Genomic DNA, 144,179 nt, shown 5'->3' with positions numbered 1-144,179 from the left:
GTGGTTTCTTCCCGGGAGCGGCTGATGGTGATTGTCGCTTGACAAGAGCTTCAGCCATGACTGAGTTTACAAGACAAGAGGTTATAACACGCCCTATGAGCAGCGCTACATCTTCAGGGCAGATTGGAGGCCACAGTGAGTTGCTATCTTAAACTGAAGGAAGTAATGAAGTTTGATGCTGAACTCCTAATGTTTTTTTTCTAGACTGGTAAATGAACAGCTGTTAACGCTAATGGCAGCTATGTAGCAATAGCAAATCTAACAAATAGCTCCTTTTATTCCCATGTTCATAATTCATGACACTTTTTGGCAACTTATTTTGTTTGATCATTACCTTACATTTGTTACTTTCTATTGTGCCTGGTTGTGTCATTTTAGTAGCATCTTCACATCTACACAATCATTTATCACCTGACTCATGACATTAGATGTTAGATTGAAGGTTCTGTATAATACTGTAAACAGCCAGAGAATTGCTTCATCCTATTACTGTTAATCAAAGCATTTTTCAAGTCAGGTATTAGCATACCCAACAAGATTATTTAGGCTACCTTCGCAGTCAAAGTTTCTTGTGCTAATTCCTTGTAAAACTGTCATCAGCGATGATGATGATGCTGTGAATGAGTAAACAGTGTATGCTCGGAGCAGGTTAAGAAGAAGACATGAATGCTGATGGTATTCAAATGATAGCCTTTGGATGTGAACACATCAGAAAAACTAGTGGCCTGTCTTCTAATTAAATGCTTTAGTTGAGCAGCTTCCACCCCTGTATCTCCGGATATATGGCTGACGTTTTTACCAGGCCACTTAAGAATATTTGTGCCCCTGGCTTTTCAGCAGTGATGCTTTTTTTGACTCAAGCATCTAACTGAGCGTGCAGCTCCTTGGCAGTGTTTGTAAAGCTGCTGCTAAGCTCTGAAATAATGTTCCACTTTGACTTTGTTGGCCTTGTTGTCATGTTTATAATGAAAATACTCTAAATCACAGGATCACAGGAGCACACTAACCTCCTGTCTGTCAAATGAAGGGCCACTATAGCCATAGACGCATAAAAAAGAACATTATATGATTCTCACAGTAATGAGAAATACTATGTTTTTTTTTTTTTATTATTTCTGGTCGTGATACATGTGGTCTAATGTCGTCTAATAGTAGATCATAAAAACTAAATTTCAAACTTTGCTGGATTTGAACATGAACTACTTTTTGTACACATCTTGGAAAAAAGGGGGAATTACATCATCACACACCCAGTTCCTTGAAAAATCTTATCTTGCAATAAGTTTTGCCTTTTTCCGTGTTGATAAGAACAAGCTTATATGTCCTTTCTGTTTTTCAGTGCAGTACCCAATCTGAGATGAGCACACAAAAGGGTTTTTTTTTTTTTTTTTTTTTTTTTAATAATTTTGATATTCTGGAGATTGCAATCTTTTGTTCAGCATATTATACAATCTGAATAACAGCCTATAGCTGTTTTACAAAATTAGATATTTAAATCACTTTTTCATATCAGAGATATTCTGGGCTTCAGATTATACATGCTTTGTGGTACTGCATGTCTAGTTTTTCAATACAAAACCTACAGAACTACAAAAACACAGATTTTATTAAGTGTAAGTTTTCTCTTCTGTCAGTGTTTATGGACAACACCATAGCTTTGTTCCAGTGTGAAAACAATGAACAGATTATTATGATTGAATAATGTTCGAAACATGATTTAATGAAGAGGATGTTTTCAGTGATATGGAATGACATTAATGCATGACATCCCTGGAATTTAATAATTTGCTCAGTTTGGTGTTATGCAAATTTTTTTTCTGAACTGACAACGCAATTAAGACAAACTTATTGTAGGAGTCAGTAAATGGGGCGGCCTCGTTCGTGAACCAAGGCGCATACATGTCAGTGTTCTTCAGAAAGAAAGTGTGTTAACTCAGCTGTGACAAGTTTTTATTAATAACTTTCCTACTACACCTCATATATTTTCATTCTGGTATCATCTTAAAATCTTCTTAATTAAGCAGAAGGTGTCAGACTCTGCAGAGGCCTCTGGAAAAGCTGCATAACTTTATTTACTCCTCTATATTTTATGTTTAACGGGTGAACCCAAATGTAGACTCCATGTTAAAGATGACTCGAAGACAGATTTATTGTAAAAGGCTATGGTAATGGATGGTGAATGGAGAAGTGAGGGTGCCAGCAGGCGAAGGTTGAGGACAAAAGGGGAAAATGGCGGATGGCAGGGCTGAGCTGAGCTGAGCTGAGCAGGGAATGAATGCAGAGGAGCTGGCAGGCATAACTTTGGATTGAGGGAAGCCAGAGGGCGGTGGAGATGAGCAGGTTTTTGGGAAGGTGAGCTGAGCGGTGAGCGTGGCAGGTGAAGAGTTGAGCAGGCAAACAGGTAAGCAATAGATGATCCTGAGGCACAGGGAAACAATGATTAGTTCAAGGCGAACACACAAGGAGAGGAAAAAGTCAGAAAACGCAATTCTGAGTGGCCGAGAGCGTTTGATACCAAACTGGCTGAGGGAACAATTTGACAAAGAGTGGATGAAAAAGCAGGTTATATACACTTCTGGGCTGATGAGTTGTTGGATAGCAGGTGTGTAGAGAGACTGGCAATCAGGCCACTGGGATATAGTGAGGATTGCCACGCCCACAGCATGGACACAAATACAGTGGGAGACAAACAGGAGAAGACAGGAAACACAAGTGAAGTGGAAAAACACCAGAAACACAAGGGATAAACTGAAGACACCAAAGTGACCATGACACTATTGCTCTGTTTCTCTATTCTTCTCAGCTCCTGTAACAATCACCTGAAAAAGTACCAATGTTCCTTTCAGGGTTAGATCCTTTGTTTTTTTTCCTGTTTTCCTGTTTGACAATGTCACATACACTATATGCACTGTATGATATGTCTCCACTTATTTCAACACTTCACGGACGCTACAACATACTCACCTTGTCTCCTCAATAGAAAGTGCTAGTATTGTATGACTGCACCATTAACCTTTTACCACCCACTCTTTGTTCACAGGACAATAGCAGGACAAAATGCGCTGTGTAGAATTTATAACCTGCAAACTAGCCTGAGAAAATGAACATACAATACACAGGGTCTGTCATTAGATTGGACTCCTGTCCTTTATACTCACTTTCAAAAAGAAACTAGCAACAAGTCACAGCAGTCAACTGTTGGAGGCAAGACAGTTGGTATGTTGCGGATTAGTGAGAAACTCCTTTTGTTGAGACAATGAAGGACAATGAATAAAAACCATGATCCCTGAAGTATTTTTACAGACAAGAGGGATGTGTAAGCATTCTATTGGTCCAATAACCATAGACAAGAAAACATGATTTACACACGCCATGGTGCTGGTCTCAGAACACCAAGGTCTTCTGTTATCAATCGTGGCACCAGCAATATCAGCGGAAAACCACAGCTGTGTCTGTGTGTAAGATTTTACGCAGTAGCTGTGGCACTGTGACCTAAGGGCCTCATACTGACCTTTCACCCCGAGTCGTTCACTCACGATGGACATACAGAAAAATTCCCTTACAATGATTACACACAAATTGTATACCTGTGAATATGCACACCATTACAGATTCACCCACATCTAAGTTAAGATACTGCCAATACAATGGGGAAAATGTGCAAAAAAATATCTGTAATATCAGATACAAACCGCACATGCATGGGTGTATTGCAGTATACAAGTTTAGAAGCCTTCCTTCACCAAATATCAACAGTGACATGCTGTAACTTTTGTTTTGTGGTTCTATTTGAAATATCTTGACAACTATCAGATGGATTGCCATGTAATTCACTACATATATTCAACATTCCCAGAGGATGACTTTTCATGATTAAGGTGACTTAAACTTCTTCTCCAGTGCTTCCAGCGGTGTAACCTTTTTAGTTATCATCCAAAAATCACAACTATGCAATGGATTGTCTTGACTTTTGTTGAAGACATTCATGGCTCCCAAGAGGATGAATTGTAACGACTTTTTACTGTTTAGTTCTAATTAGCTTGCTAACATGCTAAACTAAGATGGTGAATAGCAACATCTTAGGTTTGTCGTTGTGACCAAGATAGCATACTGATGTTAGCATTCAGCTCAAAGCACTGCTGTGCTAACTGAAACCACACTGAGGTGTGAGTGACATTCCTATTTGCCTCCAACCAGTCAAGGCAGGCATGTACTTTTTTACTGGGGCTTGTGTAAACCCTGTGTCCTTTCTTAGGGATCTCAGTATTGGTAAAGCCACAAGGCTTAGCATCTAGATGTGTCAACATATGATTTCTCCAGCACTACTGCTGTGCTAGAACACAACTAAATTGCTTGGTTAAGGTTGGGGTAATTTCATGGTAACAGTTAATTAAAAGGCAAACATTAGAAAAAGGTTATTTGGAAGTCAGTGACACAGTGCCACAATGCCATTTTGATGTCATTCCTATTATACTGGATTGAAAGCTCCAAAAGAGGTAGGCTACTAAGTAACACTTGTATCAGACATTCATATACTGAAGAGTTTGGAGGCTCTGATTGTTTTGCAGATTGCATGTTATACACATGAAAGAAGCGTTATTGGAACTCAATTTCTGAGCCACATAGTTGTAAACAGGCGTTAGCTATATCTTTAAAGGTCTAATTAAATTAGCCTGACATGAAACAGGATGTGGTAGCTGGGCTAGATGTTGGAAGAGCCTATTTGAGAGTTCAAAAGCAGACTGGATAGAAATTGTAAAATGAACATGATTATAAGCTGTCAGTCTCTTGTTGCCTGCATAGACTACTCTAACAGGTAAGAGTACAAGGGCTGTGCATTCTTTAGTTTTCGAGCAGAGAGGGGTCACATTAATGATAATGTTGTTGCAAAGCAGCACATAAACACACTCCATCTGCTAGAGACAGTTAGTTTAAGAAATAGATAGTTCCTGCCTTTGCTATAGCAACAAGCAGTATCCCTCCAATCAGAAATCTCCTGATGTCTTAAAACTTAACTATAACGAAATCAGAAAGTGTATCCTCAAGGACAAAAGTCAATTTGCAGATTTGAAATGATGGGAAAGGTGAGCTGGATCCCTCCCAAAATGTATGATCAAATTTAACTGGATGAAATTCTAAATATGTTTTCAAATGCATGATGGAACATTGAAAGAAAATTTCACCTTACTGCAATAGAACAGTATTTATATAGCATGTATTTTGGTTTAAAATATGCAAAGGGATTCAAGGAGACAACACAAAGCGAGGCATTTCTCATTTTCGTGGCACTTTTTAAAGCAATATCTGGGAAAACTACACCACAGCAGATGTGACAACGGTATTCATAGTTTGGTGTTCTCTGCAGTGCTTGCGATCTGCTCAGAAAGCAACTGGGCTGACATGTTTGCTGCTAGATTGACTCACAGGACCAGTGACTCATATATAAACACTCCCCAGGAGCAATCCTGAGTATAAACTTTTTGAGGGCTAAACCTTTTGACCCCTTGAATAACATTTTCTAAAAGGGGAATATTAGTCATTGCCCTTGAGTTGAACAGAAATCATATGAGCGGATTAAGATGGCAATGAACTGAAGAAGAAATGCTGGTAAATTAGAAATGGTGTTCACAAGTACATTAAATCAATCATAATGCATGATTTTAAATGTAAATGGAATCTTATGTGCAAAGGTTGGTGCAAAGCTCATGATTTGAAAGACTGCTTACCCATCATAATGTATAATAATAGTCTTGGCTTCTATAATTCATGTATCTTTCTGCTATCTGTTCACAGAATAAGAACTTTGGATCTTCATTGTGATTTATTCATGCATTTATGCTGGGAAGACACACCTGGGCTGATATGTTATCTTCCAGCCTTGTAATAAAATAAGAGCACTTTAGAATTAAAGTCAGTTACTCCAGCATATGAAATATCTACTCAGGATTAAAGTGATAACAGATTAATACATTTTCAACAGGTCTCCTTCGTGACCCCCTTGAGGAAACAGAAAGGTGCCGGACAATACTAAACATTCTGACAATTATTGATATTCCTAGAGCCGACAAAAAATGTAGATGAAATTTTTTCTTACAGCATCAAACAAATGGTCACTGGGTTGCTTTGACTTGCAAATCTCATCATGACTCACCCTGAAAACAAAACTGTGATTTTTTAAATTTAGTGAACCCTATTTTTTTTTTTTTTTATCATCATGTGTGGTGAGTCCTGGTGAGTTTGTGGTGTGTTTTAGGTGGGAATTTCTGGTTGTGATACAGATGTGGTATCTACATACTTATTTACATCCTTAACAGGGCTGTCACTTTTTATTTCAATTTCAAATAACGAAACTGGGAAAAAAAATGAAATGTTGGCTATGTAATGATCTTTTCACATTCAAAATTCACAGTGTGTAAGTGCAACGAGCCGTGCATGTTTTTCCCTCTTAAATAGACAGTCTGCCTGCTCATTGAGCGCCTTGTTGTTCTATCTAACTATCCTATTGTTGTTCTATTTCCTAATGTAAAAGGGAGAAAATTGTGCTGAACAATCTTGATACCAAACCACATGAAAAGTAATGTGTGAAAGGATTTTGGATATGACACTATATTTAAAATGAAAAAATGTGGATAAAAGTAAGACTGTCAGCTGACTTTGTAAAATGCGACTGCCTCAATGTTAGCTTGTCACCTCACTGGGTTATTTGTAAGTTTTCTGAATGTGGTTTTTTGCAAGGAGGAGGTGGTGGTGATTGTTGCTTGACAAGACCTTTGGCCATCATTACAAGACAAGAGGGATAATATGCCCTCTAAGCAGTGCTATGTCTTCAGGGCAGATTGGAACGTGATAGATACAAGAGTTAACATTGCTGTTGCTTTCCACCACTGGAGACAGCTCTTGGAGAGTAAAGGAGTGAAGTTTGATGCTGAACTTGCAATGTTTCCTCTAGACTGGTAAGTAAACAGCTGTGAGACACTGTTAGACACTGGCTATGTAGCATTAGCAAAACTTACAAATAGCTCCTTTAAGTGAAGCGACATGAGCAAGATTTCCACTCAAATGTATTTTAACCGAATTTCCAGATAATCTGCAAAAGAAAGTGCAAATTAATATGTTTCCATCCACTATCATTATGCAAATATTAGATGATTTCATCAAGTGGTTAATTTAGATAAACAGCTAGTGGTGCTACAATCATGTAGTATGTTTCCATTGCATATTTTAAATTCGACAAGCTGAAAATTATTAATATTTTGACCATACCTCGTATTATTACCTTGTATTAATGTTTATTCCTCTTTCACTGTTACTTCTATTATTTTGCCATGGGATCATATGAACAATCAATATTTCCTGAATGAGAGTACAGTCACAATCCTCTCTCAGACTGGCTGGGCAAGGTAGAGCCTCAAGATTTCACCTGTCAAAGTTCAGCCTGACTTAAGTCTGCACAAAGTGATCAAGGCTACATGGTTTGTGTTGAAAAGAATTGGAACAAAGTTTAAATTTATTCAACCTTAATTTATTCAAAAGAAGACAGCCTCAGCCTTCACCAGTCAACTCTATGCAAAGATGACTAAAACATAATTATAATTCAAATAACTCATGTTGCATTATCTGTACTTGTATTCACATAATTTGAAAGTTAAAAAAAATTCAGATTAATAGAATGTCAACTAGTCCGAGCTGTTCAGATAGAACAGCACATACAGTCACTGTGTAGTTGAATTAACATGGTGCAGAGGTCTAGACCAGTGGAGCTTAGAGCTCATTTGTTTTACATAATGATTAATACAATCATTAATATTATCATATCAGAAATGTTTGTTACATTTCCAGAATTCTCAGGTAGCCTGACAGTTGTTATTAGTCATGGACGACAGTCACTGTTGCATATTAATGTGCCAACGTTTCATTACTGACTTCCCCGCAGTGATTAATGCAGCAGATTGTCCCCGTATACCCCCTCGCCACAACCTTGCAGAATAACAGATGAATAGAAGATCTTCTCCCAGACTCTCTGTGACACAATATTGTACCGATGGACGGTTCTACCCATTGTGCCTTAACGACAGGCACCTGTTCACGCTTTTACACGAAATTCAATTTTTTTTCTGCCGGTCTCCGCTCCTCTCCGAGCTGCAGTAACAGTTTTTGTGTGTTTTGTGTTGCTCTGCTCCTGAGTCATTACATAGCTTTCCTATATCCACTTTCACAGTCTGCCTAATCTGTTGATATTGTTTGCAGCATTTATCAACATAATCTCACAATTATTTAGTGTATTCCACTGATTGTTTTATTACTTCAAAATTTGTCATATTTTAGTCGTGTAGTTAATGCTATTTGTCATTTCAGTCAAATGAACTTTGCTGCTCTGGAAAAATCAAATTTGACACATTTGAAAAGGTGGAACTAGGAGATCTCGCATTTGTTCTTGGAAAATGACTTCAATTAGTAAATCCTTATCAAAATTGTTCAGGAATAATTTCCGGTGAAGTGACTAACCAACTCAAATATTCTGCTCTGAATCTGTCCTGGCTACATTTACATTTAATACATACAGTACATGCATTTAATTCCCACCTGTCCGATGTGAAGCTGGGATTTTCCTCCTGTGGTTGGTCAGGCAGGTTCACCATTGTTTGGTTTTTTGGGAACAGCTATGGAGGATGCTCTTTCCTTGTGAGCCAGGTCCCTGGGCCTTGGACTGATAAAAAATTCACTTTCAAAGTTAAAACAGGAAATCTGAAAAAAAAAAAAAGTGAGCAGCAGCACAGACACTGGGCAAGCTTTCCTACAGCTGGCAGATAGGAGGTGGTGGAGGTGTTTCTTTTTCTCTCTTTTCTGTATGTTCTTCTGGAAGACAGTAGACAGACATACAACAAACTGATGCTTTCAGTAATTAATTACTTAATTAATTAACTTAATTAAATATTGCTTCTAGCGGCATTAATGAAAGTACACCACCATTCTCTCCATGCAGGAAAATGTCAACCCTGGCATGTATTTGTGAAACCTTCCCTTAAAAATTGCTTTCACACTTCATGTCATCATTTGAGTGGATGCAAAGAGCCTGTGATCACCACGGTGGCAGGTAATCTTTTTGTGCTAGAAATGTGGCACTGCTGTAAATAAAATATCCCACCTTGAATGTGCTCCAAACTTTAAATCCTGTTTATAAAGGCATTAGCCATAGGTGTCAGTATTTTGTTCACTGTGGCCTTGTGGCCTGTAGACATCTCTGAGGTTATGCCTACACCTTTTTCTCTTTAGTTGTATTATGTAACACCTGATGTGGACAGAGTCATCCTCTGAATGTGGCCCTTCTGTTACTAGAAAGAAGCCATTGTACACTTGCACACACAGACTGTTTCAATTACTGTTATAGTACTTTTTTTTAACTTTGACAGTACTTTTTCAGTAGCAGCCAAGTAGTGAAAGTCTTTATTATTTACTTTTAATCAGATATTCTCTTGAGGAAATCCAATGAACTGTTTTTATAGCCGTGTTTTCGGCTTGTTTGAACTGTGAAATAGTATTAAATGAGCAACAGATGGAAAGGATAGTCTCAAAACAGCATTTTTCTGTGTGTGTGTGTGTGTGTGTGTGTGTGTGTGTGTGTGTGTGTGTGTGTGTGTGTGTGTGTGTGTGTGTAGAGTCTGTGTTTTTGTTGTGTATGCTCTTTGCCTCACCCTGGGCATCTCTACTTGCCAGATCAGTGTTTCCAAACCTGTGCCTCCTTGTCTTTTATGCACTTCAAATCCATGTGCAGCTGTCTCAAGGTAATAGGAACAGAGAAGAAGCAGAGGCTGACAGTGGTAGAAGTGATGGAATACATTACTATGGCCTTCTGTGCAGAATACTTGCACATGTATTTTTATACAGAGATGATGCTGAAGAGGGTCTGAATAACTTACATGCTCTAACTCCTGCTTCTGTTCAGAGATGGCTTCTGTGATCTGTCTTCAGATGTTAAACGACTTCTGAACAATGTCCTTGACCTCCCTCCAGTTGATGCTGTGGTTTCCACAGACTGCTGATGTTGTCACGCTTACAGTAATCCTTCAGTCTCTTACTCAGGATTCTTGCAGATTCACCATACGACCATCTGTTATGATGTGACCAAAGCTGTTATTTTTCCGTCTGTCTGTGTAGTCAGAGAACTTTTTTGCATGCAGTCGATTTAATTTTAAACTATTTTTGCGTAAAGCAGCAACAGTCCCCGTCCTACCATCCTGAAAAGTGTTTGTGATCACAAACAGTGTAGACGATTGTGAACTGCAGCACACATTAGCCTTTTAAATTCTAGCAGGGAACAGATTTTAGGATTATTGAAACCTACAAAGGCAAGACCCCAACACATGATGACTAATTCCACCAATAAATGACGTGCAAATGTCAACATTGCTCACTTAAATCAGTGTTTCCCAACCACCGTATGTGCTTGTAAGATAGATCTGAGTGGTCGCCAAATAAACGAGATCTGTGGATGGCGATGTTGGTCCGTCAGTTCATCACTTTGGTCCAGACTGAAATATCTCAACTCTTCTACAGACATTCATGGTCCCCAGAGAAAGAATCCCAATTGCTTTAATGATCCTCTTACTTTTCATCGAGTGCCACCAACAGGTTAAAATTTTCACTCATCCAACAAAATACTACATCTCGAACAATGTGAGATAGATTGCCATGATGTTCTGTGCAGACATTTGTGGTTCCCAGAGGAAGAATCCTAATTACTTTGCTGATCATCTTACTTTTCGTTGAGTGCCACCAACAGCTTAAATATTTCACTTATCCAATCAAATACTGTCTGTCTTGTACAGATTGCCATAAATTTCTGTACAGACATTAATGGTCCCCAGAGGAAGAATCCCAGGTAATTTGGAGACCACTCCTATACCACCACTATGACTTTGACATTTTTGGTTTTAAGTTAAGTGTCAACTAACCAGCAGCTTATGGATCTGTTACAAACCTTCATGTTCTCCTTAGGATGCACTGTATATATTTTTTGAGATCCTCTTATTTGTAATCTAGTGCCAAACATTAGCATCATCATATTAGCATTGTCAGTTAAAGCATGTTTGCATGCTGATGTTAGAATTTATCTCAAAGGACTCGCTTTGCCTAAGTATATTCTCAAAGAGCTGCAAGCAAGACTGCAGGCTGTTAGTGTTGTTCAATTGTTAACAAGTATAATCAGCAGTCTGCTTTGCATTAAGTAATTGGTCAGTTGAACAGAGGCGTAGCGCTTCTACTCATAGAATCACATTACATAACCATGATTATTATGTATAGAAATGTATTTAATGTTCTGTACTTGTGTTTTAAAATCTGCATCATTATTCTATTTCGAACTGTAGGCTATCTGCTGCATAGCCCTTCTTTCACTTAGGTTTATTTCACAACAGGCACTAGTTTCTGCAGAGTCTGTTCTCCTTCATCTTGAATCTTGAAGAAAAGTAATGAAATAATTTTTTTTTTCTTCCCTGTGCTGGTGTTTCTCCCTTTGTTTCAGATTTTTTCTTTTTTTTCCCTCAACCTCCCTCAGGATTTTTCCTATCCATTCTTTGTGCTGCTGAGTGGTTATGTTCTGCTTCTCTGTAAACCCAAGAAGCATTCAACTAAAATGACCAATACTCTACCACTGTATAATGTTCGATGTAAAACAGTCTAGTTCTCTCAGTTGATTCTCTTTGATGTATTTTTTTTTCTTTTGCTGAACAGAATGAATTTGGTAGCTTCCTTTATCATTCTGACACTAAAAGAAATGACTGCAGCCAAAAAGTGATGTACTGAATATATCAGCTTTGTAATTAAAAAAGCTTAAAAACGAACATCGATACTGGGCTCTTTATGTTCTGTTCTGTTTGCAGTGTATACTCCCACTAGTCAACAAAAGAAATTGACTCCTGAAGTGGTTGAAATGTAATCTGTGGTCAAAATGATTTAAAGTTCTGTGCTTACAGAAATAAAAAAAAAGGTGCACAGGTTAGAAGAAGTAGGAAGTAAAAATGTAAGATATTGTATATGTGAATGTTATATTTATCATCTTTATTTACAGCTACTGTTCTTCACACATTTGTGTTAATGCTCCTCTGACCTATCTGGTTGCTTCCAATCTGACGTTAAATCTCATGTCGATCAAACAGAAAGAAAAGTTACTTAGTATTCACAACAGTTTCATTGAATTAGTCTGTGAGAAGACATTTAAATGTCTGTCATAAACATTTTCAAAGCTGTAATCAACATACATGCCACTTTACAGCTAATTCACAGCTACCCCAACACACACAGACACAAATCAAATTGTAGCATACATGTCACTGTGATAAGTTCAGGTGTTTCAACTCATTAATGTGAGATAATGATATGTCAGTGGTGTCCAACCTTTCATCTGGTGACTAATAATAGCCCGCGGAGTGGTGCGGAGAGAAAGTTTGGCGGTGAGCTTGACAGAGATGATCATCCCACCTAATGAGACATGAGATCAGCCTGCCGTTCTCAGTATAACAGCGGCAAACTGATACAGTCACACACGTGGCACATGTTGCAGACAGGTTTAGTATACAATGCATAAGCTGTCAAACATGCTAGATGCTGTGAAATATGTTTGCAATGAAAATATACACGTATGGATGTGAATTAACCTTTGTCTTCTAAAAGGCCATATATCTAGCATATATTTACTTTGCACAAATAGTACAGCTGATTGGCTGTCTCTGAAAAACTCATAAAGGGAAAAGTCGAAGTTGTCACCAGTAATCTGATCTGAATCAACACTGAACAGAATCATGGCACAAAGTACGGAAAAATATCAGCCTTATTAAACTGCTCCTGCAATTTCTGTTGAGGACTGAACTGTAACCTCAATAATAATTATGCTTAATGGTAAGTAAAACTTGTTTGGTTTTGCTGCTTTTTTTCCGAAATAAAGTAGATTGGTTTAAACTGACTCTAATCCAGGTATGATTTCCCCATTCACCTGATGGATTAATGCTGCAATAACACACTGTTTAGCACAGTTAACAGTAAGCAAAATCTTCTTAGAAAATCTTCCACTGATAGAAGGTCAAATTATGCAAATGAGCCAATAATGAGCCATTCTAGTGGTGGGAATATGGTGTTGGTAGGTTGGTGTGTTCAACACTTTGGTCTTGAATGGATTGCCAGTTATGAACAGACATTCATGATCCCCAGAGGATGAATCCTAATGACTTAGGTGATCCCCTGACTTTTTTTTTTTATTTAGAGCCACCAGCACATTAACATCTTTAGTTCAGAGAACAGACAAATATTGGATTTGCAATTAGATTTGGCAATGACATTCTCCACAGGCTGAATTGTAATGACCTTATTGAGCCTCTTACTTTACTTTTTCCCCCAGCACCATCATCAGACTAAAATGTAACTTTGTTCAAATACCTACAAAACTAATGGCATACTAATCAGCCAGTACCTTTATGCTATTTACTGCTAATAATCCAATGGTAAAATTGGTAAAATATGAAAATTGATGATTAATTGACTTGTCCACCTTACTGGAAATTTGTCTTTGGCTTCTTCCAAAATACACACCATTAAAAATATACAACATGTACTATATACAATAGTGCAAATGAGCAGGTGCCAGCAGATTATATAAATACTTGAGTGCAAATCATATATATGAAGAAAAACAAAAACAAGACAAGTAACAAGTGTTGCCTGATGCAGTCATTTTGTGTTCAATGCTTGTATGACATATGGAAAACGATAAAAATCAAACTGCTGAACAGTAGCATTATAGCATTGTTACTATTATGGTGATGTTAACATTGAGGTCAAAGCATGCCTGTAAGACTCTTAGTCTTGTACTTTAATAGGCCTACACATTTTAACTAAATAGTATTTGCCCTATGGGCGTGCAAGCTACAGTGCTTAAGCTGTTTTCATTACTATTCTTTCCAGGATATAATTGGTAAAGCCAACCTCTACTCATAGCAGTAGTATTATTTTACATAACCATTATTGTTACCCACAGAATGTACAGTATATACATTTCTACACTTATGTTTCTACATCCCAGAGCAATCCTGTCCCTATACACAAATATATATAAATATATACACATTTTCAACAGCAGGAAACATAGGCTAACCGTGACTGGATTACATTTTCTATTGACATAATGAGGCTATGTTGTAAATGAATACATTTGGCAAGTCACAAATATGTAGATACACTCAACACATACGTTTTTTTTCCCCCTCCAATCTTACAATACATCCAATTGTAGTAACTACAGCATAATTCAACCTTTTTATGGTTACGTTCAGGCACTCACAGGACTTGGTTATGTGGAAGGATTGTGGTCTGGCTTAATTCAGAACCTTAACCAAAATGCTTTTGTTGCCTAAACCTAATCAGAGAGAGGACTCTGGTGTGACATTAGCCTAGTTTGTACACCATCCACTGGTGAAACTTACCTAACCACAAATTAACCAGCTACAAAGACACTTAGGAACTAGACAACAATTAAAACAATTCCTTCCTATAATATCCTTTGCTTCGAAAATGTTCTATAAGGAATGAGATACATTCAACGTATTCGCTAGACCTCAAACATACACACAATGCATATAGTTTGTTTGTGGAGAACTCTGCTTCACTTTGTGGTGCTCTTAATCCACCAATCCACCTTGTCCATTTCTTTGTAATACCACCACCACCATTATTCAAGAGCTAGTTATTGTCCCTCTGTTTTGAAACGAGCAGCTCATTTGACCCCCTTTCCTTTTTCTGTCTCTTGATACCATCTCCCTTCACTTTTCTGCTTTTTAATTCCCCCACTGACACAGTGAGTGATTCCCCCTCTCCTCTCACTTTCTCTCCCGGCACACGCACACGCACACACACACGCACACGCGAACGTGCACAGTTGTCACTGTCTCTCCCCTCAGCAGGCAGCTGATAACTGTTAGTGAACAGTATACTTTATTCACCACATCAATTTAATTCACACTGCAGCTCAAACTCCACAATGGTACTTTCCACGGTAGGGAGGGCACGTAGGAGGGGATGATTGTGTGTGTGGGTGTGTGTGCGCTTACATGCATTAATGTGCCTGTATTTGTGAGGATTGAGGACATCTCCTTGAATCCACATCTATCCAAAAAAAAAAAAAAAAAAAAATACAAATCCACATACAGAGGCTATGCTGGTGAAAGCCAGTGACAGGCAGCATGTCGGTGCAGCATCCTTTTTTGTTTTGGCAACACTGTATTTTTGGCTGCTGCCGTGCATCAGCCAAGACCTGCAGAATGCATCCATGGAAACTCATGTCAAAAGCAACTAAAAGAACATGCAGCTTGAAGCTTGAAAACATTATTTTATTTAAAAAAATTTTTTTTTGCCTGACTTGATTTGTATAGCCATATGGAGGATAGACAGAGCATCTTGGTAATGGCAAAAGAACCAGGCTAATGGCCATGGTCCTAGGAACTGAAAACTCAGAACTACAGTTGGCATAGATGGATGAAAGGATGGGTGTAAGGGTGGATGAATGAATGGTCGTAGAGAGGGAGGGAAAAAAATGTATTTGCTGAGTGCATGTACATCTGTATAATCCAAGTATTTCCATGTTTTTGTGTGATGTAGTAGTGATGTTTGAATAATTGCTCAGTCACTAACCTTTTTGGTTAAACTGTTGCTTTGCATACTGTATGCCACTGAGCTGCTCTCAGCCATCCCTCTGCACCCATGAATATCCTAATGAATACGGCTGTCTGTTCTCTGGAGAAAGCACCCACTGTTTCTCTCCGTCTCAGAGGAGGAGGCAAGGTGCTGCTGCTGGCTCTCTAATACCCACCATTGAATATAGAGCACCATAAAGCTATCCGGGGGGGATTAATGCACTTCAAGAACCAATTAATGGAAGGTACAAGTTTAAACTGAGGCAAGCAAATAGCTGAGAGGTAAACAACACACAAATTCCGGCTCGTTCTTTGTATTGTGCTTTTTGATGTAATTAAATCATGCATTTTAGGTGGAAGGATCAATGTACTGCTAGGATTAAAAATGAGAAAGGGAAGGAGGAAAGAACACATTGTGAAGTGGAAGTCATCACATTAAAAAAATACAAAGAAGTGCAAGATAAAGAGAAATAGTGTATTAAACCCCCAAGAAGTGGAAGCTTGGTGGGAATAAGATGGAGCTTTAGATCAACAAACAGATTGGAGCTACATCTCCAGTCATGCAGATGCAGGACTGTGGAGCTGAACAAGGAAGTGAGGCTGAAGCTCTTAATTTGCCAGTCCATCTGTATTCCAACCTTCAATTACAGTCACAAGCCTTGGGTACTGACCACTGATGCAAATGGCTGAAATCATGGGCTCAGAAAATGCTCTTCATGTTGAAAGCAACCACTATGGACTATGGACTTTTTTTGTTTGTATCTAAAAACTCCCCCATTAGTATTCATTTTATGGACCAAATAGCTTTTGTCTCGCCAAATTATTGGAGGAAGTGGTCTATGCACAGGTGAGACGAGCACTCTCTTTTTGAAAGGTTCCAGTCAGGCTTTCCAATCTATCAAAGCATGAAACTGCACTTCTAAAGGTTGTGAACGACATTCAGCTGAATTCAGCTGCTGGTCATTGTACTGTCTGAATATTGGTAGACCTTTCTGCAGCCTTTGATACATTGATTCACTGCATACTAATCTACTGACTAGAATAAAAAGGTATGGGTATGACAGGAACTTCTTGAGTGGTCAAGCAGAGGATTGTGTGGGTCTGTCCCTCATCTGCCAGTGTGGTGGTTATCGGTCCACACAGATAATCACCACACTGGCAGGGATGTATTCTTGGCCCCTTATTGTTTTCCATTTACATGTTACTTCTTGGTCAAGTCATTTGCAATTATAATAATTATAGTATAGTATAGTGGGTAATATGTATTTCCCCATTATGCTGATGACATACAGATATATCTGTATAAAAATCCAGAAGACCTCTCTCCTTTGCTACCTGTAAAAAACCTACCTTGCAGAGATATAAAGTCCTGGTTGTTTAGTGACTTTCTCATGTAAAATGTGAATAAAGCAGAAGTGATGGTCTGTAGCCCTGAAGCCCTAAAGAGGAACACATGAAGCAGGCTTGAGTAGCTTTGGACAAGAGGCTAGAAAGGGGTGATTTTTCGTTCTGACCTCAACCTATCTACTCATTTCTGTTACAAAGACAGCATCTGTTAGCTCCGGAACATTGCTATGATTAGATATGTACCTTCATGTCAGAATGCTAAAACACCTTTTCATGCATTTGTTTCCCATCGGTTGAACTATTTTAAGTCATTATTCAAATCAGTTAAACCCCTCCAGCTTGTAAAAAATACTGTTGCCAGAGTACTAGCAAGAACTAGAAAATACAACCATATTTCTCAATTTTTGGCCCACTTGCACAGGTTAGGCTACATATGGCCTTCAGAATTGACTTTTATTGCTTATTTTTAAAGGTACAGATAAGCTTTACCCCATCTTCACTGACCTTCTCTATCTATATTGTACACTCATACATAGCCTGAGGTCTGCTGACCTGATGTTGGGTGACTGTGACTTGGGGTACAGGGCATTTGCGAGGATCAAGGATCCAAAACTTTTAAAGCTCCACTATAATTTACAAATTTTTGTTTTAATTTACATATTTTTTTATTGCAGTCAAGGAATTTAATGTCTCTGGGCTCCAATTAGTGATCCTTTTCTATTTTTATCTGCTCTTTTGTGTATAAATCAGTTTGCAAACTTATTTATTTAAATTCTATAGTAATAAAGCTTATTATTATCTGAAGATCCAAGACATCTGGACGTCCAGGTTAAACCCTGGACCAACACCTATCTTTGAAAGTAAAGGTTTCTTAGATGCTTGGTGTTTCAATGACATTTCAATGACTTTATTTTTGTGTAAGGCAGGTTGAACTATGCACTGAAATGCAGTCCCTAAAATGGTTTTGACACAACAGTTACCTTGACATGTGAAAAAAAAAAAAAGGAATCAAATCGAGCCCCATTTTTGACCTAGATATCTGGACATATTTTGACCTTCAAATAAACCAATCAAACGTTGAACATGAATCTGCTGCATTTTTTCGTAATTTTGATTCCCTGTAAAAAGTCATTCTACACAATGACATGCCTTGAAGTAGTAATGATTTCCTCATTTGTGAGGTGGAAAGTGTCAAGAGCAGATTTTCACAGGCTGATAATGGAGCTGCATGGATATCTACAGAAGATCTCAGAGGCTGAGTTAAGTACATTAAGAAAGACGTTGAAGGTTCACATAAAAAAGGAACTTGACCAATTAGTGCAATCCAGTTTATTCTGAACAGCAACTGGCAGTATGATAGACACGTATTCATGGCCACTCTGCCTCAGGAAAAGATAATCTTCAAAAAAAGGCTCACATCTCTGCTACAGCTAAATTCATTCCTAACCTGTTCTGAGCTTTTTGGCTGATACAAAAAGGCACAGAAAATCAAGACATGTCCAAAGTAATGGATGCCAATTTTTGGTGTAATTGGATAAATATCAACCGATTATTTATTTATTTATTTATTTATAACAGCATTGGACAAAAATAACAGATTAGAGGCCTGCATTCCAGCCATGTCCATCTGGGAGGAGACCCCAAGGTTAACCCAGAAGATGGTAGAAGGCTTATATATTCTATCTGTCCTAGGAATATCTTTTCCCCCAGGACTTGACTTAGAAATGTAAACTGTTGCCATCATGAGCATGTCCCATATTATATGAAGTGAGATGTCCATGCCTTTTTTTAAGAGTAAATAGTTTAAAGATTAAGATGGTCAACATTAAAGGTGCCTTCATGGAGGCTTAAAAACTGCTGGCCAAAGGACACACATAATTTGTTTTAGAGGGAAACACTACAACAAAACATTCCTCACCTGTCATAAAAAAAAAAAAAATTGATTAATCAAAGAACTCATTAGCTGCCTGAATGTATGATACATTTTAATATTGAACTGAGTGAAGTTTTACCATTGCAGAAGCAAACTGGAAGGACTTGTTCTCCATACTAACAGTCCAGAGACTCAGGGGAAATGCATATTTTCATAATTTGAAATGAATTTAGTGCCTGCCAGATATTAAAGGCAACCCAAGAAGGAAGTCAGAATGGGGAACTTGGGCTAAAAGATGCCAGATGAGCAGAGGACAGAGTGCAAAAGCCCCAGAAGGGCCACACCACCCACTCAACCAGAAGAGCTCTCAGTTTTGGCAAAGTGCAGCAATGCTGGAGCATCACAGGATCTCAGGCTTTGTTTGGACTATGTTTATCTAGTCATAGTATATATGTAATAGTAAAAATATAGTTTGTTGCTCATTTCTTTGATTATGTCTAAATTCATGTTTGTAAAAATCTTAGCTGATGCTCTTTTTCGGAGCAATTTGAGAGTTTGGGGAGAAAATACTTGATCTGCTTGTTATGACGCCAAGAGCAAACTATTTATTGAAAGTTTTTATCTGACACAGAGGCATTAAGTGGATGTTTATTGGGTTGAAACTTACTGTGGGTTAATCTTCTTTGGTTGACTGGGCCAGTCAGCTACGCAATCTTTTTTAACTGGACTAATGTTTAGATGCTGTGGCCTGGATGTGTGTGCGTGTGTGTGTGTGTGTGTGTGTGTGTGTGTGTGTGTGTGTGTGTTTACTTGCTCCAAGCAAGGGTGAGAGGTGTGAGGAAGCCTTATTAGTCCTGACAGTGTGTCTCATTTTCTGTGGTATTATTTGTGCTTGCTTGTTACATGAATGGGCTCATCGTATTAGCTGGCAGCCTGGTTTTTGGTGACGTTAGGCTTAGGTTATGGCAAATGAAACTCTAGTCTAATTGGCTTTTATGGAATGTGAACAATGTAGAGGAGATTTCTTTGGGCGAGGAATTCATTAAAGATGTGAGTGACACAGCAAGAGCTCATTTCTTGGTGGAGTCAATGCAAGAACTGGACTAAACACTGACTATACCATAATTTAAACCAGATTTTGTTCTGTAGAGGAGATGGAACAATAAAATAAAAAGCACGTTATCACTAAAGAAGGTAAAACTGTGTTTCATTTCACTTGTACTTATCCACCTTGAAAATTGATTATTCGAGCTATTAACATAATTAAAACTGAATATGTAAAACACAAAGTTTCTTGTTTATCTATTACAGGTTTAGATACACAGAGGCACAGCAGAAACAGCTGGTAGAATTAACACCCTGCACAGTGTATGTGGTGGGGAGGAGACAGATTAAAATGCAAACATCATATTTGTTTGCAGGAGGAATGCATTTTTAACATTGTTGCATGTTTTCACCCTCATTTAACATGAGTAATTATAGCACAGGATGAAGTCACAAACAATTTGTCTACAAGATACTTCATCTTCAAATTCAATTAGCATTATCCAAAGCCTGTGAGCTTGTTTCCACACTTGCCTCGCTGCATTATGCATGACGATTAGCTGTTTGTATAAATTAAATGTGAAAGCATAATGCTGTACTTTTATGCCAAACTTGCAGGGGAATTGAGATTCGGAATTATTAAAAAGAATGAGAATGAGCAATAATGAAGCAGATGGAATCAGCCTGTTCGATGGAAATAACCCCCACAGATCATGACGATCATGATCATCCAAGTTTGGTGCAAATCAGTTAAGTGCTTTTTGCATCTGACAGAAACAGACACGGGTGAAAACATGACCTCCTTGGCAGAGGTAACAAAACAAAAATTTAATAATGCAAAATATTTTTTAAAATACATACACCCTGAACTTTTCTTATTACGGAGGTATGGTTGTGAAAGATTTTGAAGCCTTATAGATAGATTAAACTCAACTTTTCTTTATCAATATTTATTATGTGGGTAAAATTGAAGGAAAAACCAACATAAAATGTCTGAGTAGGAAGCCTCCTGGAAGCTTTGTCCCTCTTTGGCATAGCTTTTACTGATGAGGACCATTCTTCCAAAAAAGTATTCCCTCAACCATGTTGATAATATTGGTGGAGGACACTATCACCCATAGGTGTTCAGCTAGGTTGAACTCTCATATAATTTTCATATGCCATTCGCCTTAATACCTTTTGTCCTATATGTCTCTCCTACGTCTCTATATTTATGTTTCTATGTTTTTGCAGTCCGAGGATGCATCAGATAATTCTTCCGTATTTACAAAACCAACATACTGTATCTGCTGTGGCCATATTTCTGATACAGTCTGTGCATTTAAACAGCCCGTGCAAACAAAAGCTGTATAGATAGAGGTACATTCAGCTGGTATGTCAGTTGCTGGGGGCCAACTTGGCAGAGGGTAATATTTTTTCCTCCTTCGCAAAAGTGTATAAGATTGGACCAAGAATCAGTTCAGTTTATTGTCGCACACATTAAAAAATACAGCAAGGCCTTCCAATGCAGTTAAATGCTTATACCCCTCTGGAAAGCTTACAACACATCCAAATGCAGACAGATTAAAACATTATCAATATAATATGATGTAAACCCTGTATATTAAACAGTTGTGTCAGATTGTAATGAATTGTGGATTAAAATAATTAAAATAAGGTGGCTCCTTGTATAAATATTACACTTTAAAATAAGTGGAACTTTTTTGTAAACTGTAACATAGCTGAAAATTAACATGGCCCGCTAATTTCATCCATGAATAATCAGTACAAGAGGATCTTCCTCTCATCCGTGACCCTGTGGGCTGACTGTTGATGAGTCTCACCGCCTGTGGATAAAAGCTCTTCCTAAAGCAGGTGGTGTGAGACTTGATAGTGCGCTAACAACCATCAGATGGTAACAATGTAGTAAATAAATGATGGGTTGGATGAGAATTATCTTTGATATTAATACCAGGTGCTGTCCTCCTGAAGTGAGAGCAGTGTATCTCTCTATCACCGTAGAAACAAGGGCTACCTTTTTTTTCTGGGCTGCTTCAGATTTTTCACCAGACCAGGAGCCAGATGGCATTATTAGGTCCATTTTTGCTGGCATACCATTTTTTAAAAGACATTCGAGGAATGAGAGCCTTTGTTGAACCTGTTGTTGCCAGGCCAAGTGAGGGAATAAGAAATCTGATATCTTAAAACATTTAAAAACCATGGACAGTCTAAACAGCACCATTGATACACAGTGAAGTGATGGTAAACTAAAAGTTCCTAAAATCAATGATAGTTTTGTCTTTGAGAGACAGGCTATTTTCAACACATCACAGGCGCAGCTCCCACACCTCCATTCTATAGGCCTCCTTGTTGTTATGATGGATCAAACGAATCACTGTGGGTTGCTAGGATGTTGGCCGCACAGTCAGTGTGAGGCTTTTTCTCCATGTTGTTTTATCCTACCTTCCCTTTCTATGTCTTTTTGTAGCTTCCTCGTGAGCTGCAGCATGCTCTGCACTGGCTGCAAATGACTGATAGAACATTTAATGTAATCTTTGCATATATTAAAAGACCTAAAAGAGACCAACAAAAGACCCAAAGACCAACCACTAAATGAAGGATAGCCTACTCTCTTCTGCAAAGTGGCTACATATTGACGCACTGGACCACTTTTTTTTTTTTTCGCTGTATTGCGTTCCCTGCCACTCGTGGCAGTGCAGCAGCTTCACCTCCTCACCCTGCATAGTGATCATTTTGTCCACCTCCACAACACTGTGTGAGATGTGCTGCAGAAGAGCAGAAGACACACCATACTTTAATGTTCTGCAATCACACTGCGTCAACACCAGTATTATAGCACTTTCAGAAATCTCTGAATGACTCCCATTAACCTTTGGAACCTAAGGCTGTCTTTCACTCCCTTTATATTTGGGATAATTGCATAGTCAGTGTTTGTTTCAGCCAGACACATCATATAGTGCTATTTTCTGGAAAGCGTTAGCTACTCATAAATGGCATAATTTGGCATGTCAGTGGTATTAGGCTACTCATGGTTCTGATCTACTGCGTAAAGAGTCTAAAGGGCAAAAAACACCGGCCTTTGTGTGAAGCACCATGGACTGCACAGAAGAAGCAGCACAGATGTTCCAATCTATGTTACTGTTTCAGGTGTTCTGCAACATGTCTCACAACCACTGATGTGTGGGCTTATTCTCAAACATTTGTTCCCACCCACTTCAATGAATGTGTGCGCCACACATAATCCTGTGAGTGTCTATATATATATATATATATATATATATATATATATATATATATATATATATATATATATATGCATCTATGTGAATGTGAAATGTTCAAATATGATATATCTTGCAAAATATTCATTAAACACATTTCATTTGTTTTATATCCACTCATGGCCACACTGGTGGCCAAACCTTTTGTTTTGCTTCTATTCATTCTTTTCTTGTACTGAAGTTAGCATGCTAACCTGCTATCCCCAGATGGTGTATCTCATCACTTTCCGATACCCAGTCACTGTTGCATCCAGTTTGCCCTGAAGAAGTAGCCCTGCTCAGAGGGAGTATTATAACCTCTTGTAAATGCAACAATGGCTGAAACTCTTGGCAAGATTGATAAGTAAACAGATATTAATGCTAATGTTGGCTATGAAGCAATAGCAAAACTTACAAATAGCTCATTTAAGGTCAGAGAAAGATAATGATCTGGGTTAATTATTCAAAGGTAAAAAGTAATTTTTCCCTGAAGCAATTACTTTTTCAGAGAGATGCTCCTTAGGGTCAGTACCAGAGCCATTGCAGGCATATTTTAATGGATCAGTATTAGCTAAAATAAAGCAGATCAAAATCCCATCCTTTTACTAAACTTAAGTCAGTGTGTTAATGGTGCATCGTCCTGGTCTCAGCCAGTGTCTAGAGTGGAAGTGAAAATGAGTGAAGGCTAAATGCACAGATTCACTAAGCTTAGTCACTCTTCTCTTTTGAACAAAGAGCAGTGTCAAAAACACAACTAGAAACTTTGCATTTTTAGCCAGTGGTAACCATCGCTTCCACCATTTAAAATGACAAACATGGTTGGTGGCAGGTCTTATCACCTGTTGCTAATGTTAATTCTGTGAGCAACTTGATGTGCAAATGGCCAAAAGGGAAACTTAGCTAAAGATTGTTTATGAGGTACTGAGCACTGAGGTACTGTAATGGGTCAGATTGTACACCATTAAGAAAGCTCTTTCTTGTCAACAGTTTTATTAGTGACACTTTCTTGCATTGGCTCTATAATTACCTTTGAAATGAATTGAAAACCATGTTTTTTAAGTGCTTTATGAATCATGGACCTTTTTAGAAACAGTCCTGTAATTTTAGGCACCTAAAGGAAATTTGACAAATTGTGTAGATAAATATGGGCACCAGTTGACACATGGTATCCTGGTCTGGTTTTCAGCAAGTAAAACACCCACATAGCTGCACCGAGGTTAGGTGGCTGACTGTGCTGCTCAACAACAGTTCACTGCTGGGTCATAAAAAGCTCCGGGGTTGTTTTAACTTTATGTTTGACTTGAAATGAAATGCAGATACCAATTTGAGTGCATTGTATAATTTCAAACATACTGGATCACAGAGCAAAAATGACAACAAAAAAAAACTGACTGTTTAGTAGCTATACAGAACAGTCCACACATACCACATCACCTGGCTACTCCCAAGTTGTCCAGGTGCAGTCACAGGTAGCTTCAGTAGTCCACACTCTTCTTCAGGGTGGGTGTGTTCATGCATCCATCTGCAGATGCCCCATCCTTGACTAACAGAGGCAAAGGACATTTATGATATTAGGTTATTTATTTAGGCTATCCTCCATATACACATTAGTGGGATAACTTACACAAGCAAACTGGGGAAAATTATGCAAAAACAGGAAAACATCATTTATCATGTTAACGTTGTAGTAAAGAAACACATAAGAGCTTTAAGTGTTCTATAGTGTCCTCAAACAGACTTTAAATGTATCTGAAAAAAAAGGTCCCTTTGCTCTTTGCCAAGGTAACGCTGGTGACATCAGGTATTGTAGTATCCAGAGCCTTTTGCTATCCACATTGGGCGTTTTGAAATGAAAACATGATAACACAAATTTTCAGAAATGAAGATGAAATGATTCAATCTGATGGCCATCACATGAATACATGGTATAATTAAACTGAACTGTTGGGTTTTTCTCTATAATATTTGAATGTCTGTAAAGGGCCTTGAGATAAAATTGAGTTGAAAACATTATACTGGATCATAAAACAACAACAAAACAAAAAATCCTTGGGTAAAAAAAAAAAAAACCTTGGATGTAGAATTTACAGTTGTGAAAAAATACAAACAGCAGGATCTTCCACTGTGTCACGGACCAAGCAGTTACACAAAGGACACCGGTGTAAAAAGGAAGATATTTAAAGTATATATAAAGTATACCAAAAAAAGTTACAAAAGTATATAATAACTGGAGAACAAAAGTTGGGCCCAAAAATCCGAGGTCAAATAAACAATAATGAAACTAAGGCTTCAACCTAAAGCAACACAATCAAAACTGACCTCTCTAACAAATGAAACCGGGTTATATATACACATGGACTAGTCCAACACAAACCCAAAAGGGGGACACTAACTAACAATTAACCTATCAAATCATTATCAAATAACTAAACATAACAAGTTAACTGAAGCCTATCTACCGAAAAAATAAATAATATTTCAAAATAAATAGTCCATTCACAAATCAAACAAAGAACTTTAGGCTCTTTTGATTCAGCCTTCCCCTTTTCCCATCTTCAAGATGGCTGCTTCCCACTTCCTGTGGGCGGTCCCCTTTCCCCCGCTTCCGGCCTTTTGCCAGAGGAACTCAGGAGGAGAACAAAGAAAAAGTAATTACTCACAACAAAACAGAATGTTAACTAAATTGTGTAACCCAAACTAGAAAACAAAACTGTCTAATGAAATAAAATGTAATATATGAACACAAAAGACTATGTGTAATGTATTTATTTGAAAATGTTTGTGTAAAGAAAAAGTAAACAACATTACTAACACTGGGGGTGGTGAGCGACTGATGCGGCCACCACACACTGAATGCCTAATTTGGGCAGAAAATCTGTTGCTCTCGGTGTAAAATATTGCGGTAGGTGAGTTGATATTAGAGTCAATTGAAAACCCTGTGCGTCAGTATACAGATGCCAAAGAGTTCCTTGCAGCAGGTTTGACAAAGTGTCACTATTTGACGAACTGGCAATGAAAAAGGGGTTGCACTTAACAGTCACATGACAGTCATCACAGGCATGTCATGAATCAAGGTGAGCGTTGGTGTGAGCCCTGATGTATCTACAAGCCACTTGCATCCTTTCCCAAGCCTCCTTGCTTTTGAGAAGCCTCCCAGCTCCTGCTTCACGCGGGTGGCAGTGACTAGGGGGGTGACAAGTAGGCGGCATCGCTGTGGCTTTGACCCCAGGTGTGATGGACATGATAGACTGGATCATCTCGGCTCGCTGTGGGCCCCGAGTCTTTTCCTTCTTCTTTTCGTCAATTTACTGCCACAGTGTGCTGGCAGTCTTCCCTCACTAAGTGTTCTGTCAGTGCTTCAGCTTCTTCCTCAGCTATCTTTGGACAGGCGTAGCCTTGTCGCTGTCTATGGTGCTGGAAGCTCACCTTTCCTCAATATGTCCTTTCGGATAGAGGTTTTGTTTCTTGTAGAATGTGAGCTCATATAGAACTGGTGTTGAAACTTATATTAATTATAATCAGAATAATTGTTTTGATTTCGATCCATTATTTGTTTGTCTATACAATTTTAGGAAAAAGTGAAAAATGGACATCATTATTTTCCACAGGCCAGAGTGATGTCATCTTGGTCCGTCTAATCAAGAAACCAAAAAACAAAGATTTTTTTATTTACATGTGAGAAGATGGAACCAGGAAATGAAATCTATCATCAACACATTTGTTTATAATTTTTTTGTCAATCCATGAATGATTGATGCAGCACTGCAACAAAGGACTGATGTTGTTTGTTGTGGGTGCTGAGTGCTGGTATACGGTATGTGTTTTTTTAGTATATATTTATATATCAATCTACCAAACATGCCGCTGTTAAGGGCTATGAAATCATTAGCCCAACTGATGCTACTGGTCAGTCAGCTGGTGTGTATAAAGCTCCTGTTTCCCAGCGCCTCCACCTCCTCCTGATGATAGTTTTAGAGTAAATCTGAAAACATGATGTGCAGTTAGGCCACTGTGTTAGGTCACATGCAGCAGTCATGTCCAATCAATATCCACGGGGGGCAAATACTCTGCGAGTTTCCCCTCCAGCATCTCAGAGGAGCACATGCTAATGTCAGCTGTATGCAGCCTTAACATTTCACATTGCACCAGTGTTTGTTTATTGTACTCCGTCTTCCTCTACAATCGCTCAGTACATCAATTTGTTGCCCTCATTGTTCCTGTACAATGATTATTTATGCAATTCACCACTCATGAAAGCTTTTACATTTGTGCCAATTTTCAAGTAGTTCTTTCCAAGGAAAAATAAATCCTCCTCCACAACCCCCTCAGAGAAAGAGATGTGTTTTTATAGATTATTACTTAAACAGAAACAGAAAGAGCCCCTCCTCTTGTTTTTACTGCTTTGATTCCTCGTGTCTGCTTGCATCAAATCCTTGAGCGTGATCATAGAGTCTGGTGTATTCCCCTGTAGCAAAGACCCTCTGAAGCACATAAATCTGCATTCAAAATATTACAGATAGGTCCCAACGATGGCAGGGAGCTCATCTGGGTTTTTTTCCAAGTGATCTCACTTTCTCCCTAGATGATGGGTAGTGTTTAAATCTCCCTTAGTTTTCTCTCCTCCCCCCCTTCACCCTGCTCTTGTCTCTCTCCATCACGCAAGCAGCTCAGTCAGTAGATTCTTCAGCCCCGGGCCGGCTGCCAACAATAGTGTGATCAGGTACTGCCAAGAGTAAGGTTAAGGACAAAGTGGTAAACTTAGCTAAAATGTTCATTATTCAAGTTAGTCCCCCATTAGTGTGCTAAACAGTTGTTGCAGCTGTTCTGTAAAACTACTGGGAAGTTTACCAAAAATCTTTCCATTTAACAAAGGGGTAAACAGATTTCAAGATGGTTAAAACTGAAGACATGTTTCAGCCCATGGTTGGATGTGGCCTCATCTTTCACATTCGCGAAGCCAAGTTTTACAAACTGTTGTGGAGCAGCAATGTATCATTGTGAATGTGGCAAATGATAGTGGAAGTCATTTCCGGTGGGTTCTACTGTCGATGAACAGTAAATGGAAAATAAGATAAGATTATATATACAAGTCTATGGAAGCCCATTTCTGCCAATAAAAGAAAAACATGAAGGTGAAAAGTCATACCATTTTTAACTAGAAAATTTTACTCGATCAAATGACTGTAAATCAAAATTATCAATAGATTATAAAGTCAAAATTATGAGACTGAAAAACCTAAATTGTGACATTGGAATTTTGAGGAAAAAAGACAATATCTTGACTTGAGTGAGATAGTAAGACTCAATCGTGAGATAAAGTCCAAATCAAGTGATTAAAAGACAACATTTAGACCTACTAAGTTAAAATTATGAGACAAATCATTATTATGACATGAAAATTTAACATTTTGTATGAGACAAAAAGGTAAAAATTATGAGGAAAAGTCAAATTTATGAGATTCATCAATAATTTGACAGCTGGTGGTATCATTATTTTTGACTTAGTTAAGACTATGACTGGGACCATGGTTAAGACTAACCAAACACTGACTTTGACTAACCCTAACTATATATAAGATCATAAAATGCTCATATTCGCACTTACAAACAAAGAGTTCTGTTGTTTCAGTGTAGGATGGAGACTTTGGGGATTTTGGACATACTTTTTCTATCTGTTCTTTGAAAAAAAACACCAACTCTATATCTGTCAACTCCAAGGCGACTAGTGTAGTGCAGCAGTAAGTAGGGACAGTGGCAGAAGTAGAAATGTGGAGAAGAGAAGAGCTACCATTAAACTTAAAGCTGTGCCTATTTTTACACCTATGCACACCAGGCTAATCGCTGATCGTAGTAACACCTCTCATTCAATCTTTTGAAATCAGCTTTGCAGAGCTTTCAGACTTCTGACCAGCATGTCTAAAGAAGCAGACAGGGGCCACACTGGAAGAACAAGGTCTGCAAACGGTCAGGGATTTCAGAAAAGAAGATTGTAATCCTTTTGAAGATACTGATCTCAAATGTTGGTCAGTGGTCGGAGTCACAGCACACTGTGTTTGTTTTGGTGCTCACAGTGCCACTGGAGGATTCATCAGAAGCAGCTTATGTTGTCTGAGGTTACAGTTTAGAGAGAGGAAAAAGAGGCTGTAAAGGTAGGTTGTGTAGGGACACTGGAATTTACTGTCTAGCATTCTTGTAGTGTTGTGAGCCTAATTCAGTGAAGCATAAGTGAAGGAATATGCTCAGTTACTGACTACAGTGACTTCACCGTAGCTTTAAAAAGAAAAAATAATGACTGGAATGAGTACAAAACTAATGGATAAGCAGTTGAAAAAAATAGCTAGGAGTAATGGTAAAACAGGTGAAATAGTTGAAAAAATGGTGGATAAACAATTAAAAGGTCCCATATTGTAGAAAACTTTATAAGATCTCCATGTCTTTTGATTATAAAGCAGGTCTAAGTGCTGTATAAGTATCTAAAGGCTTGTTCCACAGAAAAATGTCTGTATTCAGAAACTGTGCCTTAAAATGAGCCGTCAGTACTTCTGTAATTTTGTGATGTCACAACCAAACAGTCACCGCCCTCAGCTATGCCCCCACCCAGACCCATTTTTAAGGATTTGGTTTCTCCAAGGGTTTACCTGAAATCTGCTCAATTTTTTTTTCGATCTCTAATATGGACTCTCAGTGTTTTGAATCTGCAATGATCATGTACCAATCATTGGATTAGTTTTAAATTTCCCGGCACTGTACCAGTCCACCAGAGTTTCTAGAAGCCAAGGAGCTGGAGGCAAGGGTAGTGGGCTCCTCCGCTCCTGCATTGGACCTGGATGCTGCAACGCCATGCATGGTAATCCAAATGCCGCCAGATGATCCAGATGTGTGCCTAAGACTTTGGTGCATAGCTCCACACCAAGCCCTTTTTGGCTCATTTCAACACTGACTGATCATTAGCATTTGCATTTACAGGTGAGTTTCACCAAGCTACAGTAATGAGCCACAATCCATTACCTGTGGTTGCATCACTCAGGAAGCTCTGAGCCTCTCAGCTAATTGGCTGACTGTTTTCTCTCTTCTGTTTGATTGACCAGCCTGCTGTTGCACGAGCTCCAGAGAGAAGCCTGATGTAAATCTGAATTGAGACAGGTTTTGGTACTTAAAAACACAAATATATCTTCCAACAGATATCAAAGTGTCAAATAAAACACTGGAAAAGTGTAAAATATGGGACGTTTAAAATAATTACCCAATAGTAGTGGACAAACTAAAAGTAATAGTAACAGTTGAAATAGTTAGCTAAAAGTAATTAATAAACAGTTGATCATGAAAAAAAAAATTGATTCCAATATCCACCTTTATTTAGTTTTATTTCACATACACTTTAAAATGTGTTAATTCCAGTTGATTTGAAACAAGACAGCTGTAGTTTACAAAGGGGTAGCTGAACTCTTCCAGTTCATCAGGTGGTTGTGCTTGGATTAGGAATAACTACTCTAGAACAATGTTGCTTTCTACCTTCTATTGTGAGGTTCTCTCTTGGTGAGCTCATGTGATCCTTCGCTAATCAATGGCTTATAAGTCAACTCCTCAAGTAAGTAAGTAAACAAAAGAAGCAGGGGCCATATTTTATAGCAACATCTTGAGGAAAATTGTGACAGACAGTATGATTGTAATTTCATGGTACGCCCGTGCCTCACCAACAGCACTTGTTGACAGAGCTGAGCAAAGTGAATAATCTTCAATCTTCCCACTGTGCCAGCTCAACAATCTCTATTTACTCTCAATTTGATAGCAGATTCAGTTAGACTCAGTAATATGACAAGATGGATAAGTGAAAGGCTGTTGTAGTCAGAGCAGTGTTGAATGGTGCAGTCCCTAAACAGGAAAATGCTTTAAAGTGACAGGAGTTTTGGAAGAAGAATCCAATGCTACTGTCAGTGGCAGTTTATCAAACCCAGTTACCGCTGTAGTCAAGTAAATTGAACATGCTGTCTAATCCTGCAGACGCAGCAGCTGCACTGGATTGAAGCTTAAATGTTACAGTAAGTCATTATTAATAGTTATAGGAAGATCACAGAGATGAAGTGACTCACTTTATACACAGAGTGTAGTCTCTCTGCTCTAACCTCTGCCATGCACAATGAATTTCACTTTCATACATTAAAAACAGCAGCGATTCTGAAATCTGACAGATTGTACATGGCCGGTATAAATTATGCTTTTGATCACAGTTGGGGTTTTTTTCTCTTCTTCATCCCTTTTCTCTCGCGAAGCAACGCAACATTAAAGAGAAGTGACAAAAAACAGTAAACTGAGGCTGAGTTTGAATTCAGAATCACTTGCTTAAAGGAAAACCACGGTTTTAAACAACTTGGGGTTTATTTTTGTTGCTCAGGAAATCTCCATAAATCTCAGCAGTTACCTCATTATCATACTCATTAGAATCAATTGCCGCAGTTCCAAAAATAGAACCCAAGTTGTAATAAACTGTAGTGTTCCTTTAATTCAATTTTATTATCTATTAATTGCTAGTCAATTAAAGAAATAATTGAATAGGCATTGTTGCAGCACAAAATTTTAAGTTTCTCTCCAGACATGTTTAAATAAAAGTAAACATGGTTTTCCCACATAAAAAATTGAAAAAAATGATTGGGGCTATAAGTTACTCTTACTTCCTCATTGAAAAATCTGGATCAGGCCTTGTGCCCCGCCCACCCCCATTGCTTCTTGCAGGTTGACAGGTGACAGAGCAGAGAGTATCAAGATGATTAGAGGAGGAAGCTAGAAGGCGTATCAGAATGTAGTTATTGTTTATGTTGTTTGTTAGCTTGTAACTGGCAGTGGCTGACAGTGTTGGAGCATTAACAGAGATTGCATTAGCCACTCTGTAATGACGAGGTTTTGGTGACCAGTGAAATATCAGTGCGTGACAAGATTGTGCATCGTAATCGGTGACTAGCAGACATATCAGAACGGTAAGTGTAGTTGGCATCTTTTAGTTGTTTATGTTGTTTGTTAGCTTGTAACTGGAAGTGACTGACACAGTGTTAGTGGTTGTGCAAATGCAAACTCTTGCTCTCTGTACTGTCATGGTTTATTTTGCCCCGTCCCTGTTGACGGGATTGGTTCCTTAGTTACATGACGTATGAAACCCCGGCTGTCTGAATCTGTTTTTATGAGACTGTCACATAAAAAACACTATATGGCCATGTCAGCAACGTTAAAAACTTAATGTTCAGTCTTTAAAGAGAAACCTTGATTTTTGGCCTATGATGTTGATACAGACAATTTTTCCAACAAAATTCATTTTATGACATGTAAGACTCTGAGATCTCTTTTGTACATTGACCCTCAACTGGGCAGAAGCTGCTGCACCGGTTATAAAAAAACAGAGCGGAACATAGATACAGTAGGTTCACGGTTTACAGGTAAATCTTGTTCAGGTAAGTCTTATTTGTAGACTGTCACCTTCGGCTTTCAGTCGGCATGCATAACTTCATGTTCCATCTCTGCTGTGGTTGTGTCAAAGCCACTTGACCTTGACTCTCACACACAAGTTTTCTCTTACAAAAAATATTTGTACTTGACCTTCTTTTATGTGGTTTCAGTCGACCTGTTTTCCTGGTGCAGGTGTTTCAATGGATGAGCAACCCCGAAGCTCAAAACTCCTTTCAGCTGTTGTCCATCACAGATGGCATTTTGATATTTGCTGGAGTCACAGTGCCATTCCCGAAGAAAGACTCCTGACTGAAGACAGTATTTATTTTCTGGTTTTGATGTGACAAACACTGCAGTGCAGAAACAGCTGCCTGACATCTGCTGCTGGTGCCCTTCTCCCTCTGTAAATAAATGGACATATTCAAACCCATTTATTTTACTTGTCTGGATAAGACAAGTGGAGACATTAAGCTGTCCAGCGAAAAGTTAAGCCCTGCTCGAGGAGAGATGAACCAAAGCTGACTGACTGTTGACTTTTAGTTGCCCTGCTGATTGTTTGCCTAGTTGTTTGGACTATTGTTCTACAGGATACAAACCAATCTGTAAAGACATTTACAAAGCTGAATAAAACCTCAAAGAACCTTTCTGGCTTGTTGGAGAGAAAAAAAAAAAAAAAAAAAAGCTTTGAGTGGTGCACTGCGAGTTGGTTGTGAAGTAAGTCTGCTTTCATCTGGGGCGTCTTTTTTCCCCCTTCTGTCCACCAGCACATGAAAAATGAAAAAAAAAAAAAAAAAAAATAGAAATACACTCAAGTATGAACTTAACTATAGGCATAAAAATATGACAACCAATTAATTTTGTTTTTCTGTACCTTACATTGAATTCATCCCACGCAGGACCCTATTATGCTTCATACACAGCCATACACTGGCAGTACTGAGAATACTGTGTGAACGTGGAGAATATTGAACAGGCAGTCATGCATGAAGCACCATATAAAGTTCTTGTCAAGACAAAGCCATAACTCAGTGTCAATGACAGTGCAAGTGACGATGAAATATTTAATACCATTTAATGTTGAATAGAGTCCTGGGAGGGTTGGAAGATGATGAGACTTCAAATGGAGCTCTCACAAGATGCTTCAGAAAATTCCCAGTGCAGGGTAGAAGTAGGGGATGAAAGGATGGTAACATAAACAGTGCATGTTTCCAAGGATGGCTCAGTATATGAGAAAACAGCTCTAATCTCAGATGTCAGTGTTAGATGCTGTCAAGGCAGGAAAAAAAAAAGAAAAACAGGCACAGGGAGACATGTGGATGAGCATCGCGTCTTACATTTGATGCTGGATATAGCACTGTCTAGTTGCTGAAAGATTTTGGCAGTTGTTATGGTTACCATCTAATCTAGGGCATAATATGGCAAGAAATTTAATTTTTTTTGGAACATGAAATGTACTGTATGTCAAAGCAGCAGCAATCATCATGCTAATGGGGTTGAACAGCTCCAGTGGACAGGGTTAACTTCACCTTGTGGAAATGTGAAACCTGCGGTTAACGGTGAATGCAGTTATACTGCCTGAAAGCAGTTTGCATGAATCAATATTTTGTATGTTGAGACTGGGTTGGATTACTCTGGGTAATGTTGAAAAAAAAAAAAAAAAGATTTGTAGCACTGAAGAATCATCACTCAAATCTATGGAGCACATACTCTAAGCCCCTTTTAGCTAATTGCTCTGGTTTTTACAAGATATTTACTGTATGGTTCAATCTCAGTGCTCTTATCAGCCCTTTTTACGGGAGCTGTTAGTTTTTTGACAACAAGCTGTGAAAATAGCCACTGTTCACCCCCTGGCCAGTGCAAAGGTAGTGAAGAAAATAAAGTTGAATCTCCCAAAAGTTGATGTTGGCAGCTAATGCGTTTGCAAAAAATAAAACCCAAGTTTTAGCTAGCGTACGTGTCCGTCAGCTTGTTGTGATGTTCAGTAAGCGTCTGATTCATTTTGAGGAAAAATATTTTTCACACATGCTTCCATTATTAATACAATATCCAGAGTGAGGGCTTTCTGCGCTTTTAGCTTGTGCAGCAGTGTATGGTAACGTCACTTTTTTGTTGTGCTAATCTTACTTGATTGAGGGTTTCCTGTGCTTTTAGCCAATGCTGCTGGTTGTTGTTTGATGTTTTGGCATTTTGGTGCCTTGCTTAAGGACAATTTGACGTGTGGACAACCTTGTGACTAGTGTTCAGTTTGCTCTAAAGTGCTGCATACATATGTATCTTTACACAGTATTTAAAAAAAAAAAAAAAAAAAAGGTTTCCAGATGTGAAGTAGCTGTGTTGTAGGACCCATGATCTAGAATTATTCACCTCTTTTGCAAGGATGCATGAGGGACTTTCATTGTGACACTTAATGGTGTGCCTGGGCAGTAGGGTACCACCACCCCTGTCCCACTGCTGCCTTTTTTAATTTCAGTTGTTGAACTTTAAGATTGCCTGCACTTTAGGCGAAGCAATGTCGTTTAGTGCACTTAGAAGAGCAACTTTTGGAAGATGGTACCTCAAACAAACCGGAGAGGAATGCACTGATTGAAACAACGAGCCAATCTTTTTTTTTTTTTTTTTTTTTTTTAATAGAACGCCTCAAATCAAAACAGAACTTTAGTGAAGAAGTTATTACATTTACCGCACGTTAGCCCTGGATGAGCAGGATCTCACAGGTGCTCAAAAAGTAATGAAGCCTGAGTGCATTGTCATGTTGTGCCTCTGGTAAATCGATGTTCTTAATCATTCATTTGGAATAAATCTGGTCCCTTGTTTGTTTCTCTCAAGTAGCATCAATGACAACATTCACATGTTGACAGAATATACAACTCCAAGTCTTCTATTTTCCATCTATGCATCTAATTCCCCGACACAGAATTATCATTTATTCACCTCTTTCTCTCCAATTCCCAGAGCTGCCCTCACTGCTTTTCAAATCAAAGCCATTACCATAATCAAGTAGTGAAGAGGAAATTACAGTTAAAGTTATTGTGTAGTTCTGAGCTGAGTTACTTGTACATTTCAGTGATGTCAATACTATGGAGAAAAACCTCGACAACAAAACACTCTCACCCTGTGACTGCCTCTTCATTAAAATGCTGCTCAATCTTGATTGTAATTTCCTAAGCGGTGGATGGGCCTTCAGGATTCAGTAATTCAGTGCACAGAGTGCAACTTAAGCACAGACTGGAATACTTTGCCTGACGTACATCCCGCGAGATTGATGTCTCTAATTAGGGAAGGAAATGTGTTTTGGTTTTTTGGGGTTTTTAGTTTTTTAAATAGCTCTTGAAAAAAACTCCAGTTTTTTAGTGTGTACATGAAAAACACTTAATTTGAAGAGAAATTACTCTCTCCATATTTCCATAAAAATAATAGTTTAAGTCATTTTTACTGTTTATATTCTTGTTTTTGAGGATTTCTTAACACACAGCTTTTAATAATACATAATAATTATTATGCAACAGCAAACTAATCTGTGTCTTGCAACGAAGTCGTATTAGTTTTTCTCCATCTGATGTACAGTACATAGCAGTAAATTGCTGTTAAAACTGCTGCATATTTAAGTAAATGTTATTTCTTTCATCCTTCCCCTTTTTTCATACGCAAGGTTTAACCATTCACCTTGATAAATTCACTTTTCTGCTTTCTGTTTGTTTTTTCCTGTTAGTAACTGGCACTTCAAGGTTTGTAGACAACCTGTGGTGACCTCCTCGGTACAGTCTTTGTTAACACACAAAAAATGTACAATGTCAAACCCCGCCCAAGTGTACTGGCCCTGAAATCTTACGTTTATCCAATATCTTTCATGAATGTTTTAATGGTTATAAACACTGTTTTCAGGCAGTTTTAGCCCATCAGCATGTATGCACACACACACACACACACACACACACACACACACACACACACACACACACACACACACACACACACACACACACACACACACAAAAGTATAATTCTCCCAGCATAAAAATAATTCTTACTTTTCTGAGCAATAATAAACGTTATGAACAGAGTACAGGCTGTCACCTCTGGTTGGCCAGAAAGCAGGCACAAGCCCCCAGGAGTCCTTTGTTCTCTTGGATGTTAGTACTGTATAAACATTAGGTTTTGCTAACCTGTACTTCAGAGGGTGCCACCAGCTTTTTAGAGACAAAACAAAGGCAAAAGGAAAGAGCTTCTGAGCTTGCAGGAATCACATATCAAAAAGCACAGAACGGGAGTACGTGCAAACAGAAACAGAGATGCACAACGGGGTTTCAGATGACACACAAGCCAATAAAGCACAAATGCACATGTATGCAGTGAACTCTAACTGTGCACTTGTTCTTCCTAACCAACAGGGGACAGAGGAACTCCCGCTAGCCTGTGGGTTGGTGGGTGGGCAGGTGGGAGGGGGAGGGGGGGTAGTGGGCATAGCTTAACACAGGAAAATTTCTTGGCCGATGGTGGCTACCTCCTGCCAAAATAGTTGATGTATTTCAAGCTAAGGGACGCCACAGGAAGCATTCGATGTTTGGATCTTGTTTTTTTGTGTGTGTGTGTGTGTGTAATCTGCTAACTCTGTGACTCATGTCATAATGAATCAGTCAGTGTTTGCAAAAAATATAAACTGCAGCAAAATTTTATTTCTTAATTGATTTGGAAACTCGGAAGCTCATCTTACAATTAATAATGAGACAAAGAACTGTATAAGTTTGAACATTTGTGAAGGGATTCTGAAGTGACTAATATAGTTCAGCAATGAAGCACTAATTTTATAACAATAGATCAAATGACTAAATAATAATGTCATGTAATGTGCAAGGTGTGATGAACCCAGGGAGAGCTTACTGCAGTTTCAGCTCCACAGAGCCTTTTAGCTGCTTTCAGCACATTGTTTTGGTTTATGAACAGCAAATTTACCATTTTGGTTAAATCTCATTTCCAGCAGAAGCAGGCAGCTGCTTTTGGTAACAAGATCATAGGTTAAAAAACTTAATATATGGCAGGCCCCGCGTATAGTCAATGTGTGAAATTAAGGACATAGTTGAAAACTGTTGAGGAACGTCTGTGAACAAGTGACGTTAACGTGTTATATTTGATATCTTGTTTCAGCTCTTTATCTGTTTGCTTCCGTCCTACTCTCTGCGCTCACATATACAGTATTTTAATACAGCTGAATTCCCAGTAAAGATGTTCTCATTTACATGTTTTTCTGTTGTCAGAAACAATGGAACAAGTTTGAAGTAGTGAATGAAATGCGGCCCATTAAGACTACATGTTAACCAATCAGCAAACACATAAATTGAAGACAAAGACTGTGCTGTGGTTTCAGCTATATTCACTAGTAAAATGATCACTTGGAGAGAAAATTAGAAGCGACAAAATATATTTCTTATTTTGTCCTCTCACACAGAGCACGGCCTCTGTCTGGGTGACAAAGTGCTGCTCCGCCTCTCTGCTGCTCATTGAACAGAGTAGATGCACAGGGAGGACTCTCTTCTAAGTAGCCAAGGTTTATCCAAAAAGTCACTACATTTGTTGAATGCCGTTTTGAAAAGAAGCCTAGCGACAAATGCGCTAAACTGGCAACACTGCTGGCGGTGAACGCTTCCTACTAGAAACCGTTTGTGCCAATCCAATTTGAAAGAGCAATGGCCAATAGGGAAAGTCCAACTCAAATCACATGGCATTGGGCTGACCAACCGTGGAATTATCGTCACTCAGTTACAGACATTCACGATTATAGGGCTGGCCCAGCTGTTGCAGTCCAGCCAAAAAAAAAAAAGCTTTGATAATCCCACTAACACGAGCAGCACAGCACCAAACAAACAAAGTCAACGACTAGTTGTTGAAGAAAGATGAAACAAAAAGTTTTACAGCCCCCAACTGGATTTGGCTCTTCATGCCACTCTTCATGGCGTCATAAAGCCAAATGGGTTACTTGTGAGCTTTCCTGTCACCAAGCCACATTCTCTGACACGCAAGCTGACACTTTCCCACTTCTGTTGATTTTCAGATGTATGCAAGAGTTTGGAAATAGGCTGAAATGCAGGTTTTTGATTTCTCTTTAAAAGCTGCTGCTGTTGGCGGACTGAAAGTATTTGTTTTCGTTTGGATACTTTGTATTAAAAATGGAAATTGGGTAGAATCACCTGCCTGGTTAGATTAAGGATTAGATTAGATTTTGAGAAAAGTTCAAAAGGCATCGACAATCGCTGCAAAATGGCTCGTTAGCTGTTGCTTTTTTGAAACATCTCAGAGCAAATGAGAAAAATTCATAATTTATTTATGCATCATGAATAGAACCCAGCCATGATCTGGTGACCTGTCCAGAGGGGTTTTTCTGTCCTCTGAAAAGTTTCTTTGGCAGGTCCTTAAAAGTATAAGGAAATACAATGGCTTTTAATGAAAGTTAATCATTTGGTTTAATTACTGAATTGTCTCTCTCATTAGGCGGGAGGAGGGGCACAAACAGGTGGGAGGTTTGTTCAGGTTCATTCAGACGAAGCAGTGTGAAGTGAGATGTTGCTATTTTGATGGAAATTGTGCCTTACACCTCCTTAAAACCACGTCACGTTTTTTTGTAGTTTTTTCCAGCAGGAGCCAACTAAATATTTGGAGGAAATGAGCAGCAATAATTTCAGTGTTTCAAGTTTAAATAAGTTCTTATAATTAAATACTCTTTAACCAATAGATGCATTGAAATCAGCACTAAAATGTGGTTAGAGAATCAGTAAAACATCAGCATCAAACATTTAAAGGCCCCATATTTTACACTTTTTCTGTGTTTTATTTGAAATGTTGATCCATAAGAAGATATACGTGTGGTCTGAAGAACCAAACACCATCTCAATGTAGTTTTACATCTCCTCTCTCTGTGCAAATGTAATTATAGCAGATTTCAGATAAACACTAAGAAACAAAATCCTGCAAGTTTGGATGGTGGGTCCAGGTGGATGGGGCTTGGGGGTATGGCTTTGTGACATCACAAAGTTACAGAAGTCCTGACGGCTTTTAAGGCTCAGTTTCTGAATACAGGCTGTTTTTCTGTGGACTCAGCTCTTTGATACTTTCACAGTGTTAATATAGAACCTGGACCAGCTTTATAACCAAGAAAGACATGGAAACCTCACTTTATACAATGTGGGACCTTTAAGATATTTTATGTTACATTATTTGTTGACCACTGTATGAAAAGCTTCTCTTTGAGCTCATCAAGTCCTGGCAGCCATCGGACAGCAGTATGAGAATAACCACACACAGCTCTACACACAGTCTATCGAGCTGTAACTCGACTGCCTGGTGCTCATCCATCCTCTGCCCCCATCATGCTTTGTTTTCTTTCTTCTTGTAGCAAAAGTTGTGTTTCATTCTTGAATTCCAGTGCTGCGGTGTCACATTGCCGACAAAATGATGTGACCATTAGGCATGTGAGATGCCGAATTATTGAAGCATCAGATTGACGCAGCTCTGAATGGCTGAGGTTTTTAAAATTTGTGTCCATTGTCAATGCACTAATTAACAAAAAAAAACCCATACCATCTGCCTTTGGCTGAAGGTTTGTGGTACTGTGTTTTTATATCACTGCTCATTCCAGACAATAATATAATTACAAGCATCTTTCCACTTTTGAAATCATGCCTTTTGTCTTTGCTTGGCAGTGACAGTAGAGAAACCAAATGAAAGGAAAGTGATGATGATAAGGTTACATATTTTACATACTTTTATTTGTGTTTTATTCTTATATCCTCATGAAATATATGTCGAGCAACAATACTGAAAGATGTCATGTAGTTTCAAGTAGATAGTCTAGTCGATCGGCGATCTCAAGGGCGGCTCGTGCTCACAAAACAAAAGCACACAAAAAGTTCTTAACCTCAACTGAAAGTAAAGCAGTGTTTGCATATTATATTTCAAGGCTTCCCAGTCACTTGCACCTGCATCTGCGGCGAGAAAGTAAACATGTCAGCATCTTCCACCTGTCAACAAATTATTTCCCTGGTGCCAGTCAGCACATGCAACTCTCTTTACCAGAAAATTATGTACGAATTGTGTGTTGGGCTTAGTCAAAAAATATCAATAAATTGTGCATATATTCAGTTCATGAATATCTTTTTTTTTTTTTTTTTTATGTTTTCATACTGAGACATGGAGAAAAAAAAAATGTCTGGCATGTGCTGTCCTCAGTCAGTGGCTATGTGCAGTAAGCAAAACCACAGTAACATTGTCCTCTCTGTTATGCAATCACTGCCAGAAGAGTGGGCGGCTAATAGGTGTTAATTAATGGTCATTGTTGGGGATTAGAAATACCTGTCATGTTGTGTTTATTAAAGCAATTACATTTAAAAATACCCTTTGAGGGAAAAGCTACCGTGTGCTTTATTCAACTCTCCGCAAGAAAGAAAGACCCAAAAATGTTGATCTGCTTTTTGCTTATTTTCTGACACATTTTAACATAAGCAGCATGAAAAAGGGCGGAAAAATAGCATGAAAACTGACTTTAGAGAAACAGCTGCTTACACAGCGATTTGACTTGTTCACCTTCAAGTTGATTAGCAGTAGTTGATGAATATGGCTGTGGAGTTCTGCCTCTTCACCTTATTACAAACATCTCATTTTCTTGGTTAACGGCGATTCGGCTGTGTTTTCACACAGGACAGCGACCCTGTACGCTTTACTTGTTCTCTGAGATGTGACCGGTCTGATAGGCCTGCACATTCGGTAACTTTCTGAAATGTTTATCCCATTTTCAAGCTCCACAACACTACAAATGGTTTGACCCTAAAGAGTGAAGAATATTTCAGGTGTTTTCGATTATGTACAGAAAGTACAGCGAAAGACTTACTGGCCGTCCTTCATCTCCCGGGTCTGTGTAAACATGGACACAAAGGCAGATCGAAGAGACTAAACAAATGGGCAAAACAATACTGACCACATACATAAAACCTGCACAAAGTATCCAAGGATGCACTGATTTAATGTTTTTTGACATGACTATGAAGTGTCACAACTCCAGGGGTTCTCCTGAATCGTTTAAGCTCTTTCTCAGGCTAGAAAAAGTGTTTAGGAGATTGCAGCTGTGTTTTCAAGTCCTACTTGGTACAAACATTTCTTTCCCTGATTTCTGATGCTGCTGTTAACCGCTCTGCTTTGTCTGAGGGGTCTGGTGTGCATAAATTACCTTGAGCACTGGCTCAGCAACAACAACAACAACATGTATCTTAAATCCTATTTTGCCTAATGATTTAAAATCTAACAAATGTGAGGTTTTGATAGTAACAAACTCCTTTTCCTCCGCCCATAAGGAGCTCTCTGTGCACCATGAAGCTCATAGAAAAACAAAAAACCCAGGGCACTGCTGTCGTCATGCTCACATGGCTAAGGTTAGGGACTGAGATATGGTGAAGGTTCAGAGAAACTAATGTTGACTGTCAGTAGGAAACAGGAAACAAACAGCAGTCTCCCATTCTGAGGCCCAACATATTGTCACTCTATATTAAAATCACCCCACTTCCCTCTTTCCTCTCTCAGCAGTCAAGAGTCACAATAAACACGGGCGCATTTTATTTTTGTTTTTCTTGGGGAAAACTGTCACGGCAGACATGTAGTACGTGCCGTTTTACTGAGGAATTACAAGAAGAGACACCAAATTGTACTATGCACAGGGAGATAGCTTTTAATTTGAGTCTGAGACAGGTCTGTAAATAACTCTGAACCTAATCCTAACCCCAATCTGGGAACAGAACCCCTTCAATATTCTTCATATGGTTGTCTTAATTTGTTATTATGACAGTCTGATCTACTGTGTGTTGAGCGGAGAGAGGGAGGTTCGTGTTTCTTCACAGCCCACCACAAGCTGAGGCATTTTATATGTAAATTTGCCTAAATGTTACTAAAATCAAGATTACAACTCTGAGAAAAATGATGTAAAAAAAAGTTACATTAAAGTTATATTATAAATGAAATGTACAGGTACGAGCTAATTGTAGAATGCATACCTGTGTTTTTAAACTCTGCTATGAAAGAGCAGCCAGTGCTGAGGATAAGCTAGAAAAAAAAAAAAGTACTCTGATCAATGAATCAAGTGACCACGTTTTCTTTGATATTTTGCATGATCTCTTACACATAGATTAAACATTAAACTGCAACATCTCATATCAATGTGCAGAAGGCATGTTCATTTTAAAACTGACACTAATTGCTGAAACTGTCTCGGGGCCGCACACTCTTAAAGCACAACAGGTTACGTTGAGGTATTTAAAGGCTTTAAATGTGACATATAATTTGACTGTAACAGGATGTGGTAGGACCCAGTTGAGGCACAACCAAACAGGTGAATAGTTGGTAATGACTTTTATCAATGAACCAGCAGAGATATTGCACACAGGTGGGTATTGGGGATAGAGGAAGGGGTCCAGGGCCGGGGGCTGGAGATGCTGTGTTGCGGAGCCGGTGAGTGGAGCGGGTTTGGGAGGCTCACACACACACAAACACAAACACACAGAGACGAGTTGGTAGGAAGGCAACAGTATCGTTAGGGAGCAGGCTAGAGATGTAGTCGAAGGTGCAGGAGGATCAGCACCAGGTGTGCAGTCAGCAGGGCAGACGAACCAGAAAGGGGCAGGCAGGCGGGTCATCGGGGCAGAGACTAGGGATGCAGATATATACTGGCCTGATTGGAGATAGCGTGCAGCTGGGAGCAACAGGTGAGGACAGTGAGGCTGATTAGGAAGGTGTGGCAGAGTGGAGAGTGAGACAGAGGCATAGCAGGCTGTGACAATTACTGGTAATGAAAGACATAAGCGGATGTCAAACAAATTTATCACCTCTCAAAGCTGCTAAACACACTGTATGTGCTGAAAATACAAGGTTAGCCATCACATGTTTCCCTCAGCTGCTCATTGTTCACTTTCTGCCATACAGGATGGAGAACGACAAACGTCTCCACAGCTCCTCTATACCTGGGGGAAGAAAAAAAGAACACAAACCCCCCCCCCCAAAAAAAAACTAAAGGCAAAGTCAGCAGATCCTGAAGTGGGTGACAGCGAGATAAGCTCGGGGCTTTGCTCTCACTGTCATTAGCAGAAACATGTCTATTCATTCTTGGACTAATGATATGCCGCATCTCTCACCAGACTGAGCTGGGCAGAAAATATTGAAACACCTTGAACATTTGTACCTCAATGAATAGTTTGATGTCAAAAACAGGTGTTGTGACTATCAGTAAAAGCTTGCAACCCGAGTCACGACACCATCATCATCACATCTCTCAGGGGTAAAGGAACGAGACTCTGGAGGGCATTTCAAAGACATCAATCTATTTCCACCGTTGAAAGGCTGAGCCGAGCTCTGAATTCCCCCGAGGGAAGCACACAAGCATCTCGTGGAGTGATTTCACTCCCGCCCCCGCAAACTACACATGGTCATATGCAAATGAGACAACGATTACATAAATGTTTCTAAATTCGATTGCAGATTTCTTAGAAAAAAGATTTTACAGTATCGCCCTCCACAACACAGCGCCTGACAGCTTGCAATAATAATAAGCTATAATGGAGTAGAGTATGGGAGCTGTTGCCTATCAGAGGGCATGCTAATTTCATTTTTAATGTTTCATTTTGGGAAATAATGATGCAAACAAAGGACAGACAAATAAGGTGTGGACATTCACAGATTAAATCTTTATGTAAATGTGTTTCCAGAAATGTAAGAAATACTTGAGTGCAAAACAACAACATTAAAATGCATAACCTGAGGTAGGAAAGAAAAGAAGAACCAAAACAAAAATACATTTTCACGATTCTAAAGAGTGTAATTAGGAATCCTTGCTTTTCTATTCTATTTGATGCAGTCTGCTGTAGGTACTGTACTTTATCAAGTCCTGCATTCTATTGACTGTGATAAACACAAAAACAGGTGCCTTTTAGCAACAGGGGGAAAAAAAAACATTTTAATGATGAGCTACAGGCATGAAAGAGGCAAACAAGAAAGAACTCAGTAGAGTGCAAGACCAGCCTAAAAATCACTCCAGTTAAACGGTAACTTCCACAACAATGCAGTGGACAGATAACAGCAAATTACATAAGACCAGCCAAATAATTAGATACGTAAAAGGTGGAATGATGGAGTTTCCATAATAAAAGGCAGGTTTCTTTCTGTTGGTAATGTGAAAAAAAAAAAAAAAAGTTATTCAGTCATTTAAAGGTGTGACAGAAAAATGTCGACCATTGACCATTATGAGTTTTTCAAATAAATTTTGAGCAATTCCAGGCAAACTGCAAATTAAAAAAAAGGGACACTTCATTATTAGCTTCAGCAAATGCTCTGAAGAGACTAAATTCACCGTCCGTGTACCGTCAGCCTGATGCAGCTTGTGATTCTGTGTTATTGAACTTACTGTCAAAAACACATCATAAAGAGCCACACTGCTGCACCGAGTGACCAGTACCTTGATGAACACATTGTTTTTCTAAAGGTTAATAAGTTGAAGCCTCATAGATATTAAGTTTTTCTTACTTTTTCTAAACTTTATCTACATTTAAAAATCTTTTCCTGACCTTAAAGTGTGTTAAGTTCCACAAACATAATCACAGATTCTTTAGTTATTAACATATGAATCTTAAAATGATGTGTTGATCAAAACCTTGATTCAGGTAGCATTTCCTCTTAAATATATTCGCCTAATGAAAAATAGTTGCATGAGAATGTCGTTTTTTTAGGAGACATAGTTGCATGGATGCAGTGGTGGATTAATTCATGTATTTTGTGCTTTTACTTTAATCAAGTATCTCCATTTTATGCTCCCTTTAAATTTCAACACAACTACATTTCAGAGGGAAATATTGCACTTTTTTACTCTTCTACATTTATCTGACAGCTGTAAAAGTCAGATATGAGAAGCTCGTACTGGTTGCATGGTGATTCCCAACCTTTTTGGCTTGTGATCCCCTTGTAGTTCAGGCCCCTTCTCATGTTTCAGATGTTTATGAGCTGTTTGCAGAACCATCAAAGAGATTATTTCCCTCTACGTTTTTCAGATGCTATCATTTAAATGACTGCTAATAATTCCTTTCTCTTTGTACTTAAGTACAAGACTTAAGACTTTTACTGTAGTGAAGTATTTTTACATTGTCGTATTGATATTTTTACTTAAGCTAAGGTGAACTGTGTACTTCTTCCACCACTGCATGGATGAGACGTGCATGTACATTATGACAATGAAATGGATGTGAAATTTCAAACATGCCTACGTGAATTTGAGAGTACTGAGTACATGTGGGTAGGAGTATCATAAAGGCTTGTAAACAAAAAAAAAATGTATATACCCATCTTTGCTCAGATTTCCTAAATCAACTTCCTGCTCACCAAGCACCTCTGTTGCCAACAACTTTTTCACCAGATCCTGCAACCTTTCAGACTCCTCTTAGTGACTGAGCATCACACGAGAGCCAAGCAACAAATCCAGTGACATTTTCAGCAGACATCAGCTTCTTGCGCCTGCTCACAAATCTCCAGCTCACATAACACTGCTGGCTCACATAACATGTTGGTTATGTGAGTTGGGGAGAGTTGCCAGATTTGGTCGACCAATGGCTGAAACATGAATGAGCCGCTCCTGCAGCAAAACAGCAGGAGGGAAAAACTGAGGTTACAGATCTTGAGGAGGATGATGGTTGAGTTCACTTTGAGCGTTTTCATGAGCCGGTTCCACGGAGAACTTTATAGTGCATGCAGCACACAACACTACAGCACAGGTATGCGCAGCTGCTGGCTGATAGAAATGCTGTAATCAGGATCCCCCTTTTTATTTAGTTTTCAGTTTCCTCATAATCTCTACAATCTTAATCTTCCAATTAAATAGTTAAATTTACTTTATATCTAATTCAAATTGCTACTGTTAGTTATCTGTAGACACATTTCCTAAGTGTAATATACATATTGAATTTTCACATATGAAATATATGTACATAGAGTATGAAGAAAAAAATATATATTTACATATATGTAAAAAAAAAAATGACATGGAACCTGTTATTCAACAGATCATGATCGACATGTTGATATTATATGTAAATATAAAAGACAGGCATGTATGCTTAAAATTAATGAGAAAAACGTATAGCATATAACGTATATAACATATAGAATTCTTTAGAAGCATGGTGATTTAATAAACTTGCATTTATGAATTAAATATATATCATTAACAAATACGGTTGCAACATGTTATATTAAAAAAAAATTGTTTTTTGTCACAGCCTGCACTTCCTGGTTCAGTTCATTCATTGACTCTGTCACGTCCCCACTCCACTCTGCACCACTGCAATCAGGACAATCACACACACCTGCTACTTACCTGCACACACACCTGAGTCCCGTTGGTGACTCAGCCTGTCTTTGATTCTCCTTCATCGCCTGCTCCCCGGCAAATGACCTAACCTTCTGAAGCTGACCATGACACTTTGCCCTGCGTTTTTTGCTTTCTGTCTGTGGCTTTTGGTTATTGTACTGCTGCAATGCTTTGAAAGTGAGTTTCCGTATGCTGCCGTTTCCCCGTGGAGAAACGTTGAGTTTTTTGCCTGTGCCATTTTCTGCTATCGATTCCTGCCTGTCTGTATGATTGCCTGTGGTGAATATTAAAGGATATTAAGAACTGAATCCTGAGAGTTGTGTGTTGCATCTGGGTCTACCTCTGGTCTGTTACAATTTTTTCCTAAGTAAAGGACTGAAAACTTCCTCTGCCACTTAAATCAACATTCTGACACACAACAGTATGTTACACAACAGCCCCTAAACTTTCTTCCAGAGAAGATCACTTAAGACACATTTTTATATAAAAAAAAAATTTAAAAAAGATTTTATTGTATGATGTCTTTTTTAATTTTCATTTCACTTTGATTTGTTTGAATGTTTTTCATTTGATTCATGTGAAGCACTTTGTTACTTATATTGAAAAGTGCTGTACAAATTAAGTTTTTTTTATTATAATTATTTTCACAAACATGATAAGACAGTATCAAGTTGTCTTCGTTTCACTTGAAGCAGACTTTTAATTTGATTATATGCAACTACTCAGACTGCCTCGTTAAACATCATGTCTCAGCTGTTAATGAATGAATCAACAATTAACAATTCATTTTGTACTGTGAATTGAAATATTCTTGCTTTTACAATTGTTAAAACTAATAATTTCCTCTAAAAACTACTATATTATTATTAACACATTAGAGTGCATGTTCTGTATTAATCTGCCCCTATTTCCCAGAGGATCCAGAATTAGCAGAAAAAACAAGTTTTCACCCGGTGAGTAAACTGTGATCCTCGCTGTGTGGCATCAGTGCAATGAAAAGAGCTGCACTTGAGCACAAAACGTTATCAGAGCTTTCTTAGGATGATGTGATCCTCTGTTGAGCTCTGGAAATCCTTTTATCGCTTGCCCCTCCACAGATGGGTCAGTGCTACTGGAACTGGCAGGAATTAAGTGATTGAAGGACAGCAGAGCTTCCCGGCTGCTTGTTAATACCATAAATAAATTAAATATGCCTCAACTACTTGTTGACATTCAGTTAGGTGCACCCTTTTATTAATCCTGAACTAATTTGGATCACAAACAGTGATGACACACATGTTGTACACTTAAAGGCGCTGGGACATCGCACAGTGCAAAGACACGGTGAAAGACGGCATTAGTATTATCAATCTGAAATACAACATTTGATAATGTGGCAAACGTGTTGCCTGCTTTCATATCCTGGAGACACATAACAACATTAGCATTCACTTCAAGTCTGTCTGTGTCCACCTGGTGAATGTAAGTACAGTATTCACTCTGTATTAACTCTTTTAGTCTCCACCAACCCCTGAGGGAAATATCTGGCTCAGCTGCTATATGCTCCACTGTGTTAGTAGTTTATTGCTGAAAACACTTGCCTGCTGCATTCAAAAAAAGATACTGGTGAAGGCAGGGAGAGTGATGTTGGGAAAAACATTTACAATACATATAAATAATCATGTGGCCCACTGTCAGTGTAGAAATAATTCATTATAGCAGCTTGACCCATTTGAGTTGTGGAGTCTTTTAGTGGTGTGAATATCATCTGTCCCCACGATACAGTGTATTGCTGTAAAATATGTGATTTTGTGTTCAATTTCATCAATCAATACCAAACGATGAGCTGAAACTCACCATAAAGTTCTGAAAGCAAAAGAAAGCTGTGAGCGACTTGCTTTTACATATCGTCACATTAGGTTCACATTGTTATGATACACTGCTATTATACAACTATTGATTATAGCTACATTAACCATTATGGTGATATTTCTCTCAACTTAACTAAATCATTTTAGTAGCTGTTTAGACTTACCCTGACCTTTAATACAGACATGGCAGATCAAAAGCACATGGTTGTATTGGATTGGAGGATTTAAAAGAACAGAGAGAGATTTTGAATATGTAGCCAATATACTCAAAGATATCAGTATGATTTATGATTTTCTAAAAATGTCGTTGATGGACACTTTCCTCTCATTAAGGGGCTATTTGTACGTTTTCTCTGTCGCCAAACATGGTTTCTTGCCAGGAGCAAGACAACAGCTTTGGCCATTGTTGAGTTTTCAAGACAAGAGTCATAATACGCCCGCTGAGGAGCGCTACAGATTGGAGGCTACGGTGAGTCGCTATGGGAACGTGACAAGACGGGCTGAGGCTAGCTGGTTAGCGTGAAGAAAAGTCATGATAGAGAGTTAGCACTGGAGTTGCTTTACACCCTTGGAGACAGCTCTTGGCGACTTAAGGAATTAAGTTTGATGCTAACCTCGCAATGCTTCTCTGAAGTAAACAGTTCTTAATGCTAACACTGGCTATGTAGCATTAGCAAAAGCTACAAATAGAAAGGGAACTTTAGGAGGTGCAGATGAACAAATTGCAGATTGTAGAGAAATAAACGTGACAGTATCTGAAACAAAATAATCTATTGTTTAATCTTTGTAATAACCATTTCACTTTCTCTTACTTAAGTTTCATTGGCAGTGACACTCCAAGGTCGCAGTTTGATTGATGTCCTTTGGCACACGTCTTGTACCACGTTTGTCCAAAACAGAAAAGAACATTGATTTGTTGTGTACTAACTGCGAAAAAGTGAACTATGAAAATCAATATATAGTATATGGCTATGTAGAATGGAATTGGGAACTATATGCACTATATCACCCTAGATATAATACCGTTACATTGCTCTCACTTATAGCCAGAGAACCCTTATTAACAAATGGGGGTTGAGTGTCTTGCTCAAGGACACTTTAACAAGGATCTTTTCGACAGTTTGATTATTGCGTGAATCAAACCTGTGACTTGCCAGGAAACAACCCCTCACCACCACTTGTTTTGGCTATAAGGTAGATTAAGTTTTAAGATAACACTCTCATTACTGCCTGTTTCTTACATAATTAACACGAATGACCCCTACAGTGGAGCTAATTCACATCCATACTGTACTGCTTTGTTGAACTCTTTTAAAAGCTGTTCGTCACAGAGATGCAGAGATGTGCGGATGTCAGAAGTCAGCTTATATGGTAATATACAGTACAATATTGTTGCAATATTATATACATTGCAGTCTGTGGGGAAGAAAGTATGATCAGGGACCATGTTTGCAGAGAAATAAAATCACAGACTTTCCACAAAATCACCCAAAATATCATCTACCCTTTGTTGTTTTTGTGAGCCTCCATCTCCAGGGTATATATAAGAAAGTGGCAGAAACAGACTCTTGTTATACAACACGAGTGCACTATGGCTGTTGTGTTGGGGAGTTTACTGGAAATCCTCACTATGGAGGATTTTGAGTTAAACCTTTCCCATATCATTTAAATAATCAATTTAAATTAGTTTGTCAAAGAATTGCTTTAAATTATAATTTCGCAACTAAACTGCATTTACAATCACTTTTCCTTATATGAAGCAGCAACATATAATGATTCTATTCTTCCACCTTTATAGGACTCCCTCTAAAAGCATTTCCAAATTAAGGCAAACCAGGATGTTTTATGGGTAATGCAAAGGCAAATATACCTACTGTTATCTTCCGCTGAAAGCTCTTCTCGCTAAGATTTTCCTTGGACTGCAATGTGCTTGGTCTGCATTTTTCTTGATTTAGGCCCAGCTTATCTTAAGCTTATAGAGATGTCAGCAAAACCCCCTTTTAATAGCGCAAGGCTCTTAATTCATTACCAAATGTAAACTTTGCTGCAGAGGAGAGCAGGATGGGCTAGGGGTAAATTAGAGGGTGTATTCTACTCAACTAATTACTCTGTAAATTCAAGCCCCCCTTGGGAGTAGAAGAAAAATCAAAAACACTCAGACGTTTCTGTCCACATTTATTAAATCTATCTCCCCAAAGGGTGTAATTCCCCTTATTTTAAATGCCATTTAATAAATCTCTTTCTTTTTCAGAACAGGAATGTACATCTTTAATTGTCCCGTGTATCAAAGTTTCTCCAGTTGACAAGCCAAAAAAAGAAAAGAAGTTAAAATAATTATCAGCTTGCGACATCACTATACTGTCTTGAGCCGCCCTGTCATAATCCAACCACATAAGACAGAGAAAGAGTTGTGTGTGGTTAGCAGAGACGTGCAGCATTATGCATATGCACTCAACCAAACTCCAGCTATCAGGAGATGTTGCCTGCTGACAGGTTCATTGCTTAACGACATTGCTATACGGTCACAAAGGGGAAATATTCATCCACCTGAGTGCGATAACAGTGCTGATTAAAGCCTTTGATGCAGAGCTGTCACCCTGTCGAGCTGGAGGCTGATGTAGGCGAGGACAAAAATCCCAGTGAACTGGTCATATAACAGCAGACATCACAGAGCGGAGGATAAGCCAGACCAAGTGCTGCTCCTGCCTGCGGCTCCCATCCACTCCCTTATCTTGTCTGAAGAGACGGATTTCAAGGTCAGCCGGTGACCCCTCAACTGTTCAAGCTGTCACACCGCCTGCCTTACACACACGCGTACAGTCACCTAACAAGGACACATTTTGTTCTCAGTGTCACAGTTTGTGTAATGGAAGGCTTTTGCTTGGCTCTTAGAGTCCCAATGAGATGGAAACTTTCCAGAAAACAGGGATCTTTGAAGAAATATCCCATTGGACCTCGATATTTCTAGTCTCAAACATTTACCTGCTTCACATGCTCCAAACACTATGAATACACTACATAAGTGCTTGATTTTCAGTGGACTATTCCTTGCTGACCTCCTGCTGCACAAATAGGCCTGAACATAAAATGACATTTTTTATCCATGCTAGCCAGCAGTGTGATTGTGGGGAGGGAAATGTCAGTAATTTAACAGGTCCACCACTTTGGCCCAGAGTGCAAAATCTCAGCAACCATTGAATAGAATTTCATGAAATTATGTTTGTACATTCATGGTCTCCTGAGGATTAATCCTAGTAATTTTGGTGATCCTCTAGCATTAGCAGGAAAAAGTTATGTTATCACTGTGAAAATGGCATCAAATTCTGTATAGATATTCATGTCCCATACAATTTATCGTAATGTGTCCCTTTATGAATATAAGGTGGCAGAACCGCAATCAAATTGAGTTGCCTTTGATATTTTTTGACATTGGTTAGACTCCTCCTTAAATGACACCCTCAGGTTTTGGCTCAACCATCAATGGATGGATTGTCATGAAATTTGATGCACACTTTCAAATCCCCCGTAGGACAGAAAAAAAACTTTTAGTTTGTCAGATACTTCAGTTTATGACCAAATACTTGAAAAATTAATGATATTCCCATCAGCTTCAGCTGTACTTTGTCTTTAGCGGTAATTATCAAATGTTAGCATGCTAACATGCTAAATTGAGATGGTAAAGATGGTAAACATTATAACTGCTAAACATCAACATATTAGCATGCTGACTTGAATGATACATTGACTAAGAATCTTCTACAGCATGGAATAACTTAAATTACCTCTTTTCCAACCCTAATAGTTTCTTTGATTGGTCGTTTTACAGTAAGGGTAATTATTAGTACAAATAATATAGTTCAGACTCTTTTGATATAAATAAATGCCATTTGTAAAGGGAAGGGGTAAATATGAAAGCATGACTGCATGTTAGTGCCTTGCTCTGCTCATCTGTAGGTTAGAATTGAACAGGGACCCAACTGTAGTATATTTTTGGTCTGTCATGTGGGTGGGATGAGGACTTTGTGTTCACTGTATTTTACCCTTATAATTTTATAGCTATACACTCCAGATAGAAGGGCAGATAAGTGGATTGTTAAATGGATTGATTGTGTTCAGTTGAAAGCTGTGGTTATTGTTTCTTTTTATACGTATACATTATATATACACATGTACGGCACATAATACATTGTGCAGCCGTACTTTTTTCATCAGTGCCAGGCATTTCCAGTATCCTTACCTCTACATGTGATGTGATTACGCTCCTTCGTTTTCTGAAAGCTCTGAGAATCTTGTTTCACTTCATTCATCCATCCATCACTATGGCTTCAAGAAACAAAATAGATTATTTTGTGTTCCTTGTTGTGCCCAGAAACTGAATACAATTTGTACATTTGTCACTGTGGAGGAATGGAAATGTTATGAAAGTTATGAAAGTATGAAAGTTTCTTGCCTGATATGGAAAACATAGCTACTAAATGAATGAATGAATATATGAGTGAGTTAGTCTGTGGCTGTTTCCAAAAACACAAAAAACTTGAGACCAAATTTCTTCTTAATAAAAAATAAAATTTGCCATTTCAATTTAGATTTTAATTATGATTTAGCGGGTTGAAAATCCAAGGCAAGTGTTGATTGCTCTAAACATTCTCAGTCAGACTCTAAAAAAAAGTTCCACAAGAGTAAGAACAAAAATCTGGTGACACCAAGTAACCCTAACCGTGGAAGAAATGCAAGCTAATAAAAACTAAAGCCATCACCAAACAGTATTCTATATTATAATACAGGTCTGTCACAACAGAAATAACCATACATCATATATGTAAAAGTTCTAAGCAGCATTTTCATGTTCCAAAATGTATCCATATTATATACATAGAAATATACAGATCTGATATGATGCATGGTCATTGCAACAGTGAGTGGATTAGAGAGTATTTGCATTGATGATCCACATTAAACAACACCAAGCGAAGTCTTAGTAATCCAATATGCAGTGGAACTAGCAGTAACCTACAAATGATCAGCATGCACAGCCATTAGTACAGATTGGTTTCTCCTCCTTGAATAATAAAGACATCCATGCTTTGAGATGACAGCCTGAGGAATCCATTTAATTGCCCTCCTTGCAATATTTCTCCATACACATAGAGAGTGATAACAAAGGAGAAAATTCATGACTGACAAAATACAGTTCAAGCCACATTTGGTGGCACCAGTAATGTGAAATTCAGCCTATTTATGAAAGAAGGTTGTGCATCTCTCAAAGTTTAAAGTTAGTGTTGGTTTCCGCTACATGACTGTAATTATGTGTGATACCGAAATCCAACTTTTGAGAAATTTTTTAGTGGCATTTAAATGTCACAATATGTAGACATGAAAATATTGGGAGGAGCTAGATCAACAATGTGTTGATGCTTGGAACACAGCAAAAAAGTCAATTGGATGTATCTGATTGCTTAAAGTTGTGTTTTCTTGAAGCCAGTGAAAAGTCCGATAGCGTAGAGAAGGGTTTGGCAAATAAGTTTGGCCTTTTTATCTAATTCATTAGATGGCCGGCCAGAACATAATCAAAGGCTAATTTAAGAAAATGTTTGATAAAGAATGCCACTGGAATTTCTTTTGTGTTCATATGTGTGGCACTTCATTTTTTCAGACGGACTGATCTGCACTAATGTTGAAACTTTTCAGCCATGAGCAAGAGTATTTAAACAGGTTGTTATTGCAAGCCAACCCAAAATGAATGTCTAAAATGACATCTTTCTTGATTGTAATGCAGAATCCTGCCTTATACTAGAAACAAGTTGAAATATTTTTTACATGTATAAAGAAAAGAAAGAAAGAGAGGATTCGGGTTAGGGTTAGGGTTAGATGGTGAATTCTTCAGTGAAGATTCAAAAGCAATTTGATGCAAGGAAACCTATGCGGAGCAGGGCTGAGGTAGAGACGGAGGGAACAGGAGGGAACTAAGAGTGCATCAGACTGTAAATGGAGGCTATTTGTTGAAGCACGTCAGTCTGGCAGCATGCGTTCATAGTCAGTGTTTGCCCTGTTGCCAACTTTTAGTTAATTCTCTTCATTGCAACTGTTGCACTGGCATGAAACCAAGCAGGGATTTCAGCCCCTGTGGCTTTCTCTCTGTATTGTATGTGTTGTGCTGAGTGTCATTATTCCTTCAGCCTCAGTGCAGCTGTATAGATTTCAGAGAGGTAGGGGAACAGGCAGACCTTGTGAAGTTGACAAGTCAAAATAAACAGACAGACTTTTAATTACAAGCTGCTTGGTAAGTGTAAATAGATCACATACTGGAGGAGTAATATGCGGCCTTATTTGCTGCAGTATTATCACTGATAACACCTTGCATGGTGAGTCATATTACATGCAGAGCATACGGAGCTGCTGTAGAGAGGGGAAAAAGAGACAGAAGAAGGGAGGGGGGCATTGGGAAGGGAAGAATAAAGCGTTATCTCACTGATAGGAGCAGAGATGCCTTGTCTGGACTAAATTACCAGCTGCTATGAGGCAAAGTAGCCTACGTAGACAGGGCTGGGGATGTGAAATCACTGTAGTGGTTTGTGGCCTGCAGGGAGCCATGTGGGGACAGGAGCAGGGCAGTGACCGATGAGTGGCAAACAAACAGTTCACTGTGTGACACGCAGCGTACGCAGCATGGACAACCCCGGGTGGAGGTTAAAACAGCAAGAACAGTGAACTCTCCAGGGTGGCAGGGAGAACAAGTGAAACACGGCGAGAGGGAGAGTGTGTGTGTGTGTGTGTGTGTGTGTGTGTGTGTGTGCGTGTGTGCATACTCCAGAGAGAATGGAAAGGCAGAGGCCAACACAGAAGAAACAAACATTGTCATTGATGTATCCTCTAATTACATGCGATACCCCTTTTGATTAGGTGACATAAATAATTGTAATTAGTTACAGTACTTCTGAGTTTACACAAGTTGTGAATAATTATAATTACACATAATTATACATAATCACACACAAAATAGTCTGTTGGTCAAAATTGAAACTGTATAGTGTACTTGGTGTGTATTCAATGTTCAAAACAGATCTTTTTGGCATTTTGGCAATCTGAAAGCTTGCACAGTAATTTGTCTACAGTCAAAGAAAAAACAAAACTCTACTACAATCCTTGCAGCTCTGTGAAGCTGCACCTAGGCTCAGTGTTGCTGTGAGCTAAAAGCTCATTTCATCATGATAACATTTTCCCAATGACAAACATGCTGATGTTTAGCAGGTATAATGTTTACCATGTTCATGAGTGCGAGTTATATAATGACAGTCCTTACAGCATGTCATTTGTTTAACTAAAGCTGTCAAATAAATGTAGAGGAGTAGAAAGTACAATGTTTCCTTGTGAAAGGTAGTGGAAGTAGAAAGTAGCATAAAATGGAAATACTCAAATAAAGTACAAGTAGCTCGAAATTGCACTTAAGTACAGTACTTATAGTAATGTGCTTACTTTCCACCATTGCTAATACACTTACGTAGCCTTCAGGACACATATTTTAATGTTGTTCAATTACCCAACAGCTAAAACTCCAGAATTCCTGAGTGAAAAAAGGAGGTGCTATCTTGTCTGTCTGTCTCTGTGATTACCTGCCCTGCCTCACCTGAGTTAATCACCCAACCAGTTCCACCTGTGCCCCTTTGTTCTCCTATGTATAAGTGCTCTACTCTCCCTGACTCCCTTGCCAGATTGTCTTCACACTCTATCCCCCTCGTGTTTCTCTGTGAGACTTGGACCCAGTGTTCTTGACCCTGTGACCCCGCTCTGAGTTTTGCCTGACGTTCTTTGGATACCTCTTTACAATAAACTGTTGAACTTTTCTTGTGACGTGAGTCATGCATCTTTAAGTGTGCCTGTGTCTGACGGATGCGTCTTAAAAACCATACATCAAAAAGGTAAAAGATTGACTGAACTCAAAGCGAAAGTTACAAACTAGCTAACATTAGCGTTCAAGATACTTGATACATCTAATTCAGACACTTTAAGCTAGATAGTTAGCTACTGCTACATTTACCGACAGTATGCACAACAAGCAGAGACTTGAGGACACAAGCCATTGATGGGAGTAAGGCAGTCAGAGCAGCTAACCCAACATCAAGGTTAATAAATGGTAGGGTCCACTTTAGGGGTTTTTCCAGGCATGAATATGGAAAATATATTGTAATATTTACAATCGCAGGTAAGAAGGATATATGACTGTTTCATCCCCCTCCCCCGCCAATCCCCGCTAAATGCTGACATTAAATGTGCATTTTGTGTGAACTTTTTAACAAAACACCTACCAAACTGTGCCTTTTATTGCTTTTTTGCCATGCTGCTCTGAAACACTAGAGTGAAGAGGGAACTGAAGAGCTCAGAAATGGAGTGACTGAAATGGAAAAAAATTAGGTAGTCAAGCAATATTTTGGGTCAAAGCTTCAAAGATTTCCCTTTAAAAGAAATGAGTATGAAATTAAAAGCTAAATTCTTTAATCAGCTCACAGTACTTTAGAAAGTCAAATGGGAAATTAATTTGCAAAAAAGACCAGCAGCAATCACTGTTTGATTGCAAAAATAAGCATTAATAAAAAGATCTTTTTATATCAGCAAATAACTTGTCAAGCAATTATAGTTTTGTTGTTGTTGTTGTTGTTGTTGTTGTTGTTGTTGTTGTTGTTGTTGTTAAACCCCCCAAAAAAACCCCACCAGCAAACAGCCCATCTAGAGCCACAACTGATCATCTATATTTGAATCACCGCTCCTTTATTGTTTACAGCCAGTGACTCACAGGTACTTTTAAAGGAGCTATTTGTATGTTTTGCTATAGCTACATGGCAGCTACAACATTAGCATTAAAAGCAGTCTCAAAGAAACGTTGCGAGTCCAGCATCAAACGTCATTCCTTTACTCGTCTCTGTCTCCAGTGATGGGAAGCAACACCAATATTAACTCCTGTTTTGCTTCTACTTCTATCACTTTTTTCCTTCTGCTGAGGTTAGCATGCTAACCAGCTAGCTCCAGGCAGATCGCCCTGTCTCATCACTTTCCGATATGAATCACTGACTCATGCAGCGTCCTGTGTACCCTAAAGAAGTGAGTGGCAAGACTGGAAAGTAAACAGCTATTAATGCTAATGATAGCTATGTAGCACTAGCAAAACATACAAATAGCTCACATTAAATATCTTTTTTTATTTTTCTTATTGGACTGAATCTATTGTCACTTATCATATTCAAAGAAAACTGAATAATTTATCTATTCAATTACAAGCTAATCCAAAAGTTTACATAGCCTACATCATTACATGTTTTCAAGCGTTTGCTTATCTAATTATGAGTGAAGCACGTGTTTGATTAGTTTGTCACAAATTTAATTTGACATTCCAGGGACATTTTCTTTGTCACTTGTTGTTGGGTCTGTGTGGAAATCACAAGTCTCTTTCTAATTAAAATGAAACATTGTCGAATTCAGCAGATGGTTTCATTCATTTATCCTGATGAAATAAATTCACAAATAGCATTCACAGTTCAAAGGTTCAAAGTAGAATTTATTGTCATTATTTCCATATATGATACTCAGTGTACAGGAGAATGAAATTGCTTTCCTTCAATGCCGTGTAACACAAACAACAGCCTCCAAAACTATCCTAGAGCTGAGTTTAAACAAGTCTAACACACCCACGATAAGAAATGAGCATCTGAAGCTTTACACAGGTGCTGTGGTATTTCTTTCAATGCTGTTATACTGAATGGAATCAGTATGGTACACTAGGTGTTAGTGACAAACAGAATCAGACCATATGCTACTTTTTTTTTTTTTTTTTTTTTTTTTACACGAGCATTAAAAAAAAGAAAATGGCCTCTGCAGCAGGAAAGCCCAGATCTGTGTGAGCACTCTTGTCTTAGAAATGATCTTGCTGCTATTGCTAGGTTGAAGTATCACTAAAATCCCCATCTGTGTGAGAATAAGGACATCAGGACAGGTTGCAGCTTGAAATGGATAGCCCTTGTTATAAGTTCCCCCTGAGTCTAGAAAGTGCTATTCAAACTTCTCTTGCACTCTAACAAGATGTTCCATTATGTCTGTTCTCCTTCTCACTACAGGGTGGACGATTCTTGGGGTAAATAGACGGAGGGGGAAAAAAAAAAAAAAGTCAAGAGTAAAGTCAGCTCCATAGTAACCAAAGACATGCAGCGAGTACTGTCCTCTGGCTCCAAATCACTTGATTTCTTGCCCTGTGGAGGCCTGTGCTAAGTTCACCGAGGTTTCAAGGATCTGTATGAAGTAAATTAATCTGGCCAGCCACAGATTGTCAACGAGAAGGTCAAATAAATCCCCGTCCTCCTTCACTGGGAGGACCCTCACGTCCTCCCTCAGTCCCAACAGTGTGTCAGTGACCTTTCTGCTGAATAACCGCTTCAGCACACAGTAGAACAACAGGTGTTCTGCCTCCCATCTGCCTCCATTCTCACAAAAAAGGGTTTTTTTGTATTTTTTGTTTTTTATCAGATTCTCTGGGTTTGTAAGAGACCCCATTTGTTCTCAGTTGCCTAGCAGTTGATGGGCTGCAAATAGTCAGTCGTCTCACTTTAAAAAAAAAAAAAAAAAAGAAAAAAAAGAAAATTAAAAAAAAGGCATGTTAGGCAAATGACAGAGATAGACTTGAAAAAATATACAGTAGCTGCCACAATAAGGGGAAAAACCTGACTGTTATTATGAGAACATATATTTTTCTCATCTTTTAAGATGACATAAAAAAAAAGTTGAGACATTTTTTATATTATGACATTCTTGTTTTAACAAGACAGTTCCCTTTGATAAAATACACAGTATTGTTTGAAATTATGACTTGTTAAAACCTCGCCCCAGATGAGGGTAGAATTGAGACTCATACAGTATTTCTCCTAATGCAACATATTAAAGTTTTTTGCAAAGCATCCTGAAATGCACTCCAATATGGAGCATTGATGTCAACACTCCTCTTTCAAGATACCATAAGTAAAAAGCATAACAGATCACCCCAGCCTATATACTTAAAGCTCTTCAGGGAGAAATATCCTTGTCCACTATTAACTGAGAGGTTAGTCACATCTGGTGATTTATTCCAATATTTTTGCTGCCACTTGTTGAATGCCTGATGATTACAAAAATAATTATTGCCCATACTGTGTCAAAATCACCTGGTGATGGGGGGGGGGTCTTATTGAGGCCACAGGTTTTTTTTTTCTTTCTTCTTCTAAGCTGCTGAAATGCTAGTTAACAGTGTGTCATGCCACATGCTGAGATGCTTGATGCCTCTGCGCTGCCTGGCAACCTTTGGCCCTGGAGACGCTAATGTGACAGAATGTGGCTGTGAGCACGTCTGACGTCCTCATGACACAATGTGCCAATTACTGTAAACTTAGCACCCTCATTACCGTGGACTGACTTAGTCGTCCACTGCCGTAGCACAGTAGTCTCATCTCTGTGCTGCCTTGAAAGAATTGTCCCTCTTTGTACTGTGGGTGCTCAGTAACAAGATGTCTTTTTTTTTTTAGTTATTACTCTATAAGTCTTATTGCTTATATCTTCACAGGTCAGGAATTGTGGTTATTTTTTCATGTCTCACTACTGTTTAGCCCTACAAGACTATGAATAAAAATTCCTCTTTATGTTTTGACATCATTTCCAAGCTGAAAAGTCGTAATCGTATACAACAGTGGCTTCTTGGACTCAGGGGGAGTATCATGAACATTTGAAATATGATTTGAGCCTCAAACTGGCTGTTAAGATCCTAGAATATTATGGAGACATTTGGATGTATGTATTTGTTGAATAAAGAAGGGTTTTTGTTGTGTTTTTTGAGGGGGGTGGGGGTTTGCAGATCTAAATTGTTGCTGATGTTCTGATAATACTGTTTTTTTTTGTTTTTTTTTTATTGTAATACTCATTTTGGTTACAAGTGAAGTGCACCACTACCCCATTTATTTTTGAAACATGCCACATCTCCCAAACCCAGTATACATGAGTAATACTGGAAGTTATGAATGTAGCTATGGGGGAGAGATGTTTGCAAGGGGCAAATTGCAGCTTGGTGCTCACAAGGTGCAACTGGCACACAAAAGACAGGCAACCTTCAGAAAATAAGTTCTGACAAAAGCCATTATCATCAGAGGCCAAACCCACAGATGAAGAGCCACTGGGATGGCAATAGCCAAGGGTGAACCTGCACCAGATGGTCCAGGTCTGGAGACCATGGCCTTCCTGTCCAATTTGGTGCAACTAGCACAACTGCATAATGACCCTCCATGACCCTGAGGAGGACTTGCGGAATAAGAGGGAATGAGGGGAAAGCTTTAAACGAGAGAGAGCATCCAGACCCAAAAACGTCCCTCTTACCTATTGGGGAGAACCGCTCCAGGCGCAATGGGTTGTCTTTGCTGAGGCAAACAGGTCGACTACGGCTACTCCATATCGATATTTTTGACACCACCTCCGGGTGTAACCGGCAATCCCCCAGAAAAAAGCCCGGACCAGGATGCTGGCCGCTCTATTTACCACACTTGGGATGTGAATTGGCTTTAGATAGGCCAGCTGAGGTCATGCTCATGTCAGCAAATCCCTTGCTACCTGAAGACAGTGCAACAACCTTGTTCCGCCCTGATGATTTATGTGGTACACAGCAGGGGAGCTGTCTGTTCGCACCAGCACATGCTTGTGATATATGAATAACAACAGGCTCACGAGAGCAAAATGAACAGCCCTTAATTCCAGTACATTTATATGCTCCGGTGATCAAGAGTGTCCCCATATGCCTCTCACTGTCCTGCCCCCCACACTGCTCCCCAGCTCATCAGGGATGTACTTATTAATTATTTCCTATGTGGGAGGTCCCTCAGGGGAGATTCCCAGACAAGGAAGACCCTGTCCCTCCAGGGAAGCAGGGTTTGCATGCAGAACCATGGCATGAGCAGCCTCACCTTCCTGTCCCTTCTTGGATGGAAGCAAAAAGATTTGAACCAGCACTGAAGGGGACAAGCTCTTGACAGGCCCAGAGGAATCAACACTGATGCCTCTGCCGTCAACCCCAGCACTTCCTGGAACTTGTGAGCAGTCATAAGCTTCCCATGACAGAAGTGATTCAAGGTACTGACTAAACTGTCGACCCTCCAGGGAGTGAGACAAGCTGTCATTGTGACAGAATCAAAGTGGAGAGCAAGAAAATTCACCTGTTGCTGAGGCTCCAGGTCACTCTTCTTGCAAATCACTGTGAACCCAAGGGAATGAATATGAAGCTCCGGAGAGAGAAAAGGTGGAACAAAGGCTTTCATTCAATTTAGACTGTAGTGAGGCCCAAGCTGATCTATTATTAGTTTTGTTATAGACTGATGATGTCATTTATACCCATCCCTTTTCCCTGATTGGTTTTTGTGAACCTTAATTTCGGGTCTCCTGTGATTGGTGTTGTTTAGGTTCTCCGCTCTTCTTACCGGCTGTTTATTGACTTTTATTTATGATAATGAATGATGACAAGCAACATGATTCAGAACACAATTTCTGGCCCCAGGATGATTTCCCAATTTCTTGTTATTATCAACTATACAGTAATATGTAATGATATAATGATGGTGAAGACAGTGAAGTCATTTTTTTTTTATTTCAAATGATAATATCAGCTACAAAAATTGAGTGAGAAAATTGAGTCTCTGAAAACATTCGTGAATTTCACAATATCTTAGCATTTGGTATGTCCCCCTTTTGCCATAATGACAGCAGGCACTCGAGCTGGCCTCCATGGACTCTATTAGTTTCTGCAAAACCTACAAATTCCCCCATAATTGTTCAGTGGAGTTGATGTGAATGTGGAGGAAAGTCCATGACAGTCAGGACTCTTTGGTCCTCTTTGGTCTTCAAGTAGTTCCTTGTAAAGCTTTAAGATGTTTGGGGTCTTTGTCATGCTTCAGTATGAATCATTCTCCACAAAGGCGCAAACCAGAGGGTGTAGCATGTCACTGACAATTGGAGCGGTACTTCTCCTTCGTCAGGGTGAAGTCAAGACAAAACTCCCTAAGACCTGAATATTCCCGCCACCATATTTCCCTGTTGGTTTGATACACTGCGGTAATATTCTCTCTCCTGTTCATTCTTCCTTACCTTATGTTACTGCCATGAATCTCAAACATACAATATATAGGATTTTTTTTCTAGCTATCAACTCACAAATATATTGTATTTCTTAGCCCACTGTTTTGCTGCATTTGGCCTTGATTGATTGATTGACTGAGAAGTGGTTTTGAAAGTGCCACCAGCCTTCTGAGACCACTACAAAGAGAGCCTTCTTTTGCTGATTTAAGTGTTATTTTCCTTTTTTCTTTTTTTTTTTCTGATAAATTTTCTATCAGTGATGAAGTTGCTTTTCTATCGCTCAGGGAACTAAGCTTGATGTTTTGATCTTCTGATGGTGTGGTCACAACATGTCTGCCTGATCCTGTTTTTAGAATTTCATGCACCTTAGAAACCTTCAGATGAGCTAGAATAACAATTCAACTTCTGACACTTTTACTTAGTTATGATGTCTTGGAAACTTGAGGTACAGCCGAATTTATAACAGGTGAACAATGCAAGTTGATTTACTTGAACAAGCCTCTGATGATTAGATCAGATCCACCTGAGTGTCATGTGAATGCTTGCTTCAATGGATATAAGTTGGTCAATGCCCTAAATTTGCTTAAATTTGATTCTGACCTAGGAATAGTGCAGAATCTTAAATATTTTCTTCTTCATTTCACATGACATAACTTCTTGTGCTTTTAAATGTTACTGAATCCTCAGACTTTGTGATTATTTTAACGTTTGCGTGAAAAGAGATTCAGATTTTCAGTGCGGTCTCAGATTGTACAGTACAATAACCCCCAAAACATATTTTTTATCTGTCAAGTTAAAGAAAAAGTAGGCCAACTGACAGGGCCAGACAATGGGCTCACCATTTTACAGTCTAGCCATTCTTACAGGTTTAGGTTCCTTGCTGTTATCTTGTTTGTTATCAATTATAACAGTAATGTTTTGTGTAAGGAAAGTATCAAGGTTTGGAGAAGCTCTAATAAAAGCATGTATGCGCCCACTCTCCATCTTGTCATAATTGTGACTTTGATTGCTCAAGGACATTTTTGAAAATAGCCTTGACAAAGTTTTGTGCTCAATTTCATTAGTGGTTCCTAAGTTTAATCCTGTAGCACTGCACCATATGAATTATCTATCAGTGGTGCCAAATGGCTTTTGTCCCTGTTTCAGCCAGCGGAGCAGTGCCAGCTATAGTGCAGATGAGGACAACCATGAACCAACTTTGACTAGTAGAGATTATGCAAACTGTGACATGCAGTAGTCGCAGCGGTCTCCATTCAGAATTCCCTCTTTGATGTTACATTTATACAAAAAAAGAGTGGTGTTGTAATCTGATTCAATAGCATATGCAAGAAACTGGTCTTTTGTATGTGTCTGATGTCCTAAACTGTAATGTAATATGGACTGACATCCATTGTCTTCTCTGTCTGACAGCGGCTCCGAGTGACGTGCAAACTCAAATGACGGACGTGTTCAAAACACTTAAAAGACAAAAGAGGAGAGGCGAGCTCAACGGCAGAAGTGATGGACAAACTCCACCATCAGAGGCGATGGACGAACTCAGATGCACTAAGCATGGACAGATGGAAAGAACAAGTCCTATGTCACAGAAGGAAAGAACATCAGACAGGTGTGAACACTCATTAACAACCAGTGACAAATGTCAGACAGGAAGACAATGAACCAAAGAAAAGAAACGTGTAAACGCAAATGAAAATGGACAGTTTATATATGTTGGAAAATTAGAAAACAGAACACAACAACAACACTATGCTGGGATGAATTAAACTCTATAGACTTCGGCACACTAGACTGATTGCATTCACTTTTTTATCTGATTTGTTGGTTGGCCAACACAATCGACCCCACTAACCCATTTGTAATTAATTTGACTAATGGAACAATCTATTTGTCTGAAAGAGTGAACATCCATTGTGTAAAATAGCCTCCTGATGACTGTATTGGTGAAAACAATTTACATTGTCATCATCGTTATTTATTTTTTTTTTTTACTTAAGGCCTCAGACACCGCATCAAAAAAGTCTGATAGAAATCCTAGAAAATGTTAGGTTATGATGTGTTTTCATCCCCCAGACTGGCAATTATAAAGTATGAGGCAACAAACAAGCTATGCCTTTTGTGCATTCCTGCAGGACATTTTGCTTGTCGTTAGTGTCTGGATGACAGCGTGCACTGACAGCTCTGCACTCCCTCTTTTCTGTCACATTTGGCATCACTTTGTTAACATGTGGCATTCTTGTCTTTGAGGAGAGTAAATGTGTTGTTGTTGTTCGACACCGCCTGAAACCAACCCCCCCCTCAAAAAAAAAACAAAAACATTTCATTATACAGTATGGATATCGCAGCCAAAGTCAGACTACTTGTCAAGGACAATCTCTTCACGCATGCTTCCATGTCTGCTAGCGGAGGGACTTTGAGGGATCTAGAAGGCAGGAGAATCAACAGGTGTGATATGGAGATTGTGTGGACATGTGATGTTGTGAAGCTGCACTGAATGAAATAAACAGCTCCAGGCAGCAGCCATCTCATCTGATTGAGGGCAAGCAGTCATGGGAGTGACGTCACGTGGGATCACGGTAACACCTTAAGCTGGGAACAGACCTGAGGATTATTGAAACTTGTGAATACTAAACACCCACATACGATGATTTATTTCCACCAAGACACACATTTTCTGGGACTCTAAAGCCAGGCAGGAGTTCATAATAAACCACTGAGTGAATACAGTGTCTACTGTGCATACTTGTGTATACTTGTGTCTCTAAGAAAAAAAAAAAACTAAAAAAACACACATTTTCAAGTGTACCTGAACAGAAGTGGATCATCATCACAGTTTTCTTTGTTAATTTAAATTGGATTAAATTTGGACTGAGAAGCAAAGAAACTCAGGGAAGGTTCATCTCAAGTGGAGTAACCCTGTTCTCTGTAAATTTGCTTTTGCTAATATGTTTGGATTGTGCTCGCTGGCAACTTTTTCTTTTCTTTGATCCATGAAGCGTGATGTTGTCATGGTGCAAACAGGTACAGGGGAAGAGGTTTCTGTTGCTGGTTTTGTGTGACCTGGGGGGGGGGTTGCCCTTCGTTGTGCTCGTTAGAAGAAGTGGCTCCTGTACTTGGCATTTACTTTCTCAGCAGCCACAGTTGAAACTTGTGTAATAATGTATCAAATGACAATTTAAAAACAATGAGAAAACGTAAAAAGGCATTTGCTCATAGTGACGAACCCACCACAAATCATCACCTGAATCTATTGATCCCCTTTATTTTTAGCAGTCTGGGGACAGCAGAAACCTATGACATCAGCCAAAGAGGCAAACAGAATAGTTATTGCAGGTTAAATAACTGCTTTGAGCTGAGTTAAAAACAATTTTAGTAATAGTATTTTTCCAACGCGTGGTACTGACTCAACTGACTTGACTCCACCCTACTCGACGTTGACCTCTATACTTCACTGCAGATAGCACCCCCTCAATGCGACTTCGTTACTATAGCGACAGCACACGAAGCTATCGTGAAGTCAATTTCAACACACACCTGAATAAATGACTTTTGATATCAAAGGGATACCAAACAGAGAAACGTCTGCATAACCTCCTCTTTTTAAAAGTACAGTACAATCAGTGTAACAGGAGACAGTGAGCGGTGCACAGTTGCTTGGTGGGTTTCTTCAGAATGTCCACACATTTATGATGCTGTAGTGATTCTCTCTGGCCAGTCGCTAGTCTGCCATGTTTTCACATCACCCTTTGGTGGAGGTGATACCAAAAGGAGCACCAGGTGCCAGGTGCTATCCACAACCTTTGCCTGATGAAAAACCAAAGTTGAGCGGGTACCATACGAGTCTACAGCCAAGCCAGCGACTCTGTGAGGATCTACTTTAGCACAGTGTAAGCATGTTAGCTCAACACTTAAAGTAGATGTTCTTTGTTTAGCATGTTGTGCAGCTTAAAGTTTTCTTAGTTTTGCAGGGTTTGGTCAGAAGTACTGGACATAATTTTGGCCTGATGAGGACAGCTCATCTCGTGGGGGTTGTAGAGATATTTCACTGTGGACCGAAGTGGTGGGTCAATAGTTCAACCCTGGAGCAATGCTTCAAGCATGGCTAAAAACATGAATCATGTTGTAGTTGCTAGGAGTGGATATTGAAAGAAAAATTGAATGAGACACAGTGAGTTTTTGCAGAGGAGGCAGGGCTGAATAGAGAATCATGACTGCGTACAAAGTTTAAATGTACAGGGTTGAAGGTGAGTTCCTTTGTAAGAGCAAGGTGAACTTCCAGTGCAGAGCTGCAGCCCGCTGAGCTGCGGCTCTGCACTGGAACCTGGATGACAGCTCTTTTTAAGCTAATGAGGATGATGGACTGCGACTGGACCAGAAGGCAAACTATCAGATCTTCGAACAAAACACGGTGTGAGATTGTATCTCCTGACGGTCAAGCCCGACTGACCCAGACTGGACTGGACTGGACCTGGTCCAAATTGGTTCACTTGAGCGTGATATCTCTGTTACTTATAATAAGTCAAGCTATTGTAGACTTTTTTTTTTCTGTTACTACACAGGAAATGCAACAAAAGCTTAGAAATGTGATTTCTTTCACTAAGAAAATATTATACAGAAGGTATTTAGATGTATATGGCTAAATATCTTATGGTCATTATGAGGATTAGTTACTGCACCTTGACTCAAGTGTTCTTTTCTTATAGGAGACACAGCAGTCATCCCCCTTTACTGATCTATTGCATTGTTGTCTGGCTGTGCTATAATTAAGAAACACATTTGCCTGGTTTGCCATAATTACAGAGGAAGTGTGAAAAAGCCCACTCAACCCCACTGGAAGTGTAGATTATTTATGAGCAATTCAATTTATTCTTTGTTTGCTTTTTTTTTAAATTCCATTTATTGTGTGTGTGTTTGTCTGTTTGGGGGGGGGTTCATGTTCTAAACTTTTAATTTGAAATTCATGTTGTGAAAATTACAGGCTAAATAATCCTTTTCATGTAGCGCAATTCTTGAATTACTTGATAGACGTGAGCGTCAAAGTGATTTCTAAAACAACAAAGAGGTTGTGCAGGCATCACATAAGGCACCCTAACTGTTGAGCACAGCCTGAAGAGGCTTATTATGCATCACTGTAATGAAGAAAAAGTCAGTAATCATGGTAGGAGTAATAATGATGGTTATATTTCATTTCTTCACAAAGCTTTTTAGTTTGTGGACTCACAGCGTTGCCATATAATACTCACTCTGTGTTAATATAAATGATGCCTGTCACTTAGAGCATTATCGCTATTTGAATGAAAAGTGCTTACGTGTGTGTGTGTGTGTGTGTGTGTGTGTGTGTGTGTGTGTGTGTGTGTGTGTGTTTACTGGCGTTTTATGCTCTGCACGTCCCACCCAATGAGAAGTGAGCATATTTTTAATATGCCAGTTAAAGGACTTACCTGCTGACGAACAGTAGATTAAATGCTGTGAATTCAGACCATCTCCAGTGTCCATGATCGTCACACTCAGTCACGATCACAATCCAAATGAGACGGAGAAAAGCAGATGAAAAAGAAGCTGTGTCATCTGACGCTGATGAAAATGAAAACCATAATCTCAGAAAGCATCAGTTTGCCTCTTTGGAAACTTTTTTTTCATCATGTTACTTCTATTTGTTTTACAGTTTGAAAATGAACTTTGATGATTCATTCCTATGCCAGTGAGCAACTACATTCTCCTAAAATAGCTCCGTTTTCAAAGGGTTCAGATCAACGAAGTTTCATTGATTTTTTAGAAAGTATTTGTGTATGCAAAACACTTAAAACGAGCAACGGGGAATACCAGTCAGTTTACGTATTCGCATTACCTCTTTGGCGTAGGAGAATAAGATCAATGCTTGTGAACTCCCTTCATCTGGTGTCTCATATGTAATGTAAAGAACCCGTGAAGTGACAGAAGCAGGGAAATCAAGAAACTGGGTTCAGGTTTATTTATTAAAATAAGACAAAAAATAAGTACATACAGCGATTCTCTGCCGGGCTTTAAACTGATGATGATTAATGTTGGGAAAACAGATGATCACTTTGAAGAGGCGGTGAAGGATCAAAGAGATTTACAAATATATCATGTAAAGAGGCTTGTATCGCTGTACATGGGTTGTTCAAACAATGGAGACCCTGATTCAGGGAGCGCATATACAGTAAGTAGGATTTATATTAACTGTCTCAACACAAGTACATAAAACATGGAAAGGCTAATACACTAAAGTCGTCGTCATCATAAATCATATGTTTACATACAAATTTTAAAGTTTGACATTATAAAACATAACTTGAAAATTGGACCAATGTTTAAAAACTATAATTCTTCATTGATGAGCTCCTTTTGTGTCAATAAATTGTTATATTTGTAAATATTCTTAGTTTCACAGAATAAAGAACAAAGCAAATACATAATTTTATAATTTACAAAAGCAAACAGTACTCACAAATATATGTTGATTTTTGTTATATGAATCTGTATATATTCTCTTGTGTTTATAATAATATAAAATATATGTATAGCCTATATTTTCCTTTATACTAAAAAAACGGACATAGAAAACCTCAAAGGTCTAAGCTACAGCTTCTTCAGGTAATGAAAAGAGACTTAGTTTGAATCTATTTGCCTAAAATCAAAATCATTAAAAGTGCTTCATAATGTCAACAGGCGCGGTGTAAAATTGGGCTCAATAATCTTTTGTACGAGTGGTTTCTCAAGGACACACTACAACCACCCATTATAATAAGGTCATCAATTCTGGATGAACACGATGTGGAATCACTGAGAGAAGAAGAAACCCCTCACTGCAAGGTTACTGCCCGTGGGATAACAAGAACACAGATGTTTTTCAAAAACTCTGTCTCTTGGGCAAACGCCTAATTAAAGTGAAATAGGGGTTAAGAAAGATTCTGCTGCTCTATAAAACCACAACAGAAGAAAAGTCACCCCCCCCCCCCACACACACACACACACACACACCCCCTGATGCTATTATTCCACACTCTGCTGGGAGGCATCCGTTGAAGTAATTAACTTCGCTGACATGTTGTGAATAGTCGCCTCTCAGACTGAATTGTGGATGTGCAGATAGACTGACTGAAAAACTCCCATTTGGGTTTCAATCTTTAAATTATCCACGTCCAACCATTTTTCTACAATAATATTGCTGATAATCACTCTAATTTTACACTTGGCAGGAGATAATAGCTGCGCCCCTTACACTCAGCAACAAGCGTTACCTGCCATCCTCATTCTTTGTCATGCAAGATAAAATAGCTGCTGTAGCCCTCTTGAAGATTGGAATAACACAGAAACAATTATGAATGTCTGCAAGAAATCTATCACGAGTCCAATTAATGAATAATGTTAATGTTGTAGTAACTGCTGAGGTTGTTTAATCCCAGGTATATGATCTATCCCAATGTGACAATCATGTCATTTTGCTTTTCTACTCCAAAAAAAAATAATTATTTTTTGCTTATTTTACACATCCAGCAGTTAGGGAGCAACGTTAGTGCCAAATATCCACTCTTTATTAGCTCAGTCCCCCCCCCCCCCCTTTTTTTTTCTTTTTGTGGTCTCTTGGGGGAAATATCTGGCTCTTCAGCAGCTAAATAATGCTCCACTATGTTCACCGGCTAGTCGCTAACTGTGTCTGTCTGCTGTCTGGTGCTGCAGCAGGAAATGGACAATGGGTTTATATAGCTTCTTTTTTTCTTTTTTTTGTTGTTGCTGAAAACAGCTGTGGCTGAAAACTATGCTACGAGAACAGTGAGAATGAACCAAAGCAGTTAATGTTCCAGCCTGACAACCAAACAATGAGCTGAAACTCACTATAAAGCTACATAAAGCTGAAAGGAGCTGCAGATTTCAGGTGGCAATTCTCTGTAGGCTCATCACGACGAGCGACTCCCTTCATGTTGCCTCACATTTTCCGAGCTAAGACCCCGTTTTTTGATGCTCGTTATGGTCAGCACTTTTCAGCTACAGCCATTCAGTCTTTTTTTTACATTCTGTGACTAACTAACACACCAGTTTTATTGCTAGTGGCTGAGTCTGTCACACAAGATTCAAAATCACCTTCCACTTATTGCTACTGCAGATCCAACTACCTGGAAACACACTGAACTGACAAAGTTTCGGTGAACGGTGAAAGAGCAGAGAGCGAGAGTTAGCACTAGCACAACCACTAACACTGTGTCAGCCACTGCCAGTTACAAGCTCGCAAACAACATCAACAAATAACTTTTAAAAAGCTTACCGTTCTGATACGTCTTCTAGTTGTAATGTCAGGCGAGGAACTTTAAGCTAACTCTTAATGATATAGGAGCCTATAAGTGATATCAACCCATAAATAGAATCATACAGTATTATGTAACTTCTGTATATACAGGTGATCTCAAGCTGTGATTGTCACCTTTTGTAGAGAAAGAAAAGAAATGACATGCAATTCATGCCATGTACACATGCAGATTAAAAAAAAAAAGTTACTTGCTGATGTGACCTACTGTTTTGTCATTTGAACGCTGCCAGTGTTGACCTTTTTGAAATAAGCTGCTGAAGCGGACACTCGGACATAGTCATTACTTCATTCAGTGTTTGCTCTCGGCATTGTGAAAAGCCTACTCCACAGCCAGAGAAAAGAAATACGTGTTTGTCCCACCCAGTAATCACTGTCAAAGTGATATAAAATTTTAAATAAATGGAATTGCAGAAGATTAATAAAGATGACTGTGACGTTACCTCTGATCATTTTCTCGGGGATGGGGGTTGTCTGCTGCTCTTGTACTCACACCATTAGTATAATTGGAAGCTGGTTCAGATGTAAGACAAGTATTTTATCAGTCAATGAAGTCAGCTGCCCACTCGGTGTCAAAAGAGCAGGATGGAGCTGTATATCTGTACACCACCACAGATTGGTTTACACAGTGTAAAAAGAGCGGAGTGGGGAGAGAGTGTCTGTTCTCGCCATGAAAGACTGGCAGACAAACTATTACCGAAGTTCTCTGACAAGCATCGAATGTTTGTTTTCACCTACAAATGTATAAAATAAATACAATCAAGCGGTTAATAAATCCAATATTCTTAAGACTTTCTCAAGTTAAAAGAGATGCTGATTCATTGTTGTCCATCAATAACTTAATATAATCCAGCAGGAGGATATCACAATGGAATGAGCTCATTATTTGCATTTCTATTTTGAAGGCCCTCTCAATCAGCTTATTGCAATGAGCGATGGGGGCGCTACATTACAACACACTATTTTCTTTCAAAGGTAAAACGGTCAATTGAGAGATTTGTTTTTCTTTTTTCTCTGTGCTCTTCTCACTGGTTTGAAGTGGGCGGGGCTCAATTGGAAAACGATGATGTCACATACTTGTACCAGTGAGGATTGAACAACATTTCAACCGTTATCTCAGGACAGTTAATGGGCTATTTGGTTTCTGTCAGTTCCACTCAGTCCTAATAAAACACATTATCTGAGGTTATTAAGAGTGTGATGAATACTTAAAGGAGAGACATACTTAACATTTAAAGAAAATTCTCAGGACATTTTAAAAATCTGGGAATTAATTAGTGTTTTAAACCTAAAACTGCATGAAAATCTGGTTTTAACAGAATTAATAATACAAACATGGGGGTGATATTTGTGTATTGTGTGAGTATTAAAATATAATTTGTAGGTCAACCTTTCTGATCATTAAAACTTTGTGGAGGGATTAGTGCAACGGCAGCTTGTTTGCATTTTTTATTTAGCATTTACTGTTTATTATTTGATGCATTATTTAGCTATGAGAGTTGCAGCAGCAAAGATGGCTTTTGAATACATTGGGAGATAGAGTAGAATTTGATTTGCAATCGGTCTAAACTGGTACGGCTACAGGTAAGAATAAAACTGAAAAAGACGAGCCTTAAAGCTGCTATATATAGAATCTGAGAACTCCCCCTAGTGGTGATTTATAACGACACTACAGCAGACGGAAATATTCACTGGGATTGTTTCCATTTTTCTACAAACAAAAAAAAAAACCAAACAAACCAAAAACTCGCTAACTTAACATTCTGCATGTTATAATCACATAAAGCCTGTTGACCTGTTGACATTCACACACATAAAGACTTCCCTTACTCATTTATTATGGCGGGTTTAGAACTTTACCGAGGTACCCTGGTATTCGCACCATATGGTTACACTCTTCAATTCGCACGTGACATTTCCTTTCATAAGACCTTGATTAGTTTCTAGCTTTGAGAGTCACTTCCTGGCATTTGCAAATAATTCATTCACCGCTTAATGGGCATAATAAAAGTGTGCTTGCTTTAAAGCTAATCCCCCTAAGTACACACAATAACTGAAAAAGGTAGCAGTATAACAATCATCTTTATGAGCCCTCCCCGTTGTCCACACCTCTGTGTGAACAGGTTTACTCTGTGATATTTTATTCCATTGTGTTGTTGCATTCTTTGGAAGCTTATCCACATTTCTATATTGTCTACGTTGTGTTTTTCACTTTCTGCAAGAACATTTCATGAGTGAATCCTCAAGAGCATTCAACATACAACACAGTGTAGTTCCCCGAAGGAATCTGTTGTTCGGGTTTTAACCCTGGCTTTCAAAAACGAGTGGAATTATTTCTTTAAAAGCATTATATCCAGTATACAAAAACAATATTTCCATATACTTTTGTGTGTTTGATATACTGGAAGCACAATATTTACATTCAGTTTAAAAAAACATAGGCAAAAAAAGTAGTGCTGACTACAAATCCCTAGAGCAGCACATTGGGTTTGATCATTTATAGACTCAAGGTACAATATGTGTAGACCAGAAAATGAAAATGTTCTACAGAAGTGAAACATTGATTTGCAGTAAATGCGGCCTCTATGAGTGAATTTCAATTATAGAATGGATATCCACAATGCTCTGCTACAGTTCTGAGTTAATTATTTGGTTGACTAATGTGAAGGCATTGAGCTAGAGCTGCAAGCATTTCTCCTTTTTCCTCCACTGTTCATGTATAAAAGAGAGCACGAGGCATAAACATGTTTCTCACAGAAGGTTTAGGGCAGTGGTGGCAGATTTGTGCCTGGATAGTTGCTGGGTTGATCCACCAGAACTAACAGGAACCATCTTAATCTGCACTGGGATGCATGGCTTAGTGAAAATGAATGCTTTCAGTGTCAATGTGTATCACAATGCAGGATATACAGTGGCTTCAGAAAGATGCAGAAATCTTCTCTCTTTGCACAATTTATTGCTAGAGATTTAATTTTAAGTAGAGAAAATTTCCTATTTTTGCCCATCAGTCTACATTTGTTAGAAAGAGTGTTTTGATTTTTAATACATTTGCAAAAAAAAAAAATTAGAAAGTAATTACATTTACAAAAGTGTTGAAACATTTTGCTGTGGTAAACTGAACTGACTAGACATAGTTTAGAGAGGCACAGATGTGTATATAAGGTCAAAGCTCTGAGTGCTCCCAGGAGCACAGTGGCCTCAATGCTTGTGAAATGGAATCACCAGGACTCTTCTTCTGAACAACCGGGCAAAAAGGGACTTGGTCAGGGAGGGGACCAAGAACCCAACGGCCTCTAACAGAGCCTCAGTAGTCCTCAGTAGAACCTGCCAGAAGGACGACCATCTCGGCAGCACTCAATAAATCAGGTCTTTATGGTGGAGTGTCGAGACGGAAGCCACTTTGGCAAACTCCAGGCCGGCTGTCATATGTCCTTTACACAAACAGCATTGAAAGGACTCTGAGAGCATGAGGAAAAATATTCTCTGGTCTGATGAGACTGAACTCCAAACATTATGTCGGCTGAACACCAGGCACTGCACATCACCAGGCTAATACCGTCCCCACAGTGAAGCACGGTGGTGGCAGCACCATGTTATGGAGTCAGAATTTAGGGAAGGATGAATGAGGCAATGCTTCACCTCTCAGTATGACCATGACCTGTAGCATACAGCTTCCTGTCCTTGACTGGCCCAGTCAAAACCCAGACCTCATAGAACATCTGTGGAGAGACCTGAAGACGGCAGTTCAGACTCTTCCCTTCCAGTCTGACAGAGCTTGAGAGGATCTGCCAGGAAGAATGGGATAAACTGCCTAAATCCAGATGTGCACAGCTTGCACAGACTCGTAGAGAAGATTCAAAGCTGTAAATGCTGCCAAAGTTATGAAGCTCAACATAAGTTCAATCAGGAAGACTATCTTTATACTTCATTCATTCACAATTCTCACTCGCTCTCTTACTCTCTCACCCCACTTCTTTTTTTTAATCCGCTGACTTCAGGTGTTTTCAGTAACCAATCAGATTTCGCCACAGTCTCGACCAGCCAATCACGTTTGTTGCTGTCAAACTGTAAAATCTGTTCTCCTCTCTTCTGCTGTCAGCTGTCATTTCAGTGTGTATTGCTGCGACCCTCCTCCTCCACCCCTTCCACCCCCCGTCTTCACATCCAGTACCAGGACGAGTCCATTCCTCATCACATGCCATTCTCTTCTTCCCACCACTAGTGTCTAGAGCCCGGGAAGGGGGGGGGGGGGGGGGGGGGTTTCCTAAACTTCACACAACCTCACCCCGTTTGTCTCTCCTGATTGAACTGAATTAAGGGTCTGACTGCTTTTGTAAATGAGTGTTTACTTTTTGATTCTTAATACGTTGGATACAAAGTGAAAACATGTTTTTAGACATTTTTACCATTTTAAAGTATCTCTTTCTGAAACCACTGTATACCACACATAAAACAATCAAATATTGCTGGATGCGTTGACCTGTGTTCCACTGTGATGCATTAGAACAAACAAAACTCTTCACATATGTGAGTGCCCAGTCAAACCAGAGAGTAGCACGGTGAAATTCATTTGCACTTTCTTGTTAAATAGCTGGTGCTGGGAGTTTGGTTAAGTGACAGTAACAGGGCAGTGGCTTACCGTTAGCTGTAGCTAGTTTTTGTTTGTGGCAAATCAGTAGAACAGGGTTTTATTGTGGGGGTCATAACTGTAACTAATGAGCCCTCTTTTTTAAATATACAGTGTATATTGTGGCAGAGTAGGTCACTCATCTACAGTGCTGTGTGGTCAACAGGCTGATTTTGTCATTCCAGGAGCAAACACCTAGTTAACGGTATGACAGCCCCTGGTAGATTGTCCCCCCACAGATTCTGTATCGAGTGTTGAGAGCTGTGTGAGCGAGTGTTATTTCCCTCCCGCCTCTCTGGCTGCCTTTTAGCTCGCCTACTGTATGACAAAAAAAAAAAAAAAAAACTGCCCTGAGTGAGTGGTGCAACACAGATAATAGGATGGCTTCTTCCATTTCGGATTCTCCTATTCTTTCAATTCCCTCAAAGGTCAGCGCTGTCAGGATGGTTTACAAATGGTCAACAACACAAATTTGGGAGTCACCCGAGATTTAATGCTACACGTCTTATGGGACGGATGGAGGAAATGGGAAAGATTTCAATTTACATAAAGAGCGTTTATATATTACAGTAGAGTTTAAAATCCAAAGCAATATAGTCAATATACCCATCAATTAAAGTTGAGTTTAATCACATACAACAACGGAGCTTAGTTGACGTGAAGCATTTGCGCCTGCCTCTTTAATGGCAGATATATCAGGTCTTTCATAAAAAATTATAATCAAAGCTCGCATGATGACGACAGTGCTTTTTACATGATGGAAATTGGTAATTACATTAACTCCAATATAACATGAGCACGACATAAAGCACCTCTCTGAGTGAATCCATCACAGGGATCCCATTGAAATGAGCATATTCTGGTCTGAATGTTTGCTGTTATAAATACTGATGTGACCAAGCACTCGCAATCTGACAATAATGTTGAATTATTACCCGAGCCCTCGGAGGATGTGTTGACGTACCATCCCACAAGGAAGCCATTTAACCACTCAACTGGTGCCACTTAAAAGCACCACTGTTATCTCCCAAGTGCCTTTTGAATGGCAGTGTAAGTGTGAAGCAGGTTGCTGGAAGAAAAAAAAAAAACCCAAAAGCTGCAATCATTCAGCGAATTGACCCACTGGTCTATTCAAGTCAAAATAAAAAATAAATTTCCCCTCATGGCCATGGAAAATAAACAAGGACAAGCCCGACAAGTTAACTTGACCCTCTTCAATTACCCAACATAATTAGAGGTCTTGCTCCAGTGAACAAGGAGACGATGCCTGGAGAGAAAACTTGGGCTTTCATCCAGACTGAGTAGATGTTTGGAGTCCAAAAAAATTCACAGTATTTTAAGGACAAAAAAAAAAAAAAAAAGCAGATAATGATCTCTGTTGGGAAATTACACTTTGAGGAACAGTGTTACACGAAAGCAAAGCAGTAACAGTGTAGCAAAAATAACCTTTTTATATTCTATCTATCTTCTTTATTTATTGGCGTTTCATAAACATCTCTTTTGTTAAACTCAGTGGTGATTGATGATATTGAAAAGCGCAATCACCCACAGCCTAATCCAGTCACTTGCCGATGACAGAGATGTTTTTTTTGCTCGTGTGGCCAAGGAGTCGTCCCTGGATGATGAATGCATATTAGATTTCACCACAGACCGTGGTGCAACCATCGGCACAGAAAAATGCTTTGTAATCGGCAGATTGGCGGACTGTCTCGGAAGAAATGTCCAAAAGCCTGATGATGATGATGATGATCATTGGTCACAATGCGAAGACAACTTTTAAAGCTTTGCATAAGGATGATTTTGTGTCTGAATTATTTTTACTGAGACCCATATGATTTTTCAAGAGAAACTTAATAAAGAGACCAAAGAGAATACGCAAAAAAAAAAAAAGCTATTTTGGTACTTCTTCTTCTTCTTTTCTTTTTTTTTGGGTTTGAAAAAGAATTTACCATCGATCAGACAAAAACTCACTTTCTGCTACATGCACTTTTTGTCGCCTTGTGATGCGAGTCAATAAGTGAAAGGACACACCAGTGAGATGAGCCGAAGGCTGGCGCTGTCAGAACAGCACAGTGTCTGGTTCTGGCTCAGCAGAGCAGCTGCTTTGATGCCCTGAGAGCAAAGACAGCTGAGTGCAATTTTTCAGTGCCTTAGTGGAGCACTGCATGCTGGGAAGGCTACAGCATGGAGCGGGCTTCGGCAGATTCAATGAAGGAAGCAGGCCTGTGGGTAAAAAAAAAAAAAAGAAACTTGTGAAATTATCTTTGACTTTTTCTGATATTTTACCGCAGATGTTCTTTCATTAAATGTCTACGCCCAGTTGGTCTCGTCCCCTCCATCCTGAACTCCCACAGATTTGTATCGCACAGGTTAAGGGTAGGATATTAAATACTGGCTTGCAAATGCAGGCTGGCTTGCAAGTTAATTCCGAGGAGCCAAAGAGTGAAAACATGTATGACCTTTCTTTTAATTTGTTCTCGAAATTATAGTAACAAATGTCACCTATTTGAGACCAAAATTGCTGAGGGTTCCTGTAATAGCCTGTTGCTGTTAAATATTGCTCTCTGCCATGCACACTACACTATCACTGCAAGCCCCTGAATTTAAGTCTACACTTCTTATATGAAAATTGACACTTATTAAAAAATTATGGCAAGATACATAACCCCCACTAGTTTCAATATAAATTTGCACCTACAATTTTTCCAGCTGCCCAGATACCCTTTCAGGAAATCATGAACATTAACTTGCATTTTGTGCAGAGAGGCCAACGACTAAAATCTGCTCCTAATCCTTAATAGCTGGTGTCTCTGCTCCGGGTCTCCTCTGTTCATTCTGATGTGTCAGCAAGTGCCGGGGCAGAGTTTTTAGCGCTTTACATCCCTCACTGGTGCAACACAAACCCTGCAGCTGCTACAACTTGTGTACAAGTTCTTGCACAAATAAAGGGGAAGCGCTGGGTGACTAGTATCAATATTGAGAATGTCCGACTTCATTTCAGCAAGTCCCGCAGACACATTTATGTTCGATTGTTATTATACTGCTATCATACAGTCTGCGTGGGGAGAAGGTCAAGGTACGTGAACAAAACGTCATACTTTAACATGGTTTTTTTTTTTTCATTTTAAAGCAATTGACATTTTGGTTTTCTTTTTTTTGACCATGACCAAAATCGTTCCATAACCTTAAAAAAGTAATTATTGTAACCAAGATGATGGTGGTCACAGGATTTGAAAATGTTTCCCTAAAGAGTGTTGTCACATCATAAAACACATTTATTTTTCATCCGTGATTTCTAACAGTTTTGGAGGAAGCAGGCAAATGTTCTCCCCTCGAAGGGGGCGAGTGAAAAAGCCGTTACAATCAACGTATATTTACTTTTACTTGCAGGACTTGCTGCAATATTAGCATAAGAGGTGGACTTTTATTGTAATTTGTATTAATATTAAAAACAAAATCAGCTTCCTGATTGGTCTAAACAGAGGATGAATCGATCTAGACTAAACAAGAAATAAAACTTTGATATTTTGATATAAATAACCAAAAAAACATTTTAACAGTCTCCTCTCAAACATCTTAGAGCTACGAAGCTGTAATGCTGCAATACATTTTTATTTGTCATCCACAAATTTTAATCATCTTCAACGGTTCTTTAGATGTGGTGCAAACACACATGTGGTCCCATAGTTCCTGCAAATATTTGGTTGTGATTGTTCAATGACAGTATTTCGCTCCAACGTACACAACTAAAAGGCGGAACTTGCTTGTTCCTTGAGCCTCTTAGAAGTTTTTCTTTTCATACAATGTCCCTTCATCAGTTGCCACATCCCTGTCCAATTACCTGCAGTATCCCTACTCGCATCCTCATCCATTAAAGAGCATGGCATCCCTGCAGGTTAAACGGTGAGGATGTGTCTACTCAACTGAAGAAAGCATTTGATGAGCAGTGAACAATCGCTCCATTTAGCTTCAACACTGCATCACATTACCTCGATTAGTTATTCTAAGCAGATGACAAATTCACCTATTTTATTTAACCGGCGTTTGGACCAAAATGTGAAGTGCATACTATTTACTTAGAAAAGAAAAAATCCTCACCATCACGGTCTCCAGGCTGCGAGTAGATATCAGCAGCATCCCACTCATAATTCTCATCAACAGAGGCCTTTCTCCTGGAGAGGTCACAAAATATCACTTAGTACCAAATACAGACACAGTTTGAGTGTTAAATGCACACACAAACACACACTCATTAACATCTGCAAATGGCAAAGCACTCCAAATAAACTATACATTAAGTCCATTAGCGACTTTTCGCCCAAAGACATACACTTAGCTTTTCTTTTTTTTTTCTAAATAAACATTTAAATTTTTGCTTAATACTTTGTAAAACGGAGCAGATTGTTTGGGGTTTGTTTGCTAATATTTCTTTCATCATCCTATCAAGACATATTTCTTCATATTATGTTTGTTCGATGACACTATAGTAATGGAAAATGTGTACGGCATAAACATTTCATGTAATATATCAGTGTTTGTTGAGCCATTTTGAACGCATTAATTGCTTTTTACATTGTTTCAACATTGCTGACACTGCATTTCAAATCACAGCATGATATACAAACAGAACTGGACACCTGTGCACTTACAGATACACTTTATGCAAAAATATAGATATTAATATTTTAAGAATAAGTCTGTTACAACATTTATTTGTCTTGAAAATCTGATAGAATAAACTTTAGGTATGTGATAGATAATTACAATGGGAAAATACTACTTTCTTTACTTCCTACTATAAATTACATTAGATAATGTGTATTAGGCTCAGTTTGAAAGCATTATATCGACCACACAGGGTCCTCTTGCACTACAAATGCAAGCCGCCACATTTTCTTCTATAAAACGTAATTTCCCTCATTCATTATGTCCTTAATACCTTTGGCTTGGTTCCATTTGGTGACTGTGCTTGTCCTCTGTGCTCCCCTGGCTCTCCTCTATAGTCTCAGGTGAGTCGGCGAGGGTTGGGGAAAGGTGACACAAAGACAGGCGTCCATTAGCAGGCTCCATGCTGCCTCGGCCGCTGCTGGCGTAACTGCTGTAGCTGCTCCCGGACTCTAGCACTCCCTCATAGCCCCCTGCTTCCACTTCCAGCAGCTCTCGCTCGTTGGTGTCGGGGGGTAAGCATCTGGAGGCTTCCTTCATGGCCTCCAAGTAACCTTCTGCCTTTCTCATGGCCTCCTGGTTGTAGGTGATTGGCCATTTGGCGGTATTTGGAAATATGGACGCCTCTCTTCTTGGCTCGTAGTGGCAGGGCACATCAGGGTTTGGTATGGACCTCTCTGGACTGCTCCTTGCAGATAAAGGGGCCACAGCAGGATGTGAGCAGGAGGCAGCTTGGGTAGCAGAAGGAGAATCTGCAGGAGGTTTGGAGATCTTCCTGCTAGGAAAGCTCTGGGGTTCCCAGAACACAGTGTCTGGGTGATAGGACGATGCAACAGAGCAGTCCTCTTGGCTGAGCGAGTCTACCCACGCGTCGGGGGTCAGAAAACTGCTCTCATTCCGTCTCCTCGAGTCTAGGCTCTGACTTCGCTGCTTAGAGTCCAAGAATTTAGAGCCTCTGACCACAGCTCTCCGGAGTTCTGGTTCTGGAGGCTGTGGAGAAGCCTGGAACCTGATCATATGGTCCACAGAAGCAGGACTACGGAAGTTAAAGTTTGTGCTCCTCCTCACGTCTTCATACCGGCCTCTGCAACTCAGCGGGCGCCCTCGTTGCACATGAGAGGCGATTCTGTGGTGCAGCATCGGCTTTGTGGGCCGAATTATCTCCATCTCTGGCTCATCCACACTCATCTCCACACACATGTCCTCATCGGCGGGCCTGGAGAACGATGCCTCCGCTTGTGAAGAGTCTGGCACTGCATCGAGAGCCGAATTAGGGCTTTCAGTGTATTTATTGCCACGGAAAGTCAACGTTGAAAGGCTGCCATGACTAAGACTGTTCTGTCCTCGTGCCTGAGAGCATGAATCATTCGTTTGCATTTCTAAGACTGTGGATTGCGGCAAATTATTATAGCCCTCTGGTGCTGCCTCTACCCTTTCATGTCTCTGGTGTTTTGAGGAGACATGTGGGACATTTAATCTGTCTTTGGAAAAACCGCCTGCCTCCTGGGATTGGTGGGGGGTCTGGTTGGTGAAGGACGGAGCGAGATGGTGGCTGTCGGACTTAAAACGAGACGGACTCGCAGGTGAAGACGCGCTGAAACGAGACCCGGCTGGGGTCAGAGTGGGAGGAGAGATGAGAGGATGGGCTTCCCAGTGGACAGAGGATGAAGAGAACGGGCTTGGGGACAGACCAAAGCTCTTCTCACTTCTCTGGGGGTATCTGTGCGGCAAAGTACTGCTCTTATACTCCCAGACAAACTCATTATCACCAGCCTCTCTCCTCTCCAAGTCTGGCTGCTCCCTCTTCATTTCCCTCATAGAGCCTCTTTCCAGTGTGTACCACTGGAGCTCCCTCTCCAGCGCCTCCCTCTCCTGAGCCAGCTTCAGGCAGTGACTCAGGTTCCCTCGCTCGCGCTCGTGCTCCATTTGCAGCACCAGGGTGCTGGCGGTTGTAGACGGTTGACCTAGGCTGGATCGGATATGTGGGAGCACCGGAAACGTGGGTGTTAGTTCTGGACGTTGATGAGGAATTGTGGCCAAACTACTGTTGGAGCACAGACTGCTAAGGTCGGGAAAGACGTCGTAACTTGGCTTCTGATCCCAGATGTAAGGATTGTGATGAGGCGGGTGCTGGGCCATGCCACAGATTTCGGTTGTGGAACTGACCTCCACGGGTTTACAAGGTGGGAGATCAACAGAGAGCACAAAGGGCGGCTGTTTCCTGTCTTCCCCACCAGTGTGCAGTGACACAGACCTCCGGACTCCGGCTGGTTGTTCGTACCTTACACTTTTCCTGCTGTGAACGCTCAAAGTGTCATTGTCATACAGTGGGAGTGTGAAGCGGCCATCTGGACCTCTAGAGATCAACTCAATTGAAGGAGAAATGGGAGACGAGGTTGTCCTAGTGAGGCGGCCCCTGCTGTAGTTGGAAAGAAGAGACTTCCGCCGATGATGATTGTCAGTGCTACAGGAAGAACAGTCTGTCTGCGATAAGGAGGAGGTGGTGGTGGTGGTAGAGGAAGTGGTGGGATAGAGGGTGCTGGCTGGAAGTAGGCTTTTCTTCAACACACTGTCTGGACTCCCGGTGCCTGAAGTCTTTCTGTGAGAGAAAAGGGGGGGGGGGGGGCAAGGTGTAAGAGGAAGAAAAATAGAGAAAATAAGATTGAGTGAGAGTGAAAGAGGGGGCGGGAGAGAGGTTGACAGAGAGAAACCAAAACAGCAGCAGCAGCAGCAACAATGCATGAGGATGAGGGGGAAAAAAAAGAAGATATGACATAGGAAACAACTGAGGTGCTGGCATTTTCACCATATAATAGTTTGTATGGGAAGCAGAGGGAAGGGTCAATGGTAGGTATTATAATGAAATGGTAAAGGGGTACTTACATTGATGGGGTGCATTTATAGATGGCTGGAGGGGGCTCTGGAAGGGAGGGAGAGGGGCAAGATGGTATCTGACTCATTAGGATACAACCACACTGACCAAGAAGTAAAAACATAATCAACCCCAATAAGAGCCCATTAAAGGGCCCAAGGCACCCAGGCTTGTCCAAAAAGTTAATTACACTTACATTTATCAGTCCCTAATGAGAAATTACCCTAATTAGCAAGTAATGTAAATGACATCAATAACTTTTACAACTGAATGGACGAGCAGGGGACAAGAGGAGCGCCAAATCCATGCAGTAGGGTATGATTTATATAATGGATTGAAAGTGCCTTCAATATTTTATTGAATAAATGATGATATTCATGATGCAGTTCATCAAAGTGAGTGTCTGCTGAGTCTCTGGAGTGAGGGGCATTTTACCATCCTTCTTCCTCCTGCGACGCTGGTCCCTCTTGTGGCTGATGACACAGGCGGACCCCAGCAGCAAGACCAGTGCCAAGCACATGAAGCCGACCCCGCCCAGCACGCCGGCCAGTAATGGCTCCGGGACAAACTCCAGGAGTCGGGATGTGCTGGGGTAGATCTCCATCCCTGTGACATCATTTCATCAGTGATATATGTTAGTAAAAAAAAAAAAAAGACTGCAGAGTCAGCCATAACCATAAAAAAACTACAAATAATTTAATAAAAGAAAAACTGCAGTTGTTTGCCATAATGGTAACATACACTTGAACAAGATAAAACACAAGACAGCAAAGTTAAGTTCTTTTTCCTTTACAAATTTGTAAGCTTTATTATTTTTATAATTAATAAATTAAAAAAATATTTTGCAAATGCTACATTATGTTAAAACATTTTTTATTTTTTTATATATTCCTAATTTTTAATGTAAAATTTGCCTATGCAAAATAAAGTTGACCTTTCGTATTTATTTAAAAATGTTTCAGACATTTAAATTGAATCTCTAATCATAATTTCTAAATTTAAATTAAAACTTTTCATTTAATAAATTTTTTTTTTTCGTTCTTTCATTTTAAAGCATCTGATCATACTGTCTGACCTTCAGTACAAGTATACACTTGCATCAGTGTGTTACAATTACAATACAATCACAAAGAAAGAAACTCATAAAAGATTGCTGCGGAGTTTGGAGATTAGATCCACTTAAAACTGTAAATATCAATCTACATCCCTGTCAAAACTTAAACTGGTTGGTTTTGCATAATGTGCTTCGCGAGATATCTGGCTGATTACCACTAGAGCTATGTTAAATAATAATCAATCTATGGCTCGCACTGTTGTGACAGCCATTGGGTAACAGCAAGTGTACGATGACTACCATATCTGATTCACATTCATGTCACATTCACATAAGAATCAGAAAAGACCAGTATAAATTCTATCGCTAACTCTTTTGAGAAGTTATTAGTGGAGCTATTTCTATCATTCTGGCTTCTAATGGACAGCGTTCCCTGGGGCCCTGCTCTAATTTTGGTCTAACACGGGGAACAGAGGGACGGGGGGAAGGAATGAAGAAAGAGAGTAAAGAGTTAGAAAAGCAGACTGAGAGGAGGAGGACGGGTTGAAACAAGAGGGTGGGGCGAGAATGCGAAGGGGGCAAGGTTGCTCTTGAACACCTACCCATGGTGGAGACATTGACTGATGGACTGGGCTCGCTCAGCAACTCCCCGCGTCGAGATAGCAGCCGCAGCTCGTACACACAGTCCTGAGAGCAGCATCCACACACACACACACAGACACACACACACACACACACACACACACACGCGGAGTGGGGAGGACAGAGGAAGAAGCCACACTTTGTCAACACGGGACTGTGTCTGCAATGCTAATGAAGTTGATTTGAATTCGAGTAGCCCTATATAGGAGAGAAAAGGGAGGATGAAAGGAGCAGAAGGAAGAAAAGGCAGCGCACACAGATTGAAAGACGACAGAAAAGTGATGGCTGCCATGTAGTGTGCATAACTGAGAAGTGTACATGGAGGTATAGCCTAGATAAAAATCTCCAAGGCATTCGACAAGCAGCGTGGACTGATTAGTCTCAGAGGGAGCCGTGCGACTGGCTTGTTACCTTGTGCAGACCCGGAACGACTATCTCGCTACTGTTGGCACTGATGTCCTCCACCAAATTAAACCACTCCCCTTGCTGGGTGCGGGACTGAAGAACAAAGCGTGTGATGGGAGGGTGGTGGGCTTCAGGAGGGGACCATTGCAGAACAACTCCTGCTGAGCCCTGATTAGCTGACAGCGATGCAGGAGGCTTTAGTTTACTTCTCTTCAGAGGAGGATCTGATGCAGAGGGGGGGGGGGGGAAATAGAAAGACCTTCAGTGGATCTGCCAGATACGTTCTGGGGGAAAAATTAAATTACAGAGGATGAAAATTGCTGCTGTCACAAATGTTCAACCTTGAGAGTGAGAGGGAATCAGGACTAAGATAACAGACAGCTCACTGTCCAGTTCGGTCTGTTTAAAACCGCAGAGGCAAACATGTTGTAACGGTAATGAGCCAGGAGGTTAGTTACTATTGTAGTTATACAGTACACCAACATGTAAATATTTATTTGGGAGATTCCAAGTACTGAAATTGACAGGATGATTCCCAATACAAACCTTTTGAGGAAAACAATTTTTTTTTTTTTATCTCTTATCCAGCAATAGGTTGCATCATCAAAGGTGTTTTTTATGACCTCTCAAATGTCTCCCAGATGTCTGCTCCCTGCTCGCAACGGTCTAATATTTCCAGGGGCAAAAGCAACATTTAACTCACAACAACATTTCCACTGACCTGACCTGCCACGGGCTGAAGCAAAGGATTAAACAAAACAACAACAACAACAACAACAACAAAAAAAGTGCTGTACATTCAGATAAGAAGTGCACAGTTGCACCGGCGTTTGGTAATATTGGATTGAAATGTTGATTTTTGTGCTGGAGGATAATTTCATCATTCCGTGAAGACTGCAAAAATACATTTGAGGATAAAACTCACTGCCGGACAACAGGTCAAACAATTCTACGGGTCTACGGTCACACTATCAGCTCTGTCAGGCTGCACTTAGGCGGCGGTTTGAGTCGCCTGATGTATAATCAGAGGATTGTTAGAGTTATGTCAGTTCTTCTACACGGGTACGTGAATGTCTGGATCTAATTTCTTTTTGCACGGCTGGCAGTTGCTGAGAGATTTCCTTTTGCACCAAAGTGGTGAACAGAACAGCTGACAGACCGATATCGCCATCCCTACAGCCACGTCGTTAGCTAGGTTTGTGTTTGGAGTTAAGTCCTTGAGGCGGACTGAACTGCAAAAAAAAAAAACACAGCTGTGATTGTAGTGAGGTGTTAAAGAGAGGTTCTTCCTTCGCAAAACAAAGTATCTTTGGCTGAGTACCCACATTGGCTTCTAGCTTGCATATTTAACACACAACAGCAAAGTACCTTGGCATTTGGATTGATGCGAAGGAAATCATCTATCATATTTAGTGTGTAAAACTAAGGCCAAATATTGGCTTTTTTTCTATAGCATTAACTCCTGCTTCCCATTGCATTGTAGAAAAACACTTGTTGAGGCAACTCTTTTTCATCAGCATCACTAAAGCCTCTCGATGCCGTCTACCATTCTGCACTAGAGTTCATTACCGGTGATGCTTAAAACACTCATCATTGCATCCTGTACAAAAAGGTTGGCTGGTTCTCTCTCTCTCTCTCTCTCTCTCTCTCTCTCTCTGAGAGGCGTGATTTGCATATGTATTTGTTTATTTACAAGGCCCTTATTGGAAAGCTGCCTTCATATATTACTTCCCTGCTGGTTTGGTTCACTGGACCACATTACACCAGGACTAATGACTGGCTTACGCTCCATGTCCCTCGAGTTCATACTGAGCTTGGCAGAGCAGCTTTTGCCTTCTTTGCACCATCCACCTGGAACTCACCACTTTAAAAATTAATTTGTTGGTACTTTTTGGTCATTTTAAAGTTATAATATGAAACTTTTCCACATTAAAATGTCTAAAAATGACTAGAACTGGGTTATATTTTTTGTTTGAGTTGTGCACTCACATTATCCCAAAGGTTTCCAGCAATTCTCACACCTAGAGAAATACGTGATTTTAATCATGGTAGTGCTCCGCTTTCATTTTCATTTGGTAAATTACATCATATCCCCTATGTGCATAAATCAGCGGTATGGTTTCCAGCCTGAAGCTCAAAATTGACTTTTATCCAGTTTTAAAATACGCTTTTTACACCTTGGTCTTTACATCTTTACACTTTTACATCTTAACACATGTCTGGATCTTAAGTTATCAGAGAAAAAAGTCACCCAAACGTTAGACAGCTCAGTTCCCATCCACTCCGATACGTCCTGTGTCAACGAAGAGCGTCGGTGAATCACAGATTTTTAAAGTGAAACTGCTTTACTTGTTGTTTCTACCAGTTTAAATCCCCTGGTCCGTTAGTTATGGACAAAATGATACCTCTGTGGATAATTCAGCACCTGGTAAAAACCTGACAATGAAATAATCTAAAAGCGGTAGAAGCTGACAGTAATGGCTGTGAAGACAACAACTCCCATGATTCCGCGCTGTTTCTTGACCCCAACCAGCAAAAGTTATATACTGTGCATTTAAATCCTTAATCTCAAACATTTTAACTTCTGTTTGCACCTATTTTAATTGATTATTCATTAATTGTATTTATATGTTTGTTTTAATTCTTGTTCTTGTATCTGTATCGTTTTGTATCTGCTCGACATCATTGGATAAAGAGACATATAAAGTTCCATGTTGACCTTTGGGCAAGTTTCTCATGGAAATTCACTTTAACTAGCCACTGCTGATATAATCTGCTTCTGGCAATATTTGTCACTGATGAAAAAGACACTCAGCACCAGCTAAAGGATGAAAAGTCTGCTAAGCTGAATGTTTTGTACACTGTTCACTGGTAATAAAAAAAAAAGGAAAAATACAACATTTGATTTTTTAAACTTTGGACCTCAGTGAGTATTTTGCAAATCGGCAGCTGGCTTTCAGAAACAGCTTCTGGGGGATGGTACTGACCCAAAGTCCGTGAGGTGACGATCTCGCTGAAGGGTCCTGTGCCCATTTTATTCTGCGACAGGATGCTGAACTGGTATTCGGTGGCAGGAGACAGGCCTGTCACCTGCAGCCTGGTGCCGGAGGACAGGGGCACAGGCACAGAGAACCAGTCCTGCTTGGCATCATTATCACTCACTGAAAGCTTCTTCACCCTGCAGAGGGAGAGAGACGAGACCGAGAGAAAAAGAAGTGAGAACAAAAGAGCGGTGCGGAATTCTGGGAGTCTGGTTTTATGAAACATGACAGAAAAGTAGGTTTCATTAATCATTCATACTCATCATCATCTCCAGATCTTGTGGCAGAGACACTGATGTGTCCCTGCTATGCAACTCCAATTATGGTGATTTTCATGCTCCTATCCAAGCTGAGGTTCTATACATCTATTTTATACAGAGCATTACATTATGATGGCTTCAGGTCAACAGAAAAGGTGCGCTCTTTATGAGAAGACAAAATGTTACATGGTGCAGCTAATTGTTAGGTGCTTCTCTTTTGCAGACTCTGAAATTTGAATTAAGCATAAATACTGTATGTTATTGTGGCGCATAAAGCAGGTCATTTTTATAAAGCAAAAGACAAGAGCAGACTTCACTTCCTAAGAATAAAAAATAAGAAATGTGTGGGTGTTTTTCTATTTTGGTCTGTAGCAATTGATTTTTCAACTATATGTTGTGAGCACTTGGCCATAGAGCTTTCACAGCTGTAAAACAAAAAGCGTGATTGTTAAAAATTTAATTTGTGGAAAGACACAATGTTCTAACGAGACCTATCTGCTATGGTTATTAGCCTGCAGTTGAAAAACATTCAATCTTCATCCTGTTAGAGTTGACACAGCGCAGAAAAAGCAAAAGTGTTTGCAGTGGGTTTTTTTTTGTTTCTCACAACAGAGAGAGTGTGTTCACTTCTTAATCTTCGGCCGTAACGTGTCAGGCTGTCAGAGCGACGAGTAGCTGTGACTTTAGAAGGTTTGTTTATACTGTTATTCTGATCTATTTTCATGTTTTTTGATGTAATTTATATTTATTTTCCATGCTGCTCCTTTGCTGCAGCGATGACCCAGTTCCCTCTCAGGGATTAAGAAAGCTCATATCATATTCATCTGATGTAGCACTCGCAGGTTACAATGTGATTAAGACGAGCATTAGTAGAAGGTTCCTGCATGTCATCACCATGCCATTCTTTGACATCAAAAAAACATGATAATCTAAATATAGTTTTTTATTCGATTTAGAATTTTGAATCCTAGCTCTTTTTTTTTTTTTTTTTTTTTTTAAACTTAATTGAACTAAAATAACCTCATGTCCATGCATTATAACTGTGATACTGCGCTCATGTTTTGAAAAGAGAATACAACTCTAACAGTAGCTCTCTGGTTAGTTGTTATCCAGCTGGCTGTAGTTTTACATTCCTTTTATTCTGTCCATCACTCTCTTTTAAATTCATCACAGGCTTATCTAAAACACTGTGTTCTCTAAGCCAATCTATTGTAAAAGCCCTGATTCACAACAAAACAAATGTCTTACGTTCTGTTTTGCCAGTAACCTCCTATTGAACTAGCGTGGCCACTGCATTATAAAGCTATGCTCTGCAGCAGCGTTTTTTATTGTAGCTGCCAAGAAGTGATAACAGATAAATGAATTCCTCATCCTGGAGATCAATAGAGTAATACCAGCGTTGTCGATGGCTGCCATGGTTACAGCCCGAGAAGAAAGTGGGAGGCTTTACACCCACCAAACTGAAAATGTCTGTGCTGATCCTCCATCAAAGCCTGCCTCCCAGGATAAGTTGGCCTGCTTCACCCCTGGAGAGACGGACAGAGAGGTAGCCGCATGGGGACTGGTTCCTGTAATGGAGGGAACGGAGAGGAGTTGATGGAAATCAGCCAGCACTTCAACTACCTGATACCACTAAAGTTTAGAGGCCATCTCTAGATGTGCCACATTTATCCGTCGGAGGCGGAGTGGAGGCACAGGCATCCGTCCTGTGCTGGCTGTAATAAGGGGTTTACAGAAAACAATACAAACAAAATAAAAATGTAGACTGCTCACGTAATAGCGGAACACACTTTTTACATTACAGCATTCTCAGATAGCTCACTCACCCAGGACAAAGACTTGTGTGATGGCCTTCGCCGAGGCTACGCGGTTAGCGGCGCTGCACTCCCACGCCCCCTGGTGGTCCTTGGTGAGCGGCTGCAGCAGCAGAGAGCCGTTGGGTTCTATGGAGTAAGAGATGCGACGAGCCAAGTCGACCTACCAGACACACAAAGACCGCAGAGGGAACAAAACTCTCGTCATCTGTTTCAATACACAGTCCGTACAAAATAATCAAAGTTTTTAAATTGCCAGTATAATGGAGCTCTTATCCATCAAGTTCAATTAACTGTCCACATCTAATAATCTAACTGAGACCAGCTTCAACGACCAATTACATCAACCCAGTTTAACCAGCCAATCAGTTCACAACTGGTTATAGTGGGATCAATTAGGAAAGCATGATTGATTTATGGATTAAAAAGGTTTCTCATTACAGTTCAATAATCATTATCAGTATCTGGCAGTGTATTGACAGTGATATAGATTTTACACAGTGCAGTCAGAAAGTATTTGGGACAGTGTCTTGTTTTTGATTCTGTGCTGACAGAGATCCATTCACACTTAATGCACATTTTCGATTTTTACCCTCGCTCGTTATACAATCAGTTAATCTGGTCCACAGAGCGTGCATGTGCTTGTGTGAGAGAATGCATTTTCTACTTGGTAAAGGAAGGCCATTCAAGCTAAGACTGTTTGCCTTTTAAAGTATTGACTTCTAGCAGTAAGTGCTCACCAAAACCTATGTGGAGGAGCAAACATCCCTGCGCTGACCTCCATGCAAAGATTACACTTCTGAACACACTCATCAGCACGCTGGAGTCTCGCCAGATGTGATCTGATTTAGTTTTGACCTCCGCCCAACTGCACAAGTTGTGCACAGAGGACGTAGCAGCTCAAACAGAATTTTCCTTCAAAGAGTAACTACACCCAGGCTGAACGAGTGTTGTTTGCCGTTCCTGTGATTGAAAGTTTCAGGTTCGGGCGGGCAGGGGCATATAATGGTGATAATAATGACAGGGATTTGATTCAATTCTTGTGTGATGAATGAAAAAATGAGCGAAGTTAGACCTAAACCTCGCTCCTTTGGAAATCAACACAAAGCTTTCGCCAACTGCCACACACTTACGTGCTACCGCTCTGCTAGCTACTACGACCCACTACCTAACAGCTAAGTGCAGTGGCCTTGGAAAACTTGGAAAATATATTCTTTATTCTGCTTTAAGGAGGTCAAGGGTGGATGAGTTCTGCAGAAACGATCGCCCATAAAATTTATAAAAATGTATCTAGTTACATCTGGATTACACCATATGCTTTAGTATTTAGACATTTCTATAGGCATTTGTTCTTGTACCTACTGCATGTTAATGCGTACGTTTGTGTTATATACTGTAGCCATTACATGCACAGAAGATTTTCAAATTAGCTCGTTGTACAATAAGCTTCAATAGAAACATAAACACATCGAATAACCTGTACTGGGTTATTTACCTTGCTCCATGTCACTTTAATTGTCGGGTCCTCGTTTCCTTGACAGGGAATGAGCAGGGTCCTTCCAGCCTCCTGTGTGTACTGCCTCTCTGGAGTGACGCTGAATGTTGGGGGGTCCTGTGAATTGCCAAAACAATATAGCTGAATCAAGGAGATTGCAGCAATGCCAACAATGGATTTTAAGACTGGATTACTGCCGCTTTGGACAAGATTATCTTAATAACAAAAGGATTAGCCACACAATTAACTCCCAAATAGTGCTGCCATTGTAGTGAGTCTGAGTTGACTCCCATTAATGCCAGAGGGCTCACACGTCAGAGTGAAAAGGTCAATAAAATGTCGTTTCCGCTAAGTTTTTAATTCGCTGTGACAGATGCAGCGGTGGTTAATTAAAATACACAGGGGTGTAGAGAGACATTTTAGCTGAACTGGGTGGACAGATTCAGCGGCAGTTTCTGAGCTGCCGTGGCACGACTGACCAACAATTTGTCGTTAACAATGCAGGAAATGTAGTCTGCCTTACAATAGGTATTTTAAATGACTTCATGTTATGTGTGGTATCGCTCCGCTGGGTGACCCGGGTGGCCTCGAGGTCTCACGAACCTGTAGAATCACGCTGGTTGGGCCAGATGAACCCATGCTGCCGTAGCTGTTGTATGGAGTACACGCGTACACGCCTGCGGCATCGTCATTGACTGTGGCCATGAATAATGAACCCTCCGGTGTCAAGGTCCATCCTGGATACTGAGAAAAAAAAGCACAATGCTCACACACACACACGCTGACAGTTAGAAATGAAAGGAAGTAGCACAGCCTGGAAGGATACATAGCATTAATGGCAAAAAAAAAAAGTGTGCAGAGAGCTTTAAGAGCGAAAAGGCAGGAATCTGTAACCACTCCAAGACCACGTATGAGCTCCTCAGCTGTGTTTGAAGGATTTACAGAAATAATGTTTCTGATATCTGCCTTCGACAGTCCTGCCGTGATTAAGTACTTAAGTCCCCACTGGGCAGATTATTTCCAAACTTCTTTAAAAAGGTGCATTATTTGTTAATGTCGTCACAGTTTCTAGAAGATGATTTCCAAAAATTACATGTAATAGGAAAAAAACAAAAGATATCCTCCTCATCATCTCTGAGGTGAATCCATACACACACACGCACACACACGCACACACACACACACACACACACACACACACACACACACACACACACACACACACACACACACACACACACACACACACACACACACACACACACACACACACACACACACACACACACACGTGACAGAAATGCTCTGCAGTGCGTTCAACATCACTTTCTGAAGCATTCGCATTAAAAGCAGGTAAATTTTCAAGTCATTTTTTCCCCATTAAGGCACAGAGAAAGGCTTGTGTGGCGCTTTGACTGCGCGAAAGGTTCCCACTCTGTTTAATGAAGTCAAAACTGCTATTATCCTCCCTAGAATGAGGCTGTGAGAAAGTATTACTGTGGGTATAAGAGCTAGTGACATCCAGGGTGAAATTGGAATAATTGGCAGAATAACAGCCTGACAACGCCTGTGTGCCACACTATAGGGATCTATCACATTTCCTGCGGTGCTTCTCATCCACCATCATGTCCATCGCTCAGACCAAAGTGTTCAGAAGGGGGTCGACACAGCATGTGAAGGGGAAGGGGGGGGGGGTGGGGGAGGAAGAGGAGGAGGAGGAGGAGGAGGGGAGGGCGTGTTCAGTGGAGCTTTTACAGTCAAAACTGAGGAAATGTTTTTATTGGGAGCTGCCATCGTGGACTCTGCTTATGTAATTCCAATCTGAAAACATGAGGGAGGACAAAGGTAGAAAAAAAAAAAAGAAAAAAAAGATGGGATGTCCCACTCCCCGCTCCTCATCTATAATGGTTCCTCCACCCATCACTCAGACGCCAGAGGTGAGCCACTGATTGAAGCGAAAGTGGGGAAAAAAACGGAAAAAAGGGAGAGTGAAGGGGGCAACTAGGAGTTCCTTGGGGAATGCTTCCAGAGCTTTTAAGGTTGGACACATCATCCCTGTCCATTAAGATATATGTGAGTTAATGGCATCACAACTGAAAACCTGGAAGGATATTTCCATCCGTGGACACATGAGAAAAAAAAAAAAAAAGTATCATAGCTTCTACCTCATGTTCACAGTGTAATAGCAAGTTGAGTGGGTTGATTGTTAAAAAAAAAAAAAAAAAAAAAAAAAAAAAAAAACTTTCGCATCACAAGCTGCTAATGGCGGCTGTTTTAAAAGGTGCCTGTAGTCAGCAGTGGCATCAGACATATCTCTGCTACAAGACAATGAACAGAGGCCGCCAGGTTGCCTGTGATGTTTGCAGCATCAGGAATCAATAAATAGAGTGGTGGGACATAAATTTGAGTTTGGGCACAGAACAAAGGTCTGACAGCGGCTGCTGCTCCCTGTGGAGATGATTCTTTTTATTACCAAGAACAGGTCAAGTGGCGCTCCATCCTTCATCCAATCCACACCGAGCAGTGGAGGTTGAGCTACCGCTGGGCAGGTAATCACGCCATCCATACCTGTGGGAAGGAACGTCTCCTGAGGCATTTGCAGAGCCTTTGCTGGGTCTGAGCGGAGGAAAGGAATTAAAGTAATTTACTTTGCAGCAACTAGAATTTCTTACTGTTTCAATACCATAGGAAATTACACGTACTAGGGCAGAGAAACCTACATGATGATCCATAACCTCTGTTTCAACAGATTGCTTTTGTTGCACTCTGTTTCCTGTGTGACTGCGTTTTTACTACAAGTGCGGCTCCTTGTATTTACAGCTGACTGAACGTGTCTGAAGGGTTTTTTACAGGTCTACAAGCAACAGTAAAATATTCAGAGGAAAAGTCTACATTGCCAACTGTTACTGATTTTACAATAAATAAATCAAAGTTATGACTGTTTTCTGACACCACTAAAGGATTGTTTACATCTGTAAATGGGCTTATATTTTCACTTATGAGTGGTTAATAAACTCAGAAATGTTTGCTTGTAAGTCTTCAGTTAAATATGTAAATATAACCGTAAAATACATTTGGTTTCAACATTGTCATTTCTGTTAAAACTTAACCGTCCCATATTTTACACTTTTCCAGTGTTTTATTTGAAGTGTTGATCCATAAGAAGATGTATTTGTGGTTTTAAGAACCAAAAACCATCTCAATGCAGTTTTACATCTCCTCTCTCAGGCTCCTGTCTGGAGCTCTAGTGACAACATGTCTGTTAGCTGACTGTTTTCTGAATGGTTGAATAAAAATATAGCAGATTTCAGGTAAACACTCAGAGAAACCAAATCCTGCAAGGTTGGATGGTGGGTCCAAATGGGCGGGGCTTGGGGCACGGCTGAGAGCGGTGACTGCTACAGAAGTTCTGACAGCTCGTTTCATGGCTCAGTTTGTGAATACAGGCTGCGTGCATTTCTCAGTGGACTGAGCACTTTGATACTTTCACAGTATTAATATAGAACCAAGACCTGTTTTATGATCAAAAAGACATGGAAATGCCTTTTTATACGATATGGGACCTTTAAAGTTGGCTCATCAATTATACTTTTTAAGGATGTTTAAAAAATTCAGTTTCAAGGGAACTATGGTTAATGTGTCACATCACTTGTGGTAAATGTGCTGACTTTCACTGACAGACTTTCAATTCAGTCTGTTACTGTGACTTTAGCTGAAACCAGTGTATGAGAGAAAATAGATCAAATCTGCATCTGCAATTTCTGGCTACTGCTTCCAATCTCTTTCTTTAATTTATAAATTCTGGCTCCATCAAAAAGCGCTGGATATTGTTGGAGATGACTCCCACCCAGCATCTGTCCCCTTTGATGAAATGTTTATATTTCAATATTTCATTGGATAATACTTGGCTGAATAATGTTTCATAAATAACATCTTGGTGCCTAAAAGACAAAAACATTGTTTAAAAAATGAGTTGACTGTTAAACTCTAATGTGTTGAAATTCTGAATGAGAATATAAGAAAGAAAAAATAAATATATGTGATGTCCCTGGAGGACTCACATACTCTGCATTAACTGCAGACTACACACAGATATACGTACGCATCACTGTGAGGTTGGCTGAGGCGGTGGGCGGGGTCAGCAGGCCATTGGTTGGCATGCAGGTGTAGTTCCCAGAATCCTCTGGGATGAGACTGGAGATGAGCAGAGTTCCATCTACCATGATCTTCACTCGCTTTTTCAAAGACCTTGTGGGAAACACACGGGAATTATTGAACAGGTAAAGAAACAAACCAGCTACTTCAGAATAGCAGCGAGAGGTAATTCAGCTCTTCCACTGGAGTTGAGTCAAACAGGTTCTCAAAGAGTGTAGGAGTTTTTTTTGGTTTTTTTTGTTTTTTTCCTGTGAGAGGATAGAGCAGATGGAGCTTTAGGAAAATTCATTTCATTTCAGCTGGAGTGGGAAGAGAAGTGCCCACTCATATACATTCTTACATTTACAGAGACAGCAGAGGGAGAAGCTATGGAACAGGCTGCACCTCACAAGCAGGTTACATATGCACGCTGGTGATGTACGTCCTCGTGGGAGGATTCAAAGTCACACATTCGTGCTAATTACCAAGGAGGTCAGATGATTCATGTACTGTAAGCGACCTGGATGTTTCTCATCACTACTCTGTTTTCCTCCCTTTGCACTGACATCAATGTCACTGTGTGCCTGAAAGCTGCTGTTATTTAAGCTCCATTTAACAACATTTTTTACATTAACAATCAATCAAACGGCTAATGTGAAGAGGGGGCTGCTCGCAGTGACAAACTCACAAAGAATTATCACCAACTCTGCGACTCTACTGAGCTTTTTAGCCTGTTCTGGCTCATTGATTTGGTTTTATGACACTTTTACTGTACAGTTCAGTATCAGCACTCTCATCAACTCTGATTCCATCTGTTGTTTTCACCAAACAAGTTCTGATAAACCCACTGTGCACTATCCGCTCAGCATCAAATGACAGACAAATGAGCAACAAGACGGTGGAGTAAGTGGAACATCTGGCAGATGAAGAGCCAGATGTTTTTCTAAGTAGTTGCTGGAGACCAAACCAGAGCTAAAAGGAGACGGACCAACAGTTTAAAAATACAAAGATATTTAATTTACAATAAACAAAATTGGAAAACCCTTAGATCTGAAAGGCAGGAAATGGAGAAAGTTTGGCATTTGTGCTTAATACATGAAAAAAAAGAAAAGATTATCAAAAATGTTGACAATTTTCTGTGTTTTTCTGTGATTAAGTGATTAATCTTTTCAGCAATAAACACATTCATCATAGCAACTGAGCAACAGCACAGGTGGGACAAAGTCATTATTTGGTTTGTAAGTAGAGAGATTGAGTCATTATGTGCGTCATCCTCACACAAATTTAATAAACTAAATCTAAAACAGAGTTACTTGGTGTAGTAAGTTTAATTTTTATATTTATAAGTTTTAGAACATTTAAAAGCAAAATGATCAGGTTACTCTGGGACTAAGCTCGGGGGTAAATAGCATTTTATCAAACCTGAATCTAGTATTGAATACATTTGCCTCCAATTTTCAACATTTAAAGTTGTAACAAAAAATAACAGAAACTCTGAGATTTCATTGAGCTGTATAGTTCTACTTTTTGTTGGCTGAGAAGAGAGAAACACTACAGATTTGAAATCATTTGTCACAACTATGGGTAAAAACTGAACTATGAAAACTCTGCAGCATATAATATGAAACTCTCCTTCAATATACATCTGACTCACCGAAATAAAAGCTGTAGCCTGAATTCGCACACCTTATTTTTTTTACAAGCTGATTGCTCTAAATACTGGAGCTCCTGGTTCATAGTTATTACGCTGATCAGCTTAAAACACTGAGATTCTGTGAGAGATTCTGAAAACTGAAGCTGACACAAAAAGCTGCTGGATAGTTTCACCAAAGAAGACTGTTGGTTTTTGTACCCACAAATTATATAAGGCTGAGTAGAGACAGTGGCTTATAGCGCATTAATTAGACAACAGTCAAAAGTTGCATAGTGGGAAGGTAAATTAGGTAAATTAATTTGCCATTTATGCTGACGAAACATAAAGTTTAGGTTTCTGTTCTGATGTATGAATGTGAATCGAGTCCACACCTCTGGTTAACATTTTCCAAAATAAAAATGCTACAAGAACCAAACCAACTCAAAATAAGGCCAAAAACTACCATAAAACTCAGGCTACATTCAAGGGTAAATGGAAAAAAACTAATGGAGGAAAACTTGGTTTCTCAAAGAACACCTCACTATTTTTAAGGAATAATTACAAAAGAGCTTATTCCCCAAAATTAGTAACAGATAATCAGAATAATCCTCGTGTGCTCTACTCAGCTGTTAACAGCATTATATATCAGCTCCAAAAAGCCTCTCTAAAACTTTTTTTCCTCATCAAAATCAGGTTGAGTATTAACCTGAGTGTAACTGTGATGAATAATGATATGTGTGATAGAGAAATGTTCAGGAGGAGAAGTAATGCAAATTAAGCCCTCCACCTGCTCATCTGACCCTATCCCAGCCACCGTATTTTTTATTATTTTTTTTTTTTTAAAGAGTGTTGAATTGTCTGCTGGATGATGTGCCAGCAATCAGGAACCATTCCCCGCTCACTCAGATCTTCTCCCTGGCTCTGAACACTCCTATTGTGAAACCTCTCTCACAGAAAAGCTCATTCAGTGCTTCACAGTTTCAGGCCAATTTCTTTTTTTTTTTTTTTTCTTTTTTTTTCTCTCCTTCATTACCTCCCCCAGGCAGTGAGATGTTTTCACTTGTACGTTTGTTAGTTTGTTAGTTTGTTAGTTTGTTTGTCAGCAGGATTACGCAAGAAGTACTGAACCGATTTGCACCAAACTTGGAGGAGGGATGGGGCCTTGCCCCCGGGAAGAACCCATTCACCCATTTTGGTGATGATCCAATTAAAAGGTGCAGATCCAGGGGTATTTTTAACAATTTCCTTAAAGGTCCCATATTTTACACTTTTCCGGTGTTTGACTTGAAGTGTTGATATAGTTGTGGTTTTAAGACCCAAAAATCATCTCAATGTAGTTTTACATCTCTCTGGAGCTGTAGTAACAGGTCGGCGAGCCAATCAGAAGAGAGGTTCAGAGACTCTCCTCTGATTGGCTGACTGTTTTCTAAATGATCAAATAAAAATATAGCAGATTTCAGGTAAAGTCAGAGAGGGTGTGGGTGGGCTGGGCTCGGGGAGTGGCTGAGAGCGGTAGCTGTTTTGTTGTGATATCACACAGTTACAGAAGTCCTGACAGCTTGTTTTAAGTTTCTAAATACAGGCTTTGTGAATAATTTGTCTGTGGACTGAGTGCTTCAATACTTTCACCATATTAAAACAGAACCCAGCCCTACTTTATAATCAAAATAGACATGGAAATCTCACTTTATACAATATGGGACCTTTCACATTTTGAGGCATTGTCCAACACTTTGGTCAGTTTCTCAGGGGATAATTTATGGATCATGATATTAAAAAAATCTGTCATATTTACATTGTGGGGATCTATTATTTTTGTACAATCTGGTGCAGTTCGAGATAATAATCTGGATCTGACAGGCGTGTAGGATTGCTTGGCCTTGGCCGAGGTATGCGCTCTACTGCATGCCATTCTAGTTTTATATGTGTTCATTAAGTCTGCATAACTGTCAAGCACGCCTGATATATTACCTTTTATAAAGTTACTGTGTCTAAAGCGTTGGGAAACAATCACCTACTTGCAGCATCCGGCAGACAAAGGGATAATTAGCATTAGCATTCATTTGGAGTCGTACGTCTGTCTACTTGATGAATAGAAGTCCAATAGTTACTCTCCTTTTATCAGTGGTTTTGCCTCCACTAACTCCTAAGAAAAATCTCTGGCACTTTCACTACTTTCTTCATTAGCTAGTAGCTAACTTTGTCTGACATTTGGTGTTGAGCTGTAGTACCCAGTGGAAATGGGGCTGATGAGAGCCCTGAGGCTGAATTGTACAGTTAATGTACCATAGAACCATAATAATGAACTAAAACAGCTCTGTAGCGCCGCAGAGGTCTGTCATAATTATGTGTGCATTTTGTGTAACCCTTTTCACATTACAAATAGTCAGCTATTTAATTGTTAATAAAAAATATTTTAACGACCACTCCTTTACGGGCCATAAAAAGTAACTTAAAGGTGCTCTGTGGAGTTTTTGAGTACAAATAAAGCTATGGAGAAATGATTTATTTTGTGTGTATCACACACAAGGACACACAAACACAAAGGTAACACAAAACATATTCTCCTATTCCGCTGATAACTGATAGCTGAAAACTGACCTCTCCTTGTTGCACCACACACCTCGCTTAAATCACTCTGGATGGTTTCCATTTGGCTTATCTGGCTTGTCGCTCCATGTATTCATTTGTTTTAAAATATGGTTATATGTTCTTCTAAGTTACGATTATTTATTCATTCGAAAATTCACAGGGTGGGTAGTAAAAATTATGTGAACCCCTCGGCTAATGACATTAGTAAAACTGGAGTCCGGAGTTATCAAACCTGGAGTCCACCCAATGAAGCCAGATTGGAGGTGTGGGTTAGTTTGCCTTGTAAAGAGACGCTCAAACATTTTGAGTTTTCTGTTCACAGGAAGCATCTGCTGATGTGAACCATGCCTCGCAAAAGAGATCTCAGGAGACTCACAATTAAGAATTGCTGATTTGCATAAAGCTGGAAGGGTTACAAAGTCATCTCAGAGTTTACATATTCATCAGTCGACTGTTAGAAAGACTGTCTATAAATGGAGACGGTTTAATATTCTCCCCAGAGGTGGGTGCCAGACAGAGATGAATCCAAAGGCACAATGCAGATGCTCAGTGAGGTAAAAAAGAAACCCCTGAGCCAAAGGCTTAAAAGGAATCATCGGAGCTGGTTAACTTCTCTGCTCATGAGTCGACCAATACGCAAGTCATGGAGCATGGTGTCCATCACAGGACACTATGGAGGAAGCTGTTTCATCACAGCACGCCTGAAGTTTGCCAAAGAGCAGCTTGACCCTCCACAGCACCACTGGCAAAATGTTTTGTGGACTGATGAAACTAAGGTCGAATAGTTCAGGAAGAACATGCAGCAGTATGTGTGGTGTAGGCAGGGAACTGCACACCAACACCAAAACGTCATCGCAAAGCTGACGTAGGGTAGGAGGGAGCTCTGCTGCCTCTGGGCCCGGACAGCTTGACATCAGAGAGGAAAATGAATTCCCAAGTTTAACAAGGTGTGTTAGGTTGGATGTCCACCTGCTGAAGCTCGGCAGGAGTTGGGTGACGCAGCAGGACAAAGAGAAATCTACTACAGAATGACTTCAAACACAGAAAATCCGCCTTTTGGAGCGGTCCAGTCAGAGTCCAGACTTAATCCAGTAGAGATGCTGTGGAATGACCTGAACAGAGCCGCTCACACCAGACATCCTGACTATATGTCTGAGCTGAAGCAGTTCCCTAATAGAACATTGTGCAGGTCTGATCAGCAGCTACTGTAAGAGCTTGTTTGAGGTTATTGCTGCCAAAGGAGGTTCAACCAGTTATTAAATCCAAGGTCTCACTTACTTTTTCCACCAGCACTGAATGTTTAAATGGCTGTGCTCAATAAGGAACAAAAGATTTTAATTGTTTTTCTGTTATCATTGTGTTGGTCTACACTTGTGAAAAATGAATGCAGAAAACAAGGTCATTCTGAGGGTTTCACTGACTTTATCTTGCCACTGTACATCTCTACCTCCTCCCAGCAGGGACGCGAGCAGGAGGTGCGAGGATGGATGGATTGATGCTGCATCCAGAAAACGGTACAACCTCGCTCCCTCTAGCGTCATTCTGAAGAGATACCGACAGCATCTCAACTATGAAATCTGTACAATATGTAAAAGTAACAAAAGAAAAAACACCTGACACTTGATGACAGCTGCTGCAACACTTAATATAGATCTATGCTGCATCAGGGCATTATAGAATGTGACGGATAGAAATAAACCAAATAGACAATTACATTTCGTTCGACACTGAAAGAATAGAGCAGATGTGAGGGAGAGATAAAGACAGAAATAAATACTCTGAGTAAAATCTGTAGCTTGTAAAAGGACACATACACAGTGAGTCTGACATCCTTCTGACACTCAGGTTCATATTATTGCACTAATAATGATAACCGTGACTGTGTGGCAGACTGTATCAGAATGCAGCTGTATGTTTATTCTGAACAAACCGAGATGAACTTGGAATGAAAACTAAGAAAAGAAGAAGAAAAGCCTCTTGGTTTATGAAGAACAAATAAACAAACCTGGAAAAGATGATTTTGTGATTCACTTAGTTTTTCCAATCATGTTTATTTTATGAATAACATGAATAACAGTGGAGCCGCTGCTGGTTCCTACAGCCCAGCTGTTGCCTTTACTTTCCCGTCAGATCAGCTGACCAATAAGCAGATTCTGACCGAGGGGGTGTTGATGTGTGGTTAAAAAAAAAAAAAAAATACATTCATGTAGGATGCACATGTGAATCCTTTTTTTGGCCTCCTCGTTTCCTCGCTCCTCCATCTTCGCTCCTCCCTCCTCACTCCTCTACCACACATTTAAGGTATTGAAACAACCTCAATAATAATGGCGATGTCACAATTCGGAGAACGGAGTAAGGAAATGAGGAAGCACCTTCTGGATGCACCACTACATAACTACATTGAGGAGGTAACTACGACCACTGGAGGTCAGCAAAAACAAGGTGTTAAGCTGGTGTTGAGTTACTCTCTGATGGCCAATATACTGTATATACTGTACACTGTGAGACAAGATGCAGAGAGTGCTGCAGGAATGAGTCCTTAGTAAGTGTCTTAGGACTTCCGGTTGCCTCATCCCAAAGTCAATGTATTAGGGTTAGTTGCCTGAAATAAGGTCTGTGGTTGACACAAGCTCAAGACGTTTTCACATTTTATTCTACAACATAAAATACGCAGTCGGAATTTCTTTAAGCTTTTACATCTCTTAATAAAAGGCCGGTTCACCTCCAGTCTTCACATCAAGTGCCTTAAATCAGAGTCGACTCCTCATCACACCCAGATCTTCCCTTTTCAAATGCGATGACATCACCAAAGGCTCTTACATCTCTGATCAGTATCTAATTAATGTGCTTCCATGGTTGTGTATTTTTAAACCTTTCATAACAGGCGATGCACAGCTGTACACTACCATATGATACGAAGTTATCGTTCACATCAACTTATTTTTACAGTGCTTCCCGGCAAGTGAACAAACATAACACTGAGGTGCAAAGCATTGCAACAAAAAAATCCAAAAAAGGAGAAGCTGTGCTTTAGCTTAGAAATCCCTGGCAGAAAATGTCAAGCCCTAAGCAAATAACCTTGGTGTGTCTCTTTTGAGCTGATTTGAATTTCACAACAGAAGCTGAAAAAAACCCACCTTTTATCATATCAAGAGTATTGCCGAAGTGCAGCATAAAGCATTGTGTCGTAAGGCTTGATAGCTGCAAAGCTCCTTTAGTTCTGGTCTAAACTTGTCACTCTTGGCTTGTTAAAACACTGTGTGCAGCCAAAGTTCAGAAACATTTATATTGTAAATCATTTATTCATTTTGATGAATATTGTTCTGTCCCTTTAACACCTACATACTGTGGCAACCAAAGCAGGAATCACCACAGACACTCCCTGAGGTGAGACACACCGCTCTGTCTTTGTGAAAAACATAAACATATCGAGTGGTGTGTTTTTCCCGACGGAGACTTCCTGGGCATCGCTGTAGCACTATCCAGATTTTTCCAGTCACTAGCTAAGTGTTGTTATTTTAGTTCAAGCTAACATAAACTGGCAAACTCACAGCTGAGAAAATATCATGCATGGAGGGACTTCCAACATTACAGCATGAGTGTGAAGAGTTTAAGAAGAAAGTGGCAGCAGCTGACTTGCTTTTACCTGAGGGGCTGGCGTTTTCAGAGCGTGATAAATTAGTGAGCAACAATAACATATAAAATTGATGATTTCGACTCAAATTACTGGAAATTTCATGAGTGCATTATGTCTTCTCATGTTGTTTCTCCGTCTAATGCAGAGCTGGCCCTCGGTCACCAGCACTGTGACAAGTTTAATCCGGAACGCAGCAGCACATGCGCGAGACCTGAGGCAAAGCAATAAGCGGGTACTGCTTGTGTTTTTAAAGTCGCTCCACTTACTCCAGGTCAGTTTGAAGAAAATTCAACATTTGTCATCAAATCATTCAGCGCACTCTGCACACGAGTACATGTCTGACAGGCTTTTAAAAAATGTCGCTTCTAGATTTGTTTGGTCCTCCGGGCCTGGCTTTCATGTGCAGTGGCTCCATGGCCCAGAACCAGAACCTGAATCAGAAAAACTTTATTGATCCCCGCAGGGAAACTGCCTCATTAACTAAGACCTATGAGGAGGCAGGTTTTAGTTTAGTGTCTGTGGATATAAAGAAGCACATTTTGTCTCATCTACAGACTGCCATAAGACTTCAGGTCTTTTCATTGTCAAACAAAATGGTGAGATCTTTTATTTATCTTTGTACTCACATAGTTAATCTGCCTGATCTCTCTGAATGTCTAATTGTTCTGCTCACATTTCAATTATTGTGTTGATTCTCTTTTTTTTCCAATTTTTTTTTCTTTTTCTCTCTTTTTGTCTCTTGGCGAAGCACTGTGTTTTTAACTTTCCATAAAAAGTTAGATTTGAATGAGATGTAACAACCATTCTTCTTCTCCTATAGTGAGATTTAAAACCCGCAGGTAACACTTCACAAACATCTACGTGTAATAAAGGATTGCACAGAAAAAAACAAGAAAAGATTGCACTCACTCTATGTGATAGACGTTCTCTCCACCTCTCTGCCAGATGTAGGTCATGTTGGGGGGGTCGGCCACAGCCTGGCACTGGAGAGATGCATGCTGAGACATGTTGAGAGAGGTGCTTTTGGGCGGGACGACAATGACAGGTGGACCTAGTGAGAGGCAGGTCACAAAATATATTAAATTAAGTCACAAAAAAGATGATTATTTTCATTATAAATGAATCTGTTGATTATTTTTTCAACAGATTTTATTTTTTCGATTAATCGTGTAATCGTTAAGTCTAAAGATCTTTAGTCATGTTATTCTGAAACACTTTGGCAGTTCTCAAAACATGACGAGCAAAAGCTCAAAGATGGTTTCTGTCATTCTAGGACGAGGTACTTTTTGTTACACTGATGTTTGTTCATTTTTCTGATAAGTTTGGTTTGAAATGAGTTATTTGACGGTATAAAATGGGAGTGTAACATCATGACTGCCAGCTGTGACTGACTCACAACTGGGTCATGGGAGTGTTCGGGTGGGACCTCGAGACCGTGGCTCCACTTCCTGATCACTACTACTGCAGATTCTGGCTCCAAATGATGTCACAAGCGGAAGATGGCAGCGCCCGTATCCAGGATATTTTGGCTTCATTTTTGTACAGTGGGATGAAGTGGAGACACGTCATCCATCTTTATACACAGTCATTGCTCAGAACTAGGGGCTGAAAGATATGGATTTTTTCCTTTCATTTTCACTGAATAAAATATAAAAATGAAGATAATGTCATTTTTATTGAGTCTTGTACCAACAAAGCACTCGCTCAAATCTGGAGAAAATGATTTATAGACCACAATGCTTCAGGTATGCCATGTTGTGACACATTTTACCTAAAATTGCAACTCTTGCAATTTGGATATCGCACTTGGCCATATTGACATTTCGATAATATTTCAATTTACTACTGAAAACATTTAACTCATGTAGGGCTGCTACAAATAATTATTTTCATTATACATTAACCTGATGTTTAGTTTAGAGTCGACTACATGAAGATTACACTGACTGTGGGAAAGGGAAATGAAGCAAGTTGATAAAGTCGCTGAAGAGTTTTGGTGAAGAAGACAAAGTCAATGCATGACTGGATCAAGCAACAGGAAATGCATTGTAGATTTGAGAATCATCACGATTTTGACAATTAACTCCCAAAGCGAGTTAAAAAAGCTCTCAAACATAACCTCTTCGAAGAAAACAGGAGATACCACAATATCCCTGAGAACCTTATACCAACATAATCATGGTGCTACCATGTCACATTTATCACTTCCCTCCGCCGTGCCAACCGCCGACACGTGTGTTTTTAGCAAAGAGCTAATAAAGGAGGATTGACACACCACATGTCTCATGTATAAATAACCACATGATCTCTGCAGCTGTCATTACTGATAATCTGAAATACCCGATGTATATATGCACGAGTGACAGTTTAGGGGTTACTTAAGGCGTTTAGACTGACTTCATCCAGATCAGCTATTAGTGTACTATAATCCATCCATGTGGCGACGATGGGGGAAAACGCAGCCAAAAGCTCAGATAACGTGACTTACACTGAAAAGTATTAGGGCAGTGTGTGCTCATGATGATTATTGTTCAAAATGTGACCACTGTAAGTTTGAGATGCTAAAGTGAAGTGAAACCTCCAGGAGACAGTAAGGCAAAACTAAAATATTTCCCCCATGCACCGCGCTCCAGAAGAGTCCTGGCTCTCTGGAGAAAATCAGCAGTAGGAGTACGAGTAGGAGTACAGGAAGAAGTATAATCCAGTGGCATGTCGGTGTAATCCAATGATACACAGGAGCATATTTGCATATTCTACATGTGTTTGTCCTTAAACTGGACAGCACATTTAAATCCGTAACCTGAGGACTTCTGTGAACCTGTCGAGGGTCTATTGTGCTGTAAATCTCTTATGATATATTTTTGACCAGGTACCTCAAGAAACATTTTCATTCAAGAGGAAAATTCTTTTAATTTTATGACCAAACAGAGAAATCTGTCTACAGGAGCCTAACAAGCTCAGGAAGCTGTCACATCCCTGAAATGCAGCTTTAAAAATTTAGCAAAAGATGAAACTTTATCACGATAAAGTAACGCCCCCCCCCCCAAAAAAAAAAATCCCACATTATATCTCGTCTCATATCATGATATGTGTTTTATCTTCACAGGGGAAAGAACGCAAGATTAATTCGGTTTGAGTTTCTCTTACAACTCTGTCATATGATGCAAGAGGGAGAAACAGAAATGTAAATTACGGTGGCTCCCAGCCAGTCAGGAACACAGACATCACAGAGACTGAAGGAACTGGCAGGCAGGCAGACAGACAGAAAGACAGACAGACAGGCTGCCATGCAACAACTGACCTTTGATCTTCACTTTTGTCACGCGAGTCACGTTTCCCTCGGAGTTGGAGGCGTGGCAGGTGTACTGACCTGCTGACTGCATGCTCACTGCTCGCAGAGATAAGGTTCCCTCCTGGTAAATATGATGTGACAGATAGAGTGAGAGGCGGACACACGGGAACGACACATGTAGATACGTATACATCCGTATGTATCATATACACTGCATTCAGTAAAGTGTTCCGACACCCCCTTTTTTTCACATTTTGTTATGTTGCAGCCTCACGATAAAATAACGTAAAAGAAATTTGTCCTTCATCGATCTATACTCAATAACCCATGATGACAAAGAAAAAACATGGCTTGGCCTTTGCTCTGATATGCATCGTCAGCCGTGAGACACACGGGTGTGTATCTTTCCAAATCATGTCCTGTCAATTGAATTTACCACAGGTGGTGGACTCCAGGAGAGGTGTAGAAACGTCTCAAAGATGATCAACAGAAACGGGAGCTAAACTCTAAATGTCATAGCAGTGTCTGAATACTTATGTCAAGGTGATATTTCAGTTTTTCCTTTTAATACCTTTGCAAAAAATTCTAAAATTCTGTTTTCACTTTGTCATTAAAGGATATTGGGTGTAGATTGATGAGGGAAAAACAATATTATTTTAGCATGTGAAAAACAACATGTGAAAAAGTGAAGGAGTCTGAACACTTTCTAAATACGACGTACATAAATAGACTATAGATAGATATCCAGAAAGCAACAGATACACACACCTACATGTAACAGATGGGATACTGTACTTTTCACTCCACTATCTGACAGCTAATTACATTTAATCTGAGAGCAAACTAGATGTATGCTACCTTCTCTTGGTTTTGCTTTCACGCTTTAGAAAAATCTAGCTGGCGATGGGAGACTTTAGCCAATCACAGGTCTTTCCAGGGAGAGAGAGTTTTCCTATCGGCTGTTCTACAAATGCAGATGCATGTGCACGTCCCTTTAGGTGAACATGTGTCGGTATCAGTGAAGTGTTTTTCTGAGATGGAGAGAAGTTGATGTACCTCTCCTGGGCAGCTAACACGCTGTAACATCTAAATGTGTTGTAGTGGTTGGTTGTGTATGTACATTGAACGCAAACATATAAACACAACGCTTTTGTTTTTGCTCCCATCATGAAATTGAACATGTGAAGTTGAAATTAAAGATCGAAGACTTTTTCTAACCACACACACAAAAAAAAAGCGTCTATCTCTTAAATGTTCCTTCCTTGTTTAAATATGTGTCAGTGAGCATTTCGCCTTTGCCAAGACAATCCGTCCACCTGACAGGTGTGGCATATCGAGACGCTGATTACACACGATCACTGCACTGGTGTGTCGGGGGCTGGTCACAATAAAAGGCCACTTTATAATGTGCCGTATTTTGGAAAGAAAAAGACATTTATTAGGTACCACTCCTCTTCAGTGGCTGTGCAAAGTTGAAGGGATATTGGCAGGAAGTGCAGCACGCTGTCGTACACACAGACCCACAGCATGCCCGAACACGCAATGTCTAGTGACAACGCAGGCCACGCAAGAACTGGTATGTTTTAAGCTTCCAGCAAATGTGTACATCATGCTGCAGCAGGCTACGGCAGCAGGTGTATGGCATGATAATGGGCCACGGTATATATATATATATCTGTGTGTGTGTATGTGTGTGTGTGTGTGTGTCTCTTTTGTGTTTATAGAAAGTCTTAGATCTTTTATTTGACCTCATGAAAAATGGGATTAAAAACAAAAGCGTTGCATATTTATATTTTTGTTACAGTATAGATTCACCATGAAAGCAGGTGATGAGTAGCTGTGTTGAATGTTGCAAATAGATTTGCCCTCTGCTAACTGTAGGCAAAGGTTGCAGTTGTGTTGCGTGGCATTTCTGGCATCCCTTCTCTAAATTTCTGCCTGCCCCAGCTTCAAAGATGAAGCAACTGTTTCCCGCCCTTTTTGGCAGAGAGTTTGAGAGTTTGTCACATTTCAGATTTCTACAAGTTGTTTCAGTGATTTCCACTCTGAACATTTCAGATGGTTAAACAACTGTTCAAATTATTCAATATTTCATAATAATAACAACAATAATAATAATAACAATAATAATAATTGTGGAACCATAGGATTAAACTACCTAACTCTAAATAAAATAGTTTAAACTAGCTCCACTTCAACTGGAAACAAAAGTGAAATGATGCTTATAAACTGACACATCAGTATTAAAAAATACAGAGGATACACGAGCTAAACAGATATGGTGGCTGTGAATATCATACATATGCATCACACACTCACACATACCTGATCATTTGTTCTTTGAATAACACTGCCATCCTTGAGCCAGGTGATGGTTGGAGCAGGGTTGCCACTGGCAACACAGGGAAGCGAGAGATGACCTCCAATCAGAGTCTCCACCACAGGAGGCGGGGTTTCATTGAAGGTGGGTGGAGCTAACAAAACATAAAGGGTGAACTTTTAACTGAATGAATCTGTACATCTGTACATGAGGAAACACAAGATCCTACATCAGAAAATTATGCTCCTCGAATAGATTTTACAATATTTAGTCTCACTCAGTAACACTGAGGGCATACTGTATATGGACCATCCCTGTCTGTGGCTAAACAGAAATGTAAAAGATCCACACTGTCTTCTGAGCAGCAGTAAGGAAAAAGAAAAAAATCCAGACCAGCAGACAGTAAATCTCTTGTCTCTCTCGCCCCTTTTTTATCAATTTATATGCAGCATGACAGCAGCTTGGCCTCGTTTGTTAAACAGCAGCAGCCTTTGTGCAGTTTACTGACATCAAGTAACATTATTATTTCACATCCAAAAGTGAAGATGTCAGATACAAACGCCATCTTTCTGATCTGCTAACATGAACATGTTGCTGCCACTTAAAAGTCTCAGATCTCATCAGAGAGCATACAGAGAGCCTTCTAACCTCTGCGAACACATAAACAAAGCACTTGCAACTTCAACACTTCAGTACAGTTTTTCAGGGCTCATATGCTAATTCTAGCTTTGTATGATAAATAACCAGATATTTTTGAAGGAGTTTGAAAATGGCTTCTGTATTTTTTCTTTTTAAAAGACTAACTGTTTTATTTGAATTACAGATGAGATGTTTGTGTCTGTCTTTGCAAAAGAGAGACCTTGTGAAATTACAAAAAGCACCTGCAAAATTCTTACTTCTTACTTTCTAAAAACAAAACAAACAAAAAAAAACCTTTTGCTTGTTTATAGATTTAGTTGCACAAAAACCAAACAGGAGGGTGTTACAATTCTTTTAGCTGTGCATTTTCCTGCCTATAAAGGCCACTGACAATCTCACATGTTGAGGCAGAGTGCAAACAATAGGATGTGAAGAGTGTACCTGCAGGGCATGTCAGTGAAGTTATATCTAACGCCTCAAGTACAAAGTCAAACTCTATTATAATTCTCATCTCTAACCTGACACTCACACAGACCAGCTCGCTGAAACCGTCTCACCTCGCTTTGATCTACTGTGTGCACTGATACTTCGTGTGTAGAACCATAGCAATGGTTTTCCCAAATATACTTATAACTTCAAAGCACAAAAATAATGATCCATATTTTATATTTAGATTTATTATTTAAACCTGTCAATAAGTGCGACGATACCGAGTCGGAGACGATTCTTTCTAAAAACCTGCGTGAAGAAAGTCAGAGGCAATCCAAATTACCTGATCCATCTAGAGTTTTAGACAGTTTTGTCTTGGAAAAAAAAGTTTTGTAATGTTGTAATAGCTTTTTCAAAAGTTTAAGTTTAAAGAAGCTCCTGTCAAGAAATGATATAGCAGTGCTTTACGGACCAAATGAAATCCAAGACCTTCCATGTGGAATACAAACTTAACCACAGGGTGGGTTCTCCCAAACGTTAAATGTTAAAGAGACAGACGTGTTAAATTGTATGAAAGCAATTCCATGTGAGCTTGCTGAACATAGGGGAAAACTTATCTTGTATTTACATTCATAGGCTACAGGGCATCTCCTAGCAACGCCGGCCCTCGAATGTCAGTCAGAAGCTGCCATGGGAAACACCCACAAGAGGCTTTAAGCTTTGACGCTATTTATGCAGTGGATGTGTGTGTGTATATATATATATATATATATATATATATATATATATAAAAATATATATATAAAAAATTGTGCAAAATATAGCTGCAGTCACTTTATAGTTTTTATTTCCTTACTCAAAAAGAGAGGAAAATTCAAATTTAGGGTCAAAGTCTTTTGCTATTGCTACATAGCTGGCATTAATATTATCAGCTGGTTACTCACTAGACTTGCCAATAGCTTCAGCCATCATTGTGTTTACTTGTATTTGATAAAATGATATTAAAATTGGAAATCAGGAGCTATCGAAACAAAGGATAAGTAAACAAGACTACAAATCTAACTAGGTGTTAATAGTAGCAAAAAGGTACCAAGGTTTGGCTTTTCTCTGCTGCATGTTGTGGAATATACACTGAAAACTAAAAGTTGTCCATCCCGATGTCCGCTGTTTTGATTGACAAACTGGACGAGGGTCATCATCTGGACCGAATGTTATTTAACATTTGAATCCTTATGAAGTTAAATATAATCCACCTCGAAAAAACAGCCATAACAGCATGAAGCAAAAAAAAAAAAAAAAAAAACACACACACACACTCTACCCATAAACCTCACCAGTTACAGAAAGCAGAGTCCAGGTGCCGTTTCGCAGCTCATCTGTTGGTTTATCCAGTAAGAGGATTCGACACTCGTACAAGCCCTGATCATCCAGTTGCAGGCCCTCTAGCCTCAGCGCAGTGATACGTACCAGAGACACCCGCCCTGCAGAAACAGAGTGCAGGCAAAAAGGTGAGAGGGTTGGTGTGGGGGGGCAAGAGAGAGGCCATCCGCAGGTGATGCTGATTTCACTTGTCATCTCTCGGGTCTGAGCAGTGTGTAACTGTTGGAGGGGGATGCTTTGTTGTGCTGAAAAAGAACATTGTCCTCAAACCTTGCCTGAAACAACCACACACACGCACAAACACACATACACACACACACACACACACACACACAAAACAACAGCGAACACATGCACACACAAACTTAGAAATGTGATCTCCTGGTTGCCAGGTGACGGCTCCCTCGAGAAGGAGCGCGGATCGCAACATCAACCTTTATCTTTTCCAGTCTGCAGCCCACATCCCTCTGTGTCCATCTGGTTTTCACACTTTATCACACAATCAGACAGACAATTGTCCGGTGACCTGACATCATGGGACGGCATGGCTGAAAGGAAACTGTCACCGATAGTCTAATGCTAGGACACACGGTGTTCTCCCTGAAATGCAAACATGTAAACACCAAACATGCTGCAGTGTGGAATCCTCAGTGCCACTGGGATGTCTGTTGTGATGGTAATTATTAACAGGCTCTGATTTCCTGTGGCAGGGAGGGACGGTCCACACCGTCAAAAAGAACCAGGAAGTTGGAGTTAGGCATGCTGGCAGTGATAACACACCCTATTTGCTTTTCCAAGCCGCCAAAGGGGACTAAATCCATGGGGGGGGGGGGGTTAAAGTAGAGCAAAACACACATCAGCATACACTCCAGGGATTAGTTCATTTCAAAATCCTACCCTTTGACCCCTGGCAGTTTTTTTTTCCCTCTCTCATGTTTACTGGCTCAGAGCGATATAGGTCACTGCAGCACCTTAGAGGAAAGGTAGTGCTGAGGCAGGGATGTTGTGAGAACGTGACTGGGAGTCGTCAGATAGAGAGAAAAAAAAAGGGAAGAGCGGAGGAGTAGTAAGAGCACGACCTCACGCCACGGCTGCCGCCGAGTGAAATATGCATGATTGCAAAAGATTTGAATGCGAGGTAAATGGAGTGTAAGGCCGGGAGGAGGTAGAAACACAGAAAGAAAAGAAGAGGCGAGGGAAGTTTTTACATCTTTACCTCTCAACATACACAGTCCACACCTCACTGTACTGCGCTATGTCTGAGTGTGTAAAAACAAGTGCATGCAACACAGGATTCAGTCAACTCTCGGTGTGCAAACAAGTCCGTGTGGTGAAGTAAAATAAATAAGTAAATGAAGCTTTGCATTGTTGATGTCAGTAAAATAACAACATTTCCCTTTTCTTCTTTGAATCCAACCTCAGTCCTGACCCTGAAAAACAACTAAAACTGTTATGTACAGGGGGTTATCAGTTTTCATTTATCATTAAAGCTGCAAATAAATATTATATCTAACATTTTTAACAGATTCTCAATGAAAGACATAGTTTATTATAACAACAGAGCGCGAGATTGTATTGTAGTTTGTAGTTTATTGTGAGTTTTTAATTGGCAATTATTGATTGTAATGTGTGCTGCACAATAAGCTGCAGCACTGCTAACTGGATTATTGTAGGCTATTTTATTTTATTTGTTTAGGTAATTCAATCTACTAGTTTATTGCTTATTTTTAAATATTAATTGTTCTCTTCTAAAGGTTTGCCTACTAACACTATGGGGACAAACATAGTGTTGTGTACTGTAGGTCTGGGGCTGTTCGGCCCCTTAGTTGTAATTAATGTTGCAGCATACTGTGGTATTTAATATTTAATAATAACAGTGTTCCTTCAACTCTGAAGTAACAGCTTGAAGAAAACTATTTCCTGTTTCAACCTGCCTGTGTGACTGTGCATAAACCCAGGTCCATAAATGCAAAATGTTGGTTAGAGCTTGACTGGTCTGCACAGAGCACTGACCTCAACCTCATCCAACACCTTTTCGGTGAACTGGAACATCGAGTGTGAGCTGGACCTTATCACCCTGCATCTGTGTTGGACCTCGCTAATGTTCCTGTGGCTGAATGGAAGCAAACCCCTGCAGCCAGGTGCCAAAACCTCTCCTTCCCAGAACACTGGAGGCTGTTATAGCAGCAGATTAATGTCCACATGTGACTGTAGCATCCACCGTCCACAGACTTTTGACCATAGTGTGTTCGTGTAAGAATAAATAGATTAATTTATTTTACTACCAATGACAGCAATATAGGGTTCCAAATAAATACAAAACATAATCAGTCATTAGATATCGTCACTAATGTGCTGCTAGAAATTTGTAGTAAAAGAAATGAAAATCGGGGCGACCCAGAGGGCGCATATCACATGGATATGCAAACGCTCTGAGCAGCGAGTCCACAGTTCAACTTCTTGCTGCATGTCATTCCCCCGCTCTCTATCCCGTTCTCTCTTCACTGTCCTATCCAAAAAAATTATGAATAAATAATAATGAAAATCAAACAGAATACGTAAAAGCTCTGCTGAAACAGAGACTGACATTACTTCATACATCACATCACAATGCAGGTAACCAAATAAGAGGGCTTCAACGGGGGCCTGAAACTGATACTGACAACAGGTAGAAGCCCCCACCCCCCCAACAACTCTAACTCTACCCATTAACTCTATTCATTTAGCAGCTTTTTCACTGGTCAACAATATCCTCTATCATTTCAATTCATTCACACAAACTGACACCACACACACACACACACAGTTGTGCTCAATGCATTTATTTGCCAAACTGTTTCCAACTGAAACCCCCTCCCCCCCTCTTCCCTTCATACACTCTCAGGTGACAGAGAAACACAAAACCATTCAGCACCGAGACGAAACTCAACTCCTCACGAATGAAAAGGTTCAGTCTGAAGTGAAAAGTCTGCGGAACCTGACAGGAATGCTGTTTCTGCTTTCAGTGGTGGAATAAATTATTAAATGTAATGTTCATTATCTTCTATGATACACAATTGCTTTCAGAGGAAAGTTTGGAAACACTTGTCATTCGACTTAACTGCTAATTAAAAACCTTTGTGTAACATTACTGGAGATGGATCACGTCGTGTTTTGAAGTCAGAGGCCTATATGTGAAATTACATCTTCTTTGAAGAACACTTCATTAACTCATTATTAATCTTGGCTCTTTATTAATTTCAGCATGTCTTACGCCTCATTGTGTTTTATACGCTGTACTGCTTTACTGCTTTACTGCTTTTGTTGATTTCATTGCCATATTTTGTTTTGAAGCATGGAATCGTGCTTTCAGCTGTTCTCATGAAATGGTTACAGGTTTCATGTCTTTTATAAAAGCTCACTAAGAAGCAGGCCCTTCATGTTGGAGGCTATGGATTCTGTTTTTTTTTTTGTTTTTTTTTTCTTCTCCCCCCCTCTCTTTTATCCAGAGTGAAGGATGCACCAGAGCTATTGATTTTCTTTCTTCTAAAATGGATCTGTAGCATTTTGGAAATTAGGTTTTTAAATTATAAAAAAAAAAAAAAAAAAATCTCTTCTGGGGAATTATCTGGAAAGTGTCTTGTTTGGTTTGACAGGCCTCTATATGAAAAATTATTTAAATTCAATACCATTTTGCGCAACCCGGGCGTTTATGTCCCTGAGAATGTGATATTGACGGGCAGGAAGCCCACATCGCCTCTGTGAGATGTCGTCAGCTCTTGGCACGCTGCGCGTAGGCATTCAGGTTTTCAGTTAGAGAAAGAAGCAGATAAGGTTTCGCTCCTCGCTTGCTTGATGCTCCGTTGAGCTCCACTGTGTCATCGTTTGAAATTTGAATTCAGAGCTCTGTTGCTTTTTTAGAGGCTGAGGCCTACTCACTGCCATAACGAACGTTGAGTAATCCCAGTGCAAACTCTCATGTTTGTCCGTGTGGAAAAGGAAGCATATTAGCCATGTTCGCATGCGTGTGATGTGTCACGCCTGCACACGGTCTGCTCAGGCCGATTGTGATGGGATTTACATGGAAACATTGGATTTATACAGCTGTATTTACTTTTCATGGAGTCAGCAGCTGTATAGGCGCGGAGGGATTTTCTATCCTGTGCACAGAGCAGACGCTAATCCTTTGATCTTTACTGCTCTATTACAACAAATACATTTAAACCCTTTTAGCTCTCAACACTCTCAGGGGAGCAATCTGAAGAAAATCTAATGTACCTCACACTGTGCAGCTACACACAAGGACGAACGCAATAATTACTGAAGACATGACCTGCAATCAGAAAAGTTCAATTTGTATCCATTTAAGGTGTGTGGGGGGGGGGGGGGGGGGGGTGCTTATGGATTCTGTGTCCTCAAGCTAAACTGACACCTGAGAGCAGTCATGGTCTGAGGAGGTGAAATCCACACCATCCGTTCCATCTCTTAAGCGTTACTTTCCCATGCTGCACCTGTTCCTCCCACACCAGCCAGTACCTGTGAGAAAGCCTGACCAATCAGCATCAGACTGGGCAAAGCACTTTTTTATTAAACCTTTTGTGTCAACAAAGAACAGAGGCTCTCCGTTTGTCACTGGAGAGGCATGTGATTAGCATACCTGTCCTCCTACAGAAGGTGCTTATCTTTGCAAGGTGCTTTATGGTCGAATAAAGTGTACAAAAAGTGTAATTCATGGGCCAAAGGGTGGACAAATTTTAGGGTTTTTACTACCGGTATATTGCCGCGCTTCTGCTGAAACTAACATCCAGTGTAATGAGGTGTGACATCACCGTACGTTGAAGGATTGTCTTCAGAGTCAGCGACAAAAGGCTACAGTCTTTTATGAGCCCGGGCTGGAATTAAAGTCTGCACCTCTCCCACTTACGATAATTCATCAGCCAAGGTTCACCCTGACTTTATTGCTATGTAAATGTCTGTATCGTATTTCCTGCTCGGCCCGGGTGAGGGAGTGGCGTCCAACTCGAATGAGAAAAGGCCTCGGCTCAGCTGAAAGCAGGTTCTGATCCTTTGACAAACACACACCTAAATGCACTGATCACTGCTCTTTACTGTACGTACAACCAATGAACCTGTGATGCCAAACATCTTTTTTTTAGATTCTACTTACATAGTGACGTCATGGATAAGGATATTATCAACAAATTGCATCAAAACTTTTAATTATAGTGTTGTTTTTGGAGCCAAAGTCTAATATATGTTATTCCTCTGTGCCATAGAGCTCCATTGTTGTCCAAAAAGTATTACACTTTTGCACTGGCCGACAGTGTTCCTTTATTACAATCAACACGGACACTGAAGTTTATTTTGAGTCAATCCCAGTTATATCATCCTGGTGCTGTAAATACTCAGTAGCACACCAAATGTGTATTAATCCACAGCTAAAAATAGTCCACAAAAATTGCACAATTTGCTTTTGTTTGAGTAAAGCAAAAAAAAAAAAAAAAACACACACACACACTACCCAGGTGTTTTAGGAAATTAAACTCTATATTTTGTGAGACATTTTTAAAGATTTATGTCTTCAGCTGGGGTTTGGGGCAGAGTGCCACAGTCTGAATAGGGTAGGAAAATATTGAGAGGGACTAATGCATTGCTTTCCATGGGATTTGGAGACAATAAGAAAATTATAGAATAATACCAGCCTTATACTTTAATAAATCATAATATACCCAAGCAGCAACCTCCAGGAAGTGCTAAAAACTGCAGTTCCTCAAATGGCCACTTGAGGCTTCAAAAGTGAGTCAATCCCCATAGACTCCCATGTTAAAATGCCCGACTTCACAGCAGAAATAAACATGTTTACAGCCTGGTAGAAGAAACGGTTTTGGTTTCTACAGTTAATTTCCTGCTTCATGACAACTGTATGGGGGTGAATTTTTATATAACTCGCCTGTTTTTTTTTTATTTTATTAAGGCTTAAAGTTTTGCATAATTGAGGGACACTTTGAGTGACAGGTGGATTAGCCGGGAGTTAGACGGACACTATGGCGACAGTGGAGCAGCTCGCTCGTCCATCCTTACTTACAGTCTATGAATTTACCTCTATAGAACAACATCTTGTTCTATATTATCATATTTATCATTATTAGGGCTGTAAATAATAAATATTCTCATTTGTGATTACTCCATCAATTTCCTCAGTTGCTGTTTCCAAGGTCAAGCCTCATCTTTTGAGCCAACATGGTGAACGAATTCATAAAGAGCTCAGAAAAAATGGAAATTTTTAGATCCATGACAGCTGGACAAATTGTTGATGAAGATCATATGATAAGGGCAAAATCTCCAGAATGGACACTAAATGGTCACTGTAACGAGATTGTTTTCACATTTTTCTGATTAAACCTTTCAACACCACCCTCTGTGGAGACACTATATTTTCAAGGCTTTAGTTGTATACTATGCATCATACCAGCTCAACTAAAGTAGGCTATAATTTATAGATGCATATTACATTCACATTCATATAAATTTTAATCTAAATGTGTACATACTGCCACTCTTCTATACGCTAACCTTCAGTTTCCCATTTCATTTCCTCTTTTGTAGCTTTAACGTTGCTGAAATAGTTCAGACTCCATCAAAGGAAAATACTCCACATGACTTATTCATCTTTTTATAAACATCCCCCCCCCCCCCCCCAAAAAAAAAAAAATATCAACCTGACATATTTGGTATCTTTGGAAACTTTGGGAGCTTCACAAGAATTTCAAATCAGTTTGTGTGGGTTTGAACAATGTCTGGCTACAAAGCATGACTTTGTAATGACTGATGCAACAATGGGTAAGAAGGGTTTAACAGGTCAAATCCCTAATTGTTTTAGGGAGTATTTATTATGTGGCATGTTGATTGCGGATATCGACTATATACCAGTTTTCACCCTGCTGAAAATAAACGACAGGATTAACTACTTAGAGCTTCGAAGCTGTTTCCTCCCACCTGAATGTTAAACAGTCAAATTTATTTCATTCTTTGAGATGCAGTTTTCTTTCTCTAACTGCGCTTTAGTCAAAACTATACATGGTGCCCCTGCAGAAATTCAAATAGCCTCCACAAAGGTCGATAGGCTGAATTTCTCTTCAGGCAGCTCTTTCGAAAAGAAAAAAAAAAAAAAGTGACTTTGACAAAAGGAAGATGTGAGCCACCTAGAGATGCTTTCTTTTTTGTTCACATTAGGCCCATTGTTTGTGACTTTAAAGGATAACAGAAACCTACACAAAGGTATTCTTGGTCCATTGAGGATCTTTTTCCCCAAAGACTCTCTTTGTTCTCAGAGCTGTGGGCAGAAAGTGCACAATAGATGATGATGCAACACGAGAGTTTCAGCTCCTTTAAAAAGTAGTTCCCCCCGAGGCTGGTTTGAAAGGCCATCAAGGTGTGGTGCTGAATATACTCTGATACCCAGATACCGGTTTCATTCTTTCAGATGAAGGAGCTTGGACTGGAGCATAAACAGCCCTCATCCTAGTTATTAAATTCTTCATTTCTTTTATAATGACAAGTGACTTGGGTAAAAAAAAAAAAAAAATTGTGATTAATAGTAACCATAAACTTTAACTCACAGCGGCGCTAAAGGAAGATTCACCAAACTCAGTCTATCCTCAGGTGACCGTGAATGTCTTTCCAAGACTTCCTGACAGTCCACTCAACAGTTTTTGAGATATTTCAGAGTGATGGACTGACCGGCTGACACATGCCGTCCAAAGCTATCCATAGAGACCTGCTGCTAGCATAGCTAACAAAGATTACTGTCAGCTGCAACGCAGTAAATGCAGGCTATCTTTGTGGTATTTCTTAGGACTCCAGCAGCTCCAACACCTCCACAGTCTATCTTTAATTCATGAATACAAATGATTGTTGTTCATAGATATCAACATTTGTTAGTAGACCCAGCTGATACCTAAATCGATATCTGACATTTTTCTAACTTTTAACAAACTAACTATTAACAATCCCGTAAATGAGGTTATGAAAGAACTGTGACAACAACATGTGCAGAGACATACCATTGAGAAATAAACTGTTAAACTCTCTGTAGGAGTGACATACACAGATCTCATCGTGATACCGTTTGTAAATTATCTCAAATATATCTTTGGCATTTTCTGTGCTGCAATTTTCCTGTAACTTACCAGCCGACATATATGCCAATACAGATACTGTATGTCGACAGTTTGATGAGCTATAATTTGCTGGTAATCTCAGTCGTGCTGATGTTTCAGTCAGGTTCGTCGTTGTGTTCAAATGCCATTTTCCTTCAGCGTTTTTTGTCACAACAATAAACTCAGGAATACAATATGAGAGCGATGCAAAAAAATAAAAAAAAAGTCCAAACACAAAAGTTTGAACATAGTTGGATGTTTATCATGCCACATAAAGCCCAGGTTAAAATAATCCCAATCCCTCAGACAATTAGAGCGATCACAGTGAACAGTAAGTGTTTAACATTACGACTGTCAGTTGGAGTGCTCATTGCGATGATAGTCGCTCACCTTCATATTGTGGATGGACCCGGGGCACGTAGGATCCAAATTTGATCAAGACGGGGATGTCGAGTCCCTGTCGAACCCATTCCACCACATGCAGAGACGCAGAGGACGCGGCAGCTGGGTCTGACGGAGGAAAACTACACTCCAACTCCACCGCACCTCCGACCTTCCCACGCGCCTCCGGCCTCGCACCTTCAGTGGCCGCCGCTGGGTTTATCAGGAGCAAAATGACAGTTAGGATACTTTTAAACAGAAATAATGATTAATATGGACAGTATCTCGGAAAAGATGAGCTGAAAGGACAGTGGGATGAAAAATATCTTTCTAGTAAAAGAATGGCGATACTTACAAAATAGGCAAAAAGCTGCCATCATAGTGAAAGTCTGCAAATGTGATCTCGCTGGCCCCATATCTGTCACTCATGCAACCTGCAGCATGTTCAATCTATTGGCAAAAGACACACAATTGTCACAATCACATTACTTCCTTGGCTGCACACAAGAAGACAGCCATCTGTGACAGATTTCCAAACTAAAGGCTACAGCAGAGCTGCCGCTTCTGTCATAATTTTACAGACGGGGGGGTGAGGAGCGTTCAGATTTTATACAGCTTTCCAATAACTGGAATTCATCCCATATCATTACACAAATGGGCAGAGCTGCCTCTGCTGCCAGAAAACTCTCTGGCCCTATATCCCTTTCTGAAAGTAAATGTCATAAATGTCACATAAATCTTCTGAGAGTCACGTGTGGAGTGACATCTAAGTGTTTTATTTAGAGCACATCAATGAAGACATTTGGCTGGAGCAGCCAGGAGACTCAGCACTCAAAGACAGAGATAAGCTGAGCTGATGGGAGGCGCAGGCTGCAGCAAGGCGTCCAGGAGTGCAACTTAATGTCAAGACGGAGCGGCCGATTTGATCCGGTCCAGACAATCCCTGCGTCCATTTTATCAAATGTGTTAAACTGGAGGGAGGAAATCAACATGATAGGTCAGATTTTGGATAAACACTAAAATGCCTCTATCATTTGTACCATCCATCACCTTCTGTGGTAGAAACGATCAGCTATTGTAGAGAATCACTCTCTAAATCGGTAAATATCACACATGCCACTGCAAGGTCCTCTCTTCTTCCAGATATTTGTCTGATAGCATGAAGGCTGCTGCTGGCTAAGATCTATACCAACTCTATAATGAACACACTGGCATTCTATACTGACTAGCTTTAGCTCACAGTTAAAACATCTCAAGTTGTTAAGTCACTACTGTACACTGTACTGCAATCTCTGTACTCTGCTGTACTAGCTAAAACATAAATAGAATTTTTTTACAACAAAATATTTACAATATAACTGTGAAAAAAATATTATAAAAATATACAAATATGTATATAGCACAACGTGCAATAGGAACGGGTGAGTGTGCAATAGTTCACAGTATGTTCTACACCCATATAAAGAGCAAAGGGTCAAGTTTAGTAGCACAGGCAAATACTACCCGGTCCGTGTTAAACATGGCCACACACCCACAAGGACAAACACCAATAAGTGTGCCAGATAAGAGCCAGAAACTGGCTCTGTTCAGTGTGTATATTATGTTTACACCAGTGGTGGTATGACAACCCATATTCTTCATTTAAAGCAACACTGTCCCGGTTCCAGCCGCGACGACAGGATATCCTCCCTCATCCTCACTCTCGCTTCTCCCGTCTCTCCTGCTCCCACGCCCCTAGTGTGTTTCCCCCTCCTCCTTGTCTGTTCCCCTGTCTGTCAATCCCCAGGGAGGCGTGGCCTTGCTACCTGGCTGATGGCTGTGCAGCAAACCTGAAACTCATCCACCGTCATCAAACCTCAGTATAAGAACCCCGGCAGATCATCCATTCGTGGCCGGATTATACCAACGCCTATGTGGTAGCTATCGGTTGTAACTGTCGTGCAAATTTTTCCTCGTTGTTTCCTCGAGCAATTCCCAGTGTGCCTGCGCTTGGATCCTCCCCTGCTACGGATCCAGAACCTACACGCAAGCCTTCAGATCAGCTACCTGCCTGCCTGTACCATTCCTCATCCCAGTGTGCTCAATAAAACTGTCTTTTAAACCCTACTTGAGCTCTGAGGTCTGATTTTGAGTCCAAACCGTATTCAAAGCCTAACACAACACTATGTTACTTTTGCTGAGCAGTGGTCACAAGTAGCACAAATGGAGCGAAGTCTCTATGATGTCTGTTATACAGCTTAAGTTTGCTAACACAAGCTAACATTAGCCACTATCAGCTGGTGATCATATAGCAAACTAGAGAGTTTACTGCTTCTCTCAAGAGTTACATGGTTTATTTCTTGAGTTTTATACCTAACTTCCCATATTCTTAAAGACTAACTTTTAACATTGGTTGCAGTGATGCACCCGACTTTTTCACTGTACCTTCTGGCTCTACAATATTGCATTCTTTTTTGGCTTTTTCATCACATCTGAGCTATGGAAATTAGACAAACCATTTTTTGCAACGGGCAAATATTTTTGGTCTTTGTGACAATCTGGAAGATTTCATTCCAGGTTTATTTGGCGGCACCTGTAGTTATTGGTTGTTACGGCAAATTTCACATTTACATTTACTCGTTTGGCAGATGCTTTTATCCAAAGGCGACTTACAGGTGCGGGACATCACTACAGCTTCAGTGTAGTAGGAGACCTTGGTGTAAGTAATAAGTACTACATCTATTCAATAAGTGCAAGGGGATCGGGTAAAGGAGTGCACCGAAAATGCAGTTTAACCTAACACTGCAGGTCACAGAAATCTGGAGGCAGCAAAACAAACTATAACTGGCATTTTTCCATCATTCTGTGAGCATCCGTGATCTGATTTAATGCTGCACCCGGCGTGAGTCTGTGAACAGCAGGGCACAGTGAAAGGAGTGGGTTACCTCGCTGAGAAGTTGAAGGTGTGCAGCGTGTCGCCCGCAGCTCTTCATCTAACAGCTCACTGTGGCTGCTCCTTCTTGTTCATTTACTCCCTGCAACATTTCAGACGGATCCACTGTCAGAAAATGACCGCTGTGCTGTTTTGCAGATGTTTTTTTGATGAACAATAGCTGTAAGTGCTAACCTCGCTGACAAACACTTTGCATTTTCCCGTGACTACTTCATACTAATAGAGTCAGCTCCTGTTTCGCCAGTTAAATGCGTTTAATGAGAAGCTGCAGCAGTAGGAAATGTTCGTCTAATACAGCAACAGACACCCAGTTCTTAGGCTCAATCACCGTTGTGTTACCTAATTCGACAACAGACAGCTTGCTGTTTTAAGTACAATTTTGAGGTTCTTGTACTGGAGTATTTCCATTATATGCTACTTGATACTTCCACTCCACTAAGTTTCAAAGGGGAATATTGTACTTTCCACTCCATTACATTTCTCTGACAGCTTTAGTTACATGATACTTTTAAGATGAAGTTTTTACATTATGAATAATATAACGAGCTTTAAAAATACAACACGCTCTAGATTAAACCAGTGGTTTCCAACCTTTTTGGGCCTTCAGATATCTTACAAAAAGCAGTGTGTGTGTGTGTGTGTAGTTTGGATCACATTTCAGATGTCTGTGAGTTTCATCAAATAGTGATTTTCCCCTCCTTCTCACATGGTTTCATTTCGATACATATTCAAATTAATCTATCACATCTAATTATGTCATATACAATATGTCAGAGGGACCAAACCGGTACTTTACCTTCATTTATCTGCTATTGAACTATTATTGCTTATCATTAACTATTATTATTACTACTATTGAATTATTTATTTATATATATTTATATACATAACTTTATTTTTAATATTGAGCTCCTATCTATCTATCTATCTATCTATCTATCTATCTATCTATCTATCTATCTATCTATCTATCTAATACTTATGTACTTAAGTAGCCTAAAGTAAGATTTTCATGCAGGACAACACTTGTAATGGAGTTTTTTTACATCCCTGTATTGGTGCTTTAATTTAAGTAAAGGATCTAAATACTTGGGGACACAGGTGGTGGAGCGGTTACCTTCACCAATGATGTCAGGTCTGGGCGGGGCCCTTTCAGGACCAGGAACAGGTGTAACACTCACTCCAGCATTTTTCTGTACAAGGAAAAAAAACAATTGTTTTCCTTGTTTTGAATTACCAGTATGTTTTAGGGTTGGGATGTTGCTCAAGGAAGAGTGTAGGGTGTCATTTCACCCATACACACATGCCTTAAAAAGTAACGCAACACACATACACACACAGAGACAGACCTGCTAAATGTCAGGTGGATCGATGGGATTAATGACGACGTTTGCTCATGTGTGTAACCATAATGGGCGCAATCTGGAGCCCTGGCTATAAGTTAGTCACATGCTTTGTATGTAACATCTTTATCTGCAAAGTAACTACCAACTTTAGCTACGTTGCACCTCTCAGTAACAATAGAAGTCCTTGCTTAGTTGCAACCACTGCAGTGTAGAAGTGAGAAGTACATTTAGACACTGACTAAATAAGGTAAGGCTCTCACTGCCATTTGGGTGAGTCTTGATTGTGATGTTGACGGACACTTTTATTCCTCAAGGTACAACGGAAATGAAAGAGCTGCTCACAGCAAGACAGAAGTAAACAATGGTTGGCGGAGGTAAAACAGCTCCAATGACAGCTCATGAAAAAAGAATGAAAAAAAAAAACAGTCCCTGAATAAGAATGAACTTAGTACTATTGAAGTTTTCGAATTTGAAATTGGAAGCCACAGCTCACAGCTTGTATCACTTCATGGCTGTTTCAAAAATGATAAGGACTTCTACAACTATGACGCAACGGTAACATTAGGACACGGGGAGTAAAGTACAAGTCTATTGTCCACCATGGGATTTGTTTTTGAGTCCACCACACTGCAACAACATGACATGATGCATTACAGTCAACGACAACATGCACAGTAACAATGACATCACCTGAGACATGAACGACATCAAACCTACTGTGTACAGACAAATGTGTAATACCGATATGCCAAGTAAAGGGTGTTTCATACTGTATCCTTACAGGACTTTGTGAAGTTTTTTGTGCATATCTATCTAACCTTACATGTTTAGAAACTTTGGTATACAAGATAAAAAGGTCCATTGTAAATACATGACTTCAACACATGTGGATGGTCGTGGTCGTCGTCAGTGATCTTTACACTTCCTGAATATGAACAGTGAATGCACCCTGGTCCCAGCAGGCAGCACAGGCCATATCTGCTGCTCTCCCTAACCATGTGGCTTTTATGGGATTTTTCATTTCATGGATAGGACAAAGTCTGAACCGGTGAAAAACAATTACGCAGGCTGTCAACAGCTGCTGCGCTTGTTCCAACACAATCCAATGCTTCAGCAAACAGCACAGCATACACAAATTTTTCCACAAAATCAAAGTGAAAGTCAAAAAGAATCCTCAATCTGTGGCACGTCTGCTGATTGCAGTCTATTGGAAACATCAACCGACTTCTATCCCCCGTCCTTCACCCGCGTGACTTTATGCAAAGCAGCACAACACAGAGTTTATCCTGAACTTATTACATTTGAATCAGGTATTGAGTGTTTGCTGAGGCTGAGCCAGGCAAGCCAAGGTAAAGCTTCAACATTGTGATTCTGTTGCTTCTCATCTTCACACTGTGGGCGAAGATGAAAGAACAGCATGCGCGCACGCACACACACACGCGCGCAGGCACACACGTATACACACACACACACACACACACACACAGACACACAAACACACACACAAACACACACACAGACAAACTCACAGCGGCGACTCTTCCCTGTTTGGCACATAATGAACAGATGCTCAGCATCTTCTCCTCGTGCTTCATCGACTGCCTCTTGTTAACTCGTACGACAGGCGACAATAAGGACTGACAACCCTGTAATGATGTTCATGCCATTGATTAAAGAAATATAACCAGACACTGTCCAAATACAGACAGCCATAGCTGAATTAAAATGTTGTTCATAGTTTTAATGCTCTGTCAAGGTAAGACTTAATTGTCTGGCGAAATAGCGAGGCAATAAAGTGGAACAAAAGTGGTTAAAAAAAAAAAAAAAAAAATCAATTGTGTGGAGAGAAAGAGAGCAGGGAGAGTGTGGCAAACACAGCAAGGACAAAGATGAGAGGCGACAAAATCTCTTTAAGCTGCAGGACATTTTCTGTCATTAAATCTGAACCAGAAACTGAGAGAGCTGCCAAACAAAGCGGCCTGCACAGGTGAAACACTCAGCCATGGTAACACAGATGGTCTCTAGACATTTCCCTCAGACGTTATTCCTCCTTCCTCTGACAGTGAGGACATGCATAAACATAAGCACAGTGACAACTTCCACACTCTGGAAATTGTTTAACGCTGTAATAAATGAGCCAGTGCCTCGCGAAAGAAAGCGCCCTGTCTCACGCAGATTTATCAGCTGACAGAAATAGAAATGTCAGAGACAGGCATGCTGCTGGAATTCTGTGTTGTTGCCGTTTTCATCTACATAAGGAGAGAAATGGGGAGCAGCTGATTAATTGTGACCGAGGCACAGTAAGAGATTTATCAGCAGCTCTGTCCCCCTCTTACCCTAACACACTTGAAACCCAAAGATAAAGTGGCTCCTGCACGTTTGTTTTTTTTGTTCAAATTCCATTTCCTTCCCACGAGCGTTGCCATGGTTCGTATTTGTTTGTGTCTATGCTCAAAACTTGTCCTTTATAACATTCCAGGTATTGATTCGGACAGCTACAGGTATCCTTTGGGGAATGTGAAACATGATGATTGGTCAGTGGGTTAGGACTGTTTCAAGGCTGTTTGTATCTGCCAGCAAGCTAAATTGGACATTAACCTCTGAGCACAGTAAATGTAACAGGGGAAACAAAGTTGAATTCTTAAAGTGCCGTGACCTAATAAGAGCAGACAAAATAATGTGTTTGTTTTTTGTTTTTTTTTACTTTGAACTAACAAAATCATTACGGTAAGCACTGCTCCAGAGGTGCTACTAAAAACATTACCTTCCTGCAAAGCTGCAGAATAGACGAGCATGTGCAGAACTGGGGTAGAAAACAGGTTTCCACAATGTCATAACAGCTTATATATGGACGTTGTCACTTTTTAGAAATAAAGCAATTGGCTGAAAATACTGTGAAATTACTGTTAAGAGGTGAATTTGAATGCGAAACACATCCTTGCATTGTATAACTTTTTTTTTTTTTAACCATATGCCACCTTTGATAAACATCTGTCACCGCTGGCAGCTACCATGACAAGTATTCCAGTGAGAAATGGACAGCTATGTCAGTGACAGCTCCATGAGTAGAGAGGAATGACCAAAGTGTGTCCAAAGACATCAACAGACAACAGCGGGTTAAATTTAAAAGCATTAAAAAACTCTATTGTCACACTGTTTGCCTGCTGCACAAGTTAAGAGCTCTGGTTCACTCACTGTGGTTATTATCATCATAATATTAACAAGTATGAAAATCCTGCTCTCCCCTCAGAATATACCAGGCACTGGAGAAATGCAAGATGCGCTACATCAATGCGAAAACTCATATTAGAGGTGACTGCAGTGAAAAACCGGCAGCCTCACTCCTGACAAACTGTGTCAATACAGGATTCAATCAGTGTTATTGATCAGCCACACAGGATCATGAAAAGAGACTCTTAACAGCCGTTTCCTTCTATTTTCCTGGAAAAATCAAAACAACATAATTTTCCATCCAAAGCCATCAGCCTGCTCCTCTTTCAGCTGTCACCCATTGACAAACCTATCTTACATTAAAACTCAGTTTATTCCTGCAGTTACAGTGTAAAACTATGATAAAATCCATGGCTCTGACCAGATCGCTGGAGCGAGCAGCTAACACAGGCAACTTTCCATCTTGGGATAATAAACATTTTCCACTCATTACTTATGCAACTTGTGAAAAACAACTTTTCATGTTGATCTCCTCATGAGCACTCAGTCACTGTGGGTTGCTTATGTCCCCATGTCTGCGCTCAGAGACTCGAGACTTGGAGTCAGGTATAAAGGTCCCTACATTGTGAGATTTCGTTCTTTTGTTTTTTCGAGTTTACATTTGTGAGAGAAATGTGTTGACATATTTAACTGTCAATCCAATTACAATCGCACCATGCGATGCATCCGCCAACGGCTGATTTAGCTACAACCCACGTCTACAATCCAATCAACCTGAATACGGCACAGACATGTGTTTCTACTGGCACATATTTTTTCTATTTACATCCCAGCAGTTCACCAGGTATTCATCACATAGGGAGGTTTATTAGACTGTTCACACGCAGCATTATTACATAGATCATATGGTCTGAAGTCACAACAAGACTAAAAGTCTACAGCCATGCTAGCGGCTCTCTGAGACTGTGCTCAGCAGTGTTTTGAGCTGAAAGCTAAATCCTGCTGCTAACATCAGCATGCTAACATGCTCATGATGACAATGCTACGTGCTGATGTTTTATAATGTTTACCATGTTCCCCATCTTTGTTAGCATGCTGACATAATTAGCACTAAACACAAAGTGCATCTGAGGCTGATGTTTTGTGACTACTGAAAAATAAAACAAAGTTTCATGGCAACCCATACAATAGGCATTGAGTTGTCACATGCTAATTTGCATATCAGGTACGTAATAATGTATCTACTGTATTTACATACAGCTATCCAACACTGCACAAATATTTAAGTCAAAGAAGACGTAAAAGACTGAACCAAGCCTTATCATTATTTTTTAAGCTGCTATTATCACATCATTATGCATCTAAATCTAAACACTTTTCATGTCATGACTGACAGCCGGATGATTTTCTGTGTTTGTGTGTGTGTGTGTGTTTGTGTGTGTGTGTGTGTGTGTGTGTGTGTGTGTGTGTGTGTGTGTGTGTGTGTGTGCGCGTGTGCCAGAATCGACCCAGATGCGGAAGTAGCATCTTACAATCATGCTGTGTATGGGCCAGATTCGGGCTGTGGAACCGGGCGTATTCTGGGCCAGAGGAAAACAAGCATGTGGGCCAGATTTGTTTTGCTATCTGGGTAGCATGGCTAAAAATGGGGACTTGACACTTGGACCTGACCGCTGTGAAGCTTGATTTATTAATCCCTAAACACTGTACTCCTGACTTGAAATCAAGAACCTCAAGTCAGAGGTCTCAGGGTTCGATCCGTTTAAAATCTCAGAAAAATAAAGCATTTAGGTACGACAGCGAGATGCAAGCCTTTTACAGTCAGACAGCTTGAATATTAAAATATAAGGGCTTTGCATTGAAAGAGCTTGGTCTCTGCATAAAGCATGCAGCTGCATAAAGAAAATATACTATCAGCACAGCTTCGAAAGGAAAAAATTTAAATGCAAAGTCAGTACTCAGAGACCTGATAGACTTGAAAATTGACATGATACTGCTCAAGTATACTTCCACCTCTAGTCTCTTATTTATATGTGAACCATATCCTGATGATTTCATCTTCTATTCCTCTTTACCAAATGGTTTCATTCATAATTTTGAGATACAGACTGTACATGATACAGTCAACATTTCTCTGAAGTTCATTCAGACACCAGCTCTTCAGAGCCCTGTTAGCTGACATGCTTTGAAATCTTACATCGGAGTGCTGATTGCCAGTTGCCTCTCACAGCTGAAAAATGCAGCTGATTGGCATTTAACCTGCTCTCTAACCCACCTCTGCAGCAGTAATTGCCATTGTGATTAAGTTATTTCAGAGCTTAGGTTCTGCTCCACAAGAGTGCTTATGTTATTCTGTATGCCACTTGTAGTATAAGTATACATTTTATCTTATCATGGCTTACACATGGCTGTTTGGGCTCGGGAGGGATGTCAAGTCATTCCAACTCAAAAGTCCAATGTTGATTTTATCAAATCAGATTCATGACTCAAGTCTAAGTGAAGAGACAATCTTGACAGTGCACAACCAACTGTGGGTTAATATTTGGATGCAAAGCTATAGCATAAAGTAGTATTTTAATGCTTTAGCTTAAAGGCTCTGAAAACCTATTTTGCCCAATAAGCTACTTGCTATGAGTGACAGGATACCACATGAAGTCACAGTTATCTGCCAAAGTTAGGAACGTTTTGGTCATTTCACATTAGAGATTTCCGTTTTCCTGTCATTCTTTTTTTACGCTCTTCTTGCAGTTTGAAGTGGGTGGAGCTACGTTTGAAAAAGGTGATGTCACACATTTCTGTGCACCAATCAGAATTTAGCAACATTTGACTCTGAATCTGACAACAGCTGGATTAATGGGTGTTTGAGTGTTAACTCTTAATAAATGATACTTTAAAATGTTTTTTTTGTTCACTTGGTCATGACTACATGTTACAGAGAGACACTTGAGATTTGAAGCCAAGTTTTCAAGGACAGTTGCTGCAGTTGTTCATGTCATTAAAGTGTAACTGAGACTTTCTGTACATGTATAATTCATCACAGAGACCATCAAGTCTCCCTTAATTTTTGTCAAAGTTAAATTATTGTCGAGTGGTGATACAGTGCAGAATCTCCTCTCACAAACTATATTCTTAATCCAAACACTTCAGCAGGCTTTTTTTTTTTTTTTTTTAAAGAGCCATGAGGAATGCACTGGGATAAAGCATGCAAAAACTCTGTGTGGGCTTAATAGGGTTTTGTAGGTAATAATTTGCATGTACTTCAGACTGCTTTAAGTAGCAGATGTGAAGTGCATCTTTATAATGCAGGTGATGTCAGGCAAATCCTTGTCCTTCAAAAAAAAAAAAAAAACACTAAATTAATTTCCACTCAGCTCCCTCTGAAGATGTAAAACTTTATAGAAAACATTATATTGTGGGAACTACGCCCATCTGGCACCAGAGCAGACTCAGTCAAACCAAAAATAGAATTTGAAATCAGTCAATGAACCTTGTCAGGAGGAAGTTATGAGAATATTTCTCCCATAATCGGTGAAATACATATCGACTCTGGCCTCCAACAGTACCGAAAGATTTCCAATTCTGGGCTCTACATATTGCACAATTGTAATGTAAGTTTATGTATTCATATCATAAATATTTCCTATTTCCTTATGGATTGTACTGAATAGGATAAGTAATGCGAGACTTCACCAGACTTCATCTTTGAACCACAGACTATTAAAAATAGCTCCATTAATCTGAATGAAAAATTATTTCAAAGAATAGCTTTATCACTTTAAATGTATGTAAATGTATGTATGTGTAAATTTTAAATGATTTTTAATGAAAATACATGAAAGTCTGGTTTGTAATCCTGGATTTCTAAAATCTCTAAAAGCAGTATTTCTGACAGCTCCTAAAAGAAAAGTTTCCAGGTTTCTGGACATACAGCATCTTCTCCCTGTTTTACCACAGCTGTAGGGTTCAAATAGCTCATCAGTTTGTTCTCCATGTTGTCATACCACCATAAACCAATTAAAACCATGACTGCCAGAGAGAGAAAAACAACTTCACAAGCTCAGTGAAAATGATAAACACAGGTCTAACTGGCATTTACAGGATTGCATGGGTCCTGAGAAGTGACTGCTAGCTGAGTTCAAGCTTCACAAACTTTCGGTCAGTTTCATATTTCACATTATAATGAAAAACCACCACAGAAACTTCATTACTGACGTTTAAATGCATGACATAGTTCCGGGGATTGAGAAGGAAATTTCGCACTCCACAGTGTAAGCTCTGAACATTAATTTCTCATCTTTTCAAAGCTGCTGGAAGTCAGAAACTTCCAGAATCATTAACTCATTACTATTTTTTTCTTCTTCTTTTTTTTTTTATCCTACCTGTAGCACAGTTTCTGACAGTCGCTGGTAGATTTCCTTAAAAACGCATCCCTCGCATGGTCCGGTTTTTTTTTTTTAGTCCATCTTGTGCCTCAGTTGGCTCGGTGTGGAGACCAGGTCAGTGTCCAGCAAACTAAAAACAGGCCTTGTCTCTTTGTGGCGTTTCAAACTACATGAAATACGAGCGTTTGTCTCTCCAAAAACCCACCGGCGACAGGTGTTGCTTTCACGTACAGGTGCCAGACGACGTTGCGTCCTCTCTGAGTTCCTGGGTCCAACTTCCACCCTCCTCCTCCTCCTCCTCCTCCTCCCCCTCCCCTCCCCTCCCTCCTCTGGCTGCTCCTGTTTCCTTGTCGTGATCAAAGGATTTCAACCACATCAAACTAAAGTTACCTACCAGCGTCCCGTGAGCCCTTTAATATTTCAGCCAATGCATATTTAATAAAAGAGTTTGTTTGTGGAGGCAGAGGATGAAAGGCGATGTTTTTTTTTTAGCCTTTAATCCCCTGATGGCATCCAGCGTAGTGGTAACCACAAGAGGGTGTCCTTTACCTTTTGTTTGTGACCAAAGCAGGAGAAAAAGTTACACTTGCTGGACCTGTGAAACAAAAATATACATTCATTAATCGCATATTTCCTCATTCAAAAAGAGGAAAATGTTGTTTCTGTGAATATTCACCCTTTCAAAAAGTGTTTCTGGAATGACAAGTGAACTGCTCTTTTTCTGTCTCAATACTGTTTTTCACTTGTTTTTGTATTTGTATTTTTCTTTACTAAGAGATGTGTTTATTCCAGAAAATTTATCAAAAAGCCAAATCTTCATTTTCTGTTTTTTGTGAACATATTTCATTTCTCCATTTCTGAACAAAACACCTTCAACAAATTCAACTTATTTGGATGATTTGTTTGCTGTCCTTACTCCATTTTTTTCAAATATTACAAAGGGGGAAGGAAGGAAGTTCTAGATCAAGCTTATATTTATATATCCATGTATCATCTTTTCAACGTGTTGCCATATGTTTATTAAATTTTTTGTTTTTTGTGTGTTTGTGTGCTTCCCACTACACACGCATGTTCTCTATGTAATGCTTAAGTCTTAATTAAACGTTTTTGATAAGAAAATGGTTTGAGCCACAATTTATTTCCATAATCTGCCATAACAGTCATGGCATCAACATCACAACATAAACCAAACGTCACATTCTTGTTCAGATTTTTTATTTCATTTTTTTTTTTAAATCAAGCAAATATATGTAAAAATACATCTTCTTTTGACATTTTAAAATCAAACGACTATGCACAACAAATACCAAATACTTCATAGAGTAAGTAATACATTTCATTCAAAAATATACTGTACTTTGACAAAGTAATCAATCTTCAGTTTAGTTCTGTAAATATATAATCCTCCAGGAGAAATACAGTCTCCCAAGCGTTTCATGTTATTACACAGGCTGCAGTCACAAATAAATATTTGTTTAACTGTACAACTGTGCAATGAGCACAAAGATTCTCAGTCATCCAGGTCAAGGACTTTCTAGCAGTAGTAAGCTGAAGGCATCTGTGTAGACTCTAAAAATGTTTCACCACTCATCCACGGTTTGTTATCATTTCTTGAATGAGTGGCAAAAGTAAATGTAGCTGTGCTGTCGTGTCATCCCCGACTCATTACATGTTTGTTTTTGTGTGGAGGATGATGCAGCGCAGAGCCGAGAATAAATAAGACAGATTATAAAAACCAGCAAACAATGTAAAATCATGTGTATGGTGCACCTGTATTAGAACACAAGGCGCCATAACAAATGTTTCAGTTGTCTTTTTTTTTGCTACATACATTCAGAAACTCATAGTAAACAGCAGGCAACAGTCTCAGGGTACACAGTGTGGCAAAAAAAAAAGGAGGGGATTCTCCACCAATCAGCAGCTGTTGTTTGGTTCAGTCACCAAAATCTGGGATGTCATCGTAAGAGTAACCCCGGTAACCCTTGGCAGCATAATAGGCAATTCTCAAATGGTAAAATCCGGGGAGGAAAACGAGCGTCCCTATGATGATCACAGGAATGGTGCGGTCTGGATGCTGAAAAGAAAAGAAGAACAATGGGGGATTGCAAGTAGACATTTCTTCAGGTGTGGGCCGGACCCCCTGTTTACTCACTAATATGTCTCTTCTTTAATGAGATGCTGGAGGAAGCATCGCACACTCTTTAATGTACTAAGCAAGCTTTAACATGCTTATCTCCACATCGCCCGCTAGCATGACACATAAACAACCTCTGAATGAAAAGGGTGCGCAGGAGGCACACAGACGTGATGACTTCATCCGCCTGAGATCTGGTTTCATGTAAATCATCAGTCATTTCACACACAGGGCGGAAAACCACCAGAAGCCATAGGCAGTCTCAACAAACGTCAAAGTGATGTGTTTCATTTCACCAGCAGATGGCAGTGTTGTGCACTGAGTTACTGTAGCCCTCTGCTGCATGAGCCATGGCCATGTGTATCATCTTATTTTAAAACATTATGTTTGCCTGTGTCATGTACATGTTATATTGACATATATATGAGGTGGTGCTTATAGGATCAATTCACCCAAAGTTGTCATCACATGACTGAGATTCCATAGTAAGCCATCTCCTTCAGAACTGATCAAACTACATTGACGCAACAAGACCAGCTGATGCAGATGAAAGCTCTGGAAAAGCTAGTAAGCAGCCTTTGTGGTTCGATTTTTGGGAAAACTGACCTTTGATTCCTGATGATAAAATACCACTGTATTGAATTGTTATCAGCATTATTCTAAGGTTATGAAGTGAAGGGTAAGGTAAGGGTTGTTGACTAACCCTTTTCAGTGTTCGATGAAGACCATGACATACAGTCGCTACAGTTCACCAGAACCACTGCTATGCAATACACACACACACACACACACACACAATCTCCAGCTGAAACAAAATACTGATTAAATCACATTCCTTCAACCCAAAACTCTGACAACTTCTTGCAACAAAACCTGTCTGCATCCCATTTCTCAATTACCCACAGCTTGAACCTTGTGTAATTTGTGATGTTAGATATGCCATTTTAAACTTGCGTGGGCTAACTGGCAACTAGACGGCTCAAATACTCTGACGCTGCCTTCATGTCAGATCAAATTTTCTACAAATACAATCCGCAAGACTAGAAAAAAATATTCACATTAACCTCCTACTGATAATTACAAATATAATATGTGCAGGCTCTGTTATCTCCCACATGGAGTCATGAATTTCAGAAGCTGAAGCCACAGCAGGGAAGCCACCAAAGTTGGCACTCCAAGGTATAAAATATCAAAATCATTAGTCATATTCAAACACACAACAAACCATTATGGCCAGGAAAAGCAAGAGTGCAGTAGGAAACTGGCAGCACAGCAATAAAATGTCAGGATAACTGTTCAATTACAGCTATTTAAAGACACGATTAGCTGCAGCGGGAGTGTTTTAATTACTGCTCAAGTTGAAATTTGGAAGGTTTTGTTTGGTTCTCTAGATGTATGTCAAAACCAGGGCAGGGTATCATTTCAGTCTGTACCCAAAAAAGTATTGTGATTTGTTTCTGTATCACAGAGTATCAAAAAACTGTAAAGTAGCAATAGCTGGCATTGTGTGTACAGTCAGAGTCACTGTCTTCTTTTCTTATTTTGTAAATCAAATGTTGCCAAATTTAAACTACTTAATTTTGGCACATTTATTGTGCGGCTGCTCATTTAACATTTGATCATTTTATATTGAAAAGAAAATACTTTTTTGCTGAAAAAAAACTTCCTTAACTTTATGTATGGAATGATGTGTCGGTGATGAAACTCAGGTACTGTATCAGCAGGGTGTCAGTATAAAACTCAGTATAAAAGTATAAAATTCTACATTATTATCTGTAGTATCATTTTAACACTGTGGTCTTCATACAGGTTAAACAAACAGGAGTTTTAGAGATTCTTGGAGGCAGATTTTACCTTTAGACAGAGCCAGGCTAGCTGTTTCCTCCTCTTTCTTGCCTTCATGCTAAGCTAAGCTAAAAGACAGCTAGCCGTAGTTTCATTTTTAGCATACAGATATGAGAGTAGTCTCTTTCTTCTCATCTCACTCTCAGCAAGAAAGCAAATAAGCATTATCTTCCAAATTGTCAAACTATTCCTTTAACATCAAGATGAGCTGAGGAAACAGAGGTGTTTGGAGTCACACTCTGACCACAAGACAAAAACGTAAACACAACAACCACTTCTCTGCTACTTCACATCTCGGAAGAACATAAACAGAAATACTGTATATGTTTTAAACAGAGGCATTTTTGTAACAAATGGGTTTTCAGGAGATGTGTATTCAGGGAACAAGCCTGAGGTACTTACTGTCAGAACCCAACCATTATGGGACAAAGTGACATGTTTAACAATAACCTTTTTGGCAACAGAACAAGAGATTGTATTTCAATTCATACGCTGTGGACACGTTTAAAACACAGTCCATCTATATCGACTCTGAAAATCAGTAGTTTTCCATTTGAACGGATTTTATAACCAAACTCACCTCGACCTTTATGGTTCCTGCCAGAAGAAGGGCCCCGAAGATTATCAGTAAGGAGCCAATCATAAACAGGAATATTGCCAGTGCAATCGCCTTGTATGGGACTTTTGGTGGGCTTTTCTTGAACTGGAAAGTGTTGGAGAAAAAAACAGAGAAAGACATTTCGTTTTTTTTGTGGTCTTTTAGCATTACTATGTTTAATAATTGCAAATAGTAAAGCTTAGCTGTGGGACTACCTCTAGATTATGAACATACATCATTTGTATGATAAATAGAAGGATTTCAGTTTATATCAAAACAAAATGACAAACAGAAACAAAAACTTTATCTGAGCTGTTCTTTTTCGGGCAGCCACTCATATGTCCTCTGGTTTAACCACAAAAGGCTTTGGCAAATTACCAGGATGTCATTAATTGGGATTTAACTTGTGGCAATAAATTGTTCAGTAATTACCAGGCAGCTCAAGAATCCTTAGAGCAGTATGACACAACATCAGAGACTATGTTGGTTTGGTAGAGTTACCAAAACAAGAAGAACAAGTCTCTTACCTGTAAGTCTATGTAACCATCCTCATCAGCAGCCAGACGCGAATACTTCACCTTGTTGTTAGACACTCCAGCACCCAACATATTGCTTCTGGCTGCCTTCATTATGGCATCGGAGCTGCTTGGAAAGAGAGATGCAGAGAGGTAATCATCCATGATCACCACAATCATTTATGACCTCAGTTCTCAGCTGTTCTCTTTAACAATGCTGCTCATTTATTTATAACAAATGGCCCAAAACATCCAGGGATATTAAAGTTATATCTACTGGGGTATAAACAGTGAGTCCTGGTTTGAGCATATCTGAAACTGCAGGTCGCCTGGGATTTTCACACACAACAGTCTCTAGAGTTTTTACTCACAATGGTGAGAAAAACAAAACTCATCCAGTGAGCAACAGTTCTGTGGACAGAAATGTCTCATGAGAAATGTCAGAGGACAATGGCCAGACTGGTTGGAGCTGACAGAAAGGGTACAGCAACTCTTTACAATTGTGGTGAAACAGAGAAGCATCTCAGAATGCACAACACGTCCAACCTTGAGAAGGACAGACTACAACAGCAGAAAACCATGTCAGGTTCCTCTCCTGTCAGCCAAGAACAGAAGTCTGAGGATGCAGTGGAAACAGGTTCAACAAAACTGGACACTTGAAGAAAAACATTGCCAGGTCTGATGAATCTGGATGTGTGCTGAGGCAAATGGTAGGGTCCGAATTTGTGTCAACAGTCCAGGCTGGTGGTGGTGGTGGTGTAATGGTGTGGGGAATGTTTTCTTGACTCACTTTGGGCTCCTTAAAAAGAATCAGTCATGGTTTAAATGCCACAGACTGTCTGAGTATTGTAGCTGATCATGTTCAACACAAAGCAAAAGTCATCTCAAACTGGTTTCATGAATATCACAGTGAGGTCAGTGAACTTCAGCAGCCTTCCCAGTCTCCAGATCTGAATCCAGTAGAACATGAGATTCACACCTTGAATGTGCGGCTGACAAATCTGCAGAAATGATGTGATGACTCATGTCAACACGAGCAGGATCTCAAGGGAAAATCCATGTCATGCAGAATTTAGGCTATTTTGAGAACGAAGGGACGCTCTACCCAGTATTATTATGGTGTTCCTAATAAAGTGCTCTGTGAGTGTATACTGTCACACAACCCTACTTTGAGCAAATATCAGTTTTCAAAAGCTACAGCACACCTTCTAACAGCAGACCCCAGTAAAAATGTTAAACAGGCAGAGAGGTTAATGAGCGGAAGATTCTCATCTCTTCTTTTCGTTTCCACTGTTCCACTTCTGCTTCCGCATGTAAACACTAAATTAATGTTTTCAGCCAAAGTCTGAAAAAACTTTCATTTTCACTGCTGAAACTAGGGCAAGGTCACAGACAGTCTCTGTTTTAAGTATTTATTAGTGAAATGAGCTGTTTGCTGCACACTGTCTGAGTGATTTGGTGAACTTTTGATCTGTCTGCTTTTCTAAAAGACTTATTTTTCTGCAAAATCTGGTTAGAACACAGATGGTATTTTTCCACACACGGCAGGGAAAGAATAATTTCAAGTGATGCTTCTGTTGAAAGAAATAGTAGTAATCTAGCATTCCTTTTTCAGCTATGATTGCCACTGTGTCTCATACTATCTACTATGTCTTGTATTTCTTCCACACAAGCCAGTCAGCATTATTAAACAAAACAAACAGGAAAAGAAACAAGAACAATACTACAACACAGATCTGCCCCAGAGAGACTCAGAGAAGTGTGACTACACATATGAGCTGATCTTCTTTAAGGCCTAAGTTTTTTATGTAGGTATATTGTAGCTCTGTTCATCCTTGCACTCGAGCCACACCCCCCACGGGAGACTAAACCCGTGAATAAAAACTATTGTTCCAGCTTGAACAAAGAATGGAGAAGCTTTCAGCATTCTGTTATTTTGCTGGCAGCTGTCACATCAATTCACCACCGAGCTCCTGTGATGAGGAAAGCTCTAGGTTATAGGTGTTGTGCAGTTACTGCACTTACTGCAGCAAAAAATGGATGTCCCCATATTATCTGAGAAAATACTATGCAATTTAGAATGTGGGAGTATTTATTAGTATTTATCTAGACTGGTTTCTAAGGGAGAGGAAGAACGTTTAGCGCCAATAGCAATTCAATATTTTTCTACTCATTTATTCAAGTTACTTTTTACAGTTATACACAAATTGTATGGGTTGTTTAAAAGACTTTAAATTTAACAATTTAAAAACAATGAATATAGGATACAGGTATTTACTATTTCTACACCAGAATTATACCCTGGCAGTGTGGGGACGGATTTATGACAGCCTTTTAAGACTATAATGAAGGAAGATAATATTAATATACATTTATTTATTTAATTAATTAATTTAATTTTTTTATTTAATTTAATTAATTCAACAAAAATTGAGAAATAAAAACAAATATTTGGTGGAATCTGGATTTATGATTTATGATTCCCTTAAAATGTTTTTTTACAGGGCAGTTACATTGAACTTAAACGTTTTAGTTCTCTACTGTATCTTTAGTCAATGGCATGTATATGCATTAGCATAATATTATTCTAAGTTTTATTTAAGTTGTATATTCTATGACACTTTTTAACGTCCCTTTAACTGTACTTTATCTTATTGTGTCGCCATGAAGCTGCACAATATAAATTATCTGCGTTGTCTAAAATCACTACCTAGGCTATGGCTAATTACTGGTGACAGTAAATTAGTCGTATCTGTGTAGTGATAACGGTATGTAACTGAGGTTTTGACCAGTAAACAAGTCAAACTGAAGCTGCTCACTGCTGAGTGAATGTCTAACATGAATTCAAGTCTAAGAAACATTGTACCTAATTAGCTGGAGCATTAGCATAGTTGCGCTAGGCTATTAAAAGCAAGCTAATATAAAGTGGCCTCCCCGAACACATTCATTTACAACTCGTTTCTTCTCCTCGTCTCTCTCTCTCACCTGAAGTTGAGGTATAAAGAAAACAGTAAATGTTGTTATCCAGAGTAGACTGCTCCTCTGTGTTGCCACATCTACAATGTTTACACTGATGGAAAATCTGTGTCAACTTCCTTGTTTTTCCGCAGTGCGCATGCGCATTAACATTGTTCTGCTGCTTGCCCTGCTGATCACAGGCTTCATGACCATGTCGTCCAAGTTGATTAGTAATAGTCAGCCGTGGAAGAAGAATCCTTTATTTATGTAAGAATAGCAATCTCATAGTGTGAAAATATTCTCTTACAAGTTTAAGACCTTCATTCAAAATTTTACCTTAATAAAAGCTTTATCAGGTAAATGTAATCAAAGAATCACAAGTTTTGCTTTCTTTATAATGTATTTTGTATTCATTGTATTATATTACTGGTATATTATTGTATTGCATATTATACTGAATTATTATTGTTAATGAAACATTACTCTGCAAGAAGTAATTTAACATCCTAGTACGTTGGTTGTTTTATGTATCTGCTGTTGTCAGTTTGAGTCTCTTTAGTCATTTCATCAGGTGTAAAATAAACAGCTGATAATGGAGTGAAATATATTCAAATACATTTATATATATATATATATATAATATATATATATATATATATATAAATTAGAATAAAATGGTAATACTAAAAGTATTAATTCTGTAAGAATAGCACAGAAAAAAGCCTGTTGGAGTTCATTGCAACACATGACTGTCTGTTTCATGTCCAAAAATGTTTCCTTTTCTTCTCCATACTCACTTCTTACCATTGGTCTTTCACAGCTTTTCCTGAACGTGTGCTTACTTATAAACTATTAATGTTACATTTTAGCTTGCTGTGCGTTTTTGTCATTAAGGTTTATGTAAGCCCGTGTGATGTGCAGGAATTTAAGAGAAATAAAAGTACGCTAACTGAATGCGATCCTCCATTTAAAACTTCTGGCAGACAGCTTTCAAAAAACACATAATTCTTGGGTTTTTCCAATGCTATTCTTCTTTTTGTTAAGTTTCCATTACACTCTGCTTTATATGTCGCTTCACGCCAATACTTTTACTTTCAAATCTACTATGTCTCTCATACTCCTCTTTGCAGTCCTATTCCAGTCTGTCTGCTGTGGATTACCAGTCATGACAGCCACTGACACAATTATTGTAGAACTGATATGGATTTTTGAAAGTTGAGACCATGACTCAAGTTTTTGTTGAGAAGTTGCTGAGAACAGGGATTCTACAGAAATATATTTATTGAATATTTCCACCAGATTTATATTCTTTGTATGGTGTCAACTCCGAACTCTCTCTTTTTAAGTCTGTAATAGAAAAAGAATATAGGCCACTGCAGCCAAGAAACTGTTTAAATTTCTGTCTGTATAGGAACACCATTATCTAATCTAAGCTACTTCCTTTCCTGATCTGAATGCACCAGGTAGTTAATCACTGTTTGTCATTATTATCTGCTGCATATGAAGACTGAGGTGTTAAAACTAACTTCAAATTGTCTGCTTGTTTGAGTTTAAACTACATGTATCAACAAAGAGTCAATCAGCTCTGTTAGACGCAGCTACTATGCTGCAAACAATTATCAAACTGATATGGAGAAATCCAGTATGTTCCAATCAAATCACATCACTAATGATTGCTTCATTGCTAAGATAATCTTAACAGCCTGTGCAGACTACCAATGGCATCAGCCACCTTCCTCCGGGCAGTATTTCTTCTTTCAGTAAGAGTCAGAAGCAGATAGGAAAAGGAAGAGAGTTGACACAGGTCAGGAAATCTCGATACAATTATAAATTATCTTGGAGACAAGCCGTGAAGCTGCAGCAACTTAGCTCCAGTAATCAGTTGTGTACTTATGCTAATATATATTTAGGTAATTTTCTATTCAGTCTAAATATAACAAAAAGTGTATACACATGCTAGCAGCTGTCTGGGGCTCTCCACAGGTTCAGCCACACCATAGACTATGAGCAATAAACCAAAGTATTGGACAAATTGAAGTTTTGAATTGATGATGGCGCTGGAGTAAAAGTTAACAGATCACCTGGGTTATTATGATTCATCCTGAAGGGGGTCATGAATGTGTGTGTATCAAATTTTGTGACAATCCAGCCAGGAGTCGACACTGCTGGTGGAGCAGAGGAAGAGTCAGACAATCACTGTAGCCAGAGTGATTCATCCTCGGGGGACCATGAACCTCTGTAACAAGAGTTTATAACAATATATCTACTGGTTGTGTAGTGGTTATTTCTTGTCCTATTGATAACAACTACGGTGGCAGAGCGAAAAAGTCTGACTCTTCACAGAAAGATATAGTCCAAAAGATAAAGCACTATTTATTACAAATGATAAATGACTATAACACTGAAATTCAAAACTTACCTGAATGTGAGGATTGCATATAGAGCCATACTGTGAACATGGCTAAAACAATACACAGGCATCTTTTATTAATAATCATATATATAACATAACATATAATATAACATGCTTTTGAAATAATGGTATGTCACATTCTTCTTCATGATAATGCAAAACACAGTAAATCACAACGCAGATCATGATTTCAGTGCAATTTTAATGAGAGTGACCATCTTTTATTCATATGCACAAGTCTGAATAACCCCCCTCACAACCACAGCCACATCATATGGGAAGCCTCTGGCAGTATTAAGATCGAAACAGTCTGAGCCTGGAGTCAACTAAATTTTTCTACTGATGTCACGCAACCAGGGACCTTCACTGAGAACTTACTGTGCTCAAATATGAACTCAATGCTATTTGTATACTATAAATAAGAGAACACAGCTGAGGCTAATCTACAGTATTAAAGTTTAGCAGGAGATGAAAATTCAAGCAACTCCTCACCACTGCTCGGAGAACCTCAGGAAAACACTTTTCTCAGTACTTGTGGTCTCCCAGACTTTTCCAGACTCCTCTGGTCAACTGTGCAGCCGGTACTAAAAAACAATCTCTGACAGTCCCAAACTTTCTCTATTATTTAATGGCCAGACTGATATATTTAATAAAACAGATATGATCAAATGAACAAAAAGTCTTGAGGCACACAGTGCACATGCAGTGAACCATCTATCAAAGAGCTCGTGGCACTTTAATAACACAAACCCCTGTTTCAGTCTCTGGTCATCAGAAAGTGCTGAAAAGTTGCTGCTGAAAATTAATACCAGAATCGATGCCAAGTCGCTCCTGCTACCATGGAAAATATTACACGGCCTGCACCATCCTATTCTTTATTTTTCACAAAATGTTACCTCCTGCTGCTGCCCCAGCAGCCATAAAGAAAAAAAAAAAACTCCTGAGATGTACACACTGCCTCGCCTGCTGTGGCAGACCTGGCAGGACATCCTGTTCACCTTGGCAGACCCATAATGTATCAACTGTTGTGTTGGGTGGTTTTGTTCTGCACATTTTCTACAAAGGCATTTTGTCTCATTATCACGAAATGCAGAAACTATTGTTGAAATGGGAACGATATAGTAA

General features: G+C 39.6%; 2 protein-coding genes across 2 annotated transcripts; both read right to left on the bottom strand.

Moving 5' to 3' along the window:
• Positions 1-76,408: 76,408 nt before the first annotated feature.
• On the bottom strand, positions 76,409-132,865 carry igsf9a (immunoglobulin superfamily, member 9a). Its single transcript, XM_056403583.1, has 21 exons — positions 132,589-132,865; positions 121,116-121,210; positions 120,770-120,973; positions 112,196-112,342; positions 109,799-109,947; positions 107,483-107,594; positions 105,091-105,232; positions 96,288-96,433; positions 94,659-94,801; positions 92,789-92,929; positions 92,186-92,302; positions 90,703-90,853; positions 90,333-90,444; positions 88,563-88,753; positions 85,582-85,799; positions 85,131-85,215; positions 83,910-84,080; positions 83,486-83,522; positions 80,877-83,201; positions 80,036-80,109; positions 76,409-78,160 (listed from the first exon to the last, which is right to left on the bottom strand). Exons 2-21 carry the CDS (start codon positions 121,174-121,176, stop codon positions 77,997-77,999), a joined length of 4,890 nt encoding a protein of 1,629 aa, XP_056259558.1. The 5' UTR covers positions 121,177-121,210; positions 132,589-132,865; the 3' UTR covers positions 76,409-77,996.
• A 924-nt stretch (positions 132,866-133,789) lies between these two features.
• On the bottom strand, positions 133,790-140,792 carry LOC130187021 (transmembrane protein 230-like). Its single transcript, XM_056404439.1, has 4 exons — positions 140,669-140,792; positions 137,696-137,810; positions 137,151-137,273; positions 133,790-134,665 (listed from the first exon to the last, which is right to left on the bottom strand). Exons 2-4 carry the CDS (start codon positions 137,795-137,797, stop codon positions 134,525-134,527), a joined length of 366 nt encoding a protein of 121 aa, XP_056260414.1. The 5' UTR covers positions 137,798-137,810; positions 140,669-140,792; the 3' UTR covers positions 133,790-134,524.
• Between the last annotated feature and the right edge of the window lie 3,387 nt (positions 140,793-144,179).

This window comes from Seriola aureovittata, chromosome 18, assembly GCF_021018895.1.
Source record: "Seriola aureovittata isolate HTS-2021-v1 ecotype China chromosome 18, ASM2101889v1, whole genome shotgun sequence".
Taxonomy (NCBI): Eukaryota; Metazoa; Chordata; class Actinopteri; order Carangiformes; family Carangidae; genus Seriola; species Seriola aureovittata.
Note: the sequence above shows the minus strand (reverse complement) of the source record. Positions and strands in the feature narration are given on the sequence as shown.

Bases quoted from the DNA above. Each gene is read 5' to 3' on its own strand.
- LOC130187021 (XM_056404439.1), bottom strand. From the start codon at position 137,797: ATGAAGGCAGCCAGAAGCAATATGTTGGGTGCTGGAGTGTCTAACAAC. The intron at 137,274-137,695 runs GTAAGAGACTTG...AACACTTTCCAG, and splicing joins ATGGTTACATAGACTTACAG to TTCAAGAAAAGCCCACCAAA. The intron at 134,666-137,150 runs GTGAGTTTGGTT...TTTTCTTTTCAG, and splicing joins CAGGAACCATAAAGGTCGAG to CATCCAGACCGCACCATTCC.
- igsf9a (XM_056403583.1), bottom strand. From the start codon at position 121,176: ATGGGGCCAGCGAGATCACATTTGCAGACTTTCACTATGATGGCAGCT. The intron at 109,948-112,195 runs GTGAGGTTTATG...ATGTTTTGTTAG, and splicing joins GACTCTGCTTTCTGTAACTG to CTCCACCCACCTTCAATGAA. The intron at 84,081-85,130 runs GTAGGTGTTCAA...ATGATGTCACAG, and splicing joins AGTCAATGTCTCCACCATGG to GGATGGAGATCTACCCCAGC.